The sequence below is a fragment of the Plectropomus leopardus genome, chromosome 7 (genome assembly GCF_026936395.1).
Source record: "Plectropomus leopardus strain MGB_pleo_1.0 chromosome 7, ASM2693639v1, whole genome shotgun sequence".
NCBI classification, from domain to species: Eukaryota; Metazoa; Chordata; class Actinopteri; order Perciformes; family Serranidae; genus Plectropomus; species Plectropomus leopardus.
The window spans coordinates 29,256,181-29,380,640 of NC_142182.1; the positions used below are offsets into that span (position 1 = coordinate 29,256,181).

The 124,460-nt window shown below is 41.0% G+C and overlaps 6 protein-coding genes across 8 annotated transcripts in view; 3 read left to right on the top strand and 3 right to left on the bottom strand.

Moving 5' to 3' along the window:
* The window catches only part of LOC121949923 (filamin-C-like), a 27,259-nt gene extending 20,344 nt beyond the window's left edge, over positions 1-6,915 (top strand). For both annotated transcript variants that reach the window (XM_088080416.1, XM_042495789.2), the window contains 12 exons: positions 1-34; positions 134-286; positions 392-514; positions 624-872; positions 1,317-1,586; positions 1,704-1,841; positions 1,999-2,114; positions 2,903-3,035; positions 3,145-3,321; positions 3,913-4,131; positions 4,618-4,848; positions 6,215-6,915. The exon at positions 1-34 is cut by the window's left edge and continues 170 nt beyond it. In XM_088080416.1, the coding sequence (XP_087936542.1) occupies positions 1-34; positions 134-286; positions 392-514; positions 624-872; positions 1,317-1,586; positions 1,704-1,841; positions 1,999-2,114; positions 2,903-3,035; positions 3,145-3,321; positions 3,913-4,131; positions 4,618-4,848; positions 6,215-6,402 (2,031 nt within the window). In that variant the 3' untranslated portion in view covers positions 6,403-6,915. The remainder of the gene's footprint in view (positions 35-133; positions 287-391; positions 515-623; positions 873-1,316; positions 1,587-1,703; positions 1,842-1,998; positions 2,115-2,902; positions 3,036-3,144; positions 3,322-3,912; positions 4,132-4,617; positions 4,849-6,214) is intronic.
* A 31,474-nt stretch (positions 6,916-38,389) lies between these two features.
* LOC121950337 (A-type voltage-gated potassium channel KCND2-like) lies at positions 38,390-82,279 on the top strand. Of its 2 annotated transcripts, XM_042496295.2 has the most exons (7): positions 38,390-38,878; positions 39,110-40,291; positions 74,106-74,268; positions 74,731-74,829; positions 75,732-75,830; positions 77,902-78,122; positions 80,733-82,279. In XM_042496295.2, exons 2-7 carry the CDS (start codon positions 39,180-39,182, stop codon positions 80,908-80,910), a joined length of 1,872 nt encoding a protein of 623 aa, XP_042352229.1. In that variant the 5' UTR covers positions 38,390-38,878; positions 39,110-39,179; the 3' UTR covers positions 80,911-82,279. The 2 variants fall into 2 exon arrangements, with proteins under 2 accessions (XP_042352229.1, XP_042352231.1); XM_042496297.2 differs by lacking the exon at positions 74,731-74,829 and having other exon boundaries at positions 38,394-38,878.
* A 518-nt stretch (positions 82,280-82,797) lies between these two features.
* Positions 82,798-85,909, bottom strand: LOC121950107 (uncharacterized). The gene is made up of 2 exons (XM_042496024.2): positions 83,741-85,909; positions 82,798-82,953 (listed from the first exon to the last, which is right to left on the bottom strand). The coding sequence occupies exons 1-2, from the start codon at positions 85,304-85,306 to the stop codon at positions 82,798-82,800; spliced, it is 1,722 nt and encodes a 573-aa protein (XP_042351958.2). The 5' UTR covers positions 85,307-85,909.
* Positions 85,910-92,749: 6,840 nt separating this feature from the next.
* On the bottom strand, positions 92,750-95,613 carry parietopsin. The gene is made up of 4 exons (XM_042496022.2): positions 95,090-95,613; positions 94,368-94,696; positions 93,977-94,222; positions 92,750-92,905 (listed from the first exon to the last, which is right to left on the bottom strand). Exons 1-4 carry the CDS (start codon positions 95,439-95,441, stop codon positions 92,750-92,752), a joined length of 1,083 nt encoding a protein of 360 aa, XP_042351956.2. The 5' UTR covers positions 95,442-95,613.
* An 868-nt stretch (positions 95,614-96,481) lies between these two features.
* Positions 96,482-110,840, bottom strand: nt5dc3 (5'-nucleotidase domain containing 3). Its single transcript, XM_042496710.2, has 14 exons — positions 110,455-110,840; positions 108,378-108,562; positions 105,472-105,546; positions 105,300-105,355; positions 104,769-104,859; positions 104,540-104,677; positions 102,247-102,307; positions 101,958-102,060; positions 101,047-101,148; positions 100,783-100,864; positions 100,602-100,688; positions 98,518-98,658; positions 98,361-98,425; positions 96,482-97,843 (listed from the first exon to the last, which is right to left on the bottom strand). Exons 1-14 carry the CDS (start codon positions 110,723-110,725, stop codon positions 97,579-97,581), a joined length of 1,722 nt encoding a protein of 573 aa, XP_042352644.2. The 5' UTR covers positions 110,726-110,840; the 3' UTR covers positions 96,482-97,578.
* Positions 110,841-113,934: 3,094 nt separating this feature from the next.
* On the top strand, positions 113,935-121,600 carry hsp90b1 (heat shock protein 90, beta (grp94), member 1). Its single transcript, XM_088080417.1, has 18 exons — positions 113,935-114,093; positions 114,600-114,702; positions 115,022-115,163; positions 116,077-116,193; positions 116,287-116,618; positions 116,849-116,960; positions 117,081-117,212; positions 117,498-117,614; positions 117,699-117,836; positions 117,936-118,013; positions 118,978-119,043; positions 119,373-119,642; positions 119,764-120,009; positions 120,151-120,287; positions 120,425-120,503; positions 120,628-120,783; positions 121,127-121,228; positions 121,337-121,600. The coding sequence occupies exons 1-18, from the start codon at positions 114,045-114,047 to the stop codon at positions 121,361-121,363; spliced, it is 2,403 nt and encodes an 800-aa protein (XP_087936543.1). The 5' UTR covers positions 113,935-114,044; the 3' UTR covers positions 121,364-121,600.
* Positions 121,601-124,460: the final 2,860 nt, after the last annotated feature.

The following is a 124,460-nucleotide window of genomic DNA, read 5'->3' on the forward strand; positions in this document are numbered from 1 at the left end:
ATGGCTGAATTCTTTGTGGATACAAGGAACGCAGGTAAGATTTACAGATGGTATGTTTAAATCTTTATGGCAAGCTTGGCTGGACAAAAACAAAGGCAACACATTTTCATCTTCTTTCTACTTCCGGCTTTAGGTTATGGAGGTCTAGCATTGTCAATCGAGGGTCCGAGCAAAGTGGATATTAACTGTGAAGATATGGAGGACGGGACGTGCAGAGTCACCTACTGTCCAACAGAGCCTGGAAATTACACTGTTAACATTAAGTTTGCTGAAAAACATATTCCAGGTTTGAAATCTTTTACCTGAAAAATAAAGGAATACAACATTCCACTTGTTAAAATAAAAGGAACATATATGTTTTTCTCACTGTATTTGTGTTTGTGCCCTCCAGGAAGTCCTTTCACAGTAAAGGTGACCGGTGAAGGAAGGATGAAGGAGAGTATTACGAGAAAGAGACAGGCGTCTTCGATTGCCTCAGTGGGCAGCACATGTGGCCTTAACCTCAAGATTCCAGGTGAGTACAGGAGCCAGCCATTGGTGGTTAGAGGACTGTGGTCAGCTATCTTAAAATAAATTAACCTGCTCTACACATTTACATTCCCGCTGCTTTCTCCGCGCCGTAGGAAACTGGTTCCAGATGGTGTCAGCTCAGGAGAGACTGACCAGGACGTTCACCCGCAGCAGCCACACCTACACCCGCACTGAGCGCACAGAGATCAGCAAAACCCGCGGTGGAGAGACCAAGAGGGAGGTACGAGTGGAGGAGAGCACCCAGGTCGGCGGAGGAGGAAGCCCCTTCAGAGATGTTTTTGGAGACTTTCTTGGCAGAGAGTCTCTCAGCAGCTTCGCTGGCATCACTGCCAGACCTGAGGGTGAGAGTCAAAATTTAAACCAGTTTTTAACTGTTAAAGCTTGTATACATTGGCTTAAATGTCCAGTGTGTAGGGCCTAGGGGAATATATTGGCAGAAATCAGATATATTACAGAAAGTATGTTTTCTGTAGTGCATAGTCGCCTGAAAATAAGAATCGTTGTGTAATTTTTACCTTAGAATGAGACGTTTATTTTTTACAAAGGGAGCAGGTCCTTGCCAATGACGTTTGCCATGGCGCACCACCATGTTTTAACAGTAGCCCAGAGCAGACAAACTAAATACTGGCTTTAGATAGGGCCATTCCCCCTGCAGTGAGCCGAACGGCATAGAAAAACACAGATTTTTAGCATGAAACTGCTTTATTTGGTGTTTTTGCAATTTAAATCATAGGATCTGTATGCTAAGTGTCTTGGCTGTATCTGTGCTGCTCTTCCTCATCCAGTTGAGAGCGGCTCGCAGACCATGACGGCTCAGGTGACAAGCCCCAGTGGGAAAACAGTGGATGCTGACATAGTTGACGGAGGGAGCAGCACCTACAGCGTGCGCTTCATCCCCCAGGAAATGGGACCCCACACTGTCAACGTCAAGTACAGAGGCCAACACGTCCCTGGTAGCCCCTTCCAGTTTACTGTGGGGCCCATGGGGGAGGGAGGAGCACACAAGGTCCGCGCTGGAGGGCCTGGTCTGGAAAGAGGCGTGGCTGCAGCACCTTGTAAGTTCACTCTGTGGATATAAACAGGGGGAAGAACTGTTTTCTCCACATACCATTGGAGATATTTTTAAATTTTCATGAAATACTTAAGATCAACCTTTGTTTCAACCCTTTTAGCTGAATTTAGTATCTGGACCAGAGAGGCAGGTGCTGGTGGTCTGTCCATTGCTGTCGAGGGCCCCAGCAAGGCTGAAATCTCCTTTGAGGACAGAAAGGATGGCTCCTGCGGCGTCTCCTACATCGTGAAAGAACCAGGTAAAACTTAAGTCGCCCACAAGTTTTGAAATTTACTCATTTAAATGTTCTCTCTGAGTCTTTTTTTGCCTCTAAACTGCTAAATCTTTCAGTAATTCTTCCATACTTCCTCCAGTTCATTTGACGGTAAAAGTAAATAACCTGCCTGCTTCCCCAGGTGACTACGAGGTGTCAATCAAGTTCAACAACGAACACATCCCTGACAGCCCATTCATCGTTCCGATTGCTACACTGTCAGACGAGGCCCGCAGGCTCACTGTCACGAGCCTTCAGGTGAGATCACACACAGACACACACACATGGAATTGTCAAAAGCCACATTAATTTGTTGTGCCGAGACACAACACATACACAGTCACAAAATATCAGGGTTGTCTAACAGATTGCATGCAACATAATGTTTGAGCGGCTGCAGATATTTCTGTCTAATAGCACTTTGCCCTTGAAGTGTAATTGAATGCCAGCGTTGGAGCAGTATCCGCGACTATAATACTGTGATGCTGGCCAGTGATGAAGGGTTGGATTAACTGTCCCTTGCTAATGTGGGGCAACACAAGCTGTGCTATGTGTGGGCAGTCGGCGAGTCTGTGATTGTGTTTCTGTCTGAGAGGACAAAAGTGAGAAAACAGTGAGCGGAAGATAAAGACGCCTTTAAAGATACCTGTGACAGCTCACAATATTGCTCCCCTCACTTCACAGATGCTTGTTTTATGTGCCTTCACAGTTTCCATTACAATGCTAAAAACATGTATTTTTAGTTGACTGAAATGCCACTTCAGAGTGCTTTTCTACCACTGGAATCCAGGTGAAGAGCAATATCAGACCGACGTTTAAAATGTCACACTACCTCTTATGTCTGGTAGGACTGCTCGTCCGCCTGTAGGGCCAAAACACTAAACGCCTCGCTGTAAACTCTGACCTTTTCTGCCTCTCACACCCAACTGCTCAATCTATTCTTGTTCAGGCGTGATGAGTCACAACACACTTTGTGTCCCTCGAGGTGCGGGCACACACAAATGCACGCACGCATATTCTGATCATATTCACTCTGTCTTTTGCAGGAGAAGGACATCAAGGTTAACCAGGAGGCATCCTTCATGGTGCAGCGCAATGGGGCTCGAGGGGTGGTTGACGCCAAAGTCCACACTCCCTCCGGCTCTTCCGAGGAATGCTATGTGACTGAACTTGACAGCGGTACGCACCAACCTCACTTTGAAGTAGACTTCAGACGACAAAGAATTTACCATTTTTAGTATCTGTAAGCGTCATTTAGGAGTAACATATCCACTTGTGTTGTTTTCAGACAAGAGTGCAATCCGCTTCATTCCACGGGAGAACGGAGTTCACTCTATAGATGTCAAGTTCAATGGATGCCACATTCCTGGAAGCCCCTTCAACGTGCGAGTGGGAGACCCAGGGCTGGCTGGAGACCCAGGCATGGTGACAGCACACGGCCCTGGACTGCAGGGAGGAACCACAGGTAGATATCATAACCAGCCCTACAAATATGTACCGTATTTGCTTTTGATTAATCAGCCTGGACCCCACATTTTTCTGTCTATTGGGGACAACAATTTTTGAAATTGTTCTCATATTGAGAAACCCACCAGACTCAGTCATTTTATCATCATTAAACACATTTCATTCAAAGTCAACAGAAGCAAAATAAAACTCGCAAAAGCCATTGCTGTTTGTCTTAGTCTTTCACATAGAGGTCTATCTCTGTAGGGTTCCTTCCACGATGTTGTCGGACACTTAGAAATCACAATATGAACACGTTGTTTTAATGGAGGTAAAGTGATTGTACTCAGTTGCCTGCAGGGATTACATTGCTGCCTGTTTCATCACTGCTGGCTGCAGAGGTCTCGCTCGATACTGGACCAGTGTGAAATATTGTTGTCTCCATTAGTAACTTAGACACAAAAACATGGGAAAATGGGTTTCAGGTTTGAAAATACTACATACCCTTTAGGCATGGTTTTCTTGTGACTATATTTCTTTTATATAAATATCATATGCAGCAGATGAGCTAGTCTTTTCATCTTTTTCTGCTTTGCCCTTCTTCCTCCAGGTTCACCCTCAGAGTTTGTGGTCAACACATGTAATGCAGGCTCCGCCACTCTATCGGTCAACATCGACGGGCCCTCCAAGGTCAAGATGGACTGTCGGGAGTGTCCTGAAGGCTACAAGATCACCTACACGCCCATGGCGCCCGGCAACTATCTCATCACCATTAAATACGGCGGGCCACAGCACATAGTGGGCAGCCCATTCAAAGCTAAAATCACAGGTCTGCTCCACAGTCACTCTGCCATCTGATCTGTGGATCTCGCACGACAAGTGTCTCGATTATGAAACAAATGTTCCTTTGAAAAAGTGTGGAAGTCAGAAAAATGTTATGTCATCTTTGTTCATCCTGCTCAGTGTACATGAAAGCTGTCTTACACGATGCTGATATATTCCTACAACTGCTTGGTGCATCCAAATTCCTTTTTTTTTATTAATGTGACACAAAAATACTTTCACAATAGAAAAGATTTCCTGTGAGTCCTGAAAGTTCACTTCTTAAAGTGGTATGAAATATTTTCCTATTTGAGCTAAGACATTAGTCCACTTCCTTGCACTTTTCTGTGGAGGAAAACTCTCCCCGAGAGCAGCAGCATCATTGCTCCACTCATATCGTTGTCAATACTGAGTGTATTATGTAATGTCTGGACTGAGCCATGATGACATTAGATAACCTCCCTCTCTCTCTCTGTCTCTTCCTCTCCTCCAGGCGCCCGTTTGTCAGGGGGACACAGCCTCCATGAGACATCTTCCGTCTTGGTCGAAACAGTCACCAAGACTTCCAAAGTAGGCGGTGCCTTTAGCTCCAGCTCTGCCTCTTCTTCCACCACCTCAACAAAACTGACGTCTGATGCCAGCAAGGTGGTTTGTCGTGGAGCGGGGCTCTCCAAAGCTGTGGTCGGACAGAAAAACAATTTTACAGTTGACTGCAGCAAAGCAGGTCAGACGCTCACCCAGATAAAGACAAAAGACACAAAAAAGATCTTGCATTCACACAGTGAAAAATACGAGTCAAACACACACGGTTTCTGCACACACCACAGACTACAGCTGATTGATTTCTGGCCACTTTTGAGCAGAGCTGCAAGCTGTAAACACAACACAACACTGACACATTATCACCTTATAAGGTTGTTACGGTGAATGTGTTAGCATTCTTTTTCAGCAGACATGGAACAAAAATAGTATTATTTTCATGCTCATGGCATTTTGGCTGACCAAATCCAGTATTCAGTCTCTATTTGGTTTCCAACTCCTGAGGGAAATATCTGGCTCTTTAGCATCTAAATGTACCACTGTGTTTGAGAGTTAGTTGCTAACTTTGTCTGTCTGGTGTTTGGTGCTGATGCTGAAAACAAGGTTAAGGAGTGAGAGTAAACATAACATTAAAGTTGTGGGTCTTAAAGGGACAGGTTTCCCCAAATCAAATCAGATTTTCTTATTACCTGTGGTGCTGTTCATCAGCCTAGATTGTTTTGGTGTAAGTTGCAGTGTGTTGGAGGTATCAGTCATGGAGATGACTGCCTTCTCTCCGATATAATGGAACTACATGGCACTCTGCTTGTGGTCCTGAAAGCACTAAACTATTTTCTTTCTACCAAACTTCACCCGCCAGGCAGAAGTGTGAATCCACTTTAAGCTCACCTAACACCACTGAGCTAGCTAATGTCACAGCTCAGCCGAGGAGGACGCCATTAACGTTTCCATCTGACTTTGTCACAAGCCTCTCAACCATGAGTAGATGCTCGCTTTCCTCTGCACAGTAATACGGTTGGTGGATGTAGTTTGGTAGAAAGAAGATAGTTCCTATGTGAAGCTGCTCACAACGAAGTTTGTGGATTATCTTGAGTAACCGGGTCATGATTTCTAGAAAGAGACATTGCTGTTGAGTTTTTCAAATGTATTTTTTGTCGCTTTATCTTGTTCCCTTACATTGGAGAGCAGGCAGACATCCCTACAGCCAATATCTCAAACACGCGGCAAATAACACCACAACAGTATGAACTGATAAATAGCACTGCAGGTGAGAGGAAAGGAAAAAGATTGTGTCTTTTTGATTTTAGGGTGAGCTGTCCCTTTAAAACCAAAACAAAGCGCTAAAAGACACTAAAACACTAAGGTAAAGTGGAAGTGAACTGCAGAATCAGATGATAATTCTTTATGAGTTTGTCACTATGATCGACCCCTCTGCTTAACCATTTGAAACTATAAATAACAATGAGTGCAGCTTTAAGCTACACAACACACAAACCTGTGCAACTTTTCTACACTGCAATCATTAAATCTCCCTCTTACTCTCCGTCCAGGTACCAACATGCTGATGGTGGGCGTGCATGGACCCCATGCTCCTTGCGAGGAGGTGTATGTCAAGCACATGGGCAACAAGCTCTACAACGTCACCTATACCGTCAAGGACAAGGGCAGCTACACGGTCATCGTCAAATGGGGCGACGACAACGTCCCTGGGAGCCCTTACAAAATGGTTGTACCCTAAAAAAACAAACTGCACCAGTGCCCTGTCCCCTCTCCTCCACTGACCCCTCACCTGTTTCTCATCATGTGCACGCATCAAGCAGACAGCCCAGTACTCCTTTTTCCGCCGCTGTTCTTCGCTCTCCAGCGGATTACAAAACATGCACTAAAACCTGCAAGGACATTTGCTTACAGTTTTCTTCAAGACAGAATTGTGCCAAAGTTTTGTATTAACTCCAGAAATTACATTTGCCACCACATTCAGAGTGTAAAAGGCAAACAGTGTGAGTCTTTGAGTGATGTTTTGCTCGGTCCATGAAATTTCCTCTCTTTGTTCTGTTGTGTTGTAAACAAATTGCATCATAAATGAATGTTCTGAGACGTCGGGAGTAATCAACAGTATTCAAGCGTGGGTGCAATACAGTTTTGTATGGTTTAAGAATGAAATATTGACTTTTGTTTTGTTATATTAACCTATTTTTGGTAAGTCTTTGCAGACCTAATAAAGATTGAATCGCTAACTTTCCAGACAGAAGCGATTGGATTTATTTGATTTCTCGCAGCGCCGGCAGACCCTTCACCAGTTCGGCGGGAGGCATTTCTTACTTTTTAGATTTTCACGGTTTCATCATGCAGCTATTTTCTGACCACTGCTGGTTCCATCTGAGCAGCTGTCAGGGTGTTTTCTCTTGATCACAGTCTCTCGGCTCCCAGTAGCTAAAAGATAGTAGATCTTAAGGCTTTTAATATTTTATTTGTGTGTCTCCTATAGCCCTTCATTTACCCTTGACGTCAGTTCAACATCTCTGATTAGCATTGCACTGATGAAACATTTGAATAATCTCCCAGTCCTCTCATTTACATCCTGTACTTGTCCAGATGCAATCACAAGATGGCAGCATAGTCAAGCTCTCCTCTGTATCTACGTCTCCACCAAACACACCAAATCTCCATTGTTCCCAGTGAAGATTAACTACTCCATCCTTAACACAAGGGAGCCTGCGGAGCATAGAAACCAGAGGCATCAGCTTCTATTGTGTGTGTAATTAATCCTGTTGGATCAGAGATGGAACACAAGTGGTTTCTGTTGTGGCATCCTCGTGGGGTGGGGGGAGACCCTGCTGAGGCACAAATCAACCAGAAAGACGGGAGTTTGAGCCTTTTTGCCTGCGTGTGTTCCCCTGCATATGTGTGTGTCTCCTCCATGGCCCTGTGCATGTGTTCTCCACGTCCTCTGCCTGGTCTACAGGCCTCGGTCCCACAGTGAGTCAACCACCCCAGCCTCCACAGGCTGACACACACCACCAGTACCATTCTTCACAGAGAGGGGCCTATAATTAGGTGCTAATTTTCTCTGGTTCCACTGTGACACGATGCTGGGGGCCATGGTGAGGCAAGACAGAGCGAGCGGGTGCATTTGATGAACAGTGGCGAGAGCTCGACTCCGGACCATCTGGCCAAGTGGCTGGCGCTGCCCGCTGCTGCTCGTGCTGACGCTGGGGCCTGGGCAGGGCCCACCCACGTCAGCCTGCTCCTCCGGACCGGGACCCAGGCGTCTGTCCACCACAACATGTTTATCTCGAGTGGCTGCCAAGTGAATCACAACCTCGTGGAAGATACAGCTCCTCGATATGCAGACAGCAAACAGGCAGAGAGAGAGAGAGAGAGAGAGAGGGGAGGGGAGAGAATTGGGGGAAAGAGGAGGGAGGAGAGGGCAAAGAGAGAGTGGGAGGAAGATGGATTAGAGGAAGAGAATGGGATTAAAAGAATCCAGATGGAAGAATGGGAGGCAGACAAGCACACAGACACACACATAAAAAAACACAGAAACAAACAGGGGAAAAAAGTACATTTGAGACTAAAACACACACTGCATATGAGTCAATGCTGCTCCCAATTCATTTAGAACATGCTAATACAGTGTGTGGCTTAACCCTCAGAGCAATCATAAATGTTGGACTTAGTGCAATGGGTGATGACTTATTAATTCTGTTCTAAGGAGGATCAATGGGGGTGGGGTTGCCACGGAGATGCTTCTGTCTCGCTTACATCTCTCTCATCCCCATCCTCTCTCACACGCGCTCCCTCTCAGAAATCTGGATTATGTTAAGAGTAAAATTGTGTAAAGGCATGCCCCCAAAAGCTTTTGAAGTTGGTGCTCTGAGGGCAAAAATCTCATTCTCTGGCTTGCCCCCTATCATGCTGACTCCTGCTCCCTTCTCTCTTTCCATCTACTCTGATCCAGCCTCTCCCTCCCTCCCCGCTTCCCCCAATTTAATTTTTCCTCCCTCTCTCTAAATTCCAATCAATCCGAGCCTCTGCAGATCCAGTGGTTTATTTCTCGTCTCGCTTCTGCTGTCACCACAAGCCTCGCTCTCGGGGCATGCTTCTCCTACCTTTGACCTTTATTTATCAATGCAGCCAGTCTCTTAAACTCAGATGGAAATCCCTATAGACTGGGTCATAAGACACTGATGTTCCTTGAAGCAGATAAGAAAAAAAAACTTCCATGGCTGAGTGATCAGACAAACAAACAGCTTAAAGAATGTTTGCACAAACAAATGGCCGCCTGGCTGGATTAATGAATGGACATGTAGAGAGAGTGGAGGGAGGGATCGTTGTAGGAATTCATCCATTCGGTTTCCATCCGAGCCTCAAGGCCTTGGTATGTAATTGCTTCATGCATAGTTGATACTCTGCATAATCAACCAAATACACTAGATTTTTTTTTCTGTGTTTATGTAAAAGACTGCACTTGCATTTATTTGCAGGCCATTGGTGAAGTTTAGATTCAATGGGGGGCATCTTGTAATGGAAAAGTTCATTCATATCTGAGCGCTCATCTCTCCCCTTTAGAATGGACAGGTACACATGGGACCAGTGAAAGGTATGCTGTGCCGTGGTTGAATCAGGAACATGTTGTGTTTTATTCATATAGAACAAAGATGAAATATTCATAGCAGAGTGTTGTTGCTATGCTCTCTTCTGTGTCTCTTACCTCTCATGTACACAAACCCTGATTAAAAATCAGACCCACTATGACCGCAAATTGGTTCACTTCGCGCAGGAGCGTAAAAACAATGCAAATGGACGGAGGGAGGTCCCACTGGGCGTCGGCAGATTGTGTTCATGCAGCATGCAAATGCATGAAGCATGAAGCTGGTCCAACCTATCTCAAGCCAGTACAGGCCAGCTGAACATGCTGCACTATACAGAGGGATGGATTTCTGTTGATGGAAGCCTCGGACGAGAGATGCATGCCAAAGACCACCCCGAGATAGCATTTTCACCCTCGTGCCAAAGAGCAAGGCCACACACACAACGCTCACACACAATTCTCTCCCAGACACACATAAGCTCGACTAGCCATTCATACTTCAGGCGCACGGGCAGCAGCACACACACATGAAAAGAAACAGCATGATGCGAAATGGTTTGGCTTCATGAGGTGAATGAGCAGCAACAGCTCGAGGCAGGAGACATGACAGGACTTGGACAGGAAGGAAAGCCTTCCTTTTGTGTGAGAAAGGTGTGCTCACACTCCTTTTGTGGAGCAGCAGGGACGTGTCAGGGGCAAAGTCCCCATGTCTCCATCTCTAATTGGAGCGTATCCCTTTGCCCTGTCCCTATCTCACTATGGTGGAAGCAGGATGCTGTGCTAATGGATACCCCCCCTGTGGAGTGCTTGTCCTTGATGTGCTGGGTTGACGGTGGCCCACGCTGAGGGTAGACTGCAGATTAGAGGCAAATCAGAAGATGTGTTTGTCCTCTCCAAGCAGGGCGGGACATCCAAGGAGAGAGACCAGCCACGGCTGTGATGGAGTGGGTGGACCGGTGTGACAGATGTGTGTTAGTGTGACTGATGCGTTCTGGGTGAGCAGCCTGCACCGGGTCACCGACACCTGCAGAACGAACATAAGCCCGTCCAAGAAATGCACGGGCATACTGATGCTGTGTTTGTTTCAATCAATGTCCAAAAGGCAAACAGCTGAGCCAGAGGTAGCTTTTCGTGATAACACCTTTGGTGAAGATTTAGGAGAAGATAACGATGTTGTAATTACCTGAGCGAAATTGGAACTGTGGATGCTCAATGAGCTATAAACAAGGTTACTCTGGTCCCCTTGGGGTAATTGTTTCAAAAGCCTGCAACAGTCTGGTCCAGTGATGGCGAAATTGGAAGGGGTGGTATCCTGTAATTTCTCAGATCACTGAAGCATGTCCTGTGTGTGGGTTGAAACTCAGGCTGATTTGAAATGGAGGCGTAACTTTTTTGTTCTCTCTTACAGTAAGAGTCAATGTCATTGGTCTCAATCAGCTTTTAACCCAGAGATGATAGGGGCCTGTGGGTCACTGGTCATCACATGCACTGCTTTTTACATTTCACTGAGTATGCCAATTCTTATTACACAATATCTCTCCAGCCATGTCCGCAGTGCTTCTGTGAAAATCATGTTGCATTAGAATATGCGTACAGGTGGTTAAACAGATAGATAGAAATAGCTTGGGCTGAGCAGAAATACATACTATTTGGTGCTCCTTGCAGATGGGCCGTCTGTTAATATTAGCATAATGGAATTCAGAGCACACTCGCAGAAATTCACTAATTCATCACAGCATCAAGCCAAGCTAAATAATGCTGTGGCCCTTGAGCTTTGAAAGGGCGACGTGTTTCCAAATATTAGAGCAGATTGACTGTTTACAGCCTAAACAAGTGCTGGACTTGGGGAAAAGAGAATACTGGTTGCTCTGTGAGCTCAAGCTAAATAAAAAGTGTGTTGGGGGCTCTTGGAAAATGGGGAAAAACAGGCTGAAGGGGAGGGCAATCTAGGCACGCCAATATATACCAAAATAAGAAAGGTCATATGAAAAAGCCTTTTATGTAGTGACTAAATCATTTAGAAAAGCCAGCATTTCATCCATTGTATGTCTTCATCAGAGATTTTAAAAAACAGACAGTACAGGTATGGCCTCACCCATATAGCAGCAACAACCAATGGGAGACAATCACATGACCTGGATAATAACATGACAGGTCAGACAAACTGAAAATAATGAAAACACAAAATAACAAAATAAAATATTTATATCCATCATAAATGGAAGATAGGACCAATATTTAGCATTTTACATATAGGCTGCAAGAAAAACAGATAAGAAGACAAAAAGACCCATTACAGCAAATATCAAGCCTGGTATACCCTATATATACTTACTCTATATGTCTTCACTGAGACTGGGATTTTTTAATGCATCTAGTGGATGGTTCCAAAAGCTTTCCTTTACGTTGGACTTGGAGACTTATTTTGCTGCTGGAGAGATTCTTTTCATAAAACCGGGCTGTCTATGCATTAAAAAGATGCTTTAAAAAAATAATAAAAATGGTGCTGCATGAACAAAACAAAATAGAGGAAACGGAATGTGTCTTTTGCTTTTTCTCAAGCGGAAGGAAGCCTACAAATACCAGAATGCCCGGTGAGTGCCGCAATGCATCGCGGTCGTTTTGAAACAAAACAGTATGGCGGGCTGCAGCGAAAAAGCGACCTGGAGCGACAGTATAATGGTAAGCTGAAATATGTTTCTGAGCGCATTTTAAGCGAGAAATACGCAGCGCGGTAATATAATTGTGCTATATTTGACTTATTTTACGGTTTGACGTCAGCTTTTCCGCCTCGGTTTTTACAAAGCAGGAAACAGAAAGATGCCCACTGACAGTGCAGGAAGTATCTGAAAGCCACACTTAAGTAAAAGTACAGATTTCCTACCAAAATGACTGTAGTAGAAGTCACCCATTAGAATATTACATGAGGAAAAGTCTTACAGTGTCTGATATCTACTGTGCTTAAGTATCAAAAGCATTTTAATTTTAAATGCACTAAAGTATTGAACGTAAAAGCACAACTAAAAGCAAGATGGCAGAATTTAGAGAAGTATGACGTTTACTTAAAATACATACATGCATCACCTTGAAAATGCAGCCTAAGGAAAACAATATCTTCCTTTTTACAAGTTCTAGGATTTGAAGGACTAAATCTATTTTTTTCTTCCCTCTCGTTCCTTCATGTGTCTGTCTGTTCCTTTCTTAGCTGTTTTGTAGTGAGTAACTAAAATGCCTGGGGAGAAATAGATTTCAGTAAAAATACACAATTTATTTTGGAAATTTAATGGAGTAAAAGTGAAAGTTGAAATATAAAAGCTCAAGTATTATTTCATGGTTACATTACACCACTGCCAATGTCTTGTTTACTAAGTCTCATAAACAGTGCTCTAAATATGTTTTTTGGAGACACTGAAGATATAGACAGTACAGTAACAGAGTCTTGGTATATATTTTGGCAGCGTAGTTGAGTTTTACTGTTTAATCTCAGTTTTTTCAACCTCCATTTTGACAATACAGGAACAGTTTGCCACCCGCTTCTTTATCACAGATTCTAGTGTTACAGCAAAACAATGCACTAAATGACATTTTTGGCAAACACAGTGGTCAGCACCGCATTGTGGGGATGCACAATACTGGACTTTTTGTAGATATCCAATATATATAACAACTTCTTTGGCTGATAACTGATGGCATTGTTGATATCTCCACTTTCTTCTCCACCTAATTTTAGGGATCATCAAGTCTCTTCTGCAGTGGAATTAACATCATATTATGCATACTCTTATTGTGATGACTCACCAGCAGATGGAGACATAAAATACAGTGCTTTTTAGTTTATGTAGTATTCATTCGTTGTGCAAATTGAAAAAAAAACTTCAGATAGGTGTTTTGTATATGTTCACTTCATCCCAAAAAAATCGGTTTGAGATATCGGCAGAAATCAGCATAGTGGCCGATTCCAATATTTCATTTTAAAGTCAATATTTGCTGATACCGACGGTGTGCTGATATTTTGTGCATCCCTGCTACAGTATGAGTAGCAAAAACAAGTCAGACCTGTGTCGGATCTGCCCCGTTTGGTCATGTATCCTGATGTAACACTTGCCATCTTGGAGCAAACAACGGACAGAAAACAAACACACATAGTTATATTTAAAAAAAATAATAAATTAGTCAATATCACGCAATGTGTGTTTTTTAATTTTGTGGAAGGATTTTTCAGGTAAAGGTAAAACAACAAAGATATGACGGGTTGTAGTGTGACTTGCTGTGCCCTCTCCACTGACTTCAATAGAAAAGGCACCATAGTCTAGCACAGATGTAAAATTCAAACGTTGTCACTGACATATTGACCTTTCCTTCTTTTATAGTTTCCATGACAAAAATGCGAAAGTTAAGTGTGTAGTTTGAGCCACAGTCCTAGAATACGCCAAAATCTTTAGACCTGAGATGAGCTAGGAGATCTGGGTGCTGGTTAGATGGAGGGAGATTTGCCATAGTTCATTTACGCACGCTACACACATTGTTATGACAACAAGCTGGTCAAAAATTGGCAAATTATCCCCTAAATTGTTGAATCATAACACAAGCAGGCAGCAGTGCTTGGTGGGTGTCTTGTCTGTCATGCAGGCTTGACCGTAGGAAAGCTGCGAACGAACAGGTTATCCCTCTGATCTCTGACGCCTCTTCCTCAGCCCACATCACACCACGTAATGGTGAAATTCACAGCCGCGGCCTGGTGCTGTGATGTCCCTCTGATTTACATTCCTTCCCTGCATTTTGTCCTTTGTATGTGACTGACTAGCAGGGCTCACTTTAATGCATGCATCTGTGGGAGAGCCTCAGCTAGTTTTTATCAAAGTTTGATTGTAGCACAGTCACCCCCTTTTGAATGTACCGACTGAACGCTGGGCTGTCTGTGAGATTGAAAGATGAGAGGAATCACAATAAATGTGCCGCGGCAAATTGACGCTGGGAATGTCATTTTTGACTGCTGTATGAGCAAATGTAATATAATGCATCATTGCTGTGTGTGAAAGTCGCAAGGTGTACATAGATTAAAACGCCCACACGGATGGACACGCACACATACATGCACAGGCACACACACACTCAAGTTATTTCATCAGGATTGCTTCAAAATGCATGCGTTGCAGGCACTCTGTCTTCTCGACGTGCTCTCAGCTAGTGATTAATAATGTGTTGCTTACATTATTTAGAATCTTTAAACTAGATGCGTCTTTATTAACATGCATATTACATTATCGTGTAAGTTGAGGCCACATTAGTGTCATGTAGGCCCCATGAATTTCGGGCCCCATGAATTAAATTAAGCATGTTGTCTGTTGTCTGTAGTGTGTGTGTGTGTGTGTGGGTTTGCTGCAGGCTACTCATGAGGTCCGGGAATGTTATTAGCATTTTATGTACATCAGACGTCCTTCACCCCCATCATATGCAAACAGTAGACTTGTCATTATACAAGAGTGGAAAGATAAAGGTGGAGTGATGTTGAGTTTGACTTATTGGTGAGATCGGAGACCGAACGTTGAGACAGAGACAATCATGACTGATCATCGTACAAAATCAATCCGTGACCATTTAATGAAAGCAAGCTCTGCTCTGTATGCAGGATCCTATAGCTACTGCATCTAGTATCACATGGTGACATTTACATAGAAGATATGAGATGATGCTGTGCCCATAAAAATGTTACAGGCCCAGGCAGTCATTTTTAGCCATAAATTACAGGCATTATTTATCACCACCTTGAGTAAGCCTGGAGGGAATGATGCATTTGGTCATGTGTATGCATGTGTGAGACCGCGTATCTGTCTGTCAGCAGCCAATCTGCATACTACTGGGCCCATCAGCCTAATTATTTATTCTGCACTTTTATGACTTTAAGCTCAAGGATCTCTTGTGTTTGCAGTGATTCACAACTGCTGTAAAACCTGTTTTATTGACTGTTTTATACCGTCTTTGGCTCCTGACTCCACACTCCTTGAAACTGGTCAGTAGGGGGCGCAATTGTGAGACAAAATCTAGCCCAGTTGCAAAAAGAAAATATTTCTAGGTACATTTCTGCAAACTGCAAATAGGTTACAGTTACATGTTTAATAAGTATCAAAATTTCTAAAGTGATGTATTATGACCTGACTTTGTCACCAGGAGGTGGCGTGGATGGCGGGTTGCAGGTTACCTTAACGAGATGCCTGCCAAGCTGCAGACCGCTGTTTGAAACCAACTAACAATAAAACTGGTTGTTTTTTAGCAAGTCATCACTGTGTTTCCAGTGAGTTCTGATATATCTGCTACATATAACATGCAAATTTAACATATCAGTGGTTTGCATAAATGTACAATGCCAACATTTCTCTCTGGTGATTGGGCTGACAAAATACCATAGAGCAAAATGAATTTCTAGAACTTGTTTCTGCTAAAAACAAAAGGCATTGCTGTTTTGTTGCAGGACCCATTTTGGCCATCGCCGTTTTGTGTTATCTTCGGTGTCATCTTGATCTTAAGGGAACTGGCAGAAAATTGCACTGGGTGTAAAAACTTTCTTGCTACCACTTGCTGCTGGCCCAGCACCAAACATCTAACATAGTGAAGGTTTAAGTAGCTAAAAAGCCAGATATTTTGGTTGGTGGAGACCAAAACAGAGCTACAAGGAGAGTGAATATGATGTGAATGAAAATTACATCTGCTGTTGGGTGCCCAGACACATAATTGCAAATGTATGCTAATGTTGCTCTGCTGGATTCATAAATAGACTGTTTGCCAACGCATTCCTCTCACCATGTTAACTTTATAATTTGATCATATGTCAGTATTGGGATCACAGCCTGTTCTGCTGCCCCCAAGTGGCAAAAAAGCACCAATCAATTCTGCTTTATGTATGTATTAAGTCCATATCAGAGTAAGGGGATAAGGTGTTGTCATATTTTGTCTTACAGATGCCAGCGACTCCTGTTTATCCTGTCACGGTAGCTGACTTTATAAGACATAATAACATGGATCAAGGTGGCAATGTGCTGTGGCTCAACCTTGAATTTCATTCAGAGCATCAGAAGCCTCATTGTAGTGTGCGCTCACTGTCCCTGTAACCAACACTTAAAGGAGGAGGGGTTAGGGAGAGCTTACAATGATGCTATTATTCCCAGTGTGTCCTGTTAGGCTAAATACTTCAAATCCAGCAGAAGAGACACAAATTAATCTGGTTTATTTGGATGGGATAATAAACCCTGTGTAATAAGTGTTATATATATAAGTGAGTGGCAGCTTGTCTCTCGGCCTCTAGGTGTGCGTGTTAAGGAGTGTAAAAAGACAGAGAGAGAGAGACAGCATATGTGTTTGTGTGCTGATGTGTATGCCCATGTGTGCATGTGCTGCCTGTTTATGTGTTTATGGATTTGTAACTCAGACGGGGGTGTGGGGGGTACAGTTTTGTCTGTTGTGATCCAGTCCCAGCTGTGTCTCATTAACTGCTGTCATTTTAATCCTCTTAGTCAAATCCCATAATTTTGTCCATCAACAAAAACATAAGCAACAGGGCAACGATTAAGCTACCCAGTTCCAGCCGCTCAAAACGGAGGAAGTCTAGATAGAGTCGACTCTAGTTCAGTTACATCCGCCCTGGTGTTACGTAAAACAATCGGGAGGCCTTGCCTTTAAATTTTCATCGACTACTTGGTGCAAAGCTACTTGCTAATCTGGTTTGGACTCTGCAGAATTCTGGGAGCTGAAAGGATTTGTTGTTTGTAGCTTTACTTTGCTCATCTGCAGATTCTCCGGGGAGGATGAGCAGTTCGGTTACGTAGCACTCCTGCAGTCAAATTCTAGTTTACCCATGTGAATTTATTTGAAAATGTATGACTGATTCAGTCTCTGCCTCCCCGTGGCCCGACAGTCCTCTCCCCTCCGTGATGAAAGCTATTTTCTTCTCTTTCCCCACACTGACAGCTGGTGTGTGTGCTCTTCACCAGCAACACTTCAGCTCAGACCAGCTCTATGTATAGATCGCCGTCATTGAAGAAGCCTATTTCAGTGGCTCTTGCTGCTATGAATATAGGTGCAACATTCTGCCGTGCTTTATTTCCAATGCAATTACCTCTTTCTCTCCAAATGAGTCCAGTAATGCTGCAATGCGCAAGCTCTTCAGGGTACATAAAATCCAACTTCTCTCGTGATGAGAAACTCGACATGATTGTCCAAATGTCAAGCTGTCCCCCGAGAGGCATTGTAATGTACACAGAGCTTGTGGTTGGTTTTAATTGTGACATTTATGAGATGTGGGGAGAGCAACATTTGTGCTCTCTTTCTCCTGTGCCAAAGCTACCCAGAGGATCCTTTTTTTCCGTGAGAGTGAATCGTCCATTAATTGTGGGTACAACTGGTGAATCGATCTGTCAGGTAGTATTTTCCCGAGCTGCAAATTAGTTTCCCTGGAAGCTGTTAGACTAGCTATGAGAAGGTTGCAGTATGTCTCGGTGTTTGGTAATACCACAGTGTTGCCATAGCTTCCCATGATGCCTATAAAGTTCAAATCAACACATTGCAATTACCATCTATTCTTCAGTGTACGGCCGCTCGTAGTGACTGCCTCCACCAGGAGAGTTAGGACAAGCCTCAGTGCTTTATTCTCCCGTATGTCATCCTGGGCTGAAAAACAAGATTAAATTGGTTCTGCTCAACTATTTGCTGTCAGCTAAAAGTAGATGGTTCAGCCTCAGAGAAAAAGGTATCCTGCGAATCTGCGACCGAACACTCACTCAAACAGACAATAGAGGCGTGCGTGCGCATTATGCGCGCGGATGCAGATGCACACGCACTGGCTCTCCGCTCGCACACAAATAAAGCGAAGAAATTCAAAGGCGGATACAGAAAGCACTCACCGGGAGATGCTCGCACACACACACACACACACACACACACACACACACACACACGCACACGGTCAGTAAACACGCACAGTAAAACACACAGACCACACAGCCAAACATTAGTGGCGTGTCAGAAGTCTGTCATTTCTTGTTTGGAAGATGTGAAGGCGTAGGCCGGATTTGTGACCTTTGTTGTGACTGTGAGGCGTGTTTCTCCCTCTTTGGAGAAGATGATTAATTTCTGTTATTTACATTACTGCCCTGAAGGCTTCTCAATAGGCCTCACACATTTGTCATTTCCACTGCACTGTTTTTCAAATGGAAATGAAATAGAATGTACAGCCTCCTGGGTCCGTCTCACCAAGACTCTTTTAAGCAGGGAAGGCGCTGAGAAAAAAAACCCTGTATTTGCTCATAATAAAGCAGCCGTGTCAACATGGCGCTGCAGCAGCCACACAGTGCAAAGTCTTTTGGCTCTAGTAAACAACAAAAATAATCTTGAGGGCTATTAGGGTGTTACGCTCTCACCATTCCCACACCGCTCTTGCCTAATTAGAGCTCTGATTGGACGGGCACAGTCCATAAAGCAGCCATAACACTGGTTCAATCCAGCTGCGGATCTGCGCTACTTTTTTAACGTTGCTTTATAGCCTGCAGGAAGCATGACGTCCCCAGATGTCTGTGTATTCCCACACCCATGCAGCAAGCACACACACATCTCAGCAAAAACACCTAGTGAATTTCATGTTCACCCTGTTCTCACTTCCTCCTCTTCCTCCTCTTCCTCCTCTTCCTCTCTCTCAACAGTTCGGGGGCTTATTTCTTTCACCTCCTGGGAGCATGGCGACGGAGCAAAAGAAGAGTGAGAGGAAGAAACAGGGAGCTAAAGAGAAAGTGAGAAAGACTTGAAGGTGTCCTGAGAGCGCTTTTGCTTTATGGAAAATGCTGCGGCTAATCCTCCGAGTGTCACTGCACTCTCCGCATCCTAAATCAGAACCTTTTTGTACGGTAAGTACAGACACTTCCCAAGACGTGACTGTCCCCTCCCCTCCTCCCTTTCTATTTTCCATTGCGCAGCCTTCGAAAAAACACTAACAATCAGCCACATGAGCTCTGCTTCATCATGACCATCATTAGCTTTCACCAACACAATTAGACTTTCTATGCAGAAGCACAGAATCACTGTTTTCATCATTAGGGCCTGCTGAGTGTCACTGAAATGGTCTGATTGGGAAACAGCAGCCACTGATGAGCCATAAATGAGTTATGGTCATTTATGCTAATCAGAGCTGCACACTGCACACACCTCACTCTATGTTAAACAAACACTTTATTTTCCCAATGAGAAGGGCTGGCATTTGTTCCCCGGGGTTGTATTACTACAGCTGGCCTACAGCTGTGATCATAACTTAACGTCTCCGTAATGGGCCTGGCCCTCTAAGCAAGCTGACCTGTTAGGCCTGGGACTGCTTGACGGCAGTAATTACACATGTGAGCCATTTAAATGAGCATGATTAGCCAGTAACAAGCTGAAAGAGTGAAAGGAGGCGATTAGACAACTGCGTGCTGATTCACCCGCCAGTGGGAAAAACCAAACCGCTGCAGGTGAATATTTGTGTTGCCTTATGCAGTAATAGTTGCTCTAATGATGTTTACATTTGTGGTGGTAAGCCCGACCATAATGAGAATCTTAAAATGTAATAAAATGTGGTTTTACTACACTAATTTAGACAGAAGGCGCACCAAGGCATGATGAAATGGAAGTGCTTTTGTGTAGCAGAGTGTGTTCAGGCAGATCAGAAAGTCGAAATCTATTTAATATCAGCAGTTCAGTTTGGGTGGTTCACCTTGTGTTTATTTCAGTCTGTTGTTTAATTTAACCGAAAGCTTGTGTTGTCAGCGTAGCCCCTGAGCTACGCTCAAAGCCCCAGCATTGCCCTCTGGCATTTTTTTCCCTTTGCAGATAAAGAAACCCCTGGCTTAGCATATCAAAATATTGTACTTTAATGTGGCAGGTTTATTTATAGAATGAAGGATTTATAATTATTTTAGCATCAGAAGATATGCTGGATTGTGTCATTTTACAGCTCGTATGTGCTACTCGCCATCATAATATCTGACAAGCAGCTCCAGGCCCTTCACTTGTGGGCTGCGAGCAGGAGTCCAATTTTGACAGTGTTTTTGTGAGATTTCAATAATGCTCCCTGTCCAAACTTTTTTTTTCCATTTCTGTATTTATGAGTTGAGAAATATACCTTTGCAATCACTTTCACAGCCACCACAGTCGCTCCTACAGGGGCACAAATCTTTAATTACCCATGAAACATACATTAAGTTTTACCAGCGTTCCTCTGATCGTTTTAAAGTGAGCTGACTGCATCACAGCTGCAGAGTCAAAGAAAAAAGAGCAAGAGAAAAGCAGGCTCATGACATCTTGAATGTGTTGGGAGACTGATGTACTTGAAATGAAGCTAGTGGGACTCTGCTGTTCCTTTGCAGGCCACTGAATGCAATCAAATGTTGCATTAAAGTTCCAGCATGTAGGATTTAGAGGAACGTATTGTCAGAAATGGAATATAATATAACAAGTATGTTTTCTTTAGTGAATAATCACCTGAACATAAGAATTGTGTTTTCGTTACCTTAAAATGAGGAGCTTATATCTACATAGGGTCCTCTTCCACGGCAGACAAAACAGCTCTATTTCCGCAGTATGAAAAATCTTCCGCATTGTGTTGTCCCAAGCACACTCGAGACTTACGGTGGCGTGTGACTGAGTGGAAAAAATGAAATGATATCATTGTGTGGCTCTTTCAGACTTTTGAAATGTTATTAGACCCTTTCTTATTGACGCTCCAAAGACTTGTCAACTGGTTTACAGACATCTTTCACAATGTTATTATATGTAAAATTGGCTTCAAAGCCCAATGCTGTTCCTGGGAGCTTGGTTTGCTCGTTGGCCACTGTTGTTAGCAGACTTTTTTTAAAAAAAATATTAAACTGCTTCATGTGTTTTAACCAGTATCATTAACTGGGTGTGTTTATTTTGGAGAGGAAGAGACCTCTGTCAATAATTAAAAGGGAAGCACACATAGAAAACCCCAGGAATGAGTCCTAAAACCCAAAAATCATTTGGCAGTTCAACACCTCCAGTTACCTTGTCTCAAAGTCAATGGTTTTCTTTTTAATGGGTTTTTGGTTCCAAGCCTTACATGAGGTCTGTGGTTAACACAAGCTGAAGATACTCTCTCATTTTTTTCTACAACATTAAATAGGTCAGTAAATGACCCACTCGCAAACTTTCAAGCTTTTATGTGTCTTAAAGACATTTGCTAACAAGTGGCTTAATGAGACTACAGAATGTCATCACACGAAACTGCGGCGAACACAGCTTTACACCTCGTACCTGTGGCAACGTGACCATAGTGTAGTTCATTTACCTAGCTTTTAACTTCTGGCGATAACATTTAAGCTCCAAAAATCCGAAAAGTGGTGTTTATTTTGTGAAGATTATCTTGCAGAACAAAATGTATAAGTGTCATAAACATTTGTTAGCCACAAATTTGTTTTCTTTTTTTCTGCATTGATCCAAAAGCCAATGGAAAAATCCCATTGACTTTTTGCCGAGAGAACCAGGGTGGCGTTTCCGGGTTGGCCTACAGAAAAACATCATCCCTGGCCACTCAGTTAGCAGATGCTAGTTATCAGCCAGTCTCCAACATGCCAAACAGTGTCAGAGAAACACTGATCTTTAACATGAGACTGCTTTATTCTTTGTTTTTACTGGTTTGAATCACCTGATCCATTTCTTTTGGAAAGAAAGACCAATAAAAACCTCCTGAATAAATAAAACTGAAGGTATTTTGATTGGGAGAAGCTGGTTGCAATCTATAATCCTCCATCCGTGAGATGCAACTAAATCCCCCTAAATACCTTTAAGTTTTACCCGCATTCCCCTGATCATTATAATGAAAGCTGACTGCATCACAGTTGCAGAGCCAAAGAAAAAAGAGCATGAAAAAAGCTGACACGTGACATCTTGAATGCGCCGTCGGGTGACTGATCCGCGCCCGAAATGGAGTGAACCGCAGAGTGTGACTCTACTGTTCTCTTGCAGACCGCCGAATATGATCACATTTTAATGCATTAAGTAGAAAATGTCATCAAATTAGACTCAGTGATTATTAGTGGCCTCAAAATAGGTCAGTGATAAAGCGGGGCACATCTTCAGCAGAGGCTCAGAAATGCACATATCCATGCCCAAACATACGTTCGATAATGATCCTTCATTCATCTTGAAAAACTTCTTGAGCAGCAGCAGGCCAGTTCCAGCAGCCGATGCCATTAATAACATATTAACGATGTATGTCTGCTTTGAAATTATAATATTTTTGCAGGGGCTCAATTTGAAATCCATCACGCGTGTGTGGGGGCTCATTACTAGTATGTAGCTGAAGAATTATCGGAACAAGGCCCTTTGCTGCCTGTCTGTCATTACAACACTGTCAGATGTGCTTTGGCTAGGGGGGGCTGTTAAAGGGAGCACGGGGACTTATCTGCTCAGCTGTAAAATGATTTTCTGTCTCCTCGAGAGATACCGGGAGTGTGTGTGGGGGGGTATCAGTGATCTGAGAGTAATTAAGATATGGTCTCACATCACACAAGGGCTTTGCACGTGGGAGACGGGCAAATAAAATTGAACGTGAAATAGTTGAGTTTAAAGGGGGACTTTGATTAATTACAAAACTCTCAGAGGACGGTCCACCCCCTCTTAAATTGAACTGCCATCCAATAGCAGCTGCTCCGGAGCTGATGACCTCAATGCCTCCCCTTTATCTTTAATAGGCAGGTTATCTCGTTATTCATTGCAGCTCACCCGTTCATTTGCTATATTGCTCGTTCTGCAAGACTGAAATACATCATTATCTTTGTATCAAGCTGTTCCATGTAAAGATTTTCTTTAAAGGGTAACACAATCGTGCACTCAATGGAATTTCAATTGAGTTTATGACACATAACCTATCTACACTGGTCTTTTCACTTTCTCTGCACACTCTAACATCGATAAAGATACTGATTATAAGGTTTCCATTAATATATATTACTATGAAAATTGCTAAACCTCAATAAAATTAAATGAATAGCTTGATGTTTTGGAAAATGAATGGAAAAAAAAATGGAGAGTTAGATGGGAAGATTCCCACCACTGTTACATCTGTCCATTGAAAGGGTTTCCACAGTCATTGAAAACCTGGAATAGTCATGGAATTTCAAAATTTCTCATTTTCCAGGCCTGAGGAAATGATGGTGCGTAATGAAATCAATTATGTCAATACTTTTTTATCATGGATAACCTTCATGTAATGTAACGAACATAACTAACTTTTAGAGACTAGAAAAGGTTACTGTTTAGTTTTCACGCAATCATTAACATTTGGAGTAAAGTATGCCATAATGTTCTGTTCATCTTTCAATAGGTCCTTGAAAATTCATGGAAAATTTTAGAAATTTTGCCTGTGAAAATGCAGTGGAACCCTGCATTTAATATGAAGCTACAGTCAGCAGCTGGTTAGCACAAAGACTGGAAACAGAGGAAAACAGTTAGCATGGCTCTGTTTGACTGTAACAAAATCTGTCTACCAGCACCTATAAAATTCATCAAATGACTCATTATTATACCTCACATACTTAATGCTGTACTCACATGGAATCAGGCAGTTGGCAAACCAGATGTCATTTTAGTGAACAAGAGCAGGACAGTAAAATTAGGTGAGACCGACAGAGAATACCCAAAACAGCAACAGTGGACGGCAAACATTTTAGCTTTTGCCGTCCTACAGAATGGAATTTTCAACTGGATATTGCGTAGCTCCAGCACAGGGAGAAAACATGGCCGAATTGGACAACGAAAAGCTAGTAATTTTGGTGCAACAACACCCGAAATTGTATATAATTGTAAATATAATTGATAGTAATTCATTATCCTTGATAGAAATGAATGAAGGGAATTTAACATTTAAGTTTGCAAAAGATTATGAAGAGAAACCTTCTTTTATGGCTCTGTAAATTGCTACAATAATAACAAAATATAATAGATACTAACTATTTTTTTAAAAATACATTTTATCCATTTTTGGACTCATTACCATACCAGCATATCATCATGTGTATTGTATTTGCTGTCATTCCGTCAGATTTTCCTTCTTTTTTCCAAGAACAACCAAGAGGTATCGCCAGTCTGCCGTCCATCCTACCATCTGCTGAATTCCATGTGAAGGCAGCACCATCCGTACAAAAACTGAAATATTAAAATGGTAATTCTTAATTTAAAATAGCAATTCTTCATTTAATTTGGGGTTATGCAACAAATCATTTGGGGTTATGCAACGCATCATTTGAGGTTATGCAACAAATCTTTTGGGGTTATGCAATAAATCTTTTGGGGTTATGCAATAAATCATTTCTACAGTTGCTGCAACCTGCAGCAATTATAGGTAGTTATTGCTCCTAGCAGAGAAATAGTCCGCAACATGATCTTTGTTTAAAGCCCAGTTCAGACCAAAGATTCACAACAAGACGAAACTATTTCAGAACATTGCAGAGAAAAGTTTCAGGTTTGTGAACTGGCCCATCTTAGCTGGACTCAAACCGACTGATGGTGTCACCTGCATCTCAGCTCATCGAGCCGGGGGTGGCTGTTTTTAGAACATGAGGCACGCTGCCGTTGTCAACAGTTAGTCAGACTGTAGTGAAGTCCACTAGCCAAGACGGTTTCAAACAGTCAGCAGATGGTGTGTTCACTTTCTGTGTCGTTCTCTGACAACAGCTCTCTGTCCGTCTCATTTACGTCCCGTGGCTGTTGACATGCATGTCATTCTCATTGTGCGTAGGTGTTGGATGGTGGTGCTGTGTGGATGCATACACTGTGCTCATATGTCACACACACATACTCTTTAGCCACATTTACACTGCCTGTTCAAGGTGGGAAAATCACGCCGTTATGCCGCCTAGCTGTTCTGTATGTAATGTACGATTGTGGAAAGTAGGGACAGAGTGGTCTCGCCTCTGAGCTTGGACAGGAGGTAGTAACAGCGCCCTAACAATGTCTGTATAAACTTAAAGCCGGACAGACATGACCATGTGGAGGTGTGACGTTGTGATGATGTATTATGTATGCAAACACACCGCGGTAGATTTAAAAAGCAGCTGTTAGCAAGTAGCGACAGCAGGCGTAAATGTCAGCAAACAGCAACGAGATTTAGGAGCTCCTTTCCCTCCGAGCAGAGGATGAGATTCACTGCTATGTAACAGAGAAGGTAAATGATTGTGATTGACATGTAATGCCTTTGTTAAAGTTTAGAGAGTGCTGCTGACGTGTATATTTTATGTCAGGCGTTGTGTGATGTGATGTGACATGTCACGCCCATCATGCCTCCTTTGATTGTGGGATTCCTGTGATGCAGTGTATGATCACACACTGAAGTGGAGTGATGCCACTGTCGTTTGGTTCTGTGTAAAAATGCAGGGGCGGTTTAAAGAAGGGACTTTGTTGCGTCCCTATAGCGCAATCTGTGTGAAAGCAGCTATTGACTGATTGATTGGCACAGGTAATTTTATTATTGTGACGTATTTATTTTGAATCAATCTCGCCGTTTCATCACTACTAGAAATGCAACTGTAGCAAGTATCTCACTATCACTACCCTCATTCATATTTTAAGAAGCTACAAATTTTATTCAGCTACACAACAAGCCCAAAAAGCTGGAGAGTTGTTGCTATGGAGATGATACGTCTTGTCTTGTTGCATTAGTGTAAACTGGCAGGTTTTCAGAACGTTGCAGACTGGAGCGGCGCAACTAGTTGAAAGTTTCAGCTCGTCTCGTCAAGACTCTTTGGTCTGAAGCTTTGCACTTCAGTCTTTGTACAGATTTAACAAACAGATATAATGTGTTAATTAGTGCGCTTTAGTGGAGGTGCTGCCACACTGCAAAAAGCACAATCTAAGTAAGATGAAATATCTTCAATCAAGGCAACATCTGCTTGTTTTTCATCTGACAAGATGTGGGGCTGTGTTTATCTAAGAGCATATTTCACTTGTTTAATGTAACTTGATGCTTGAAACTAGAAATACCAGAATTATAAAGCTGTTTAATCAGCACTGACAATTATAAAACTACTTTGATTAAGCATCGTATTCTTTTCATCTCTTCACATGCTGAGAGCAGATCATGACAAAATGGAATTCACTGTTTTATTGTCAATTTTACATCACAACACAGCGATCATGTATTCCTACAGAAAAAATACAGAACAAAGACATTTTCCGTTTCGGGGGAATACACCATGAGTCATTTCAACTGCTCTGTAACATTCTGTAGTTTCTCTAAACAAGTAAAAATATCTAGTCTTAAAGATATTTTAAAACTAGTGCAGCCAGATCAAAAAACAAGCACATTCATATTTAGGAATTATTTTCTCCATTTGGAGGAAAATTTGCTTAAATGTGGCAGATGCTAGTGCCATTGTCTTAAAATAAGGCTACATGTTTATGTATTGTATCTTAAAACCAGTACAGCCAACATGCTGTCATCCCAACTCATCAAATACCACTGCTTTGTCAGTTGACAAAACGTGACAAAGTATGATGCACTTGCGCTCCCGCGTTAGTTTTGGAGGGACAGCATGTCAACGCATGCTTGGCACATGCGTGTTTCCGAAATATACCTCAGTTTTCACAGGAAATGTACAGTTTCTGATTGTTACATGCATACAATCTTTTTCACACAATGTTGGTAAGCACTTTGTTTTTGGTTTACTTCCTTAAATTTAGGAAGCTATAGCCCATGGTTAGGTTTAGAAAAAAAACTGATAGCTGGGTTTAGGTTTGTTTTCAGTTACAGTATCATCTTTTTCTTTCCTTTCTCTTTCTTCCTGTTCTTTATTGTTTTCTTAATACATCTTTCATTTATAGTTCATCAGTTAAATGTCTAACAGCAAAAGTATGGTTTTGCGCAAAGTATTAGAGCTACATGCAGAAGTGTGTGTGCAAGTATTGTCCGGGGTGGCATATTTTTTGCTTCTGCTGAGACATATGTTTATGTTTCTCAGAAAATTAAATAAAAATAAACAATAGAAAATAAAGAAAAACACCATGGTTTAGATTAAAAAAAGTACAGTTTTTGACATATGTCACTACCACAGTATGCTGCACAAACTGGTCCACTAGGTAAGTGCAGAGTTTGTTTGACCCATCCACCTACCCGTCCTATCACCCATTATGGACTTTCTTGCTCTTTGTACTGCGGTTGCTGGCTGGTGCATGTCATACCACTGCAAATGGTGTCTCTGTGTGTCTGTGTCTGACACCGAGGTCCCCTGATACAGCAGCAGTATTTGATGAGTTGGGCTGTTGCCTGCTGCGTCAGCAACGGCCGCCGTCCGGTATGTGTCATTCCGCCGCAAGGGGTACCTCTGTGCATTGGTGTGTGACGCCGAATGTCACGTGGTGGTATTTGACAACATGGGAGTGAGAATACGCTGATACAGCTACACTAAAACAAGTACATTTGTGTAGATAGAGTGTGGTAAAGCTGACTTTTTGCAGAGTGGATTAGTTGTTTTCTTCTATGTTCAGTGTTTATACTAAGCTGGCTGCAGCCTTATATTAAATGCACTAGATATGGGAGTGGTACCAATCTTCTCATCTAACGCTCTGCCAGGAAGTGCATTTCCCAAAATGTCGAACTATTTCTTTTACTGTCACTGGTGGAAACATCAGCTCCCTTTGTGATGCTGTGTGCACTCATTTGGTCAAATGTGAGATTGCTTGGGCTCAGTTCCCCGCAGAAAATAATTGTTCATTCATAGTCTGTTGAGTTACACAACAAAAGCAGTGGGAAGTGAACGTGGAAATAATGAAATATGCAAAGAGAAGCAGCTCGCAGTGGGCTTTCTTATGGATTGATCATCATGTGCATCCCCTGTCATCGCCTCTCTGTCCATATCCTTTCCTGTGACTCTGTGGCTTGTGCACTTTCTTATAAAGCAGAAACGATTTTACAAAAGCAGCTCAAAGAAGCTTTAGATTAAAGTGACGATGCTTATCGCAGTTTACTGATATGATATATTTAGAGAAAGCCCTCCTTCATTTAGTCTTCCTCCAAGCTGAGATGCTCATGATTGATAAAACTTTCAAAGGGAGTAAATTGATTTGCCTCTTCCTGGCAGGATTAATAGGCCGCGCTCATATACACCTACAAAGTGTTCAGTTTGCTTCTCACCCCGTGTCTCCCTGGGCCTCTGGACTACATCACAAGATATCTGGTTCAATGACAAATCTCAGCTCACTGGTTGTTCCACTGAATACTATTCACACATGACTGACGATTCCTTCATTTGGGACTAAAGAACACAAGCTAAAAAAAGGAGGGGACACGAGACAGAGAGCAGAAGAGAAACAAATTTTGCAGTCCAGATAAAGGGGAGGTGGAAGTGCTGTGTGCTGCGCCTTCATGATGATATTTCACCCTGAACAAACAAGCTGAGCCTCACAGAGAGAGGAAAGCATCGATCTACCCGGCTCCAATCATAATACATCCACTTTTCCCCAAGTTTACTTTCTGGCATTCTATCAGGACTTTATAAATTATTTTGGGTGACAAATCGATCTGTTGCTTTGCCCCTCTCTCTGCTGAGTGAAGGGAAACTTGATTGTGAGCACTCTGTGTGTGAGTGCGTGTATGTGTGTGTGTGTGTGTGTGTGTGTGTGTGTGTGTGTGTGTGTGTGTGTGTGTGTGTGTGTGTGTGTATGCGCACGTGCACTTATGTAAATGTGTCTGTGTGTGTGGATATGCTCGCATGAGTGTTTGTGTGTCGTCTGCTTTGGAGGCATCATCTGCCATCTGGCCTCAAAGTACAGGGGCCACATGGTGGGAAAGCAAATGTCACTGGTCAGGCCAACCAATGCCAAGTCCCGACAAATGACGTCAGGAGAAGCCCACACTGTCGCTGCCCAAACAAACAGCCCTGCCATCAAGTCCGATCCCCTCCTGACCCTTTGCCTCACTGTCGGTTGCTTGTAATGATGGCGATGGTGATCTTAGAATTAAAGCTTATCCTAGCGTGGCTAGACAGTCCCTGTGGAAACAAGAACTGAATGCCTATAATATATGTCTGTAGGGATTAGAGCATGGGTCTTTTAAGGTTTTACAGGCGAAGGACCCCTTAGCTCAAGAGAGACAGAGCAGGGATCTCCTACTATGTACATTGTATGAAACTAAGTTCAGTCAGGACCACATTGGAAAAAAAAAACAAAAACAATTTTATTTCTATTTGCAATATCATATTTTGGCAGAGTGGATCAGGGCCCTCTCTGCCTTTCCATGCGTTCACGTGGAAAGCCCAAGGCGAAGAGAGCACCTCCCCAATTCCCTGCACCTTCGTGGAGAGCTGAAGATGGAGAGAGGAAACCTGGGAAAATGGAAATGCTAAGTGGAAAGCCAAAAGCAGAGAGAGCAAACCTCTCTGCACTCCATGTGCTCACGTGGAAAGCTGAAGGTGAAGAGAGAAAACCTCCCTGCCCTTTCCATGCACCTGCATCGAGAGCCTACGGCAGGGAGAGCAGCTGCAAAGATCCACGGGTACTGAGCAGCGCAAGCATCAATGACAAACAGAATTGACATTGATAAGTCAGACACAGTATGAAAAGAAGGAGCTGGGGTGGAGACAGGTTGCAATGAGGCTTGCAGAGGAAGCAGCATATGTGGACAGGCTAAAGCAATTTAGATAGACGCCCTGAATGATATTTGCCAATTGATTGCATAGAAAAGAATCATGTGATCCATCAAATGTAGCTGCGATGTGAGCTGAGCTTGACACCGTGGTTTGCCTGAACTAATGCTATGCTCAATTTGCACTTGAGATGATTCTCTGCAGATTTTCCTGTCTTTTCGCTCCTGTGCACTGGCCTGTAGCTGCTAAGTCTGTAGCAGTTGTAGCATGGCAATTGCGTTTGCCTCACCATCTGGACTCTTGCCAGTGGTTTCTGAAGTGGACTGTGTGTCAGATTAAGAATGTACTGCTCAAAAAGTTAAAAAATAGTCCCTTGTGGCTCACAAGGATGTCCATACTTGCCTCATATTAGACAGAATTGTCAACTCGCTACATGGCATTTCCATCTTCATTCTGACTTTGCATCCACTCTAACTGAATTCCACAGGAGGAGGGAGATTTGACTTTTTCCCAACCAATCATCCACATTATTTACCTGAATCTAATGCAATTTTAAGTTCTCTGTGGGTCAGCACCATTAGGATGCTGGTGTGTGCCAAATAGGTGGAGTCTGCACACCATTTAACAGTAATCTGAGCTGGCAGATACGCCGGATCTGATGCTAAATAGCAGCTGTGAGAGAGGCGTTTTCGTCGCCACAACCACATGGCCAGCACAAACACAAACAAGTAAAGGGACATTGATAAGACAGAGCACGGATTTATGTCATACAGGCCTACTTAAAATCATATTGAAGAATATACTGAAATGGAGCAAACCTGATGAATAGTAATGCCAACATACATATTTTGCAGGGTTTTTTGTAGTGGAGCAGAGCAGAATAAGACAAGCTACGGTGTTGGACAATATTGCGAAAGCATGTCAACTTAAAACAACCTCAATAGAAGTGTATTTTTTGTCTATAGCTCCCATAATTTTTGTTATTACTCCACATTGGCTCAAGCGCACTGCTTGACAATGGTTAGCTGTTTCAAAGCACAATGCCAGACCAGAATAAGTCAACTTGAACTTAGTAAAGTGGGCGGATCCACTTCACAAAGGTCTGAAAGTAAGGTCTGTACATGTGGAATAATTTTACATCTTATTGGTCAATATGTTTCAGTAAATATGTAAATAATAAATGCCACAAAGTAATTTTGAATTAGTAAGCTCACATAACTGTATAAGGATCCATGGATAACACTTACAGGCTTATGCAGAAGTTAGCATCACCCCCGTTCCCTTCGTCAAAAAGCCTATGAGATTTTTCCATAGGATTGAGGGTTACTGCAGAAAATAAGCTCTGTGGTAAACAAGTTTATACTTACACGTTTTCTTCAGTAAGATAACGAACACTTTCAGGATTTTTGAAATATAAATGCCATCATTTAGCCACTTGTTAGCAACTTCCTTTTTCAAGACACTTAAAAGCTTCCAAATTCTCATGTGGGTTATTTACTGATATATTTTATTTTATTTTACATTTATTTTATTTTAACAAAATGTGAAAGTCTAACCAAAAACTTATTTAAAAAATCAATTGTCTTTGAGACAAGAGAACAAGGAATGCAAAAGCACTAACCATTTCAGGGTTTTAGGACTCATTCCTGCACCACTCTGTGTTGTGCATTCAGGGTTAAATGCTTTTTTAAAACGAATAAGCACATTTGTGTTTGCTAATCATATGTTGAATTAATGTCAATGTGTACTTTTATATATATTTTAATCTATGAAAAAAATTAAACATTGAAGTTATCAAACACTTATTTGGGACCCCACTGCAGTAACTGTGAAAAACCCCCTAGGGGTAGCAGACCCCCTGTTGAAGACTCAGGGATTAGAGAGAAGTTTATTTTTGGGCATTCATGGACTGTCACCCCGCTTAGACAACAGAGAGCAAATCCAAAACAATAGATTGAAAATCGGAGCCAAATGTATTAAAGCCAGTGACATTTAAGTATCAATCAGCTGAAATGGCAATGAAATTCTGAACACGATCCAGTGAAATGCTACCTCACATCTGCCAAACAAATACGATTTCAGTGCCGAAGCAGATTAGATCATATTTTTTTCTCTCTTGGATGCAATCCTGTGTGCTCCAACATAACTATAATACAAATCCGTACCCCAATGATGAGCAATGAACTCTGATTGTGCTGGTTAATGTCTGTTCTGATCCTGAACTGAACTTTACATCTAATTCCTGTCTTTTCTTTAGTCATCGTCACTTCAGTGCACAGAAGCAGCTGGAACATAAAGGTTTCAGCACTTGCAATGAAAAAAAGAGCTTCCTTTCAATTTGGGGCTGCGGCTGCACTGACAGTGTGAACCTGTTAAAAGCCTCGTGTTTAGAAGTTCACATAGCATCTGCTCAACACCTCTGCTGTGGGGATTGGGCTCAACAGATGAGGAAGGTAAACAGTACAACGTCCTTGGAAGAGAATTACTGTTTCAGTGAGGGTTTGCCGGTCGGGCGCCATGCTGCCTTTTCGCTTTTAATTACACACTATGAGATAAACGCACATCTGTATTTTGCAGCACTGCTACAAGGCCAGGAGAAATACTACAAGGTTGAACTGACAAGGTATGGTGAGGAAAAGTACGGTTCAGTTTAGCTTCATGGCCACACTTTACATTTGCCCGTGTGCGGTGGCAGTTAAGGGAGTGATCGTGCAGTGATGCACTGCACTCGAGGAGTCCTCAAAGCCCCAGACACATGCTGCAGTGTATGTGCTTTAGCTATAGGCACAAACACTCACAGTGACAGACACCCCCCTTCTCTTCTAATCCCTTCTACACCTCTTCACCAGATGACGAGAGCTACTTTCCCTATAGACACAGCGAGAAAGAGCTAGGTGAAAAACAATTAAAAAGGCGCTGGTGGGCGGAACACTTGTCCCCATCTCACTGTTTCACATCTACAATGTACTGTATATAAATGATGGAAATATTTAATGAGTAAGACCATATTTAAACAGCACTTTTGTGTATTTGCCAGCCTGTAATGGTGCTGTAACATATGCGGTTGTCTCTAAGATACAATAATTAATATGCTTTTAATGCTAAAAATAAAACACAGGTAGCATTACAAGTGCTGTGAACCGCACACACCCATATGGCCCATTTGTAGCTTTCTGACAAGCAGCAGTTGTTAAATTACAGATTATCCCAGCAATCCTGACAGGGATAAAACTAGTCATACGGTCCTCAAGCACAAACCCTCCCGGCAACTCCCCTCCCTGCAGCACACATGAACACACATATAAATAGCTTCACACATGGATGCGTGCTTGTGTACACACACACACACACGCATGGACACAGAGACACACCAGCTGCCATGTGCAATAAAGAACCAAGAAGCCCTACTCTATTTTACACATCCGCGGGGGGTCAATAACTCATTAGAGCCAAGGAAAGGCAGGGGCAGCTGAGGGAGATGACGTGGCGGGAGATGGGCTGCAGGGCTGTTCACCTGAGGACATCAGCATGTCATTGTGCCCAGAGGTCATGAGGACGATTCATGACTTCATTAGCAGCATGTCATAAAACATGCCAGGGTGTTCCCAGGCCTGAAATAGGGTACTGTGTGTAATTTGCCTGTTTTATTCGTCTCTAACCTTTTTCTGCCTTTCTGGGCTTTTTACTGCTCATCCTATTGGCTTTTAATTTATTACCCTTTTATCGCTTGTCATGAACTTTGCATCTCGTTGAAATGCTCCATAAAAATAAAGTTTATTATGAGGTATAACTAGACCTCTGTACCATAGTGAACATAGTACAGAGCATCGGTCTGTATGATTGTCCTTAAAGGCGTTGCGGGCATTGAGGCAAATATTTGTCCTATAGATGATTTGTTCTGCTCACTTGTTATTTCTGGCTTGAATTTATAAGATCGCTACAATAGTAGCAAATATTTTGAGCGACCCGGATAAAATGGCCCCTACACATCTTATCAATTCCTGGCAAGTCTCCAGTGAAGGGGACTCATCTAAAGGGGCCTAAAGTGTAAAGGGGGCTGCCTGGCCCTCACCTGCAAAATAGCACTCAAATTAACATTTAGTCAAAAGTCACAAAAACTAGACTCCTGTCCCCCCTGACACAGCACAGAGCATTGGCCTATATGATTGTCTTTAAAGGTGTTACAGGCATTGAGGCAGATACTTGTACCACAATTCATTCTGCTCATGTATTATTTCTGTCTTAAATTTACAAGATTGCTTCAATACTTTCAATTATTTAGAGTTTCTTGATTGATGACCTGGATAAAATGGCAACTCCCTCTTTACATCTTTATTAACAAGCCCTGGCATAAAAAATGTCACTTAAATCATCTGACAAAAAAAAATTAAAAAGCAGCAAAAACCAGAGAGAGATGCAAAATTACCAAAAAGACACAATATTACTTTAAAGAACTATAAAATTTGCTCAAATAGACAACAAAGACAAAAAACAACTACATAGAGACACAAAACTATTACAGACACAAAACTACTACAAAGAGATACAAAATGACTATTATGTGAGACATAATTGCTACAAATAAACATAAAGCAACTACAAAGAGACACAAAACTGCTACAAATAGACACAAAATGGTTTAAAAAATACAAAAAAACGACTGCAGAGAGACACAAAACATCTACAAAGAGACACAAAACTACTACAAATAGACAAAATAAGACTACAAATAGACAAAATAATACTACAAAGAGACATAAAACGACTACACAGAGACACAAAACTGCTACAAAGAGATACAAAATTACTATAGTGTGAGACAAAATTGATACAAATAGACATAAAACGACTACAAATAGACTCAAAACGACTACAAAAAGCAACAAAAACACAAAAGGTAGACCCCGGTCCCACTAACAAGACGGTGCAGAGCATTGGCCTCTATGTGTGTCTTTAAAGGCCTTACAGGCACTGAAGCAAATATTTGTACTATAGATGATTCATTCTACTCACTTGTTATTTCTGGCTTTAATTTACAAGATTGCTTCAATAGTTTCAAATATTTTGAGTATCTTTATTGATGACCCAAATAAAATGGCGGCTGCCCCTTCACGTCTTCCTTAACAAGCTCTGGCACGTCTCCAGTGAAGGGGACTCATCTGTTTAATCATCTCAATCACTGAGCTGGACCTGACTAAATATAGCATACAGCAAACAGGCAGCAGTGTGGGCTGCACCAGTGTAGCCTACTACTGTGGACAGACTGTTGCTGTCTATGGATCAAATGCAGGGAAAAGATAGCTGTGTGTGTGAGCCTACATGAAAGTCTGCAGCTTTATTTGAGTGTGTTTTGTTTTGGGTTCATGCCTTTGAGTTACAATACTGAGCACACTTAAGGACCTGTTTACAAAATATATCCTGTTACACAACCTAATCCCAGAGGCTTCAGCGTCACTTCAATGGTACAAGTTCAGAATGTCAGCAGGCACTATCTGGCTGGACAAGACAAAAAGCCTGATTATGTTTTATTATTATTACTGGAGGCCACTGAGAATCATGTCTGCATGTTTGTTCAGACTTATGAATTTATCATCCAGATCAGTGGTTTCCATCTTTGGGCTGATTGTCCGCGCAAAATACCACAAAAATGCTGGATGAGTTGTTCAACCTTGCTGAGGACACATGCTAATTACTTGATCCAAAGAGTAAATCCATAAACACACAGTCGATGTAATTAAATCATCTGCACAGTTCTCTGTCAACACCAATCATCTGAAATGACCTTGGAACTACTTGGAATGGAGCATATTCATAAAGTATGTCAGCACCTTGGATGGTGTCACACTGACCATCGCACAGACAGCCACCAGACAAAATCACTAGTCCTATAATGTATCTGTCAATATCCTGTGAAAAGAGAGCAGGGTAGAAGTGTGGTTTCACTTGTAGATAGAGAGAATTTAAAGAGATTTCAAAAAAACTGTCATGTATTATTCTTGGTCAGACACCCATACTCATTTTCTGAGGTGAATACAGTGGCCGATCTTCCCATAGCTGACACAGACGGTCGTTAGAGCACCACCCAGATATGGGTATGGTGGAGAGTGTGTGTGGAGAGCATTCGGCCACAGCCAAACTGTCCACGTGAGCAGTGCTGCTTGAAGCACGGCGCGGCTGCTGCACAACTGTGGAACAACCAGAGCAGGGGTCTATTCTGAATGGATCATAAGTGGCTCTTGAATGAGTCAAGTTAGTAAAAAACACTTTGTTTTGATATGATTTGACGCCACAGAGTTTTTATTTTAAAGTGCCATTTCTGTTGCAATTTGTTTTATATTGTTGTGTTCTAAGCGAACATGTTGTTGACTTTTTTTTTAATTTGTCATATTGAATATATATACCATAATAGCCAATGTTTTTAGACTTTTTTAAATCAAATTGATTATGTATAATAATATGTGTTATCTAATGTTTGGACCTTGAACTAATGACCAAGGAGAAACCTGGACCCTATGACTGAACTGGACCAGTTGGGAACAACAGTCTTTCTTACCTTTTTCCAGTGTGATGCACACAGTGTTCAGCAAAATGAGACTGTTATTTTTTAATAATATATTGACATTACACCACCTTTTATTACAGTTTCAACGTCTTACTCTGTCACAAAAAAAAAAATATTTATATATATATATATAGAGAGAGAGAGAGAGAGAGAGAGAGAGTTTTTAACTCAACTTTTTCTGTTTGCATTTCAAAGTAAAGCTCTCTGTCAACGTTTCAGTTGACTGAATTTTCTTTTGTCATGACAGGGCTTTTTATTGTAAAATATTTGCATGATTGTGTCGTTTACAATGCAGTGACGACTCCATTAATGAGCGGCATGCCTTTTTTAACTTGTGGAAATATAGCAGTCATAGCAGCAGGCGGAGTTAACCTGGGTACTGATTAAGCTAGGTCCAGCACTGGGTAAATATTACCCAGATTTGTTGCAAATGCCAGAAATCCATCACAATTCCACAAATTGCTCCGCTTTACTTAAATTACAGGATATGTGAATGCTAAATAACCGCTTTGACTACCTTTTAAATTAAAACACTGTGGCTATCTGTGCTCTGACAAGCTTGCAGTGAGTCTGGCATCAAGCTCAGCTGGGACGCCTGTGTTTGGTGCCATTTGGCAACCGCTGGAATATTTAAATGCCCTGATGAATACATAGCCCCTGGGCCTGACTGCTCAAACTGAACACTGAGTGTGCTCTGACATGCTCAGCATACACTAATGGGACTTCTGACAGTCCTGTGCATTCATCCTACAAAAAACTCAGCATTGTGCCAGAGGGGACCGGAGGCTGGGTGTGAATGTAGTGCACTGCATCTGGAGAACAAAAGGCCACAGGTCTGACTGGTGCAACATCTAATGTGTCCATCAGCGGCCACTTATACTGTCAAACTGTCCTTGAGCAAGACACTGGGTTACTTTCTTCTCTCATGTTGCAAATTGCAGTACTTTGAATGCAAGCAACAGCTGTGGTGTTTTTAAAGAGGACGAATCTACACCTCATTTAGGCTGGATTCAACAGCCAAAGAGCTCGTCCATTTTCTAGAAGCTCAGCAGCTGTGTGTACTTAACCATGACTCTGAAGCCCTGTGTGCTCAGCTGAAGCTGCAGGAGATACAGCTAAGTGACTACAGTGTCAAACATACCAGGGAGCTGGAACCTGCAGACACACACTAGAAAAGTGTCGCGTGGCAAGATGTTGAAAGCTCGGGTGCTGTCCGTGGTGCTGAAAAACAAAAAAAATGCTTCAAACGGGACCTGAATCTGTTAAAGGCTCAGTGGGAACGTGCTCTTTATGTCCTAAAATGCGGACGTGAAGCCAAAATACGCTCCCCGCAGCAACACATGCTTCACAGTGGACGCAGCTGTCTCGACTCCCCTCGGAGATGGCCGTGTTGTGTTATGGAACACAAGAGACATTTCATTGATTATGGTTATTTTGGAAAATGTCAGTGGAGCAGTGTAGCCCGATGATGTTGACCTTTTAAGCTGTGTAACTCTGTTGAACGGCATCACACAACGATGCAATTCAAGAGGCAATATTGATCACGATTAGTTGCAGATCTGAAATCTGTATATTTATTTCTCTTAATAAAAAAACGAATAAGCCCAAATATTGAAATCAATACATTTCGCCAAGACACAATGCGCATGGCATCCTGCAAGAGTTATAATACGGAAAACAAACAGCATCGCTCTTAATTCCCCCCAGACTGAGTGGTATGAGACTTATTATTTTTTATTCATTGTATTAGAGATATCTCCAAAGGAAAAAAAGATAACTTAAGAGGACTTTGTGCATCAGTGTGGCCAAAGAAAACCGGAATTCGAGCCACATTATTTAAGATATTCCATGATTTGTATGATGTACAGTATTATGGATTCGGGGTAAGTCGAATCGTGAGGGTTAACGGTGTGCAGCGAGAGCACACACGCAAACACAAGCGTTAACTTGAGGCTCTGGAGATGCCGCCTACTCGGGCGACCATTACGCATTGATTAGTCGCCCCACAGAGAAGCAGCAGAGGCATTTCTGGGTGCAGATAGGACCACTCCTCTCTCTGCATATGATTTTCTCTCCTCTCTCCACAGTCGGGGCTCGGTGGTGGTGAGGAGGGGGGAGGGTGGTCTTGCAGTCGACGAGAGGAACAGGAGTTTATTGAGGAGTAGCTGCAACGGGAGGAAAAACGCATGCAACTGAGCGCCTTGCGGACGGAGAGAAGAGAGAGAGGAAAAGGGAGAAAGATCGCGCTCGGACGACTGACCACTCTGTGCGGAGAAACTGCTGCTCGAATTGTTTAACTTGTTGATGCGACGTTTATTCCACTGTTTTCCCCTCTATCGTCTGGCTGCAGTCACAGATAGATGGGTGGCGGAATCGCGGGCATTCTCTTCCGAGGATTTTATTAAACTCGCCGTGGATGCAGTTTAAAGAGCAGGCTATCCCTAAGGTGGGTGGTTTGTCTTTTACTTTCGCTGCCTGCTCATTGATGGGTGACGTTTTCGAAAATTCATATTATGCCGCAAAGTAGGCTTTCATAACTGAACAGTTACAATGAGGGGAAAAGGCTGGAGAGTGATACTCAACAGTGCTATGCGCAGTATCAGTATAAGTAGGGTAAATGTGTGTTTTCTCATCACATTCTAACCAACAGTGTGTCTGTGTGCCTTTCTTCCTGCAGATGCAATTCATCTCTGAATCGTAGCACTGTGATAACCGGAGCGGGGTTGTATTAAACACTATAGACCAGCATGGCAGCAGGTGTAGCGGCATGGCTCCCATTCGCCCGAGCGGCGGCCATAGGATGGATGCCCGTGGCGAGCACCCCGATGCCCATCCCTCCGCAGGAGAAGAAGAAAGGCCAGGACGGACTCATCATCCTCAACGTGAGTGGGACCAAGTTTCAGACGTGGCGAACCACTTTAGAGAGGTACCCGGACACTTTGCTGGGGAGCACGGAGCGAGACTTCTTTTTCCACGAGGAGACAAACGAGTACTTTTTCGACCGCGATCCTGACATCTTTAGACATATCCTCAATTTCTACCGCACGGGGAAACTACACTATCCGCGCCAAGAGTGCATATCAGCGTACGACGAGGAGCTCGCTTTCTTTGGTATCATCCCCGAGATCATTGGGGACTGCTGTTATGAGGAGTACAAAGACCGGAGGCGCGAGAACGCAGAGAGGCTCCAAGACGACGAGGAGATGGACATGAACAATGACGTCACGCCGGTGAACATGACGTCCCGGGAGTACCTGTGGCGGGCTTTTGAAAACCCCCACACCAGCACCTTAGCTCTGGTCTTCTACTATGTCACAGGCTTCTTCATTGCCATATCAGTGATGGCCAACGTGGTGGAGACGGTTCCGTGCGGGACTTTGCCCAACAGGTCGAAGGAGATGTCGTGTGGAGACCGTTACGCGCTGGCCTTCTTTTGTTTAGACACTGCGTGCGTCATGATATTCACGGTCGAGTACCTCCTCCGTTTGATAGCAGCTCCCAGCCGGTACAAGTTCATGAAAAGTGTGATGAGCGTCATTGACGTGGTCGCCATCATGCCTTACTACATCGGCCTGGTCATGACCGACAACGACCAGGTGAGCGGCGCTTTCGTCACGCTCAGAGTCTTCCGGGTCTTTCGGATTTTCAAGTTCTCCCGACACTCCGCGGGGCTGCGCATCCTGGGCTACACCTTGAAGAGCTGCGCCTCCGAGCTGGGCTTCCTCCTCTTCTCCCTCACCATGGCCATCATTATCTTCGCCACGGTCATGTTTTATGCAGAGAAAGGCTCCACAGCAAGCAAGTTCACCAGTATCCCCGCAGCGTTTTGGTACACGATTGTCACCATGACAACACTGGGGTAAGTGACTGCATATATAAAGTCCATAAAACCCTTTGAGCTTGACACAAATCACCGCCTCAGCCAGCTTATTGCTTCTGTGAAACACCCATATTTAACCAAAACACGGCACAAATAAACTCATTAATTCAAATATTAATCCACTATTTGTATGTTTCTAAGTCTTTAAGAGCAGTTAAATAAGCTTACAGAGCTTAATTAGCGACGTTTCCCGGCCATTGTTTGAGCTAATTGCCGCGCGGCCACAGGTGTGCATTTAGCTGGCATATTAACGGCCTCGCGCGCAGTCAATATGAGCGCACGAGGAGCCTGCTTTATAGAGGCTTGTGTGCGCCATTCACTGCCTATCAATGCACCTCACAAGCAGCCCTCATCCGAAGGTTAGGCCTCGCCCGTGCCTGTTTTCAAGGCACTTTTGTAAAGGTTACCGACAGACAGTGGGTTTTTATATTTTTTAAAACGCTGCAGGAGAGCTCTTAAAGAAAGAAAGAGAGGCTCCAAACTGGCCAAAATCCTGCATACCGCGTTCGCAGGGCAAACTGAGGCACAAGTGCAGTGATTGAATTAAAGCTAAAGTAGTTTGAGGAATCTATACACACACACACACACAACAGAACACAACACACACACACACACACACACACACACACACACACACACACACACACACCTCTGCCTGTCACTCACTCTCTCTTCCTTTAACGAGGTACAGTAAATATATGAATACTAATTTCATGCTCGTGAACAACGTCAGCGCCTACTATGTGCTGATGTAGCATAAAATAATTAAAATCGGTTAAAACGATTACATCAAATTAATTTGTATTGATGAGCGCACTCAACCGCTCAAAATGCTCGCGTGGTCTTATTATTATTATTATTATTATTATTATTATTATTATTATTATTATTATTATTATTATTATTCACTCCAGCTCAGTAGTGAGGGGCGGTGTGCTTTCCAAGGTGCTGAAAAGTTGTTGTCAACGAGGCGACTGGCTGCCATTCGGTTGTGTTTTTTTTATCTGTTGAAATGATTAAAGTGAATGTGGCGTTTGAGTGCCTGAAGCGCGATTTTTAAGTTCTACAGTGGGAAATAATAATCGGACCGTTTCTAATTTCTGCTTTAAAAATATCCTGCTGCTGCACGTACGAGGTTGAAGAGCCACTCAGCCAGCGTTAGTCCTCACGCGCTGCTCTTCCCCGATGACACAGAAATGAGGTCCTGTTGAAATAATGTTGTCTTTTAATTTCAAAGTCATAACATCACAGATCAAACATTGCAAAACAAATTGCCACTGGCTGTGTGTACTTGTGTGTGTGTGTGTGTTCAAGTGTGTGCTTGAGATGTGTCAGGCATAATTATGCGAATATGGAGTTTAGATGCTGCACTTTTCTGGATAATTTTCTTTTAAGGGATGCTGGAATATTCATGCTTCATACCGACAAGCTGAATTGTAAGCTTGACTTTTCCTGTGTTTGATGTGGATCCTTCTTGATCCTCATATCTGCATTGATGCAGGCACTCGGCACCTGGTTACCCTTCAGCTCTGCAGGCAACATATCTTCTTCCTGTAATTATTATTTTTTATTATTATTTATCATCGCTTGAGCAACCTGTCTCTATCTGCCCTCATGCAGCAGGTGACAGTGAGTTAGTGGATTTCCAGTCTTCCTAATGGCATACAAAGCTTCCCTTCTGCACTCACTCAATACCAGTCGAACTACCACTCACCCTCGAAATGACCAGTGAGTGCATAATTAGTAATATGCACGATCTGGTGATTGAAGCTGCCAGCTCAGACGTAATGCAGCAGCAGCCAGGCTTTTCAATTCAGATTAAAGATGAGTTGTGTAAGAGGGCTCATTATTTATCTTTGGGAAGCAACAAAGATATTGCTGCATTGAGCTCGGAATCCCCTTTGTGTTGGTTAAGATGGATTTGAAAAAGATGTTCTGCTGTGCAAGGAACAAAAACTGAAATGTCCTTGGTAATGGGGACGTTTCTGTCACTCCATTGTGAACCATGACAGCCGGGGCTGACAGATTTGCAACCTGAACTGGAGCCTTGCAGTGGTGCAAAATGCTGCATAGTGGACCACCGGTGGAGAGGCTGAACGGCCCTCACTGAAAGACAAAGTCGGCTCCTTCTCATGATCAATCATTGTCTTGAGGTGTGCTTTTAAAGAAAAGCGCACAACCTTACAGTAGAGCTGAATTGTCATTGTCTACCCTATACAGTGAGGTGAGGGGAATATCTGTTGCTGTGCTCTCCTCCGGTAACCTTCAAGTGCTTATCTGATCAGGGGAAATGAGCTTTTCTGATGGTTTGTTTCAGATCTCAGCATGCAGAAGAAACATTGATCCGTATCTAACAAATAGTTATTTAAGTCAGATATGAATGGGGTAGATTTTTCATAGCGGGGGTGCTGCTGGCTCTAACCAGCATTTATTTTCATCCTGATAGTCAATGATGCTCTCTGCTTGCATGGTATCATGATGCCTTTCCACTACATATATTTTCAATTTCCCTGACTCACACCCTGTGGAAGTAAAGACAGTGGCATGCGTGCTCTCCCCTGCTGATGGCCCATTGATTGTGCTTAAGCAGACGTGCAGACATTGGGAGAGCAGGGGCTCCTGTTCAGAGGCACTTGGCAGGCAGCCTGAATGAAAAGGAAGGGTGCCTGGAGACCAGCGGAGAATCAATAGCACTGTGCAGCTGCGTGTCACGCCTCTGTGTGTCTACTGCTCTGTGCCACCAAACACAGGACAAGACCCACTTATCCCTCCTTATTTATTGAGCCTAATCTCTGTGGCTGCTTTCGGATACCTAACAAAGAGGAATCTGCCTCTGTCAGAACACCGCTGCCAAGATCTTCAAGAATCCAGGGACTGGCTGTAAAATATGAGATTGCTATCTGTGCTATTGTGTTTTGCAATAGCTCTGAAAACTGCACTCTGGGCTGAGAGTATAATTTTGTGATTTGATTTAGTATGTCCATTTAGGGAAGCAACAGATTCCAATATAAAGATAACATTCCACTTTATTAGGCTGGAATCAGATGTTGCAGTGTTTCCTTGCTCTTGTTTTGTCTCGATGATCCACACAGTCAGGGTGAATTAGCTGCAGTGGGACTTTTTGGTGCTTCAGATCTTTTAAGTGATTTAAGGTGTAATGGAGTGCACTGCTGAGAGCAGCTGTGAAAACGGTGGAAGTCAAGCGCAACCCACAGGGGAAGAGGAGTGGGGAGGACAGGGTTTAGCGTGGCACAGAGGCACACGCGTTCCTCCGGACACAAACAGACATTACCTTTGATCGACATAATGGGCCTTAGTATCCAGCACAAGCATTTTTTTCTCACTTTTTCCCCCAATCCTCATATCAGTATCCTTTCAGCCACTGCCTCCAAATAATGCAGAGAAGAGTAATCATTCCAATTACTGACTTGTTGTGACATTTATTATGTGCATTGTCCTACGGTGCAGCAAACACGCCTGTACATTGTAGTCGCTCAGCAGATGCAGAATTTATCACCATGTCGTTTGTCTGTGCTACAGCTCCACCCACCAAATACGACTAGAAAGGCTTGACAAGTGAGCCCTATAAACCTCTCAGGATAGGATTTATAAGACAGAGGAGGCAAGGTTAACAGACACGAGGGTCACTGTCTGGGCCATAAACCACCAGAAGTGTAACCATTATCATGCTTGCCAGTTGTGACACCTCAACGCTATCGTAATCAAAGCCTACAATGCAAAGCATTAACTTCATGCTTCGATATGGTGCACAGCAAAGCTTTTTGAAGTCCAAACCCTCCACGACATGTCAAATGTAATTGAAATGTACAGGAACAATCTGGAGGGCCTTTTACTGTATCTGCACTCACGAGATAACTAATGCATTCTTGATGATATGGCACTCATGTGGTTGGATAAGTTACCATGCCCCTCGCAGCCAATGCAGAGGATTTTCACTCTTTCTTTTTTTTTTTTTTTCCTCCGACTGACAGTCAGCGAGAACATTTGGTGTGTTTGATTATGTACCGCAATGGGTACAATTTTTGTGTTCAGTAGAATACATTACACCACTTGGCATTGTGTATGTTATGCACATTATGAAAATCAGCAATCCATTATGAGCGATGTGATGTATTACTGTGTAAAGCAGAAGTGGCTGATGTGAGATGTGTAGGCTGCCATTAGCCTGTAGGCTCACAGTGCCTCTCCAGGTGCTTTATTGGGGAGGAGAGGTGATGCTAATATGAGGCTGGTATAATGGTCCTGAAGTGACAGGTGACTTAATGAGGGGAACCTGGCACTGAAATGCGTTCTGTGCGAGCTCCTTTCTGTCCATGCAAATGACTGTGAAATGGAGGAGTGCGAGCGAGGGGCGGGGAACAGGCAGCCTTTCTCACAGGAGATTAAGATCATTGTGAAAGACAGAATCTGTGAAAAAAAATAAAACAGTGATGCTCTTCTATGTTTTTTTTTTTTATTTTTTTTTTAGCTAAATTGAAAATACGCATGCCCCTGCATTTTCTTTATTCTCTTTGTTTTCATCACACTGGAACAGTTTCACACTGGCAGCTAGAGATTTAAAAGGGTATTATGAAGGTGTGAGTGGAATGATTGATTAACATTTTATGGGCATTCATATAGTATGGATTTATTACATCAAATTTATAGGTAGAAACTTTCATTTGCACCTTAAATCACATTTTAATGATAGTATATATTTTTTTCGATGGAACAATAGAATGTCAAAAAGAAAATGTATTTGTGGTCAGTCAACCCTGAACTGAAAAACAGATTATGACCAGCTGCTAGGTTGATGTGAGGATACTGTGTGTGTGAACTGACTCTAAAAGCAGGCATGCGTCACTGCGGATGGTCAGATTGATAAATAATCTATATGGCAAGGACAAAATGGCTGTCCCTCCATTTGATTCGATTTCTTTGACAACTCGTCTTCGAGGCAGCGCCAATAACACTCATTCCACGTGGGGGGTTTTCATTAATTCACTTTGAATGTGCTGCATTAAGCAGGGAAATAGACTAGCATGTTCTGCACTTGGGCCCTGGGTAACGTAGTGTGAGGACATAAAATATGGCATCAGTGTTTTTTCCACTGCTCAGCATTTTTCCTCGTCTTCTTTGTATTGCAAGCAACACCAAAGATTAATGGAATTTTCCAGAACAAGATTAAAGTTACTCGCAATGAATGCAGCATCACTGCATTAGGAAATAAGGAGATATGTGAGAGAACACATCACCTCGATTTCATTGTTGTTAGAAAGTATTTGCTCCGCCTGGCTCCACTTCCATCCAATCTAACAGCCCAGAAACCCCGAAACAGCTTGAGAGAATGAGCGAAATGGAGAAATGTTGCCTCTTATGTGTCTGTATCCTATCTTGGAAGTTGATATGTTGTAAAAGATATCGGATGTAAAGTGTACGTCATGAGATCAGTGGATCAAATGGTGTGCAAATGATAAACCGAAGCCCAGCAGCTATCTGCTCCTCGGGTACTGCATGGCTTATTTACATACTCAGCATTTACATACAGATGAAAATGGTTTGTGTGGTCATGCAGATTGGTATGCAGACACACATAATGCCTCCTCATCACTTTGTTGAGATGTACAACAGTATTCTAAGTGGATTACACTGTGCTTAGCATTCGATCCATGCAATTATCATATCAGGATCACAATAAATGTATTCCACTAAGATATATTCAAAAATGATTTTAGGATTGTCAGGCTATATGTAGAGCTTGCTATTCTACACACTTATCCCTTTTTTTATTATTACTGTGTATTGAAAAAGGTGCCTACTGTTTCAGCATTTTACAGAGGTTATTCTGTGGTGGCTGACAGATGCACAAGGGGTGAGCAACACCACAACATTTGGTTTCAAGCCAATACCCAGCAAGATCAGGGCCAGAATCCCCGATATCGATCTGAGACCTTTCATTATTAAAGCTGGTAGTGTAATATCATGAAGGGGAGGGCCATGTGTCATGATTTATTAGGTAGATATTACTTTGGATAATTGTATCTTTAATAGGCTAGGACTGAATACATTTTCATTTTTAAATGGTAAATAACAAAACTGTTTGTTGTGTGACATTTTTGAGCTTAGGAAGTGATCGCTACATGTATGTTTACAACAAGAGCAAAAAATCAAAGAGTCCATGGGCTAGTAACAGTGTTTGTTCAATTTTCTTTTTGCATAGATCTTATTGATGCAAGTATCAATACCCAAAACAAGACATAGTGGTGCTAGTCTGAGTCCTTTAGGTATCGATTCATCCTCCAGGGCAATGACTTGCAGAAACACAACAAAAGAGATGTTCTCAGAGTTAACTAAAACACACACACAAGAATGAGCCTACTGTGTTTATTTTATTTCAGAGATATACTATGCAGGATTTTTCAAAACAAAAAGCAAAAAAAAAACCCCAACAACAGAGATCAGCGCTCAGGTGAGGTTGAGGCTTTATGAAAAGGCAGTAGCCAGGTGCCAGACTGTAAGCAGCAAGTGCCAGAAAAACATAGCAGGCTGGTATCATGCAGTTTGTACATTTTCCTATGAAAAGTAATGCACCAAAATGTGTACATATCCCATGTTATGATGAGCTGGTAATTTGTGCATAACCCACGTATTTTGGAAAGCTGAAATCACATGACTAATGCACTGATGGGAGTAAAGAAGGAAGTGGTCCTGAGCGATCCAATTAGGAGGAAGGTTGGGGTAGTGGATGAGTCACAAAACACAGAACTTTCCCCAGAGACGTTCCTTGCCGAAAGCTAACTTTACGTTTATTATGTAACTTTGGGTTACCCATTGAAATCTGAGCAAATTGATTTGTTTTTTTGGGTTTTTTTTAAACATTGGGAGAGGTCTATTAGCATTAGCATTAGCTATTGTTGTTGTGACTGATGTTCAGACTTGCTTTTTCAGACCTGACAGGCCTAATTTGCATAAAAGTGTGAGATTTCTTTTTTTTTTTTTTTTTACATTGGAATCTGAACTGATTTGGTTTTAAAATTCCTTCAAATTGTGCTGAAGGTTTTTTCCTGTTGACAAGTGTTTCCTTCCTGTTAAAATGCATAGTGCCCACCTCCATGAAAACATTTGGTTCAGATTTAGGTAAAGGGACACCCATATGGATTGGGAAACAGTCCTCACCGTACACTAGCTGGTGCTGAAAACATTACATGATTGTCATAAACTGACAGTTAATAAGGCTGTTCATTTGTTGCAAATGGATACATTTAGTTCACCGCTCACCAAAAACATGAGCACGTTCAACACATCTTATCTTTAATTTGGAGAACTTGTTGAGGATACACTTAATATGGATAGGACACCTACAGATAGTTTAAAGAGTTTTTGTAACATTTTAGCAGCTTATTAGTTGAGATTCAACCGTTTTGTTTTATTCTGTAGATGTTTAACAGATTATCTATCGAGAATGTTACAATTCGTGAATATATCTATTCTCAGGCTACATTAGTTAAATAATTCAGCCTATGCAGCATAGTTTCAGAATTTGTAGTAAATTGTCACATATAGTCCTGATAAACATGATCAGAATCGAGCAAAACAGCTGCATTGTTGAATTGCTATTAATAAGTTGTTGAAATGCTACAAATACTCGATACACTATCCAAAAGCAGATAGATCCAAATACAATCCAAATAAAGCCTTACCCTTGTTTTTCTCATCCAACTCCTGAAGAGATGTATATATATATATATATATATATATATATATATATATATATATATATATATATATATGTGTATATATATATATATATATATATATATATATATATATATATATATATATATATATATATATATATATATATATATATATATTAATGGGTTGTTAACGGCGTTAACGTGCTGCGTTAACGCGGGATTCTTATCGCGCGATAAGGAAATTATCGCGCGATAAACTATTCACTAAGTTGGGTCTATACAGTGAGCAAGGCACCAATTTCACTTTGTTGTTTAAGCGCGGATGTATACCTGGTCGAATTACGCGGAGGAGCGTGAACAAGGCGGAAGCTGGTCTGCCTGAGTGACTGGAGTGATTGGCTCAAGCCGTGTCACTGTTAATGGTCTTCTTCATGACCTCTAATGTAGGCCCACAGTTCAGTTAGGGTCATGTTATCAGAGGCTGCGCCCTCTGCTGTTCATTCCAGTTAGCAGGAAAAAGCTTTTTCCACATGGAGACAGAACCTGTGTTCCTAAATGTCTGTGTTTAACAAAATAAAACAAAGTTAAACACCAAAGTAAATCTTATGGAACATTATTTTTCTTTACCAAATATTATAGTAGAACAGCTTTCTCCAGCAGTTTGTGATGCATTTTCATCATTTAGATAGATAGATATTATTTTGAATGTCTTTGGCAAAATTCAAATCTATAATTTTAATCTAGATTAATCTAGATTAAAAATTAATCTATGCCCAGCACTAATATATATATATATATATATATATATATATATATATATATATATATATATCCCCAAATGTTGAACAGTTCTTTAAAAAGTCCAGTATATGTGCCAAGAGTGTAGGGGAACCACATTTGCTGGTGCCAAAACACAAATTACCCTTTCTAGTTCCCGTGTTTAGTCCCCTTTTACACTACCTGTTCATGTTACGCTGTAATGCTACCTCGCCCCCTCACCGTTGTGTATAAAAGGAACAATCACTGAATGAATAATCTAGAGTTTTCTCACCTTTAAGCCAGCATCAGAGGTCGTAACAGCCTTGAATCTGTGTCTGTGTGAAAGGGACAGCCGGCAGGACCAGACTATGGGCTGGACAGCTGTGACATTTTGTCAGCGTGTTGAATGTGTGACCCAACTCTGGACATTTAAGAAGCAGCTAGCAGCAGTTAGGTAACTCAAGAAGAACAGTGGCTGAAAATGTCTGAAAACTGGGGAAACAGTGGGGTATGAGTGGTCCTTACCCTCCAAGTAGCGGATGAGATCAACTGCCAATTAACAGAGACGGTAAACGATTGCTGATGTTATGTCATTGTTATTGTTTATGAAGCACTGCCGTCGTGCATGTTATATGTCAAACTAGAGGCCGATGCTGTCGTGCCCTTTTTGTTTATACGATGCCGGCATGCTATCTAAAATCAATCACTGGAGCAGCATGATGACATCATTGTTTGGATCTGTGTAAAAATGCAAGGGCAGCATAAAGATAGACTTTTTAGCAGCTCTGTAGCACGATCTCTGTAGATGTGTACCTTCTGGGCTACTGTAGAACAACTTGGCAGACTCTGAAGAGAAGGACCCTTTCTGTTTGTAGATATAACTGAATCATTATAAGTTAACCAAAACACGCCAATTCTTATGTTCAGGTGATTATACATTAATGTAGTGATGAATATTATTTTTATTTCTGCCAGTAGATACCCCTAAATCCTACACACTGGACCTTTAAGCTGAAGATCACAGAGTTCTCTCCCTCTTCTTCTTAAAAGATGTTAATAGTATTGTGAAGGTTATTTATTATTCTATTGTGTCAGTTCATGTCCTTCCACTTTTATTTGAGCATGTTTCCAATACATTTTCATAAGCTGTACTGTAGAAACTGTTTTATAAGTTCAGCCACTAAAAATTTCCTGGGACAGGCGTACTGTCATCACTACCTCTCACTCACGGACATTTTTATTGTCAGGGTTTCACAGTAAGGTCAGAAAACTAATTATCAACTCAACACAGTGTGGAAACAACAGAGGAATGAATTGATATGAATAATTCCCACATGGTCACATTAGCATTGTGGGGAGGGGGGATGTTTGTACTAAATTGCAGAGTTAAACATATGCAAGTCAGTGGCCTCGCATTTGTTACTTATGTGTAACACTTGAGAGCTATTCGGCACACAAAGAACAGACTGCAGTTTGTTTTCACAGAGAGCTGTAACATTTTTAATGTCCGCTATGCTTGTCTGAACATTACACTACTCCCCGCATTGGCATGTAATGAGTGCTGGTTGAGGGAGAAACAGTTGTTCTTTTATTTTTAGATGCCACTGTCACTATGGTAAACATTGAATGAGCATTTATTATGCTGCATTTCCCAGATCACATCTAGCCTCTGCCCCGTTCCTGACCTCGAAATCCATCCCTGCAGCACAGATGTAGGAACAAAAAGTTACGAGGAAGGTGATGATAGTCCCACCCGTCACTGTGAGGAGTTTGGGAGGGGTGAATTGCACTTTGCACCGATTTTTTTTCACCCCTCTCAGGCGCATGGGACAGCATAGCAAACACAATATCTTGAAACGGTGCCAGCTTTTATAATGCCAGACTGTGAGTATCCCTCCCCCTGACATTTGTCTCTTTATCAAAAACGCCCCTCAGCCAACAAGCCAACATCTGTGATCAGCAGAGATTCGGAGATTATAGCTAACAGCAATCATCAGTCTGCTGTGTGAACGAAAAAGAATTCAAAGAGTGATGTAACTTGTGCTGGTCCGACACCTCATCTGAAGAGTGATAGGATATTGCTGTAGATAAGGTTTTAAAAAGAAAGTTATGCTGTTTTTAAAGCCTCTCAGCAAAACATGAACTCAGGTGAAATGAGAGAAATCCATTACGTTGACAGTTACCTCCGTTTTTAAAGCATCTACACTTAAATGCTGTGTAGCATACATTTATTTCACAGCGACACACTTTCATTGTGTAATAGTGTGTAATGTTAACACCAGTTAATGTCTTGTCTCCCGTGACAGCGTTGAAATCAGTATAGACTTTCATGTTGCAAAGACAAACAGAAGGCATTGCTTGTCATCAGTTTCAGAGAGAGCGGTGAAACTTTGATGTAAGCACATTAATTGAAATCTGGTTTCCATTCATAATACGTGAACGTGAGTGGCTTCACAGCGAAGTCATGAATATTGATTCAGCCTGTTTGTCAGCTTAAAGCTCTGTTTCCCTCTTGATGAACCGTCTCATTTTTTGTCAGAGCTGAGGCATCTCGTGCCAGTTTACTGCGCCAGGATGCCACAATAAAAGCTCCTCCTGATCAATACTGATCCCGCTTGAGTGAAATCCAGTGTAAAGGCAGAATATGTACAGTAGATGTCTGTACAGCCCACAAGTGCAGCTTCGAGTCAAGCTGCCCATACTTGCCACTGTTAACCCAGTTTCATTGTTGAGTCTTTGCCACAGGCTCCATAGATTATTAGTTTCTGTATGCAGTATGAATGATAAGAAGCTATGTCCCATTTCAGTTAAGGTATAAAGAGCTTCCTCCTGTCTGCCTGGCAGGGAGGTCCTGCTGAGATGAGGGATGTCAGCCTGTCACCCTGACGCATGGCAGCTGTTTCCTGCCTGCCCCAGCTTCTATAAATAGCCAAATATATCACCTAATGTAGGCCATTTGGTCAAACAGAAACTAAACAGGGCATGTGCCCCGGGGCGATATTTCTCTCTTTCACCTCAAACTAATTCCTCATGTACAGGTGTATCTTAATATTTCTCTCTTCTTTAACTGTCCTCATGCGATCTCAGATGGATTGATGACATGTTAAGTGGCGGTCATATAGCACCATCATTTCATGTCAAGTTCAGACCTTCAGACACCTCAAGCTGATCATTTCTACTGATCTAATGCAAGTGCAATAGAGTTTTCACAGATGAATATTTTATAAATATATTTGCTACTGCTCTGCTATCTTTGCTGCAACTCTGTGTCATAGAAATTACATTTACATGTTACTAAACTGCTTTCTTAATTACTGGCTTGGATTATGTTTACAGACGTTTTGTTGCAAAACACCAAATTCATTCATTTTTGAAGTGGGGTTGATTATGTTACTTACCCATAATCTATTGCATACAGTAGATGAGGGGCTGTAAGCCTCCAGTGTTGAGAAGTAGGCAGGAGCAACAGCACAGAAGCTAAGCAATGTGATGCTTTGGACGGGCGCGGCAGCAAGTATAAGTACAAGTATACTAAGAGTATAGTTACAACATTTTGGCTGCTTTACCTTGCTGTCAAAAAAAAAGACATTCAGTGGAGAACTGAAGCCATTGCCTTTCTCCACTGAGAAAAAAGTAATTTAACGTCACTTAACACAGGAGTTGCTGGTCTACTGCTGTCTCTTGCAGTTAGTTTGTTTGTGTTATTGTCTGACTTTGGTGTTTGAAGGGCTTAGTTCAGATTCACCAAAGTCACACAGTTACACAAACTTACGAACTGGCTGAAGAAGCAGTAGACCACAACGCCTGTGTTAAGAAAGCTAAAAATAGTAATTTTGTTTATGGAGTTTGGTCGCTTTGACAAGGATATAGTCATTTACAGATTTCCCATCAAAAAAGGCCGTCTACAGCAAGGTAAAACAGTCAAAACTCCCAACAAAGTGTACAGCTAAAAAGTGTAGCTATAAAATGTTTTGTTGCTGCCCTCCGTCTACAGAAATACATTGCTTAACTTCCGTTGCAGTACTCCTACCTGCCTCTCCAAACTGTGAATGTGCCAAACACCATCTACTGCATGTAGCACACTGAATATAGGTAAGCAGATCCAAACTATCTCTTTAAATGTTCACAAAAAAGGTAATTAAAATGCATTCAATAAAAGTGGATACTGTATTGTGAGATTTCTTATTTTGGCATTAATCAATTGAATTACGTTGTCAGTGAATATTTTGCCATTATGTTCAGTATCAACATTTTTGCAGCTTACCAAATACGTTAATTTGCAACATTTCATCATTATGTTAAGAGAAACCCTAATTTGCTTGACATTCCGTTTTTCTCAAAACATATTTGTTGTTTCAAAATTGGTTGTATATAAATGCAGTTTCTAGAAGACAGGGCTGCTATCATAATTAGACCTTCCTGTTTCTATCATTAGTTACTGTGACAGGCTACTGTATAATGGTGGTTGACACAATAAAGTCTGCACAGTATAAAATATTGCAATACAGCAGCCCTGCACAGGGTTTCCACACAATCTTAAACATCAGATTCAAGGACTTCTTATGGACTTTTCAGGCCCAGTATTTTAAATTAAAGGACCCAACAAGGCATAGTTTGAGCCACGAGTCAAGGTTTTTATTATGAGCAGGCTTCACAGAAGCTCACAGACAATAATTAAAAAGAGAGAAAGGCTTGAGTGTGTGAGCTCTTTTTATTTGTGCTGTGTTAAAGTGACGGCAGACAAAATCAAAAGAATTTAAGCACTTTCAATGACTATCCGTGTCTATTGAATTTTCCCCCTCAATTTCACAAACTTTCGAAGATTTCAAGGACCTGTGGAAAATCTGCTTGCACCAGCTTGTGAAAAGAGCATTGCTTTTTGGTTTTAGTGTAATTTAGTTTTTTGTTGGTTCTTTTTATGGAAGTAGTCAAAGTCTCAATATCACACACCTATATAGTGCCATTGAATTCACACAAACTCTGGTCTTAAAGAAATACCACAGTGTTAAATCAGTACTTCACTGCCACAGTCTCCATGGGGGTTGAGTGTTAAATCTTCGCAAAAGGAAATGATGATGATGCTTTTATTGTGCCTGCCACCTGTAAATTCAAAGCAGTCACATGGCAGGTTGAAAGCATCACATATCAGTGTCTGTCTTTTGTCTGTATTTCAGCATAATTTACTATCCCACTGTGATAAAACACAGTATTTTGCAGGGTTTCTGCAGAAACACTAGTTTAGTGGTTCTTAATGTTTTTCCTTAAGGGACCCCTTTTCTATCATTAAGGAAAGTGACAACCGCTTATTAAGTGACATTATTTATGGATGTTCTGTATTATATTCAATGCATAACAACAGTAAAGCTCAACTAATAAACTGTACAACTGACCCAAAATGTCTAGCTGCAGGAACTTTATGTCAAATGAGGAGTTTTGAGCAGGTTATTTCCTCTTAATGTTGCATCAGATGAGTTTTTCTGCTAATTGTAGGACTTCTTATATGATTTTCTGTATTATGTATTTTTTTAAAAATTGTTTTTAACAATCATCCATACTTAAAGGGCTTTTTTTTTTTTTTTACGAAAACTTGGCCTTTCTTCTATTAGCTCTGGTTATTTTAACTGCATACTTTTGAGTAAAGTCTCTTGGAAAATAAGTTTATATATTCACTTAGAATCTAAACTTTAGAAATAATTTTATTTCAATTTCTCTTGACATAAACGAATGAAATTCTGAGGCATAGACATACTGTATATTTTTATAGTTATTTATGTTTTTGGGGTGTCCATTCATTTGTTGTCGGTCCCATTCTTGTGAATGAAATATATCTAAAGGGAATATGTAATGGATTTCTTTTAAACATTTGGCATTAATGTTCACTTGAACTCAATAATGAACTGACTAGACTAGGGGGGGGGGGGTCGAAGGTCAAGGTCACTGTGACCTTGCACTCTCTCATAAATGCGATTACTCACAAATACCTTGCAGGAATGTCTTCAAATCTGGCAAAAAGGTCGACTTTGACTCAAGAATGAACTGATTATAATTTGGCGGTAAAAAATTTATTCGCTAAGTATGACGAGATTTCACACAGATGCCTCTTGAAATAGAATGATGATATGTTGACATTACTCATGAGCAGTAATAACTTGATCCATTAACCTTCCGTTATCATCTCAAAAATTCAGTTTGACCAGTTCTTCATCCTATTAACATTGTCATTGTGACTCTATTAGCATGCTGAGGTTCACATTTAGCTTAAAGCCCCCCTGTGCCTAAGTACAGCCTCACAGAGCTGCTGGTTTTAACTGCTGTCAGTTGTAACTACAGTCTGTCAAGGTGACTGTGTGACAAGTCTAAAATTGGTACGACCTGCTACTTCTTGCTCTACCATCACATTGGATGACTTTCACATTTGATTGTGCTATCACAGATCATTTTACATCACTGCTAAAAGATATCTTGTCAGTGCTCAGTTCAGGACAGTTTGCTGTCATTGTGTTGTGGCTTCATATTAGGCGTTTTACCATTTTGTCACAGAGCAGGATCTTGCAGTGTAAAGTATTGTTCTTAGATGTATGCATAATTTTGAGGTGCTTAGACCTTATTTGAGTTTTTTTCTTTTAAACTTTGTGCTGCTTTATGCTTTGATCCCCACGATATTTCAAAAGGATGGCACAATTGGCAGCAAAAGCCAGTAATAATATTAACAGTCAAGTTTATATATCCCAGGGCATCCTCGCAACGTCAAACAATGACGTTAACTCCAACAGGTGTATTCAGCTGTTCTGCTAAAGTTTATGCACACAGTGTGCCTTAGGCAGCTTTATTCATCTTAAAAAATGAAAATAATAAGCCAACATTGACTCTCACCCCTGTTTCCTGTGTGAAAGTCCTGTGCTTGACGCAGTAATCCACCACATTTACTCCCTCCATCGAATGTGTCACTCTTTATGCTCTCGACTACCTGACCTGACTTTCTGGCAGTACTTTCTTGAGTTTTTTTCTTGTAAATTTGCCACTTTAATTTTAAGCCCTTTCTAATCAGAGATTTCGGTATAGACAGCATGCTGGCAACCCAGATGCAAAAGAGGTGTGACATGTAACACATCAGCATCAGCCTATAGTGTGACATATAACATACATATCAGCAGCTCTTTATAAACAATAACGGTGGCATAACACGTCAATATCAATCATTTACTGTCCCTGTTGTATGTCCGCTGATCACGTCATCTTTTTGGAGGGCAAGAAACTCCAGAATCTCATTGTTTTTCCAATTTGCCGACATTTTTGATTGTAGTTCTTCTTCTTTGATTTAGCAGTTAACAGCTAACTGCTGCTAGCTGCTTTTTAAAGCTCCCATTGGTGGGTCACACGCGTTACACAATGTTAACACGTCCCAAACACGGTCCTGTCCCTTGATTTGGCATTGTCGGCTTAAAGATAAGACAACTTTGTCCACCCATTTGCGATCGCACCTTGTATACAGAACAACGAGGCAGCTTAACAGCAAAATATTCTCGCCTTGTACAAGCAGTCTAAGAGAGGCTTCAGAAAATACCGGAGATTGGCTAAAAGCAGTATCTCTGATCATAAACTCTGTGCCGTAACCCTAACTGCTTTTGACCATGACGCGCAAACGTGACAAATAACAGTACAAGCCAATCACAGCATGTATTGGCATCCATTATAATGCATTGTAGGGAGTGGTGTAAATAGCCAAATAACTGCAGTGTTACTATTCTCACCCAAGTGCAAAAAGACAAGATTTTTTAAAGCTTTAATGCGGGTAGTGAATGCACACTCCAGGGGGGTAAGTTAGGCTACAAACTAACAAGGTCACACCAGGTAAACATACTGAGGCACTGAAATGACAAACCCTAATCTAATCCTGTCAATGTCTTCTGATGCTATAATGGTTGGATTTATTGACTTAAAAACGGCAACAATTTAAAGGCTTTATTTAGAATGGGATAGACGATAGTGACTGTAGATTGATATGTTCGCTTAGGTGTTATTGAAGTGTGGGTTCTGCTCCCACCTAAAGGATTTCCTGCCTGTGTGTCTCTCTGCAGGCATCCCACACAGGAGTATCTCAACTGCTTAAGGATTGTATTTCCATGTGGGGATTTTCGCTTCTTTTTCAAGGTATTAGTGGAAAACCGTAAACAGTTGATTATTATTTGTATTTTTCCCCTTAGCCAATTGTCCGTAATCCCTGCGGAGGAGCTTAAGAGTTAGATTTCTGGCATGCATGGCCTTATCTTTACATAACGGCCACAGACAAAACGGAGTGTGTCTCATTTTGACTGAGCCACACATTATGGCCGAAAGGCAAAGACAATCAAGCGAGTTGAGTGGAGAAGAAGGCCGCTCAGACAGTGAGCATTAATAAAGCTGGACAATGCAATCAATTTCAGGTCAAGCTTAGTCTCATTTTCTTGGAAACACACACTATGCACATTCATGATGTCAATGCCGTTAGCATACATATGTGGTGATGTTTGATCCTTGCTGTCCTCTGGAGGTCACAGGGGAATCATGCCAGAGACATAGATCCAGCATCAGCCCCTCTAATGTGACATTCAATTACCTCCAAAGGTGAAGTGGTCTCATTTGGATCCAAAAATCAATTTTGCATGGACTTTGCTACAGTTTGCCCCTCAGGCTCTCCTCCACCCTTTTGTGTACACACGTTGGCAAGAGAAAACAAGCTGCGTCCCCGGCGTTCCAACTCCCATCGTCTTTTCTGTGAAACAGCATCCATCAAAGTTAATGGGCTGTAATCATCACCACAAATACACTGTCGCACGTCCCACTGCTCACTCCTGAGTGTTCAACTCCCAGTCAATGGGATGTAAAGAGTGACAAGCGTGAGGAACACAATTTCCCATATCATTAACGACCCTGAGTAAAAACTGGAAGAGAATCCAAAAAAGTTTTTTTTTTCTCGGAATTTAAGAATCTCGTCTTTGGGGACTGCGGAGGAGAAACATTTATCAGATGTGCATTTGACACACAGTCGATACTACTGACACTGTATTTCAGGAACATATCAACATTGTCATCTTGTGAAATAATTCTTATTAAAGTATGTCACTCACTCACAGATCTGCTGTGCAGTAGATTCATTTTCCAAGCAGCCCAGCCTGCCAGCTTCAAATCAGGGTTCAGCGCGTACTGTATATCTACTTATCTCCAGGCTGTATGCTGCTGGACGTCGATGATTATAGATCACACATACACTAACACACACATACACAGACTACTCTTTCTGTGCCTGGCATGGCAGCGCTCCAAGAAGACTGTCCCTGAAGTATTTGTGTGTTTGATGGGATGTTTTAGCTGCAGCATCCCCAGAAGACAATTCGTAGACCTCAACAGATGGAGAAGTCCAATTAGAAAGCAGGCGAATGAATGGGAGAGATGGGAGACAAACGTTCCAACTCTTTCCTTCTCCCCGAGGACAGACAGCTAATCTTAGAGAGCAGGTACAAAACCAACATCACTTCTGTTTTGGAGGGGAAACATTAAAAAATAAATAAAAGCTAGAAAGCAGGCGGAGGAGAAAAAAAAACGCCTGTGATTTGATTTCTTAACACCACACAGTCAAAGAGGAAGGCGTTGAATTTGATACAGCTTGCTCTCACTCCACATCTACAGTATGTAAAAATATCTCCTTCTGTTGTCTGATTCTTCAAGGGCAGACGTCCCACAAAGCAATTGCCTTGCCATCAGCCAAGACCGAAAAAAGGAGAAGAAATGAAAAAGTGCTTAAATATAGCAACCCCCTGGGATAGTGGGAGGGAGGGCGTGCTGTAGTGTGATTAAAATGAATAACCTTCATTCAGTCACGATTGTTAACGGTACATTCGAATGTGCTGTCTTTGGTGGAGCCAAAGCTGCGCCTTTTCACCGCCTGTCTTCAGAGTGTTATCATCGTTATTCATCAGGAGGCCTGTCCTCTGCGGTGACGAAGATGCTGAAGTTATAAATAATGGCAGTTGTGTCATTAAGTACACATCCTTTCTCCCGCTGGCCCAGGGTCAGTTTAATTCAGCCACCCCTGTTGTGGAAGCAGTCACAGCTGTAAACCCGTTGATGACTGATAGATTGCGTGGATGCAAGACCAATTTTCATCTGCAAAATGACCTTTCGGTTGTGTTGTTGTTGTTCCGCCCATGGCCCTAAGTTATTATTTTTTGTGTCATTTTTTGATTTGACAGGAGAAGTCTCGTGGAGTGAAATGGGAAAAGTAATGATGTCCCCGTGCGCGAGAAGTATAGCATGGTGCAGGTGGGGAGATGGTGGATATAGCTGCAGCTAGCAGCTCTACTCTGCCCCAGGGGCCAGTCAGCAGCTGTTAGAAGAGATGCAGCTCTTCCCAATACTTCCCCACAGGTTCTCGCTGGTTCCCGGTTCTTGCTGTTATCTGGGCCCGCTGCTGTCGCCAGTCTGGCTGCTGTCCACACTCTCTGAGAGAGCGCTCAGTACATTTTTACGCTTCACCACTCTTTCTGTCTCATCCCAACCTCCGCTATTCCCCTCAGCTTCACTGTGAGATTTTGAAGTGTTCCTTTGAACTTGCAGCTGTTTTTTTTAAACGGCTGGAATCTGTACCTTGATGTTTGTTTCAAAGACACCCTCTGAGGAATTTAAAATGCTTCTTTCACTGGCATGACAACTAATGTGAGGACATTTCTGTATTGGCTTCTGCATCTACTTACAGTATGTCATATGAGGTATTAAACATCCCGCATGTGATTTTGTATGTACAGAAAGCAGACTTGAAGATGAGGAGCTGCAGCTGTTCAGTGTAAAAAGCTGATACAGACAATTTAAAGTTGCAACTCAAACAGAATCTAGAAGTTTTCTGGTGTGGAGCAAGAGGAAAATAGATCCTTACCCACCAAAATGTATTATCTTGAGACTTTCTCTTTTTCTCCGAATTCTAGAAATGTATTTGGCCTATTAGGCATTACTTTATTTGCTTGCCTTAAAGGGACAGTTACCCCAAAATCAAAGATAAGTGCTATTTGTCAGTCTAGATTGTTTTGTGTGCGTTACAGAGTGTTGCAGATATCAGCCGCAGATATGTCTGCCTTCTCTTCAATACAATGGAATTAGATGGCACTCTGCTTGTGGTGCTCAAAGCGCCAAAAAAATACATTTGAAAAACTCGACAGCAATGTCTCTTTCCAGAACTAATCACCTGGTTACTCAAGATAATCCTCAGACCTTGTGAGCAGTTTTATGTAGGAACCTTTTCTTTTTTTTGCCAAACTACACCCACCAACCGTATCACTGCAGGGAAGGAAGCGCACATCTACTCATGAAAGAGAGCCTTGTGCTTGTGAGAGACACAAGATGTAACCATGGCGTCCTCCTCGGCTGAGCTGTGACGTTAGTTAGCTCAGTGGTGCTAGGTGAGCTAGCAGGAGATAACAGCTTCATCCTGCGCACTGATGCAGTTGATGGATGTAGTTCGATAGAAAGAAAATAGTTCCTACATGAAATTGCTTACAAGGTCTTGAATAACTGGATCATGATTTCTTGAAAAAGACATTGCTGTTGTTTTTTTGCTTAGCACAAGCTAAGTGCCATCTATTTCCAGGAGAAAAGACAGACATCGCTACTGCCGATATCTCCAACACTCAGCATTTCACATCAAAACAATTTAAAATGATAGATAAAACTACTGGTAAGAGTATATATTTTGGAGGAGAACTGTCACTTTAAGTCTTTCTTATGCTTTTATAGTAGCACTGACCTCCTCAGAGACTACAGGATGATATACAATCAAACAGAAAAGTTCACTCTTGACTTTGGAAATAGTAGTTTGACTAAACAATCATAATATAAGATCCATTATTAGTATCTTTTCCATTCATCAGTAGGTGAAGTTTGCTCAGTTGTCTGAAAGATTGATCTGCTGACGTGAGCTTTAGTAGTTTTGATATACAAACATTCAGAGGTTCCTAGTGCTGTTTTTTTTCTTTTTTGTCTTCCATGATTGGCAGTTAAATAACTTTTTGGTTTTGAACTGTCAGTAAGGACATCAGATTTCAGGTCTGGTGATGGGCATTTTCAATTATTTTTTGACATTCACGTTTAATAGTTTAAACACTTAAAGGGAGCACTCCAGCAATTTATTATTGTATTTTCATAAAGAAATTCGAGAGAAAAATAACAAGGAATTGTCACAGCAAGTAGTATAGGAAAAACTGGAAAGGGAATACTGGATTTACTCTTACCAAAAATGCAACATGAAATCATTTTCATTTAACCCTTTCTGATTGGTAAATGCTCACTTCTTTTAAACTCAGCGTTTTGTGTTTGTAACTCAGGCATGATGAACCTTGATGACACCATTATGACAGCTTCAGGGGTTATTATTTTAAGCTTGACAAAGCTACTCCGTTCAGCCACAGATTATATTATACATCTGTTTTTCAGGCTGTTCTCATTTGTTCTTATAGCTAAGAAAGGTAATGCACTATAATTCTTATGTAACCCACATAATTGTGAGCCAGGAGGCAGTGATTGTGTGTCCTATGGGCTGCAGGCTGTCCTCCCTCATATAAGCAAATGAGGAAGTCGGGTGACATAGTATAAAGAGTGACAAAGTCCGGGTACAGACAGGGCGGCAGAGAAAAACAGACACAGGACTTTGACCCTAGACACCTGGGCTTGTGTCCTGTGTGAAACCAAAAGTCAGCATGACTTTTGTGAATAATCTCATCAGTTCCGTGGTGGCGAATCCCATCTTGTCAAATACCGCCACTTCATCAGTGGACTTTGGTGTCAGTCACCAATGCACATAGGCACCCTTCGCAGCAGTATGATACGCTCCAAACAGTAGCAACTACTGTGTTATAAAGAACAAGAATGTCTCTATAGGGATGTGTCAAACAAACACCAGACATCAACTCAGAAGCCTGCTGTTTGTTTCCTGTTTGAAACCAAAGTTATTTAATTTGAATGTAGTGTGCTTGTATGTGTAGCATACAATGCTTGTGATGTATGTTACATGACGTATGTCGCGTGACACTACATTACATCTGTAACAACCATATTTATTTTAAGCCAAGCCATGATTTCTTTGTTGTTCTACCCTGAGGCAATAAACTTAAAAACTAAGCATTTTACCTACACTGTAAGTTTATTTTGAAAAAGACTGAATGCATGTAATGAGCAGAAACTATGCACTTACTGTGATTTTAAAACAACAAGTGTAAATTGACCCGCTGTCAGTACATCAGGAGGGTACTACTGAGCATGTCGTTTTTTTGACGTGTGGATCCATGGTCAAAGCAACGGTATTTGACGAGTTGGGATGAGAACATGTTGTGTCAGGTCAACGTCCAATCATGATTTCTTTTTTCTGAACCTAACCTAATAGCTAGCGGCTGATTTGTGTGATATCTTACAAACCACTGTATGTGCATGACTTTTCATAAAGATACATGTTTGTTTTTTTTAAGCTGAGTAGTACTTGTTGTGATGAAGAAAAATGATCCTCATGTGTAAAGATTGTGGAGCGCCCCTTTAATCAAAAAATCGCTCAGTAGATTAATCAATACTGAAAATAATAAGTAAATATGCACCATCTGTAGCTGGTGAAAACTGGCACATTTAAATAAAACACCATGTAAATGTTTCTTTACAGTGGCTGTTTTATTACCAAGAGCGCAAACTCACTGAGCCCAAAATCTGGTGACTCTGTGCTCTGCCGTTAAAAAAGCAGATTTTTAGATACTGTAGCTCATGAATGCACACGCTGCAAACTCAGAGTTAAGGGGCCATTTGGTGGAGGGAGCTGATATCCAGCGGCTGCTCTGTGTGGAATCGCACATCAAAGTTAATCTTGCACCGTCTGCTCTGGCGCCGCGGAGCACTAATCTGCTGTCAGTGTGATGAGGCTCCTGGACCAGTTCCCCTTTCCAACACAGAGGCACTAATCCGCAAGACCTTTCACGTTTTTCCTCTTCTGCATCACCTGACCACACAACAAAAGTCACAGGGGTCACATTGAAATCTCATCTCATCAATACTAGTTGGCCATTTGCATTGTCTTTATTTACAGTATGTGCCACAAAGAGGCCAAATTGGTCTGTTGTGCCCTTGTGAGGAGGAATTTCACATTGCAGAATACATTTAAACAACAATACAAGTAATACTTTTTTACACGGATATAACTAATGCTACTACTGCTATTACCAGGTGTTTAACAATTCATAAATCTTGATTAGAATATAAATTCAATGATCCATGATCCAATATCATCAATACAAAGTAAAAAAACATCAATTCATGTTGTCATCTTTAAGATGCGCTTTTATTTTGAAATTCCCATGGCATGTCTGTGTCGCCATTTCTGTCCAAGCAATCCTCCTTCCTAAACTTTCAAACAGTGCTAGCATTACAGCGCCAGGCGGACAATGGCAAGCACTCAAGAAAAAGACACTGATATTGTCTCATATTGATCACACGCCCCTGTGTTGAATCGAAATCAAATCACGGCAGACTTTGTCTAAAGAATGAATCTTGCATTGTATTGCGTTCTAGCTTGTGATTTAAAACCCTTGTTATTACTATATCCTGACAGTAGTTCATGGGACAGAGTGCTACTATTCGTGCTCCTAATAGCATTTGCAGCAGCATGCCTGAATGAAAACAACCAATCAGAGCCAGGAGGAGTCTCTAACACATGTCAATCACTACTTGTGCAAATGCTGCGCTGCCAACAACAGTGTACATAGCAAAGACAAGTAAACAGAAGAAGACTGACGATGAAAGGCATGCTGAGAAGGAAGATTAAAACCGAGTGCGAGAAAAAGCAAGAGTAAACACTGACGCGGCTTCTCCAAGGTGGAGAGAGCTACAGGACCTGAGAGGATTCAAAAACTATGCCAGCTCGGGCTTGATTTAAATCTCTCTTTTTAGCTTGCTTTTGGTCGTCAGTCTTCTTCTGTTTACTTGTGTCTGCTGTGTACGCTGTCATTGGCAAAGAAGGGATGGGCTGTTTTTCATTGCTTGTGGTTGTTCCTCAGCCAGCGTTTCCAAACCTCATCCTGAAAGATGAAGAATTGTGCTTGTGATGCGTAGGTTAGGGTGGTTGTGTATGGTGTGCAAGAGCAGCAATTGACACTGCGCACACTTAAGAGACTCCTCCTGGCTCTGATTGGTCAATTTCTTCAAGGGTGCTGGATTCTTGCAAGGGACAGTATCCCAGTATATTGTAAATGCATATACTGTAGATTTACATAATAAAAAATGATATGTTTACTGGAAGAACAAAAATACATTTTATAAAAAGCAAGCAAATGGAATTTGATAGTGTCCACGGTCTCAGTCAGATCCACCCATCGCCAGCCTTTTGCCCAGATATTGCGACTTCAAGATGGTGCCGGCCGAGATGCTGAACTCGAGGCTTTACATGGAAGTCCACAAAGCAGTGGGTGAAGCTATGGTTGCTATGTCCATTATTTATAGTCTATAGAAAAATATGCATTTCAGCTAGGGCTGTCAAATTATTTATTTTTTAAATCGCGATTAATTGCAGAATTGCTACAGTTAATTGCAATCAATCACGTTTTTTTAACCACATGTTTTCAATTCCATTATTTTGCATTGCAAAACAGTTTGTAAGTCCATACTGACAAGGTAAAGCAATTCTTACAAAATTGTCTTCATTAGGAATCACATGATTGCAAAAAACAGCATGGGGCTAGCATAAAGTGGGCATGCCTGTAAAGGGTAGGCTCATGAGTACACATAGAAACCATTTTCATTTAGACCCTAGATTGAGGTCAGAGGTCAAGGGACCACTGTTAAATGGCAATACCATTTTTCCATTGCCAAAATTTAGCCTAACTTTGGAGTGTTATTATGCCCTCTCACTGAGAAACTTATTAGTTAATGTCACTGGATTCCTCAGGTCTACTAGTTTCATATGATACCAGTATAATCACTGCAGCTTTAAAACCCAGCGTGGTACAGCCTCTTAAACCAGGGGATATATCGGCCAGCGGTTTAAAAAAATGAATGCGTTTACGCTGACAGCCCTATTTTCAACGGATATCGTAGTTACAATAATATTATTCATGTGAATCAGCCACCTCCAGTTGAATTTGTAAAATATGACAGGAAACATTTTTTTCATCCTCTCTTCTTTTTTGTAAATGTAACACCTTTGTGTGGAGCTGTGAATGGGGGGATTATAGGATGGACACCAAAGTGGCACGGTGGACACGAGTTTTGGCGAATTGCGTATATTGGGCATGTACTGTCAGACCCGCATACAACAGAGGTGAGGCAACTCTCTGCCTGCTCGATCAAAACTTGCTGTGTTGAAGAACATGCCACCACCCTCTCGCTCATACGCCGATTAACCTATGATGAATACGGAATGAGTTCATTAGCATAATCGCTCGAGTGTCTGATGATTTCATTTTATTATCACGTTCTCTCATAATCCATAGCTCTGGCGCCCCTTCATGCCTCCAACCCCTCTTTCATGTTCCTTTGCCCTCCCCATTCAGCCACCAAGCAGTGTAATTGCATTATCAAAGTATTATACTGAGGTTGTGGGAAGATATTTTTAGCCCCTGGCTTTCTAAAGCAATGTAAAGAGGGTGAGCAGAAATCTAAACATGGAATGACAAATTAGACTGTTTGAGCCAGTTTACCTTGGTTTCATCATGTCCTCCTGACTGATCGAGGACTTTCATCATCCAGACCTCCCCCTGACACAAATTACCACTCTCCCATTTGCTGTTTGCAGGATAGCATGCTATTTTTATGGGTCCATGTGGATACTTAACCCTCGTAAAACTTCTATTAATACAGAACAGCCATTCATCTTGTAATTAAAAGAAATTGCCACGAGGAATTGGCGGTAATCATGACGACGAGGAGCCGTAGTAGAGGTGACTTGGCACATAATAGCGGTGGAATGGGGCTGCTTTTTTGCATAGGACAGCAGTTGTTTCTCAAGTGTCAGCAGGTGTAGACTGAGAGACTGGAGAAGAGCAGAAGAAAAGAAAAATGTCAAGCAGGGGCTGTGCTAGCACTGCATGATAATAGAAAAGGAGGAGAAAAAGGAAGAATGAAGCGTTTCATCTTCATCTCATAGTTAGAGGCAGGCAGGTCCAGGCAGAGGAAGGGTGAGTCAAAGTCAGGAATGGAAGAGCGGTAGAGAGGAAAGCTTTTTATCATCCCTGACTCTTAAGAAGATCTCCCAAATGAGAGAGGGCGTGCATGCTAATGTCAAAACCGCTGTGATAACTAGCCGCCTGGTTTCGCAGGGTGAGGGTTAAGCTGGGATTTGGAGGGCTGAGGGAATACATGTTTGATATGTGAGCGAGAGAGATGAGGTGCCTTTGCCAGAGCTATACGTGAGGGATTATTCTATATGGTTTATCTGTGTCTGCATGGCTAAAGAGAGAGGAATTTCTCCGGCCTTTATTGGTTCTGTGTAGTTTCTGAGACTCCAAGCTGAACCTCCAGCTGGAGGATCAAACCCACGTTGACACTGCTGCATTGCAAAGTCTTCATTTACAATGCATTGACACTGACTGGCATGTAGCCATTGGCGCTATGGCTGTTTCCTTGAACTTCACGTGCTAACCTTCAGCTCTACCAGTCGCCTTGCACAAATCTGCAGAGACTGGATCTCAGCTGGATTGTGGAAAGCACAGAAAACAATCTCTCACATCTGTTCTTCACTTCATTTTACTGTGCATTTTTGCCCACAGTCGGCAATGTTCACCTATCTCAAAGTTGTCCTTCCCTGTAGCTATTGTTCACAGTTACTCATACTTGAGTGCTCTGTTTTTCCTACCACACGTATTACACCAGGCAGTGCGGTCCTCCGGCTCCCTCCTATCTCTGCTTTCCCATCTCCCCATTATGTTGTGTAGTTCTGCCAGCCTCTCCGTCTTTCCCTTATCACCTGCAGTGAAAATCTAGCAGGCTAATCCCAGCGCCTGTGGGATTCCCCCCTTCTATAATGATGTATATCTGAGGGATAGCATCAGAGCAGAGTCCTATCAGCCCACACACTCTTAATCCCATCAGTCTTTGGTGTCCAAACCCAAGAGAGGCAGCGTTTTGGATGTTGTGCTCCCGTGCTGCAGCCAGAGATGCAGTGCAGAACATCGGGAATGATACGTGGCGTTTAGGGATCATGTTGGAGATCATGTTCATTTATTGTGCTTCTGATTCCTGAAACCTTGTGGTGTGTCTCCTGGAGGATTGCATTGCAGTGGCACGCGCTGTAGCAGTGCCACTGCATTGAAAAATTCCTGCAGGGTGATAGCCACCAGTGATGCTGCCAGTCTCAGTGGCATTGCAAGGATTTTATTTAACAGTCTGTTCACGCTGGAAATGGATAAATACAGAATGTGCTTAATATTTTAACACGCTGACCAAAACACAAAACAGATTTACATTTGCCTCATCAATAATATAGATTTATGTTACACCAGAGTTTTCTTTTGTTCAACTTGCTTCACTTACCCTTGTTTATCTGTGAATGCAGCAGTCTGCTGTTTGCTGCATTTCTCTCCTCTCACTCTGTGGTCAGATTCACAATGCCTATTGGCACAGAGGCGAACGATCATATAGCCTTTCTTTTCTTGTTTTTACACACTACATTTTTTATGAGAGCTCTTAATATGACATAACCACCCTCAAGACCTCTCCTGCAGTACTCCATAAATCTTGCGGTCTTCACAAATACACCCCAGAAAATTTATATCATCTTGTCGCTCATGTTAGTATGCCTCTGTGACATGCAGGCAGCGCAATCCATTTTCTTGAGATTCTGAATTCATAGTTGTATGAGCATGATGGAGTTCGGGAGGAAAATTACATTTTTTTGGTACATCTATTATTTAACTGTCAGCAAGGATGAATATTGTGCTCTTTCAGCCTTGTGGTGAGGGAACAGAGAACCGTATTGTCATGGAGCATTGCTCCATTTGCTCCTTGTCATGACTCGTAAAAAATGGAGGCTTTCTCGGTTGGTCAGTGTAAGGCTTCATCACTTCCATGTCAAGTCCTCAGATAACATTTTAATGTTGTGTCCACTGTGACACTCTCTGATCCTCGGCTGTAGCTTTACTTTTCACATCACGCCCGCAGGACATGTCGCCACCCTGAGGATATCCGATACTTCCCGACCTTGCCAGTCTCCCGTTGTCCCAGCACTGTTTCAATGCCTCTTTCTGTCATTATCAACTTTTGATTGGTACAGTCAGTGACAGTATTGGAGTTTCAGGATAATTGACAGGTTTTGGTCTCACAGGTTTGGAGGGCTTGTCTGTGCTGTGGAAGCCATTGAACTGTGAAACTGAGCGAGTGAATTACCCCAGGAAGCACTGATAGGGAGCTTGGTGTGCGATGGGACGGTTGGTGAAGGTCAAATAGGAAATCATGCATTCACCGAATTATCAAAGGCATGATGACACTCGATGCAGAGAGCATGTTTGGAATTTACCCACCTCATCTTTTTGAAATGATAAAAAATGCAAATTCGTTGTCAGACTAAAAGTGGTTGACCTTGACATTTTTTTCCCACAATAAAGTGCTTTTTCAAATTAATGTCTTGTTTTAGCATCTCAAAGAGCATTTCATAGTGAGTTCACCGAGTCTCAACTCGCACAACAGATGCCAGGGAGTCCAGTGAATGTGCCTCAGGGCGTTTTCCCTTGCTTGCAGATAATAAGAAACAAACGCAGAGCGAGATGTGAATATAAACCAATCTCATGGAAGAAGGTGAGATTGAAATTAATTTGAGATTCAGATTATCAGATTGCAGGCCCCTCAGCAATTATTGGCATGAAACAACGGGTATAGATGATGCATGAGATAGGGCAGTGTGCTTAATTTATCTTGATTCTAATCAGCTGATGAATCAAAATGCCTAATGTTTTAATCAAATTAGTTTCATTCCTTTGCCTTCTCGTTGAAATATCAAAGTGGAGGAGATCAAAGTGCAGTTTGATGAGATTCAATGTCTTTACCATGACGGATTTAATAGAACTGCGGCACACACTTCAGCGGCTCCAGTGTCTTTATCACAAAGGTTTTTCTTCATTTGAACACTTTGACCTTCATTGCACACGTCAGTGGAATCAATTGCTGCAAGGCCATGCATTCCCTTTACTTTTATTGTTGGGCTTTACCACAGTCTCTTCTGCAGGAGTTAGTTTCACGGTAAAACCCAGGAAGTGGAGGCTAGAAGTGCCATGACAGAGGTGCCAGTGGATGATTGGATTTTAACGCTGGTGACAAAGCGCTCTCAGCTGAAAGATCTGCCACAATCCCCCTTGGATCCTAATTGTCAGCACTGCTAAGCCTTTGGCGGTGATCTCAACTGGCGTGTGAGTTGGTGGGACAGCAGGACTTACTTTAGACCTCTATGATTACATCAGAAACTTAAGCCTGTGATCACTTAAGAGGGGTTTTTATGTAAGTGTTGCCTTTCTCCTGCCAACCCCCCAAAACTTTTTGATAGGTGGGTTTATTTCTGTGCAGCGAAGCAGCACTGCAGATAATCAGAGCAGGTCAGATTTTCACAATTTCAGCTCATTTTATCTGAAAAAACTGCATTTCATTTGTTTGATTTTAGAAACAAAAGTCCCGCCCTTGTCTCTGCAAAGAGAAATAAACAAATGACGTGTTTGTTAAGTCATCCAGATATCTTTTTTTTTTTTTTTTTCCTCCTCCTGCTTCCCACTAACCAGATGGCAGTCAGATTTCAGACACAGGGTTCTGGAAGACAATCAAGGAACAAGATTGCTTTTTTAGGAAGGGGGATTGGTTTAACTAGATGTCAAATTAAAGGCCCTTTCACACACACACACACACACATACGCACACACACAAACAAACAAGTGCATGTTTTCGTGACCGCTTGTGTGAGCGTTGCTGCATGTTTTGGGGTGTTCTGCGCTTGCTGTGAGGCGGTGAGGTCATGTACAGAAATCTGTCTCAGAGCACCCCCTGACGGAATACCGCACTACCTTTAAGGTCAACGGCACAAACTCTGCCACGCAGGTTGATACAGGGACTCATGAATGTTTGATTGGTCTATTATCCGAGCCGGGCGGGGACATTCATCCACCCGCTTCTGGAATTCAAATATTCCTTTTAGTCTGACATTTCTCCCACACCGTCTCAGGCGAACCCCCACTTTCACTCTCTCTCTCTCTCGCCGCGCTGAGCTTCATCCGCAATGCTGTCATCTCACTGTAGGACAATTCTACAGAATGCGCTGTTTTTAAAAGCGGCGCGAGTGCGAGCGCAGTATGGTTTCAGGTGGGTGGAACTGGGGAATTGATACTCAGTCATTCCGACACTCCTCTTCCTCCTCTGCAGGGTGGATAAGAATCTGGCCATCCATCTTCGTGTCTCACCCATGTCAGCTCGGGGTAGCAAACGTGGGTACCTGGTAGTCAGAGACAACAAGAACAAAGCAGGAACATTACTTTAATCTCTCGTTGCTTCTAATTCCTCCCTCTGCCGTCATCCAGGAGGCAGAGCTTTGTGTATCTCAGCTTCTCCCTTATGAACAATCCATCACTGTTAGTGTTTCTCTCCAGAGTGCGCTTGCTCCTTTCTTTTATTATTTTTTTTTCACCTGCTCGCTACTGTGCTTCAATAGAAAGGACTGCAATACATTCCACAGATGACTGTGCCGACTTATTTTCACATCCAGCAACATCTTGCCACTCCTCCCATTTGAATAATACACACGTGAGCAGCCACATTTGTGTGAGAGAAAGCTTTGCTGCATTTTTTATGCGGATCTCTTAATAGGCTTTCAACAGTACATCCGGAATCTATAATTGACACCTGCTGTCAGGCTTCGTCGGTGATTACATAGGAAAATGACTTGACCTGTAATGAACTGTAAAACTAATGACATCTGTGTGAGATTACTCAACTTGAAAGCAAACTGTTGTACATGAAGTCCCATCAAGCGTGATATTAAAATGTCCACTTTTACATCTTTCCTCCCAAGCTCTGTAAAAGCCCAGGCTGTTGGGCCCAACGTGATGGAAACCTGAGGCTAATGACTCAAGCAGACGGCCGTGGGCATTAGACAACTTCATTTATGAAATAGTCAACCTCCCGTGTAGCGATACATTCACATTACCCTGCCTCACTTGAGAGACGCACGGCTGTCACAGCCACTGAGCAATGCTGATGTCCTTTCCTACCTGCATTCATCTTACTCTCAGGAGGTAATGGTCTTCTCAGGTCATTTGCGCATTAGGGTCCCGATCATTCATCTCACCCACCTGCAATCCTGTGGAAAGCTGGTCCTCCGCAGCACATAGAAGAATGTTTAGAAGACAAGGAAAACATACATGCTGTGAATCATTTATTTGCCCCATCTTCCTTTTCTGCGGCTGCCCGTGGTCTAAAGTGTCTGCAGAGGGCCATTCATGAACATGCAGGTTGTGTTCAAATGATTTGTGGGTGCAATTTGGAGGTTTTTGCCTTGGAGAAATCAGAGTTTATTCCCTAATTATTTCATGAGTGATAATCGCCTCTCTGTGTGGCAACAGAATGTCTAAATGCGGCTAAATGGTGAGTTTGTTAGTCTTGTGAGAGGTAGAGGTGTTAAGAATGTGTACATGACTTTACTGAATCACCATTGTCACAAACAAATCAGTAGCTTTCTGCAGTGGAGCTCCTCTCAGTGGTTACAGCCCACATGTCTCCTAGATATTACATTTACAGCTAATTTTTAAAAAGCCTGTACGTTCACGACATCACAGCATTTCCCTAGCCTTAACCAAAGTGCTGTTGCTGCTAAACCTAAGACGGGAGTCTGGAAGTGAACTTGAATTTCTGGTGTCAGGGTCCTCCCCAACCATTTCCTCCAGTGTAGTGTTTCATTAAGACATGTTGTCTGTGAACATAATCCAGGCAGCAGTTATGTCACTATAATGTTATTAAGGAAGCAGTTTATTAACATACAACCATGATTTCTAGGAGACAGTTGCTGGTTACTGAGTTTTGTTTCTTCATCGAAAGCTTTTTAAAAGACTAAAAGCCACAGAAATAATCATGATTCAATAAGTTTTTCTGACAAAGTTGACTGCTGAGCCATTAGCCTACCCTGACATCACTGAACTGAGGACAGTCAGAATCTGTGCTGAATGATCTGTTCACCTACTGTTGTATGCACTAAAGTGCATTTGAGTATTAATGAATGATGCATGCATGATGTTTGTCAGTTTAAAAGACAATTTTGCAATGCAAGGAAGCTGCAGTTTCCTATAGACTTGTCATAGTACCATTTCATTTTGTTTGAAACCATTAAGGGAACTACATCTCTCCTCTTGTCTGATATACAACACCAACATGAAGGTTTGCTTGGAACATCAACATTTCACTCACTTTTTTCCCCAGAATGAGGGAAAAAGTACTAAATGAGGTGGAAATCATCACAAGTGTGGCCATGTTGAGAGCAAAGCAAAGGAAAGTTTAATGTTAACATGCGGGACTGTTAAAGGTAAACTATACAGTAATTGTCAGTTATTTTTTGTATATAGTATCACTGGTGAAAGCCAACTCCAGATTCACTTGCTATATGTATATATTTTTCTCTCTGCCGTGTCAGCAATTTTTGAAGCTTCCTCTTGGATGCCTGCTGCTGAAAGTCTAGCACCTGTACATGAAGTCACTTACGCAACTTTTGGATGTGTAGTTCAAATTACTTATTTTCTTAGTCTTATTCTTTAACATTTTTATAATAAACTGCGACTTAATTGACATGCAGAAATATTTTTTGGTATAATGTATATGCAGGATTTTCCTAAACCACAATGTATGAAGTAATCCCTCTTAGTTATGACTTATGACCCACTAGACGTGTGTGGCTGTGTATTTATCGTCAGAGTCTCTGCCCTCTGCCTGGATTTTCGTATTTTCTTCTTATTTTATGAGTTTTGAACGTTACTGGGCACAGCGTACAGGTGAGGTCAGGACTTAATAAACAGGTACTGACCAGGGACCAGACCTTAAGCAGCACCCATCCAAGAGGAAGCTACAAAAATTGCAGACACACTGCTGAAAAAATACAAATATAGCGGCGAAACACCAAGTTGACAGAGCTGGGGTTTGCGATGCTTTTTTCAAACAGTAGACAGGAAATTTGTATAGTATACCTTTCAAATTTACAAACATCATATGTGTTTTTCATGGCACAATTGAAAAAGTAGCAAAAAATTATTTGTCACTTGCCGTTAACTGAAGTTCATATTTTTTTTCTAAATATGTCCCATAGAAGTCCAAATGAAGAGTAGGGCATTTGCGTCTTTAGGCCTATTTTAGAAAAACATGTTTGCAAACTAGTCATTTAAAATCTTTGAAATTAAATTAACAAAACAATTCTAATGAGCAAAGTGACATGTAAGCACCAGCTCTAAGCGGCAGTGGAGGCAAACGTAAAGAAAGCGAGATAATGAAGACAGTTTGATTTTAGCTTTACCTTGAGCGAAGACAGGTCCGACTTCCTGATAGAAGACAGGCACATTAATCTCTTTAATGGGGATGATTCAGTCCCATCTGACATATGTACAACCATTAATCCATTCATGCTGAATGTGGCCTGTTCAACGTTTTCTTTTACAATGTTGAAAATTTGCATGCTTGCGTTTGGATCAGATCAGTGTCGTGCTCGATTTACAAAGAGCTGCTTTTCGCTTTGTCTCGAACATGAATTGTTTTTAATTTGGTTGCACAGCGTATCTGCATTCACTATTCAAGGTCCATTTTGATGTGGGAAGAAGAACAAAATGCACGAGTGGCTGTTACTGAGGCCCACACAGTGAAACCATTTCTCCAGGGTTCGGCATCACACTGTTCCCAACCCCTTTTGCTTTTACTTGATGTGATACTACTCCCTGTATCTTTCACAAGCTGTTTGGCTAACAGAGGTCACAGGGGATATGTAGCGCATTTGGTCATGATGTGAAAGCATTAGCTGGTGCCAGCAGGTGTGTAATTATATATGAAACAGGGTTTTAAAAGAGGAAAATCACGACGGCACGTAGAAAGTAGGCCAGGAAGAAGAGACTTCACAAAAGTCCTATTTATTCCTCACCCACTTCAAAAGTGTGACTTCTCATTTGAAGTTGTGAAATCATCCAAGGTCAGTGTAACTATTTCAAGACTATTAAAAATAACATAAAACACACAACAACTTAACATGATGAAACAAGCCTCCAGGGCGGATTCTGTCAAAGGAATAGATTTTTTCATGTTTTTCTACTCGGCCTGCTCACTGTCGTCTGTTTTCTGTGTTTCAGGTATGGTGACATGGTGCCAAAAACAATCGTGGGGAAGGTGTTTGGGTCCATATGCTCTCTGAGTGGGGTGCTGGTCATCGCCTTGCCTGTCCCTGTCATAGTATCAAACTTCAGCCGTATCTACCACCAAAGCCAGCGGGCAGAGAAACGACGAGCCCAGAGGGTACTGACTCACCCCTCCCTTTCCTCCGCCTCCGTCTCTCTCTTTCTTTCTCCCTTTATTTTTTCTTCTATCTGCCTCTTTCCTCTGTCCCTGTCTTATCCGCACGTAACAGAATGACAGGGCAAACACTATCTTCCAGAATATTAATCTTTTATTGTGTTTCTGTGTATGTGTGTATTGGGTTGGGCTCAACTTCCTTGAGTATATTTCACTGGGAGGAAAAAATAAGAGAGGGAATGACAATGACTGAACAAATGATCTTCAGAGTATTGTGTCAGCAGCTTTTCAAGAGCAATATGTGCATTTCTCCCTAAAAGTGTTTGCTAAGGCAGAATTTCCTAATCGGAGAGTTAAGCATGGCCTCTCCCTACTAAATACTGTGGCTGCCAGAGGGAGACAGAGTCAATTAGTGTGACAGACAAACCGTCAGAGGCTAAAACAGGGGTCTGTTTGTTCAAACAGAAAACTCGCCTTGCTAGAATCCGCGCTACGAAGATTCGAGGCACTAATGCCTATATGCGCTACAAACAAAATGGGCTCCTGATCGACTCACTGGAGGAGGTAACGGGACCAAGCGGCGGCCGGGGCCTCGTTGACTCTTGCATGCCGCTCTGCTCGGGGGCCATGCCACCACACACAGGGGAGGTGGGGGGTGGGGGGGCCTCTCATGCTGTAACACAGGGGGCTGCTGTCATTCCAGTGCTTCAGTGTGATCGCCGTCTCTCTTACATCCCACCTCTCAGCTGCAGCATTGACATGCTTCTTCAACTCTCTCTATCCATACAGCAGGAGGGCCAGGCAGGCACGCTTGCCTTCTGGCGGAGCACAGCCATTACAGTCACACTGACTCATGACCAAGCTCTGCATGTCTGTCCAACAGGGTTTGGAGGGGAAGGAGGGAACCAAAGGCTTACTGGACAGTAGGTGGAGGCTGTCCGCTCGGCCTGCATCTCCTCTAAACTCTGTTTTTGATCTGCTGTGTGTTCTGCGTGTTATTTCTCGAGCATCCAGGTTGTAGTGTAAACTAACACAGACATAACCTTCCATCCCAGAGCCGTGCAGAGCTTCATCAACGTGTGTAGTGTTGTTGTGGTGCAGAATCTGTGATGTGTTTGGTGCAATCTGTTCGATCTGTGTCTAGGTGTGCCACTGCTGTTGCACTGAAACAAGCTCTAATTTGACTTTTCTGGTCCTCCTCACCAAATAAGCGAAAGAAAGGCAAAAGCCAATTCTATCAGTGAAACATGTTGGAATCAGCCACTGTCTCTGTGCATCTCTAAAACATTCTCAGCACTAGGTTCTCAGTAGATTGGCTGCCGTGTTACAGATCAGCATCTCAACCCTCAGTGCTTTGCGTTCTCTCCACTACATCACCGAGCTAGCTGTTGTCTGAGACTCTGTTTCCATGCAGAGTCTGAATCTGCTCATCTACACCGTTTCTTCTTTACTCTGTGTGTTCCAAGGCCTCCAAGGAGGCAGGACAAGCCCTGGTGGCGAAGGCCCCCAGCCCTCCTTTTGAGACCCAGCATAATCACCTGCTGCACTGCCTGGAGAAGACCACGGTAAAATACAATTTTTTTTCCTCTTAAAGCTGTGTCTGCTGGAAATCACACACTTAAGTGTCTTTCATTCTTGGCAATACATTTTAGACCGTTTGAACTAGCTCACTGTTAAAAAAGTTTCTTTTATGTAAAATTGAATCACTTCTGCGTGTGCTGTATCCATGGGAAGATTATCAGATATAGGCCCCTGGGCAAAGGTATGCAAAAGGCCCCCCACCTCTCCAACACAGGACCAAAACACACACACTTCTAGTTTAGCCTTTTTTTGTGTCGTTGCTTTGCATGACTTTGTAGTTGCAATGCATCTTTTTGTGGTTTTGTCACTCTTTGTAGCCTTTTTTGTCTCTTTGTCGTTGTTTTGTATCTCTGAGATAATTTTGTAGCTCTTTGTGGTAATTTTGTCTTTTTTGTGTTTTGTGTCTCTCAAGTATAATTTTGTGTCTCTTTGAGAAAGTTTTGTGTGTTCTGTTCATTGTGTGTCTCTTAGAAATAATGTTTTGGCTCTATAATGTTATTTTGTGTCTCTCCGTACTCCTTTGTGTCTTTTTTGAAATCATCTGTGATAATTTTTTGGCTCTTTGAGGTAATTTTGTGTCATATTGTAGTCATTTTGTATCAATTTTCTGACTGTTTTCTGTCTGAGGTAATTTAGTGTCTCTGAGATAATTTTGTAATTTTTTGTCTCTTTTACGTTATTGTGTCTTTATTAGTCACTTTTTGTATCTTTATAGTCGTTTGTGTCCTTTTGAGATCATTTTCTCGCTTTTTTAGGTAATTTTGAGTCGTTTTTGTTATGTATTTTTTGTGGTTGTTTCGTGTCTCTTAGAGATAATTTTATAGCTGTTTGAAGTGATTTTGTGTTTGTGTTTGTGTTTCTGAGAGTGTCTCTTTGAGATCATTTTATGGGTCTTTGAGGTCATTTGGCGTCTTTTTTGGTGTCTTTGTGTGTTTGCTTTTCCCCTTTTTGTAGTTACTTTGTGTCTCTTTTCAGTTCATTTGCATCTGTTAATGGTCATTTTGAATGTGATCCTGGTTAGTACATGTCAATGTTAGTGACATGTTGCAGGTGAAGGCCAGCACACACACACACACACCCCGACACAGACACACAGACACACAGACATACAGACACACACACACACACACACACACACACACACTTAGGGCTCCTGGGCCTGTGCCCGGTAGGCCCGTTTGGTAATCCTTCCACGGCTGCATCATCAGTAGAGACAGTCTGTTACAGTGTATTGCAAATTGAAACAAAGTGAGCTTTTTCATCCATGCACAGACTGTACAAGCTACTGTATTTTATATAAGGCGCAAGTTAAAAATAGCTGTAAATGGGGCTGGGAATTGTCGAGTCCCCTTGCCAGCAACATGCTAAAGATAACATGACTCAGCCAGCCAGTAATACCATGTTCCCTCCAAACAAACCAGCATACTTCATTTTACACTATCTATAATTTAAAGATGTAAGAGCCTCTTTAATGCTCAGCTGTGACATGAGTTTTACACTTGCAGCTTTAAACCCTGTACCGAGACATGGACAGGCTGTAAATCAGTGTCCGTCCTCATAGATGATCCTCCCTGGTTGTCTGGGAAAAGCTCCATAAATGCTTCATGCCATTCAGATGGGAGCACACATGTTTACATTAGGCCTCTCGTGGTGTGCATTATAGATAGCAGGAGAGACAGAAGGAAGGTATAAGAGGAGAGGCATGAATCAGAGCATGGCATCAGATCCTACGCGGTGTCACTCTGCCACCTGCTGGCTGAGCCCGAAACACACTTGGAGGCTGACCTTCAAGTCACGCTCATTTGTCACAGGGATAACAGTTGTGAATGTTTTCACAGATGGCACTTAATATGGACATCTGGGCCAATATATTTCTATTCCCTTGATGATTCATTTTCCAATTATTAAACAATTTTGCTGCGGATTCTGTTCAGTCTGTTTAGTCTTTACTGTGAAACATCTTTACTCATTATTTAGCAGAGCCAATCATTGATGTAATAGAGTGATTCATGAGCAACATTGAACCCCTAATTTCCCACCGTCTCCTTCTGACAGAATCATGAGTTTGTGGATGAGCAGACGTTTCAGGCCAACTGCATGGAGATATCTGTGATGAACAAGTCGGGGTCCCGCACGTCCTCGCTGTCCTCGTCTCCACATGGCCTTGGCTCGTGCTGCTCCCGACGCCACAGGAAGAAGAGTAGCTTCAGCCTGCCCAGCACAAACAACCAGGAGCTCAGCACCATACAGATAAGAGAGAGACCAGTGGCCAACAGGTAGTCGCTCAGTCTGTCTGTCTCTACATCTCTGTTTCTCTGGACTCACTCACACCAAATACACTCATATGCATTCATCCGAAGACTCTGTATTGATTCCGTAAAAGGGAATTAAAGGTCCAGTGAGTGAGATTTAGGGGGATGTTGTGGCATCTAGCGGTGAGGTTTGCAGATTAAAACTAGCTGAAACTTCTCCCAGTTAGAATTCCTTCAGTGTTCATTCAGGAGATTTTAGCTGGGAGCTGAATTATCTGCAGAGGTCTCTTTCTTTCCAAAACAAACGGACTCTGTGATTTAAACCAGTAAAAACACTGAGCAGTTTTACCTAACAAATCAGTGTGTCTCTGATGCTGTTTGGCATGTCTGAGACAGTGCAAATCATTTACCTCTAGAATTTGTTTTTTTGGATTCAGACAACTCTCTTATGTCTTAGGTTGGACAATTTAAAAATGCATAAACTCCAAACAAGGCTGTTGGGACAACAATATTTAAGTTCAAAGCCTGTGTGTTCAGTTACTTTTACATTGCATGTGGTAGTCTTAATGGGCCAATTCACACAAGTCATCATGTGGGATGTGTGTAAAGCATCCATCTTTTCAGAGACATTTATTTGAACTGTGACTGCAATTTGACCAGAGTCACATACAAATACAAATCGTATGGTAATTTTATTTTTCACCTGGTTTGAAGAGATCTGTTCGGAGATTTTTAAGCTTCCTACCCAAAATAGTGAAAGTGGATAGAACTGTGTTGGCATTTTTCATAGAAAAGTAGAAATAATAGCAACATATTACTCGAAAAACAATGTCTCAGTTACTCTGAATGATCCAGACAACTTCAGTGGATCTACTTTCTACCAAAGAAATAGTCCCTCCTTTCTGAAAACAGTAGAACATCATTTTCTCTGGATTATCTACTGAAACTAGGACACTGTTTCTAGTGCTGCTGTTTGAAAGTATTTTTTAGATGTTGCAGGCAGCACTTTTCACCTCTATTATATCGGTGCACAGCAGAATTCTCAGAGATGGATATCTCAAAACAAAGGCAAGTGCTGCAAAACCTTAACTCTGTATTTCTTGACACCTCAAGGGGTAAGTGAGAAAACATGTTACTTCTTAAATTGGCGGAACTGATACCCTTTAATTTTGGTGTGACAGATTTCATACAAAAGTGAGAGTTATTTTTCATGCATGCTGGTAATATTAATTAACAACACCACAGTATATAATGTATAGAAACAGTCAATGAATGTAATGTGTTCACATGCAGCCAATAAAAACACAGGAACAATTCACCAAAAAATGAAAAATACACCATTTTCCTCTTACCTTTAGTGCTATTTATCAGTCTAGATTATTTTTGTGTGAGTTGCAGAGTGATGAGGATATCGGCTGTTAAGATGTCTGCCTTCTCTACAGTTTGATGGGACTAGATGGCACTCAGAATTTGGTGCTCAAAGTGCTAAAAATATATTAGAAAAACTCAACAGCAATGTCTCTTTCCAGAAATCATGACTTGTTTACTACACACAATCCACAGACCTTGTTGTGAGCAGTTTCATGTAGGAACTATTTCTTTCTACCGAAAAACAGCCCCCAGTCGTATGACTGCGCAGAGGCAAGCGCACATCTACTGCTAACTCACTCAGCACCTGGATCAAATAACCTCTCCCTTTATACTACACTGGCGCAAGATACCCACACACTTTATAATTATTTTGCCTTTTTCTGTGTCGTTATTTTGCATCTCTTTGTGTATTTGTGACTCTTTGAGGTAATTTTGTGTCTGTTTTGGTAGTTTTTGGCGTCTTTGTGGTCCTGGTCAGTATGTTTTAATTCGAGTGACAAGTAATCTCCCCTTGCCTAACACCACTGAGCTAGCTAGATTACAGCTGAGCCGAGAAGGACATTAATGTTTACATCCCAGGTTGTCATGACCACAAGCTTCTCGACCATGAGTAGATTCACGCTTCCCACTGTTCAGTGATGCAATTAGTGGGTGTAGTTCGGTAGAAAGAAAATAGTTCTTCCTTGAGACTGTTAACAACAAAGTCTGTGAATTTGAGTAATGGGTCATAATTTCTGGAAAGAGTTTTTAAAAAATTGGCGCTTTGAGCACCACAAACTGAGTGCCATGTAGTTCCATCATATTTAAGAAAAGAGGCAGACATCTCTACGGCCGATATCTCCAACACTTGGCAACTCACACCAGTACAATCTTGTTTGATAAACAGTACTGCAGGAAAAATCTGTGATCTGTCCCTTTATTTAATTTGTGGGTTTCTACATGTGGTTATACAATATGGGCTACATATAAGAAGAGTTGTATATTAGATACTCAGTCTGATGTCATGTGCACAGTCGTCCTATACAGTATATTCTCTTTAGACTGGCAAAAGCAGAATTCCCCCCTGAAAGCTGAGACATAAATAGCTTAATGAGCCAAATCTCCTTTATATATTCAATCTGTGCTGTACAAAGAATGTGGATATTTCTGAATTGTAGCTTTTACGCTGTACAATAATAGAGAACTCTCTGTAATACAGGCTTTGTGTTATACGTTCACAAGGTCGAGCCTCTCACCCTCTTTCATCCCATGTTTCTTTTACAGCCGCTCCAGCCTGAATGCCAAACTCGACGAGACCGTGCCCTTGAAATGTGACGAACCTTACATCACTCCTTCCATGGTCAGCCTATCTGCACCGGTGGTGACCTCATCGGACGGGCACAGCTCCTCCACCACCACCGCATACTCTCAGAGCAACATAGTCCGAGTATCTGCCTTGTAGATGTCACGCTTATCTGATCAGCCAACTGGTCTCGAGAAGCACCACATGCTGAGGAGAGGGACCACCGAGCATCAACCTGCCATAATCTAGAGGGATTATAAAATTAGCAGAAATCGGGGTTTTTTGAAGTAGTGATCTCATCTGATGTCAAACTCTGCATGGTATTAGAGTGATGTGGACGGCTGCCTTTGGAATAAAAGCAAACCAGCAGATTTTGCTCCATTAAGCACAGCAGAGCAAGGAAGTGTCGCGTGGTTATCGCTGTTGCCTAAAAATACTGAGAAATAACTTTATTTTTGAATATGTAATGTAGTTGTATTTGTGTCTTCTGATTCAAAGGAGTAAGGCAAAAAGGTCATTCCTGATGGCCTCTGATGACAAAGCACACATATTCATTAACTGAGGGCCATCTTTGTGAATATTAAATCAGCCCACTTACACACGAGAAAACACCTCACTCAGTTTAATAGTTTTGAAACCCCTCGATTAAGTGGTTTCTGAGCGTCCCCTCTGTTGTAAATTCAGAAAACATACATCCACTGGAATGGATAACTGTTGTGAATATTCATTAACTGACTCATTAACTGGTTGATGTCATCGCTTGATGAGTAAAATATACTACGCATCCTGACATGTCTGTGAAATGTGCAAGTGAAAATGACAAAATCTGTGTTAGCTTACATATTTGACATACTGATATGGATCTATGTGAAAGCCACTGTCACTAATTAACAATTGATATTGAGAACTATACAGGGTACATATTAGTTAGGTCACAAGTTAGAGATACATGTGAGTGTTCTCCTTAACTAATACTAACCCTAACGTGGACACATATTGACCTGGATAAACCATATGAAAGAGTGTTGAACATCAATTTCATTGAGTTGCTCCTAAATTATAATGTTCATTACAATAAGCGAGACTTGGTAGATTTCACTGTGCTAAAGGGCCATTTTGTACATTTTTCATATTGTAAATATCTCAAAACTTTATCAACTGCATTTGAAGTTGGCTCCTCTTATTTCTAGATTTAGTTGACAGTTGTTGGCATACTATTTCTGTCTGTTAACTGGTTGAATTAAGGATTTGCATGCTGTCATTGCAGAATTCTGTTTTATTAAAAGTATGTCTCTGCTTCTTGTTGGAGGTTTGTCAGTAAAAATGAGACCGATGGAAGGAAACACAACAAGACTGATATGTTATGATGTAAATTCCGCAACACTTTGCTTTTAATGAAATGCAAATCTTGTCATGGAGTACATATGTGAGGGGGGGAAGGAAAGGGGACAAATGATCACACATTGTGCATTTGGTGCAGTGGATAGAATAAATACTGTAGCTCTACTGAAACATCCATTAAATGACCCATGTCTTTTGTTTTCGTTTTTTTTTTTTTTTAGAGCTCAATTATGTGGATTTCATTATGTTTCGGCTGATTACTCAAAGAGCAGCACTAATAAGAGGATGGGATAATAATTAGGTGCTGCAAGAGGACATGTGAGGACCTGACTAGCCCAGTGGTGGGTCCTGCCTGCAGGGTCTCTGGGGACAGACGAGCAGGCCTCAGTGACTGTTTGACAGAGAATTCAGCAGCGTCCCCCGCTGAGCTGATTGCGTCAGTCCAGGCTGTCTCTCGCTGCATGCAGTGCCTCTGCTCTGCAGTGTTTAATAACTGCTGCGAAGTCAGCCTACATTAAATCTAAGATAACGCAGCGGCATATAAAATAAAATACCTCCTATACCCAAATGAAAATTCACACTTAGATGTCGGGGATCTAATATTTGAACAGTGACCAGTTAACCACTTTAATATTCAGTTATATAGTGAATATTGAATATGGTAATTTGGTCTCATGCCCTTAAAGGTAGGTAGAGGTGGAATTTTTATTTCTTATAGAATATGGACACAAGCTTGTTTGTAAGTTTTTTGAACTCTGTCCGAAACTGAGGGTTCACTGCAGCATATATCATTGGGTTACTCAGTGATGTGATGCAGGTGACAGAGACGGACAGAATCTCGACGTCCTGAAAGATTGTTATCTGGAGGAAAAAATGAGAAAATTAAAAATTGTTAGAGAACATAAGACTTTGTTCAACAGCAAGCAATTGATATTTATAAAATTTAATTTGTGTGATGTATGTGAGGGCGTAAATATAGACAGTGCAGGCAGTGTGGCTGCACTGGGGCCTGTGGGGTGGGAGGGCCCATAGAGTGCGAGCCCTGGCGAGTCAGTCAGATTTTGAATATATTTTTAAAATGATACGCTTATTCTACATAAACTATAAAAAAAAACACTCAAATGAATAATTTCTTATTTTCATGTTTTTTTCTTCACATACAGGTGTGCAATGATGATGCTGCTGCTGGGTAATATGAATGTTGGTGTTGTCCAATGTCAAATTTCTGTTTGATCATGTGGTGATACGATGCCGTGTGATGCCATGCCATGCCATGCGATACAATTTACCATGGCTAGTTTGGGCACAAAATCTGTCAAGACAGACAAGATACTGAACCGCAAATTGCTCCCGATGATGTGCGATCAGTGTGTGACTGTGTGTGGTTGGTTGCTGAGTCGCAGGTGGATCAATGTATTGTAGCCTCAGTCACTGGTGTGTACATGTGTGAGTGAAAAGGTGAATGTGACATGTAGTGTAAAAGCGCTTTGAGTGGTTGTAAGACAAAAAAAGCCGTCCATTTACCATAAGACAAAAGTGGAAGTAACACACTGCTGGTAAAATATAAGCCTGTTGCTGTGTGTGTGTGTGTGTATGCGTGCGTGCGTGCATGCGTGCGTACGTGCATTCCTACTTCACAAATACTTACCTGTGTATTCTTGTTTCCATGAACAGCAAAATTCACCAGGATAGTTGTGATCAAAGGCAGCCAGAATAAGATGAAGGTTATAATTATGTAGCCAGCACGCCTCGCCATTTTACTTTCCTTCTTTTTGTTTGCTCTCTCTTTACTTGCTTTTGAAGGCATCACGCAAACAGCACCTTCCACCTTCCCTTGTTGTTTTGCAAGTTCTGTTTCAGGGACATTACTCGATGCGGGAGGTAATGAAGACACTTGATCTACTGCAGCGACACTCAGTGTTTCACCTCCGTTGCTGCTCTTAACCTGTTTTAGTTCAGTCAGTAAAACAGAAGTAGATTCAGGATTTTCTAACTGTGCAGACGAGGGACCATGGGGGTTGGTTTCTTTCATTTCAGAGGGCGCTTTGTCAATTTTCACTCTCTCTTTGGACTGCTTTTCTGTGTCGAAATTGCTTGACACCTTCTGCGGCTTTGTGGTTGAGCTCTTAACACTAGCAGCAGCTTCTCCATTTGATGGTTTTGCTTCAGCTTCCGTGCCACAGGGATTAGACTGCTCCGTTTTAAAAGGTTTCTCCTCAATCGGCACTGCAACCTGCATTGCAGGAGGGGGAGATTGTTCTGTTTCCAAATCTGTTAACTCCAGTGTATTTTTTAATTCTTTTTTACTCTCTGAACGGATGGAGGCACATTGTGGAGTTTTTATTGAGGCCAGTAGAGCAGCCGTGGAATCTTTCTTGGATGAATTTGGTTCATCTTGCGTCACGAGTTCCACCTGAGCAGCACTTTTGCTCAAGGTCTGATTTTGCCCTGATTTTCCATGTACATCCTCCACAGCTTTGGTTTCCTCTTTCTTCTGCTTATCTTCTGTTTTGTCTTTATTCGATAGTGGAAAAGTGCCCTCGTCAAATATTTTGCGATTGTGTGATTTCACCAGGGCAAAAATACGAGCATAGAATCCAATGATAACGCTAAAGCAAGCTGCCCAAAGTGGGAACAACATGTATAATCCAAAGGTGTCATAGGAGGAGGATGTCTTTCCCAATAATCCTTTGCATCTTTCATGCACGGGTGAGTCCTTCACAAATTTTAGACAAAAAGCAGCCACCAGAATAGCCAAGGCCCATGTGAGAGGAATCAGCACCATAATCCGTCTTCGCCTTTGACTAGTTTTGAAAGGCTGCGCGATGGCCTGGTACCTCTCTGAACTTATGCAGGCCAGAGTCAACAGTTGGATGCAGCAGCTGAAAGAGAAAGAGGCCACTTGTGCATCACAGATCAACTCCTCAACAAGTCCTCTTCGATACAGAGCTAGGATGATGATAAAGAGAATGGGGCAGTCGGTTACACATCGCAGAGTGTCTATGACCGCCAGATTTACCACCAGTGCATTTATTGCAGTTTGCAGTGATTTTTGGCGATAAACTGCCAGTATGACAAAAAGATTCGCTGCAATCCCCACAGCAGACGTGATCAACAGAATGAAGGTGTTTGCCGCAGCAAAGGCGACATCACTGTATTCCTCCCAAATGGTGTTGTTCCCAGAGTCCCATGCAGCTGCAGGCTCGCCTCTCATCTCCAGGCTCAAACAGTCAGCATGTTCAGATCTATATTTTCATTCTCTCCACTTAACAGTAAGCCTGCTTCGCTTGGCAGCATGTGATTCTCCACTGAGTGAATAATATTAGTGGGTGAACCTGTAGCCTGGACAAGTATCCGCCCTTTTCATTATCACTCCACTGCAGCAGGAGGTCACTTGGGATTCCTTTCTGTTCACATTCATTAAAGACTGTGCTGTGTATTCATAGCATAGATGACTGGAAAAAAAAGGGATGGCTGTTAATTGAAAAGCTGTTATGTCACCATTGTCTCAATACTGAACTTTAAAAAGCTAACTAGGAGCTCAAAGCTAAAATGAAATAATGATGATGGCAATGTGATGCATGTATGTGCGTGTGAAGTGAACAGCTGTCCGTTTCATTTAATACAGAAGCTCACACAGGTTAAAAGCTTTGCACTGAGCATGCCAGATGGATGACTTGGGAGTTCTTGAATTGTCTCTGGAAATAAAAAGAGCCACGCTGCTGGATTATAGCATGACATTGTGTAATCCTGTTTGGAGATAAAGTGTGAAATGCTCTTTGCATCAAGTGTGCAAGCTTATTGCCTATGCCAAATCTGGGATTAGATCAGAACACAATACATTTTTCTCTGGACCATTCTGTGTATTAGACCAATCGAATGTCTGTCCAAATCACGTCAATAAGAAACTGGAAGTACTGGAAGATAAACTGTGGCGCAGCACAAAATTATTCAACAAAAACAAAAAGAAAAAACAAAAAACCTTTTACCATCAAAAAAGTTTTATATATTTACAAAGGGACCTGAGGTGCGTTTAAAGTCTCAGGATTTTACATTTAATTCCCAAGTCAAGACAGACAAGTCCCAAGTTAAGTCCAAAGTTCTAAACTTTGAGTGTCAAGTCCTAAACAAGTCATCACCAAAATTTAATGGCGTTTACACAGCTAAATAATATTTGATTTACTAAAATAATAAATGCCTTTTAAATTTTGAACTCATTAATTAAAACAAGTCTGCTTGAAGCTGTTGCATCTCTTGTCTGTTATTTTTCTACTTGCACATTTTGCATACTGGAATTAGTTTTTTGTTGACCATGTTGTCATTTTGTGTGCAAACAAAGTGATCTCTGATATAATTTTTCCAACTTGTGTTCAGTAACATAACGTTAGTTTTTCATGGTTCTCTCTTGAAACTTGTTTGGATGCTGCCAGATTGGTTCAAACAAAGTGGATATGTGGAATTAAGTGTTGATTTGATGGAAATGAATAGCATGAATACGAAGCAACTGAAGAAATTAAATGATTTGTGCCACTTTTTAAAAAAACCCACATACTTGTGAATCCTTGGGCTTGGAGCCCGGCAGAGTTCTGAGACGTGATGGTGTAGAGGCACAGATCTGAAGACTACAAAAAAACAGTTCTGCTGGGTTAGAGTTCCCATGAGCACATTTAATTCCCAGAAGTGTAGACCAACCATGACTCTTCCTAGAGCTGGCTGCCCGGCCGAAATGAGCAATCGGGGGAGAAGGTCCTTGTTAAGAGAGGTGACCGAGAACTCGATGGTCACTCTGGCTGAGCCTCTGTGTGGAGATGAAAGAAACCATCACTGCATTAACCCTCTGATCGGCTTTATGGCAGAGTGACCAGACAAAACTGTAGTGAAAGGGCACATGAGAGCCTGCACAGAGCTTGCTGTTTGGAATCAATCGCAAGCATCGTTTCTGCAGGAAACCTGGTGTATGAAACATTTCTTTGTACATTTTTATAAAACTGTAATTGTCAGATACACTGACGATATGGCAAATGTTTATTGTGACAAGTTACTGAATTGCACCATGGTTTCATAAATATAGTCATAACACCTCCTAAAAACAAATACATGAACTATAAATAAAATAAACTAAATTAATTTAATAAATATGCCTCTTAGATTAAATCACGTATTAAAGAGGGAATTAAACCCCATCCAAAAATTAATAATCCTATTTTCAAGTAATAATTCAACTGTTAAAACTCTTTGATTATGTCGTTTTACTTCATCCTTATTCAGTGATGCATGTCAACCTTGTTGATCATCAGTGTTCATTTCTGCTGACTCGGTGTGAGCTCAGGCACGTGTGATGTAAGACACAACACTCACAAGGTGAATTTGCACATATAATTCTCCCACTCTTCCATATGATGAATTTGCATGTGTAATTTTCCTCATACAATTCTCCCACTCTACCTCACTACATACTTAAACTAACTCCTACCAATTTTCACACTTGATGGAAATCAACAAATAAATAAACATAACATAAATAAGTAAGTGACAGACCACAGAGTAGGCCAGCCAAGAACAATGAAAGTGTTTTACTGCCTGGCTAACTTCCCACTGTTAAAATATGGGGGAAATGTCCAACAGGCTCACTTAACAAGTGCACCCAAATTTCCTGTGTTTTTCTATTTGATTTTATAGGTATTTCAGAACTGTTTTATACTCATGATGTTATTTATAGTAGGTCAGCTGCATAATCTGAGACAAAGCATATTATGGTGATTTTGCAGCTTCCCTGCAACTAATGAATAATTGCACTGAGAATCCTGTAACCACACAGGTGCTTATGAGTGAACTCATGCCTGTATACACTGCAACAGTCTAATACTACTGCAGAAGACTTCTTGGTAGTGTGAGTGCTGGCAAAAGGCAAGACTTATGCATTACTTGGCCCAGCTGTCAGTGCTGATGATATGATGGAGCTGACTGTTATTGGCATTGATTTCATTTATTTACATAATATTATTATGGGAAGTATGTGTATAAGTTGCATAAAATTTGAGTATTTTTTTCTTTTTCAGAAAAAGGCAGAAAAGGCCTTGAAATACAAAGAGTTGCTATATGAATGAATATTTCATACAACACTGAATACACAACTCAATGCCACCAGTGTTATTAAGTGACTTTCAGAATATATATCTTTTCACACTACATGAATACAGTTCGAATGCATGTTACTCATAAACACAAATTCAGTGGACAAAAGTTTGTTCCTCTCTGCAGTCTGGCTGAATTTGATTTACCAAGTCTTGTTAAAAATGCATACAAGTGGAAACTACATTTCTCACAAAACATTCATTTAAAAAAGAGGTATTTCACTGCTGGAAAGACAGTTCTGTCATAAAACTACTCCTATGCAGTAAATGCAAATAATTTTGTCACTGGTGCTATATGACCAGAGAGAAAACAAAGGACAGGGGTTGTAGCATTCACTATTGCTGAGGAAGTTAAAAAAAAAAAAACAACTACAACTACCAGAATGCAACGCGCCTCGACGTTTGCCCGTTTCCGTTTTGTTCCGGTGAGATCCGCAGAGGGACGGTTTGAACCGTGGGCGGGCAAAAACTAATGGTTAAAAGTTTACAGGGTGGCGGTAATTCATCGCGAACGTTTGCTGCCAACCGCCCTTTAAAAAAAAAGCAAGGAGAAGGAAAGTAGAAGTTTCCGTTTTTCGTCAGAAACAACATGGCGGCGGTGACAAACTATCACACAGTGAAACGGTAAGTTAAAAAATATGTTTCCGAGAACATTTAATGTGAGCAATGGGCAACAGAGTGACTGATTCTTGGTTAACATTTGATCCGCGCTGCTTAATTTTGCCGTTTGATCTAAATTCTTTCAGCCTGTGCTTTTATATATAAGGTACAAGGTTACTTTATTGCTATGTAGTTTAAGAAGAAAGTGTTGTTGTTGTTGTTGTTATTAACACCGTGTCGTGCCGCTTCTTGTTTACTAATTCCTGTATTACAACCTAACAGTGCTGTAATATGTCTCTGAGGAGGTTTGGGTGAGAAACAGGCGCTGCAGGAACTGAATATTGGTTTATATGTGATCAGCACCGCCGAGTGTGAGTGTTTGGTCGTTAGTTTGGAGTCTGTTGACAGAGTGAAGGAGAGTCGCAGCTGTTCGTTGATCCGTTTTGACACTCTTATTTTGTTATTAGTGGTGGCCATGGATGCATTTGGAGACCAGGGACATGTTTAACACACTGTTATGCCAAGGTTTCAGGATTGAATCATGTGGCCTTGAAATTGTGTACGGTGTGCAACAGGCTTTAAAGTGCGTTTTCTTTTGGTTGGTGGGTTGTCAGAGCTGCTGCGCATATTTGATTAGCCGTGACTAGAATATTAATAAATATGAAGTATATCCTTACTCACTGTATTTACATTTTATTTAAAATTCACTCTTGCTTTGGCAGTGTAAACATATGTTTCCCAGGTACCACCGTTTCTGTTTAACTAAATGTTTTGCAATAGTTTTGTTTCCAAGACTGACTTGGAAACAGCATCGGAGGAGGTGTTGTGTCAAAGTGTGTCCCCCATCCAGTGGTGTTTCCTGTTAATGCACAGGTCCCGCCTCAGTGGTTAGGTTTGCAGGGGCCATAGGTGCACAAGGACTATGTAACTATAATTCAGTTGATTAAAAAGTGTGAAATTAATGTTTCATAAATAGAGAATGAGTGGGGGGAAATAGAAGAGGGAATAACAAAAATATATGAAAAAATAGATAGGGCTAAAAGATAAACAAAATATAAATAATCAGAAGAAGAAGGATCAGAAGAATCCGGTTTTATTGTCCAGTTGCATTTACATATACTAGGAATTTGACTTGGTGATTTGGTGCAAAACAATTAACATCGAGGAAGAATAAAAATATAAAGTATAAAAGAGGACAAAATGTAAAAATATATAAAGTATTTTGTAAAATATATAAATAGTGTAAAATAGAATTATGTAAGTGTTTCAAGAAAAATAAATGTTAAAGTAATTAAAACACACCTAGGTTCATAATAAAACCATAAAGTTAAAAGTGCTATATGTATCAACCCATAAAAAACTTAGGGTTTGGATTGGGCTTAGATGGAGGGACACAGAAAACAGTCTTCAACACAACAGCGAGACCCTGTTCATTCTATGAAAGTTGCTCAGTGGCACATGAAGCCAAAATCGTTCAACTGCCACATGTAAAATTACCTGGATGATGAGCGCTGCTTTCACATCATTATGCCTCCACCATAGAGCAAGCGCACTAAAGACTTCTGCCGGTCGAGCACACTGCCTCCAGTTTAGCGCTCCACTAACTTGAGTGGGATAAAATGATTTAATTTTGTGGCTCTTCTAGATTTTCTAAATGTTATTGGGCCGAATGGATCAAATCCTGACAGTGAAATGAGTCAATCTGTGGGAGTATAAAAAAATCTAACCACTTATTTTCAGACATATGTTTGTCAATTTAAGTCTATTAGAAAAAGTATTTTCTTTTTGCCCAAAAGCATCACATAACAGACTCAGGAGCTCTAATTCCACTTTTTGGCTACTGCAAAAATTGCCATCAAATTTTAGTGCACTTCCCGGGGACCTGGCGGTGGCAGGCATACATAAATGCAGAAATAAAATCTGCAGTTTGAGTGACAGCCCTAGAGAGGTGAGCAGGGAGATCGGCTGCTGGTAAGATGGGGGGGACATTCACCACAAATACAAGGCTGGTTGAAATGAAGCAAACTATTCCTTTTAATGTTTGCTGTTTACAGTGCAAGACTTCAAAGCATATCGTACTCAATACAAATATTAATTGCAAAATAAAAGTCTGACATTTTTCAAAATCATTTTTTTTCCCCAACCTGTAAACACACAACAAGCAATACATTGCTCACCCTTCATTCCAGGGTCACACTCCCACCCACCCGCATGTACTAGCAGGCATATACAGATATAATTCACAAAATAGCAAATGAGAGAAAGATGAAAATGAATGAATAAATAAATAAATGAAAAGAAACAAGGCAAAATAAAAACAAGCAAATATGGAGATAAATAAAGGTAGTGATCCGGTTAAATATCTATCATGGTGAGAGAGTTTTTAGAGGTGAGGGTTCCCAAGTTTTGTGGAATCTTTTCACAGTTCTTCTGACAGTGTACTTGATTTTTTTCTAAGTGGAGAGAGGACATAAAGTCCTTTAACCTGGATGTTGTGCCAGGGGGGGTTAGGGCTCTTCCACTGTAATAATACATGGCGTTTGGCTATAGGTGAAGCGAATGCAAAAAGGTCAGCTTGGTGTTTGCTAAACCTGCCTTCAAAAGGAGGCACACCAAAAATAGCTATTGGGGGACATGAGGTTAGGGGAATCGCAAGTACTTTGGAGAGGGTGTCAAAAAAAGACGTCCAAAAGGGGGCAAGCTTTGAGCAAGAGAAAAATGTGTGTGTGTGACAGAGAGACAGAGAAGAGAACCTGATACTAGAATCATCAGTACTGGGAAACACATTCTTCAGCTTGGCTGTAGTATAATGGACCCTGTAAGCAACTTAAAACCAAATAAGGCTCATCCGAGCACATGTGCATGTTGAGTTGATCCTGAGCAATGCATCCCTCCACCAGTTCTCGTCCAACTTGAGTCCCAGTTCCCTTTCCCGTGTATCCTTAAGCCAGAGAAGAGAAGAGGATTATGAAGAAAAAAAGAAGACTATTAAATTGACGAAATATTCTTTTGTGATTCAAGGGAAGTCATTATATTCTCTAAAAGAGTTTTCTCAGGCATCGTAAGAAAAGATGTCAAATGAGTTCTTGCAGAGTTACGTAATTGGAAGTATATAGATCCTGACTTGATAAACTAAATTTAGTAATAAGGTTTTCAAAACATACAAACAATTCATCAAAGTAGAGGTTGTAAAAGAAACAAGGCCCTTCTCCTTCCATAACCTAAAAACTGGATCAAGAGTAGAGGGTAAAAATGAGTGGTTGTTGCAGATAGGAGTAAAAGCAGAAGGAAGTTTTTATCGAAGTGTTGTCTACACTGTTTCCAGATTTGTAGTGAGGAAAATACAACATGGTTTCTAGTGTATCAGGAAGGATGCACTGAAAGAGGAGCAAACAGTAATGCAGGAAGAGAGTATGAAGTACACAAGTTAGCTTCTACAATACACCAATCGATGTCAGGGAAATGACGCCATTTTTTTCCTGGAGTTTCTGGAGGTAGGCAGCTCAGTGTTACAGCAACATGCTGGGTAAGGCAAAGCCCCCATAATGTTTAGGTCTCTAAAGGCGTGACTTTTGAAGCCTGGCAGGCGTACCAGCCCAAATAAAAGATAGCGTAGTGGGGTTAAGTAATTTTAAAAAAAGACTTTGGGGAGAAAAAGAGGGGAGTCTGGAAAAGAAATAGGATTCTGGGTAGCACGTTGATTTTGAAAAAGCAAGTTTTGAGGTGGATTATATCGTATTAGTGTGTTTTTTTTTTTGTCCGCCACTTTAATATCAGCCTTCAGCCTCTGAGCTGTTTCTGTTCGTATTGGCCTGAGGACTTCTCTGAGAGACAGGGGCCTGTAGATGTGCAGGTCTGCGTCCTTGACGAAGCACCAGTAAACACTGACAACCATGGCAGCTCCTTGTTTTCAATGGAGAGGATCACAGAGGCAACACCCTGCTGTGTGAGCTGATGTTTCTGCTAAAGGAAGTCAGCCGGTTCCTGCTGTTGAAGGTGCGCATGTTGATGGTGACAGGGGTGGGTACACGAGGGATGTAGCGGCCACAAGAAACAACCTCCAGAGCCGCATCACGGAACTGTAGGACATAAAAACACATTCAACACATAATGCTTTTTTCTATTTTTTCTATCTATTCTATTTGCCCAAAGTCAGTTTTTTCTCGACCCTATGCATTTTTTTTTTGCGGTTATCAAAAACAACAGTGACTTAAAAAAAATCAATAAAAAAATATTTATCCACCTTTTTGACAAAGTGTGCAATATATAGTTGAATTTTTGCCCTTATCCTATAACGCCATCCAGCTGAACTCCTGTTTTCAGGATAATTGAAATGCCTACTTGCGCCTCAGCTCATAAACTTTGTCTTTAAGTGCTGCCATTTTCCAAAAGTGCCCAATTAGTACTGTGCATGTGCAACTCTCAACAGAGATGAGAAGAAAAGACATCAAGATGACTCACTCCTCAGCTACCTCCAGCATCTGCTTGGGAAAAAACAATTTGTTGTATTTTTGTTTTTTCTTTTCGGGCAAGTGAGATGCGAGATTTACTCACTGAACTGTGGTATTTTAATTGCTCAGAGTAATCTGGCAAACAATTTTTGTTGTTGCTTCTTCTCTTTTAAATGTTTGCGTGTCCCTTTGTATCTTTGTGTCGCTTCTCTAAATTTGGAGGTTTCTGTGGGTTTGTGAACACAAAGCAGGCAGAACTCCTGATCCCCACCCTCCCACCCCCCCATTTTTTGTGTTTTTTCCCTTTATTAGTAAGGACAGCATGTAGAGTGAAAGGAGGAAAGACACTTGATGTGAGCAAAGGGCCGCAGGTTGGACTTGAACCCGTAACCGCTGTGGCAAGGATATAGCTTTCGTATATGGGGTGCCCGTTCTACCAGAAACTTTAAGACCCAGCAGAGTTAACGCATAAATTTTACTCTCAATGCACCTGCTTAATCAGTGCCCAGAGTCCACCTCAAGAAATAGAAAATGTGTTTTAGGCAGCAGATGTTTTAATCGTAAATATGTAAGTAAATATGTGGGAAACCCTGATATGAGCATCTATTTCACATGCAATTCAAATCTGTTTTTCTTGTGCATATCCTTGTGCACACTCAGCCTTTGCATCTCAAATTTACAGCACTTTTAGCTGCTTACCTGCTTGTTGGACAGAAAGTAGATGATGGGGTTATAGACGGGGCTCGTTTTAGCAAAGTACATGGGCATGGTAGCAACCAGCGGAGGGATGTAGAGCTCTGGATCCAAGACGATCACCAATGACAATGCCGTGTAGGGCAGCCAGCAAACAAAAAAAGTTACGATCATGGCCAGGACCATATTGATGGCGTGATCATTTTCCTTCTGGCTGGAACGCCCGCCCTGGAGCTCCACACTCCTGTTCAGCTACAAGCAGAGGGGAAATTTGACACCCAGTAAAAGCTAACAGCTTGTTTCAGTGTGGAGGTGGTAAATTGCAAACAGATAAGGATGGGGGGTATGAATTTTAAATCGAATGATGTAAGAGTGTAATAAATATACAGAAGCCCACCTTATTCAGGGACGTGAGCACTTTGCAGTAGCAGTAAATGATGACTGTAACAGGGATAATGAAGCACAGCAGTGTGTAGATGATGAGGTAGCTGTAGTTGCTCCATGATCTGTCCTCCCACGCCAGGGAGCAGGAAGTCTGGACCCCCTCAGGTCCGTAGGAACTCCAGCCGAATAACGGAGCCACCGCCCAAAACAAGCAGTAAATATAGACAAATATCAGCCCGATGATGCTTCTCCGCATGCTCAGCTTTAGACCCGCTCGAGGTTTACACACCACGTTGTAACGCTCGTAGGCAAGCAGGGTCAGAGTGCAGAGAGACACCAGACCTTTAAGAAAAATAGATTCACAAAAAAGGTGTTGAAAGCTCTGGAAAAAGCTATGAAATAAACTAACTTACATTTAAATTTGTTTTCAAAGTTATGTGTGAACTTCAAATCATAATAACCCCCCTTTTTTAAGAAAGAAGCAAGAAATTTGCAAGATCTGACAACTGTAGAGAGACATTTTCAAAAGCATCAAACAGAGACATACAATATATTTATCTTTGCAAAGCCACAACATGTTCTGAGATTCACTAAGGCGAAACAATAATATCGATATTTTAGCCTTACAATTGTGTTTGTTGTGTTTTACTGTGACAGACCTCCAGGCACAAAGAAAACAAAATTGCTCCCAAAAAGTCTATACAACACAAACTGCTCTCTCGCAACTCCACTTACCAAAATAATTGACTGCAAATCCTTGAAACACGCAGGCTGTGTGGCCAATAAAGAAAGAGCCTTTGTAGTTGGTGATGGTGACGACCAGGGATCCGCACAGGCCGATCATGAGGTCGGACACAGCGAGGCTGAGGATGAAAACAGTCATTGGCTGGAGGAGAGACGGATTCCTCAGCATCACGGTGATGACGAGACCATTGTTGAACACTGTTAACATTGTGTTGATGAACATGAGGAAAGAAAGTATGCTGTAGCCCACCCGAGGGAAGATGGTGGGTGTAACAGTGGCCACCTCAGTGAAGATGGATTGAGGTTGAGAGCCGGAGCTCCACTGCGTGCTGTTGCTGTCCATGGTACCTAAATGAGGATGGAGAGGCAACTGTGAGTCCAGAGACTGAACCTGCGGACACTGAGCCTGCTCGGCTCAGGACACGGCATCATAGATCTTATCATTTCTGATCCCTGTTAAACCACTCGGCTTTGTCTCTTTTCCAAGATCTCAGATTGTGCACCTGCCTGATGGAGAAAACCCCAAATGCAATATGGGAAATTGGTCCGTAACACGATTTAAATGGATTAATCCCAACAAAACCATTGCTATAATGGTAATTGGAAAGTTTAGGGATATTAAGTAGAAATGACTTAGTCATAAAAATGAAAGGAGCAGTGTGTGGGATTTAGTGGGAAATGGTGGTGAGGACTGCACATTGCAACCAGCTGAAACTTCTCCCGTGTGCAAAGCATGAATTCCCAGTTAGGATTCCTTTAGTGTTCATCGTTGAGGAGGTGTTTACCAGGAGCCAAATTATCTGCAGAAGTCTCTTCCTCCCCAAGACAAATGGACCGGGTGATAAAAACTAGTGAACACTGAATAAAGCCGTTTAATGTTTAAAAAAAAAGTGATTTTCCAATGCTGTTCGGCTCATTGTGAAGTGGCTGCTAATCATCACAGTGGCCAATGTGAAAATGTGAAAATGCTTATGGCTCTATCTAGAGTCAGTGCTTTGTTTGTCCGCTCTGAACTACTGTAGAAATATGGCGATCTCTGTAGGCGAGGACCTGCTCCCTATGTAGATATAAACTGCTCAATCTAAGGTAATAAAAACGATGATTCTTATTTTAACGTAATTGTACACTAAAGAATCCATACTTATTATATAATACTCTATCTCTGCCTATATATGCCCCTTAATCATACACACCGGACCTTTCATTTTTAAATGGTGTAATATTTCTTTGGTTATTTATTCAGCAGACAGAAAAAGGAAAAGATGATAATCTGCAAATGGTCTCCACATTCGGTAAACACATACCTGCTAATTAAATCTAATGACATAATTATCCAGCTATACTAAGTTGCTTTAGATTAATGACACAAGCACATGGCAATGATCATTATTCCATTTGCATTTTAATAAATAGTGAAATAAAAATCCACATCATCATATTTTAAACTATAGAAACACAAACACTGAGGTCTTGGATGTGGCCACTGATATTTAAGAGTTCCCTTTTTCCACAATGTACATCATTCTTCTCCAGCATTCATCCCAGCATGTGTGAAAACATTTCACGCATTTTCTGCCGAAGTGTCAAAGCCAAGAAACTCAACGCTGTCTTAACAGATCAAATAGCAACAGGCGGACTAAATATAGCAACGAAGCTCTATTTTTTTCCCCCTGACAAATATTAACATTTCCCACGTGCTGAAATGAGACATACTGTACAGGCTGTGTTGCGTGGCAATTAAATACTTTCTCTCAGAACACGTATAAGAAGCAGTTCAAAAATTAAATGAAATAAGATGCCAAATTTGAAAAAAAAAAGCTTGATTGCCATAGTTCACAGTTGGCTATTACAAAAATATAGACATTGCAGTATGTGAAAAAGAGATTAAGGCAACACACCAATTTGTGATGTAAATTCACTGACAGTCTCTTACAGGTTTACAGATGCAAAGGATAAAAAAGCAAAGGTAGTGTGTATAATACATTCTACAGAGACATGATGTGTGACTGCCCCCTATTGTTTACACGGTGTAAACACAGCATCTTTGCATAATCTCTCACTATACTTCTGTCTCCCTTACACACCAAGATACACACACACACACACACACACACACACACACACACACACACACACACACACACACACACACAGATGCAAACCTAGAACAATCAGTGCATTCAATGTTTCAAATTCTGTGTGATAAAAATGTGAAACACAAGGTGTCCATGTTTTGAATGAAAACATTCTGTCTTGTTTTGCTTACAAAGCACAAAATCTGCTGGTCTGCTTGAAGACTTAATTATTTGAGAGCCAGTACATATCTATCTTAAAGCTTAATAAACACCAACAGTTTACAAGGTTGTTATCTATTATATCTGAAAATGTGGCATGCATCCTTTAAACTGCCATCTTAAAACCTAAAAAAAAGAAATTCATCAGCAATGGAGATTGTTCAATCCTCGTCTTCTTCTATTCCTCTAGTCAGACTCCGCTCCGGTCCTGCTGAGCTGCGAGGAGACGCTGATACCAGCAGGGCAGTGCTCAGGCCAGGAGGCAGACTCGTGCTGCAGGGGAGTGCGGCGAGGGAAAAAGGTGTGCTGAAAGTCGTAGTTGAGCAGGCAGCTGATGGAGGGCATGTAGATGTCAGCAAAGCGTGAGAGTCGGCGTGAGAAGTACGTGGGGTTGTGATACGTCCGGAAGAGACTCCCAAACTGAGAGTTGAAGATGTCCTTTGTCTGCGACCTGCCATGAAAACACATCAAGATGAGGTTCCGTCACTTCTTCAAGATCTCACTGAATGATCAAAGCTGTCAAGGTAATTATGTCCAGGGTTCCCTATGCATTTTAACCCATGAATTTTTTAAAACTTTTCCAAAGCGGATAAGCAAACTACTAATGCTTGCTGTCTTTACTCTTAAATTAGACATTCCTGCTGCCAACTATCTGCATATGCCAATAGACCAGAACAACACAAATAAGAACTTTGCCAAAGGCCATGCCTCTTTTTTTGAGGATAGCAAACAGAAAATCCAATCAAGTGCCATAAAGTGCAATGCTATATTTGAAATTCAACATATTTTAGGTAATGCTAGACATGTTTGGGGATTTTTATTAGTATAAGTTAAACAAAACTAAAACAAAAGCTATTACAATCCATAACTTTTAATTCCAAACTATGTCCAGGCCTTGAAAACAGTTTTTTCAATTTCATAACTTTTCCAGGAATTTCATGACTGTAAGAATTCTGTATCTCTGTCACCTCATGGCTTCTCTCTCTCTGATCCACTCCTTCACGACAGCTTGTGATGCTGGATCCCTGTGTACCTGTTTTGGAGCAGTGCAAAGAAGTCAGGCACAGAAATGTGAGGATAAAAGCATAAAGGTAGGATAAAAATGTTTTTATAAAATCTACTGACCTGCATCTGTTCGATGAGTCCAGTCAGTGCCTGTAACCAGGCCATCATGTGAATGTACTGCTCCGTGTTCATTATCTTGATCTCCTTCCTCAACTCAGGGATGATGGCACCTGTCCTCCAGCCATGTTTCAGAGTCAGATCCTACAAAACAAAAGAACAGGATTGTGAATAATTGAGGATAAAGGACTTCTTCTGTGTGAGTAATACATACATAACATAAGTGGACATATATTGTGATTTATTGCCTTTTTTAATGGAAAATGATGTCCCCAGAGGAAGACTTTGTCAACATCTGTTTTAGGTTTCAGTCCGTTCAGCTCACTTTGGTGGTTTTTATTGCAGCAAACCAGATCTACTGGTCTAAAAACAAACAATCGATTTTATTATTCTTGATGGCTGTTTAATTTGTAACAATAATAATTAATAAACAGGATTCCCATGCTCATGGAAGACCTGGAAAAGTCATGGAATTTCACAATCATATTTTCAGGGTCTGGAGAAGTCATGGAATTAGTAAAAAAACATTGAAAGTTTTGGAAAAATCACATAATGTTGTGTGTAGTGAAATTGTTACAGTAATCTAGCCTTTTTTTTAAACCGAGGGACACATCGCTTAGCATACACTGAGCAGTTCAGGACATCGTTGTTGGGAAACTCTGAAACAGTTTGATATTCATGCCTTCCCTTGTTTCTCATTGCATCCAGTTAGGAATTGATGTCATGATTATGCTCTGAAAATCGCAGAGAGCTCATGAGAGCAATGATAAATGAAAGGGAGTGCTTTATAATACACTTGAGTTGTTGGCTTGAGGCACATATTGTATAGTACAGCCTGAATATGAGTATATTGCTGCTGTTTTACCACAGTGTCATACACACATTTATGATTACTTGTTGAAACAGGTATGACATAAACCTCGTCTGCACATTCACAGCAGGCACAGTAGTGTGTGTACTCAGATATACTTGACACATGCTCACAGCATAAAATACGATCAATGCAGTTGAACAAATAAGTTGAAAAAAAATAATTGAAATTGGTTGCACTTATGCACCTAAAGCTCAAGTAAAGACTGACCCAGACTGATTGCTGCAAACAGCACCAATTAAAATGGAAGTGCAAGTAAGAAGTAGGGAGCGTGTGGCTGAAAACTAAGCTTAAATTGATCCAGAGAAGTGAGAAAAAATTTTTCGACTTCTGCTGTGTAATTGGATTCTTTATTAAACGGCATAAAGCAGAAATAAAATATCGCTCCATCCCTCCCTCTCCTGCAGCTCCTTAGTAGCTCAGAGATGCCTCTGCTCTGTGTCTGCTTACAGTAACGATCTCATCGTACGGCCGGAGAGGCTGGCTGTAAGCTGTGGTTGGCGTAAACCACAAACACCATGTTCCATCTTTCTAAATAAGCAGGATGACATGTTTGACAGCTGGCAGCCTGCCACCAGCACGGCATTATGCCAAAGATATAAACTCTGTATTTCATTATCCCCATTTACAGCTGATCAGACACATTCATTTATCCCAGTCATTATAATAACTCATTGTGACGCAGTTAATTAAAAAAAAGAAGAAAATGCTAGTTTGTTTGTTGAGCGCAGATGAGGGGCAGCTGTTGGGAGGTTGCTAGGTTACAGGTATGAAAAGGTAAATAAGGTGATACTCACTACTGTGGATGTGGTAGGTGTGATAAATCAGGAGACACTGACACTCATTAAAATGCCTGTCAACCAAACCCACTGCAGAGCTACAGTAACTGTGGTTTAATGCATGAAGACTTACATTCTCAGCCCAGTCCTTTTAGCATCTTTGTTCTGTTTCAAGCGTTGGCTCAGTATCTCATTATGTGCTTCTTCTAACAGAGCATTAGAAAGGGCCAACTCTGGCCGAGTTCATCTTTATATGCAACATATGCTGCATATAAAGATGAACTCGGCCAGCGTTGGCCCTTTAATTCAGGTGGAACACACTTATCTTAAATGGAGCATGGTCAAAGCAGGGTTCCCATCTTTGTTCTTAATAATCTTTCATAAAAGAGTGTTTTGTGCAGTCATAATGAGGCCTTTGTTGTGAATATGCTGCTTACTGCCAAGTCACTGTAGATGTGATCACCAAAATAGAGCACTTTGGATCCTCTCCAGCCGGTGAGTCTCAGGAACTCATAAAGGTTTCCCTGCAGTGATCAAAGATGCACACATTAAAAAATGCACTTCATAAGGTGTATCCAAGAGAAATTAAGCAATTTTAAACTGGCATGAACTGCGGACCTGTTTGTAGATCTTTCCTTTTTCCAACTTGTGAATTCTGTCCCACAGCAATGCACCTTTGTCTGTCACTCGTCTGAAAGGTCTGGGGGAAAAATACACAAAGACAAATCCCAATATTGGCAGCTCTAAAACAAACACACCTATGTACATTTCATGTACAAATCCTGTAGAGAACAAGGTCTAGTGGTAACTGCTGGTAAGGAGGCCCCTAGTGGGATTAAAGAGGCAAAGCACACACACAGGATGAGACGCAAACAAACTTACTTTCTCCTGTCATTGAAGAAACCAGGTTTGTCGGCCTGAACGATCACAACATCAAACAGGTCCCGCCAATCCTTCCCTACAATGTAGTTCATTCCTCGGTCCCTGAGATGGACAAAGATTTAAGACAGTACCTTTTAAGCATCATCTTAAAGCTCATCATGAGCGTAGTGTTAAAAGCGCTTGAGCTGATGGCTCAACAATACACCAGCAGTAAAAATCCTAAAAGGTGTTCTTGAGAAATTGGGCTTACAGAAATGAGATGGACGAGGTCACAGTGACCTTGACCTTTGACCAGCAAAATCTAATCAGTTCATTGTTAAGTCCAAGTAGACATTTGTGCCAAATTTGGAAAAAAATCCTTTAAAAGATTCTTGAAATATTGCATTAATTTGAATAGCTATTGCTGGCACGGAGGCATTAAAACAGCTCCAAAGGTAAAGGAGAGGATGGGGATGATGAAAACATAGGTGGATTGTCAACATGTATATTGAATATGGATCTGGGAGGACTTAGAGATTGAAATATTGCATTGTTAAAAACTTGGGGCTGCCTACAGTCTGCGGACAGCCTTTTCCTTTGTTCCATGTTTAGTGCAGTGGTGAATGAATGTGCTAAGCTATTAAATGAAGGACACAGGTTTAATGTTTTGGGACTCTGGGAAGCTTTTTAAGGTTGGATATGCAGAGCTAGTCATTTTGTGCAATCAAGTTTGACTTCAAAAGAAGCTCATAGTCAATGACTTGGGATGAATTACAAATACTTGCGGCTGGAAAGCCCTTTGATGTGTGGCTGCATATGTATAAAAGCTGAGGCATTCTACAGTAGCACCAATTAAACAGTAGTACACCACTGCAAGACGTTTTTAATTAATCACAGCAACAACCACTTGCGCTCTGTTTGCTCACACTTACACAAAGTCAAATGGGCTGTTGGTAATGAGAAACATCTTTTTCCCATGCTCTGACAGCTTCTTCAGCACAGCGTGGCTCTGCTCGCCATAGCAAATGTATTTCTCTGGAAAATGAGAAAACACAGAGAGGGTGATGCTGATAGAATTTGCACAGATAAAACTCTGCTTTTTTATTTGTATATCACAGCCTCATTATTCCTAATTTAATTGTATTGTCTTGACAACAACTCAGATGCATAATTTCTTTTATATAGGCTCAAATGAAGCGATAAAAATCCAGAGAACATTACCAATATCTGCCTCCACGGCTCGGTACATAATGCCCTTGACGTGAACATCTCTAATGGCCTCCTGTGAAGAGGAAGAGTAAACAGTCCTCAGCCAAGAAGTCATGACTTCAGTGTCACAATGTTAGCATTCAGCCCCAGTAGCAACACTTTGCTCTGTGCATAAACGGTTGACTTGGAAGCACGAAGAAAGTGCACCTCTGAATGCAAATGATTATGAATAAAGCAGACCCTGGAGTTTAGTTACTGTGGTGACACAGTGAATAAGTTTCCACCAAATTTTCTGAAGTGTTGCCTCTGCTTTTGAATCAGCAAGTGGGTAAATAGACCCCTCCTTGCAAAGTTGCAAATTTAAGGGCAGTTTTTAAGAAAGTTTATCACATGCAAGGATTATTTGATGTACACAAAAGTGAAAGGCAAAGTAAGCAATAAAGCCACAGAGTTTAACGCTGAATAATAAATCAGGCTTGGCAGGGGGGAAAAAAGATTAAGCAGCGTGTCCTTGAAAAGATATGAGAGGCACTCGTGGAACTGAGAGCGTGTGTGTGAGGGCTCTTAATGACAGCGATCTGTCAAAAACGATGCAGTGTCAGACAGAATAGACAGGACCAGTGTGACAGCTGCCCTCAAAGGGAGAACACAGCGCTGATTTCTCGCCCCTCTCCCTCTGAAGCACCAGACCCACCAGAGAAGAGACGCAGATGGCTGGAGGCGGGCTTGCTCGACTAAAATTAGACACCGGTTTTCAGAGCTAAAATTAAGATGGGATTGAATGGCTGGAGTATCACAGCACACTGCAAACGTAAATATTTGGCTGTATATCGTTACACACTATCTCCCCCTGGAGATACAATAACTTAATCAAAGTGTCAGATTATCGCAAATATTGGGCCCCTTGCGAGAAGCAATATACCCACAAATTTTCTCTTACTTTTGCCCATATACACAACGTGTTCTTATTTTGTTAGTATCCATTGATTTCTGGGATTCACCAATGTTTTCTAATATTTGCTCTTCTCTTAGGTAAGAGAAGATTTTACCTTGTCAAGAGTGCTGTAACCAAGAAAAGAAAAAAATCTTGCTTTCGCAGTTCATACGTTTGTTTTTCCAATGCAAATGGAAATAAGTTTTAAATTTTATGAACTTAAATGCATTAATAACATCAATCAAAGTTTTTTTTTTAAATAATTAGAAGGGTTGGATTATTAAATTTGTAGGCAAAAGATACACTACTGTACTTGGTCCACTGATCCTAGTTACTGTAATTTCAGTAACTGTGCGTCCATCTGCTGATCAGTGGTGGAATGTAACTAAGTAGATTTACTCAAGTACAATTTGAGGTACTTTTTCTTTACATGATTATTTGTTATCTTATAAAACTTTCTGCTTCTGCTTCACATCACCTCAGAGGAAAATAATTAACTTTTTACTTCACTTAAATTATTGAATAACTTTTGTTACTAATTGCTTTACAAATTAAGATTTTTGCACACAAACCATATTAATATACCAATTAACTGATTTTGTCTATTGTTAGAAAATGAATTGGCAGCTATTTTAATAATCATTGAAGTAAATTTTCATGCAAAAACATTTCATGGGTCCACCTTCTCAATTATGAAGACCTATTGGTTTTACCTTAATTAGTTCTGTTATTTGGATTTATTAAATTGACTATCTTTTTCTGCACGGGGTACTTTTACTTTTAATACTAAATTTTCCTAATTGTAAATAAATATTTGCATTAAAGTCTTTTAATTTTTTTTTTTTACTAGAATACAGAATATTTTTGCAATATGGTATTAATACTTTTACAAATATATACTGTATCTCTCTCTATCTATATATATATATATACATATATATCTGTGTGTGTGTGTGTGTGTGTGTGTCTGTGTGTGTGTATTTATTTATTTTTTTCTGGGAAATGACTTGTTTGCTTTATTATTTAAAACTATTTCACTACTGCTGAAGTCCTTTTTCTTCTTAAAGCATTTTTTGTGGCATCTCTCCAGTTCCTGTGCATGTACCAGAGTCTCTGCTCACACCACCACACCTGCCCTTACACAGTGTTACGGGGGCGTTACCTATGCTAATAGGTTATTTATGATCAAGTGGGATTCGTCCTGGGAGAGCGGATTTGGAATGTTATGTTTTTTTATGCATCTGGAGATGAATTTTCTTATTTCTTCTTTGAACCGATTAAGAGAAATTTCAGGGAATGTTGCTGTGTGAAACACATTAAATGCCAAGATAGCAAAACGGTCAAAGATGACAGAACAATAAGTTAGTTTACCTTAACATCTTTGTAGAGATGCACTGGCTCATAGTCGATGTTATGCCTCATGAAGAAGTCATTGACACAGGACAGGAGGGTCATCTCAGGCAAGGAGAAAATGTCCATGAACTGTTTCATGGTGTGGCCATGGGAACTCTGCAGGACAGAGATTAACTTCATTATATTCTGTCATTTCTCTTTCTAGAGTGCCTGTCTGGTTACAGATAAGAGAGGAAACGATCGTCACCTTCCCATAAAAGTCGCTCATGATCTCTAAAGGTACGTGACAACCTTCATACATGGCAATTACTTCCTCTTCAGGAACTGGATGGAGACCCCTGTGTAAGAAACACAAAATATCAAATGCTTTGACAATTTTAGAATTTGCGCTATGTCTTTTGTAGCACACGCAAACTCCTAAAAGTAATGATAAACCAAAGAAAAACATGCTATTCTTTGCATTTCTCATTTCATCTCCTTTATTTACACTGTGGTTATATAGTGAAGTATGATGCAGATATTTGTATTTCTTATATTTTTCCATATAAAATATGCTCTATGCTGTAGCATACTGCACATATTTTACATATGTTATCTTTTTCAATTTCTCTATGTGCACGAGAGCAACTGCAGCATGACCCAGTTTCTTCTGGGGATCAATATAGTATTCCTGATTCTGACTGTGGTATGCTCACATAATGTTGTGTGAATTTCAAAATTTTCTGTGTATTATTTATTACCCACCACCCTGATGTGAGAAGTACCACAGTGCAGATACCTGTATACAGTTCCCAGCTGGATGTAGTGAAAGGCATCTATCTTCATCAGAAGTGCCTGTTTCAAATCATTAAGTAGTTCACAGAAATGACGATGAATAAACACTGAGGCTATGGTGAAACTTATGCAAAAAATATAAAACAGATTTGTTAGACAAGCAAAGACCTTCTCACCTTCTGAACATCATAGTGAAGTCCTCTGACAGCAAAATTGGGAATGTACTCATAATTTCGCAGCCCCTCTGGATACTAGTATAAATGAAAATTAAAAAACTGTTTTCAGGGACAACACATCAAAGCATTACTAAATTTTTAAAAGAACTGAGCAATGGAGTGAACTGCTAATCCACAATCTACCTATGTAGGTAAAAACGATGCATGACGGTGCGTTTTTAACCCTGTTTAAACATTAAATCTGTGGGGATTATTCTGCTTATTATCACACAAAGCTCTTCCACACATTCAGCCTTAAACACTACTAGCAGTCTATCTTAAGATATGGGTGTGTGTATGTGTACGTTGGTACATACAGTACTGTGCAAAAGTCTCTGGCCAAGATTTGTTGTTGTTGATTTGTTGTTTTGGCAAAGCTGTCATGTGGGTATGTACGTATCTATATATTACTCAGTCTCTTTATTAAGATATAAACAAAGAACACAGAGAGCACCAAACACCAAAAAAGTCAGAACAAATTGGTGTCTTTAGACTGAGGACAATATTTAGTGTGAATTATGGACTCGTACAATCATATGGCAAATTTAGCTCAGACAATCAATACTAAGCTTTGGACAGGTCTTGAATGCAACCTGGTGTGAATAAACCAGAAGTTTAGTAATGTAAATCTCATGTTGTCTGCCCAAGGAGTTCAAGACACGTTAAGTAGAAAAGGAGGTCACACTAAAGCTTGCAACTTCAACCTGTTGAAGTCGTTTTATTCTGAAATATTTGTGTTTTTAATGCTGAAAACAGATTAACTGTATGTAATGGTTATATTTTTGTCACAAGACGGCAGTTTGTGGATGAAATTTTTTTTCTTTCTCTATGGTAATTGATATGCTTTTAACAACTGTTTTTATTGTATTCTATCTCTCAGCATCTCTGCTGGAAATGTTGGGGAATTTAATGCTTCGCTCAATGGCAGCAACACTTTTTTGGTGGGATTCTGATTTTTTTTTTTTAAGGAAAAACATAAAAACACGTGATTTTTTATTGTCCACGGGCCTCACCACAGAAATGTCCTCAAAAGTCTCAAATCCAGTATTATCTCAGTCTAGGATGACATTTAGGATTTTTGGTATTACAGAAACATGTTTTTTTTAGAATGATAGGAATTGACCCTGTCCAAGGAACAACATGAAAACCGAAATGCGCTGATTGGACGGCTGCTCACACCTCCCTGTATGCTGCGGTTGGTTGGCCTGCATTGTTCACCAGACTTAATCACTGGCATGTCCTCATTTATGAGGACTTCTAAACTTGCTTCCTTCTTCTCTGTATAACCTTATCCATCTGAAAAATGTTGGAAGCTACCGTCTGTGCTCTGCTGGCATGTTCACACGCAGTACTCTTGCTATCTGCCCCAAAAGTTTGTCTTGGAGTGGGAAAGGGGCTTTCAGGTATTCTGCCCCTCTAAGCTAATTGAATCTGCTGCAGACTGATTTGGGTCTTGGGGAGCTGGTAGATAGAGTAGATTTCGGGTTCCCATACATTTTCATGGACAAAATTTCCTAACTTTTTCATGATTTTTTAAAAACCCCCGATAACTTTGTTTTCTTGCCCCACGTGCTGGACATATTCACATAATTTCAGCTAGCTTGAGTTGGAGAGAGGTGCATCAGGTGGCAGATGCTTTGACTGAATATCTGCCTTTATCTTATCTTGGACAAGCTGGCCATATTGCTTGGTATGCTGTGATATTACATGTTTGTCCAAAACTTTGCATGCTGCTGCCTGTCTTGGCCAGGGCACTCTTTTAAAGGAGATTTGCAATATCAATGCAGCTCCTCCTGGTTAATTATTTTACATAAAAAATAAAAACTTATGATGCAGATTTGAATTCCATTAAACCTTTAAAACCTGGAGCAATATCACTTTTTGTGCTTTCAGATGCCTTTCACAAGCATTAAAACTTTTGAGCCCTACGAAAATTGATGCAATTTCTTCCAAAAACATGAGAAAATGGCAATGAGCAACTTGGTGAGAATTGTCAACAAACTGCAAGAAATTAACGAATTTAGAGAATTATTCTTTTTAAAGCAAGAGAGAAATGTCTAGGGAAAATAGAACAAAGCTCAGGAAAGATGATCATAATTACATATTTAAAATTATGTTACAAAATTATTAGAATTTTTTCAAGCACCTTTTCCAGGTCATTGTTTTTTGTTTTGTTTATTATAATTTTCTTGTACTTTTTAATAATTTTCTGCTAGTTTCTGTGTCATTTTTTTCCATGTTTTTGAGGGAATCAAGCTGATTTGCTCAGGTTTTACAGGCTTGATTTAAATGAGTTAGTCTGAAATTAATTCAAATAACTGAGAAGAGAACTTCAAAATCTGAGTTTTCCACTCCTCCACCGACATGATGACTGCCTCTGACTCCTTGTAGCTATATGAATGCCTGTCTTTCTTTGTCCATGACAGCTAGCCAGTGACAAGTGAGCGCCTTTGATATTATGGCTTTACCATCTCGACTAGCCTACCAGTACATTATAGTCAAAGGCACATGCAGTCCTGTGTCTATACTAAACATAGATACAGGCATGGCAGGACAGTGCCGAGAATCAAATCCAGTTATTTTTAGGATTTCTTAAGATAATATAGAAGGCCTGAGATAGGATAAGACGCAACCACGAGTTTAGAAATTGCTTCTGTGATAGGAGGACGGGATTTTTCGTGTCTATGACATTTAAATGGAAATAAGATGAACAGTTAGAATATTTTTCTGTAATGAGCTCTCCGTACCATGTTTTGTTCAATTAAACTACAAGTCAGTTTCAGCCGAGAAGAATGCTTCCTGTCTGTATCTGGAACAAACATGTTTGAAGTGCCAGGTTTCTCAGAGTCACACACGGTCATACACACCCTGTGGTTATTGATGAGGATGTCCCGGGCTATGTTGAAGATGAGGGTGTGGAGGTGCCTTGAGTAGAACGCCAGGGTGTAGTCATAGTCGAAGCCGTAGATCTCTATGTCTCGCAGGCTCATCTCATTGTTGGCGAATATGGTGTCAGGGTTGATGGAGTTGGTGGAAATGGCTGGGATTAAATCTGAAAGGGGAGAAAGAGGAGACAGGGGGTTGTTTTGCAGTTTGGGAATATTATGTGTGACTATAGCAGAAAGGCATCTCTTAGGACATACAGGTTCTTGAAGGAGGTGGATCAGTTGTTTTTCGATTCGGTGAATAGGGCCAGTCCCTCAATTAGGGGTTGATCGATATTCAGGGCCAACACTGATACCCATTATTAGTACTTAATGAGACTAATAACTGATATTTGGAACCGATATGCATTTACAATTACAATGAAAATGTTTCTGTTGAAATTTAAAAATTTGGAATATAACAAACTCCAACACAAAATGTTGTTTAAATGACTTGACAAATGTGTAATCAAAAGTGAAACTTTCCACATCACATACAGCAAGTTCCCAGCAACTTTATTCACAAAGTTAAGTGAAAATTTAAGTTAAAAAAATGAACAAATAAAACAGCTCCCTGGGGTTTTACAAATGAAACGTTCCTCACATCCCTTACATACTTTCTTTGCATGTATTGCAGACTGCCTTCCCTGGTGTTGGTTGAGTGAAATACGAACACTTTTTATTAACTAATTTTATGGGCAATCACTAAAATAAAACGCAGATAAAGATCATTCAGCAAAATGCCAAATATGGGCACCGATAATCATCCAGGCTGTTAGTCTGTTGAAACCCAGTATCAAGTATCTGCATGTAAGTTTTTGCCAATTAATGTTACTTTTTTCTCAGTATAACCACTTTGAATATAAGAAGCCTCATCATGCCGTGTTCGTCTGGAGTTCAGTCACTTCCTAACAGCTGCGATCACTTATCAGACACATACGTTAAATATTTATAATCCAGGACAAGACACATTATTATATAGAGATAATATAAAGCTCAGGGCTCTCTTTCTTTAACAGTAAAAGACTGAAAAACTCTGTCAGACATTTTGCTAATTATGAACAGTGTTGCATTAAAACTGTAGTTTACCAAACTACTTCACAAAATCTTAACTACTGTCAATAACGGTTGTCTTGTCAAACTATTTTAAAAAACTACACCCACACTTTATCACGGCTAAATATCACTATCTGAATCTGGAATTGTATATTGTCACCTGGCGGTAAAACTGACCTAACACTGAGTGTGGGTGTGTTTGATTTAAGCACAAGGCCGGGCCACTCCGTCAGGTGGAGTCAGGAAAATGCTCAACTTCAAGTCAAATTCATAGAAATCGATCGCAGACATTTTATTGGCAAACGAGGGATGATATCAAACAGCAGATGACTCTTATCCACTCATAAACTAATAAATCCACTAATAAACATGATGTACTATTTTTATTCTAACTTAAAATTATAAACTATTAGATTATAGCTTAAGATGTCCAGCAGTGTGTACTTTTACTTAAGTAAGATTTTGAATACAGGACTTTTACTTGTAACAAACTATTTCTACATTTACTTGAGTAAAAGATGAGTACTGAGAACTAAGAAGAAGAAAGTATTTAATGTGAAGTAGTGAATCGTGTTTACAGGCCTGTTTCCTGCTCAAACAAGCCTGGGAGGAGAGAAGGCAAAATATGTGGAATAATTGCTACCACCGCGAAAATCCTCTTTCCATAAAAGTCTTCGCAGAGCCAAGCAGACTGGGGTTGAGTTACATCATGTTTTACTGGTGTCTGTGCTGTTTTGACCTCCTCCTCTACTATATGTGTGTAACAAAGTACCACAGCCTGTACTGTCGCTACAACATATCATTCCCATCATGTGTACAGCAGGAAGAGTTTACGGTCTGAAAGGCTGCAGAAAAAAGCTGAAGAAACAAGAGTCATAACCGGCTTCTAACGCTTCTTTATAATGCTTCTACCGCAGTGCTGTGTCCCTGTGACTGTTTGCTGCGGTTTCATCAGTGTCCTTACCTTCAGTCTGTCTTTTGGTCTCATTGTAAACAGACCACAGCCTCTCTGTCAAGTCCTGGCCGTCTGAGGAGCTGCTACAAACAGATGCTGCGTAGTTTTTGGCTCTGGGTCGCTGTGACAGTAGTTGACCGACTCCATTGGCTACGGCACCGAAATTCCGTTTCCATAAGCGAGATGTGAATGGCCGGTGGTGTAAACTCCGTAACACGTTACAGAAAATGTTCGCCCTCTGCAGACAGTCCCTGTGCCTCAGCAGGGACAAAGGCGCCATGTTCTCTGGGTGGCAGCCCGTCTGTAGGTCGCGGTGGACTCCCGGGCGTATGCATGCAGTTGTTGACTCTTCTGTAAATACCAATACCGAAACTGTCTCTGGATGGTCGCTTTTGACGTCACTTCCGCGTTTGGCGAGGTCCCAGCCAACCAGCGAATCAGAGGCTGATGCGTCTGGAGCTTCCTACTGTCCACCAAACAGATACGATATGTTACCAGATACATACATAAAATATGCATAGCCCAGGAGAGGACCCTTTATTATATAGAGCCTCTGTCAAGTACAGAGCTGCACGCTTTTCTCTTCTTCTAACACTATTTATCTATTAAATTTATCTATTTATCATATGTATGTATTATACATACAAGAAAATATATAAACTACCAGCAATGTCAAAAATAAAAAATAATCACAAACTCAAAATTTAGACTTAGGACACCCTTGTAAGAGTTCTTAATAGTTGCAATAGTGGTTACTTTTCTTAATACCTGATGAGTTTGACTTAAAAACTCAAAACTTTGACTGAGTATTTCATTATTCTGACTTCGAATCACACTTTTATATTGATGAGTCTATCTAAGTTTGACTTAGAAAGTCTACATTATGACTTTTATTCCAGGAGTAGGTAAAATAAAGAGACACTAAGAAGTCATAATAATGTAATAATAGATCAATTGTTTCACTCATTAAAAAAATAAAGAAATAGTTATATAAATTAAAAATGTAGACGTGGGACACACTTGCATGAGTTCTAATTGTTTTAATACCTCATAATTTTGATTTAAAAAGGCCAAGGTTTGACAAAGTATTTCATTATTCTGACTTAGAGTCTCACTTTTGTATTGATAAGTCTATTGTATAAGTTTGACCCAGAAAATCCACATGACTTACGACTTATTCCAGAAGTAGATAACAATGAGAAATACTTAGAAGTCACAATAATTTAATAATGGATCAAATGTTAGACTTCTTAAAACATTTAAAAAAATATCCCATAAAGTCAAAATGTAGACTCAGGAAACACTTGTAAGAGTTCATCATCTTAATACCTCATAATTTTGATGTAAAAGGTCAGAAGTTTGACTGAGTGTCTAATTAGTCGGACTTAGTATCTCTTAGTAATTATGACCTGAGGTGCTAGGTCATAATTTAGGATTTTTAGGGCACAGTTATGAGATGCCTTGTTTAAATCTCTTTTAATTTCTGGAAAAGATAAAAAAATATTTTATTTCTGTTAGAAATTAAAATAATCATAGTCAAAAGTAGAAGTCATAATTTAGGCTTTTTAGAATATAGTTATTAGAGAACTAATTGTCTTTACATCATATAAGTTTGATGTTTGAAGTTGAGTGTCTCATTATTCTGACATAGTATCTCGTTTTTGTCTTCATAAGATACAAATAAAAGACAAACCTTTGACTATCTCATAAGTCAAACTTAGAAAGTTTACATTATGACTTATTATATCATAACCAAGTCAAATTAAGAGATACTAAGAAATCATAATAATGCAATAATAGATCAAGTGTTTGACTCATTAAGGCAAAATTTTGTCTCATTATTTTGACTTTGTAAATCAAACTTTTTAGTAAGTATGTCCTAAATTTGTTTTAGCCCACAAAAAATATTTTGCCTACTTTTTCATTCCTCATAGTTAGTCAAAAATTTTGGGATTTTAAGTCATAATTTAGTGTTTTTTAGAACACTTGTTCTAATTGCTTTAGTGTCCCAAAAGTTTGACTTTTAAAGTTCTTTGGACATGGAATCTCACTATTGTCATCATAAGTCAAGCTTTATGAAAAACCTTTGACTATCTCTTACGTTTGACTTACAAATTCAACACTATGACTTCTTTCCTCAAAATTGGCTTCCATTTTCCAAAAGTGCTGTCCCGGGAATGACTTGTCTGAGGAGATAATGCTGGCAGAATCAGTAACCTCTTTTAAACCACTCCTTGAAATCCATTTTTATAGACTTGCTTTCTTGCATGCGATGTCGTCTTTTTATTTATTTTACTAATTTTATTTATTTTATCCTAACTCTACCCTAAATCTTTCTGTCTTGTGTCCATTAAGACTGTTTGGCTTTCTGTTGTCATTTCTGCTTTTGCTTTGCTTGCCAAAGCACTCTGTAAACTCTGTTTTTATAGGTACTATACGAATAAAGACATATACTACTACTACTACTACTACTTCTAATAATAATAATATGATTATAATTATTATTAAGTAATGGATTGAAACCATTTCATATCAGCTGGCATTGTGTTCAATCAATGTCAATACTGCTCCAGATGTAAGCACTGGTTTTAGAAGTGTTTTACAAGGACCAATAATAATGTATTTAACTATGACTTCCATGCTATATTTAATGTAATTTAATGAAGCCCTTCTCTCACTCACACACATACACTTAATATCACACTCCACCCATAACTGTCACAATAATTGCTATTTGACACCTGTAGCCTAATTCTATGCTGTCACACCCAGGTACACACCCATCAGACAGGTTGAGCAAGCAGCATAGTAATGTACGCATTTGTATGATAATAATACGCAACCATTAGTGATTCAAGTATCACAGTTTTTCACAAAATGTTCAGACTGAGTGTGTTTTATTCAGGTCTATGCTTTGGGGGGAAATAGATTTTTGCTCGCTAACTAAACAACGACACCATGTGGACAAAAATCGGTGGTGCAGATAATGTGTATTCATCATTCAGTGTATGCTTCCACAGCAGGATATCTAAGTACAATGAACCCACGCCTTTATAGAAAAGGGAATGTTCATAGTCTAAATACTATATCATATGCACAGCAAAATATCGTTTAATTTAAATTAACACAGACTAAAACAGACACAGATAAAATGCTACAGTCTGTAACAACAGAGCCATGACCAAAACATTCAGTGTCTTCTCCTTAAAAGCGTCACCTGGTTGTGATATAAGAAAAATCAAAGTTTAACTAAGGTGTTGACAGAGATTTTTTTCTCCCATATAGAAAGGTAAATGTTAGGAAATGATGTGCTGATCATTCATTCTTGGCCAATGGTGTCCAGCCACGATTTTAGGGTAAAGACTTATGTTGAAGAATCTGATTGGACAACATGTACCGAAGACTCTGCTGTGATTGGTCGAAGGTTGTGCGTGGTGCGCAGCCATTGGTCGGTTGTCACGGGTTTAATAGAGTGGGCTCTTTTGGTGGGAGAGGTAGCTTGTCAGTCTCTCTTGTAAAAGCGGTGCTGCGTGCACTTATCTCCCGGCTTTTGTCTCAGGAGCTGAAGATACACATCGTCATTCAAGCTCTATCTCAAAATGAAACGACTTTGGGTGATAGGGCTTCTCTTCGCTCTCTTTGCCTTTGGTGAGTGGCGGAAAGATTTTGCTATCTCGTCTCACTTTTTATCACCCAACATTTTAGCTAACATTAGCCAGTAAGCTAGCGTTAACTTGCGTTTGTGCTTCTTGTCTGCCAGATACTTCACATATTTGTATCCCTAAAGCTTATTTTTCTTCCATTTGGTAATGATAGACAGCATTTGGGTTTCTGCACATTCCCTAGAGTAACGCTAATATCTGTAATTTCTCATCTCCTTTCGAGAAGTTTCTACTATGTAAAAGGTGTTTGATACAAGCGAACATTACCATTTAAACTCGTCGCTCTTGCATTGATGTAGCTATATACATATACCAGCTGAGAAAAAAGCCAGCCTACTTAACAGTACACCTTATTTTTTGTGTGATTTCGATCACGTCTGTGCAGAGCTCCATGTTAAATCAGCTAATCTTAACTGCGATACCTTTCTCTAGATACACCTGCATGCATTAGTAATGGGCGATTTAATTCAACAACTTTTTGTCCCTTTGCAGCTGCTGTAAAGGCAGAGGATGAGGTTGACATCGATGGTACAGTAGAAGAGGATGTTGGTAAAAGCAGAGATGGCTCCAGAACAGATGATGAAGTGGTGCAGAGGTGGGTTGAATATCTTTTTTAGAAAATATGCTTGCTGAGTAAACTGTGGGTGTCCATATCAGAATATGTCAACCAAACAAAGTTAACCACACAAGGTCAGTGTGACCAAGCTTGTGCACACATACGCTCTTAGCAACCCTTGAATTGTAGTAGTGACAACGTTCACTGCATGCCCCTTATTAAGACTAGGCAATGTTATTTGTCTTGGATTTAACCTGGACCCTGATCCCTGGAGGGGAAAACAGATTTGCATGTTGTTTGCTGGCACCTGTGATTTGTTGATGTGAACCTCCCTGATCTCACCTGTGTTTGTCCCCAGAGAGGAGGAGGCTATCCAGCTGGATGGATTAAACGCAGCTCAGATTAGGGAAATCAGAGAAAAGTCAGAAAAACATGTCTTTCAAGCTGAAGTCAACCGGATGATGAAGCTGATTATCAACTCCCTCTACAAGAACAAGGAGGTGAGCAGGACTAAATGGCATCTTAATTCACAAACATCAGTTGTGCTTGATTACTTGTATGGTATTTAGCGGTGTGCCACCAGTTCTACATTTTGGTATATTATGATGTTCTGTCATTGTATTGTCTTTGTTCTGTCAAAGAGGTATTAAGTTAAATTAATGAGGTAGGAGTGAGGGGTGATGTTGCACTGGATTCCATTATAGAAATGTGTTTCTAACATTCTTCCCCCCTTATTTGTGTCAATGGGTTGGGCATATAATTAGAAACACCTCAGTATAAGGAAGTCCAGTGCAACACTGCTGCAAACTACCAAATCAATAATTTGCATTAGTTAAATTGAAACTGTCTGACAGTGTCAGGAAAAAGTGGACATTATCTTTGCAAAGGTAGGAGTTATGGTTCAGCTGTTGTTTTTGATACCAAGTAAAGATTTCATTGATGTATGATACAAATTAAAACAGAGCTGTATTTTAAACAATGCAGGAGAAACTCATACTGGCCTGTAATCTGACTCACCTGCCATTTTATTTCACTTTTAAAATGTATGGCAGTATGGAACAACAAGTTAAATATGAAAACAAACGTAATTTAAAAAAAGACACCAATGCAGAAATCAGTATTTGCACCTGCCAAATTTTGTGCTATGCAGTTTTGAATACATATTCCAGCAACTCTGTATTAAAAATTAGACAGTTACTCTCAGCTGCCATTGATTAAAAGGAGTAGCATCATGTATGAGGGCACTCCTGCGAGTCTTTCATCTGATGGTACTCACAGTTTGAGATCTGGAGGAGAGTGTCTCAGCTGGTTGGTCTCAGACTGGGCAGGGTTTTTGTGCCATCATTATGATGTGTCTTACAGACCTCTTCTGAAAAGGCTAAATTGATGTCAAAATCATTTTTTTTCTTTCAGATCTTCCTTAGGGAGCTGATTTCCAATGCCTCTGATGCTCTGGATAAGATTCGCTTGTTGTCTCTGACCAATGAACAAGCAATGGCCTCCAATGAAGAGCTCACCATCAAAATCAAAGTATGCACAAGAAAGAAACCAAATTACTGTGTGTTGCAGTCCTTTTTGGTCCTTGCTCAACCAAAGCTTTAACTGTATCATTCCCGTCTACAGTCTGATAAGGAGAAGAACATGCTCCACATCACTGATACTGGTATTGGAATGACCAAAGAGGACCTGGTGAAGAACTTGGGCACCATTGCTAAATCCGGCACCAGCGAGTTCCTGAATAAGATGTCAGAGATGCAAGCTGAGGATCAGTCAACCTCAGAGCTGATTGGCCAGTTTGGCGTTGGTTTCTACTCTGCTTTCCTCATTGCCGACAAAGTCATCGTGACATCCAAACACAACAATGACACACAGCACATCTGGGAGTCCGACTCCAGTCAGTTCTCTGTCATTGAGGACCCTCGCGGGGACACACTGGGCAGAGGAACCACCATCACGTGAGTTTACATCTAGTTTTTATTCATCTGTCGCTATTTTAGCTTCTCTTTTAGCATTATGATCAGCTGCTGTTAGTCATTTTGCTCTTCACACCTCTCATTGTGTCCCCAGAATACAGTCAACACCTACACAACTGGACCATAAATGCTGTTGGCTTGTTACAACTGTACTCTCAAATAATAGAATAGTGTCGACTCTGAAATTAAATCTGATCTTTGTCTTTCTTCAGACTGGTACTGAAAGAGGAGGCCTCAGACTACCTGGAGCTGGACACCATCAAGAACCTCGTCAAGAAATACTCTCAGTTCATCAACTTCCCCATCTATGTTTGGGCCAGCAAGGTGATTACTTAAGACACCTCCTCCCTCAGATTTGATCCCAGCACAGTTGTATTATGCAACTCACAAAATATGGAAATGAAAAACTGGCTGTTACATAATCTCTTTCCTTGGACATGGCAGACGGAGACAGTTGAGGAGCCCATCGAGGAAGATGCAGATGCAGCAGAGGAACCAGAGAAAGAGGCTTCTGAGGACGAGGCAGAGGTTGAGGAAGAGGAGGAGGAGGACAAAGACAAGCCTAAGACAAAGAAGGTAGGAGTTTTTTCCCCCTAAAATCAATATTTTTCAAAACAATGATGTATTGTAAACACAAGACATCTCAAGCTTTGAAAGATTCTAGTAAAATCTGATGAATTTCTCACTACATTTGAACATTTGAACTATGATGTCTCTTGAGAATATTCTTATGAATATATGGAGAGGCAGTAAAAATAAAATTCTGATTTGGGCTTAGCCATTTAATTAATGTAATTATAAATGTCCTTTTGAAAAGGAATACTTTCAGACCATTACAGAAACTCGATGTGTTTGTTGCAGGTTGAGAAGACTGTGTGGGACTGGGAGCTGATGAATGATATCAAGCCCATCTGGCAGAGACCACCTAAGGAGGTTGAGGAGGACGAGTACAAAGCTTTCTACAAGACGTTCTCTAAGGTGGGCACCTGAACAGTAGCGCTTTGTCAGACAAACCTCAACGTGTTTAGTTTTATTGATTCAAACAGTTTCACGCTCCAACAGGACAGCGACGACCCTCTGTCCCACATCCACTTCACGGCTGAGGGTGAGGTTACCTTCAGGTCCATCCTGTTTGTGCCCACGTCAGCTCCCCGCGGCCTGTTCGATGAGTACGGCTCCAAGAAGAATGATTACATCAAGGTACGCAGCAGTATCGCTGTCCATTTTAGGGGACTGTTTTATGCTTATAGAATGATAAGCAGACATTTCCTAAACTTTATAAATGTCTTTCCGTCACAGCTGTTTGTGAGGAGAGTTTTCATCACTGACGATTTCAACGACATGATGCCCAAGTACCTGAACTTCATCAAGGGAGTGGTGAGTGATTTCTAACTCTACTTGAGACACTGTTGGGCACTAATTTAGGGCTGCTCGACCATCATAATCACAGTTATTTTAGTCAGTTTTGAGATCACAGATACTTTTTGACTTTGGGATCGTCATGCATTAATTAAAGTTGTTGTCTGCACTAGTGGAATTCTTTCAACTTTAAAAATAATTAAACTGTAAATTGGCCATTGGCCATCACTCTTACTGTAGCAATTCAGGCACGAAGAAAAAAAACCCCACATCAGTCATGTAATGTTATTCTCCATCATGAGACTCAAACCTATTAATAATTCCTCAACTGCAGCTTGCGCTCATTTATACACGGCAGACATAATGGACTTATTATAATGTACACTTGACAGCACATATCAGCCGAGTTCAAGCACTTTTACCATGTTTTGATTCAGCTTTCTCTGTGACGTATCTGTGAGTGGTCCGATATCTGCAGCGATTAGCACTGTATAGTGTTAGTTAATACTTTGGCACAATCTGAATCTGCAGTGAGAGACTTCCAGACTGCTATGGGGCTTGCCTTAGAATTTGTTTTTGTCTTTTTCTGCTAATCGACACATTTGTGTGATGCCATTATGAGTAAAATTTTAGCCACCATCCTGAGAGCTGTACCTCAAAACCTACTGAGAGCTCCACAGGCTGCACCTGCAGTGGCTATGGTGGCAGCGTGTTATTTTTACAAAGGAAATCACTTAAAGGGTTTGAAAAGATGCCTAATTTAGCAAGAGAGCTGGCAAAACTGAGAGCAGCACTGTGAAGGAAAGACAAAATGACAGTGTCAGCGTTTCATCTCGATTATTTTGTTTTTATAATTGTTGGAAGCCAAAATCCCAATTGAAAGTCACATTTTGTTAATTGCACAGCGCTATGCTAACGTAAATTGTTTGGTCTTTGCCCAGAAATCACCTGCACTGTAATTCACGGAAATTTATTTTGCCAGGTTGACTCTGATGATCTTCCCTTGAATGTGTCAAGAGAGACTCTGCAGCAGCACAAACTGCTCAAGGTGAGCTTCACATCTTATATTAACACAACTAAATTCTGTGTATATTATTTTTCAATTTTTATCTGTAAAAGTCACTTTCCAGTGTATTCTTTATTTAGTCTTCAGTGTATGTGGTCTATATTGACTAGTCTCTGAAGGCCTTTTCATTTCCCTCTTTAAATAAATGCAAAAAGATATTGATAAGCTATCAGGAAAATGACTATTTGTGTAGCTCATGTCAAAACAGAAGTCAGAAAGAGCTTTACAGGAAGAAAAAAGATTAGGTTTATGGAATATTAAACTAAATGTAAAGGGATAAAAGATGTAGTGTTTTTATCTTCTCTGTTCAGGTTATCCGCAAGAAGCTCGTGCGTAAGACGTTGGACATGATCAAGAAGATCGCAGAGGAGCAGTACAACGAGAAGTTCTGGAAGGAGTTTGGAACCAACATCAAGCTGGGCGTCATCGAGGATCACTCCAACAGGACCCGTCTGGCCAAACTGCTGCGCTTCCAGACCTCCAACAGCGACACGGAGGTGGCCAGCCTGGAGCAGTATGTGGAGCGCATGAAGGAGAAGCAGGACAAGATCTACTTTATGGCTGGCACCAGCAGGAAGGAGGTGAGCGAATATATTTGTGTTATTTGGTTGCGTTAAAATGCTCAGTTACGCAAACTGTCATGCACACAAAGCATGCAAATTGAACAGCCTTGCACTGATCATCCTGTTTTCCCCTCTGCAGGCTGAGTCTTCTCCTTTCGTGGAGAGGCTGCTGAAGAAGGGCTACGAGGTGATCTACCTGACAGAGCCTGTGGATGAGTACTGCATCCAGGCACTGCCCGAGTTTGACGGAAAACGCTTCCAGAACGTTGCAAAGGAGGGCGTCAAGTTCGACGAGAGTGAGAAGACCAAGGAGAAGAGGGAGGCCCTGGAGAAGGAGTTTGAACCTCTCACCACTTGGATGAAGGACAAGGCCCTGAAGGACAAGGTAAAAAATTTTGCAATATTCATGACGTTGCAAATAAACACCAGCCACAGTGGTGATAACATTTGTCTGCAGCTGCTTGCATGTCATTTGCGTGTCAGTCCGTCAGTCACATTAATAATTACGATGCCGTCTTTCCCGCAGATCGAGAAGGCCGTCCTTTCTCAGAGACTAATCGATTCCCCCTGCGCTCTGGTCGCCAGTCAGTACGGCTGGTCAGGAAACATGGAGAGGATCATGAAGGCACAGGCTTACCAGACAGGAAAAGACATTTCTACAAAGTGAGTAATGATCCTGTGCTTTTCCGCAATGTTGATGCTCATTATCGCGGTTGTAAAATGCAAATGCAGAACATGTTGTGGCTCGCTCGACTGTTAACTGGACTTATATGATAATTCCCCTCTTGTCTCCTCTTCAGCTATTATGCCAGCCAAAAGAAAACATTAGAACTCAACCCCAAACATCCTCTCATCAAACAGATGCTTAACAGAGTCAATGTAAGTCTGATCACTGTCACTTCACTATATTTGTACTGTTATAATGATGCCATATCATGTAATCATCAAGTAACTTACTGCTTTTATAAAACCTGACCTGTTTGTTTTCCTTCATGTCCTTCAGGAGGACAGCGAGGACCAGACAGCGTCAGATCTGGCTGTCGTTCTGTTTGAGACGGCCACGCTGCGCTCAGGCTACCAACTGGCTGACACAAAGGCTTACGGAGAGAGGATAGAGCGCATGCTCCGGCTCAGCATGAATGTACCCCTGGATGAACAGGCAAGTCAACGCCAGCTGTCACCGTGGAAACATTTGCATAGCAAAGTTTCCACTGTGCATGAGTCCATAAGCTATTTTATTAGTCCCACAGCAGGGAAGTTTGCATCGACGAGTAGCAAAGGGGAGAATGCATTAGTGGTAGCACAAAGAAATATTATCAGTAAACGATACAAAGCAATATATGATTAGTTACAATTTCCCTTTTTGGTGGTGTTCTTTGTGTTTGTAAACATTTTAGACATCCTGACCATTCAGGTTGCCCAGTCGGATTATTTTAGTTAAGCTCAGTAATGGTTGAAGATTTTGGGGGTGTTGTGTTATAAATTATGCAACTTTTCTACAGATTGAAGAAGAGCCAGAGGAGGAGCCAGAGGAGGAGCCCGCAGAGGATGACTCTGAAGATAAAGAGGAAATTGTAGATGACGATGATGATGATGAAGAAACGGTGAGAACACATGATGTAGCATCTTCTTCAGTATATAAAATGATCCAATGCTGGATTTTTTTTTTCTATTGCTGGTGCATCATAACTTAATTTTTTTTCTCTTAACAGACAACATCAGAAAAAGATGAACTGTGAAGCACTGAATGGAAGAGCATGTAACAATAGAGCTGGAAATGGATTTTGAGTCTCGTTCCAGCGCTGCCGTGGTCGATGTTATCCTGGGTTGGGGTTTTTTAAGGCGAGCATTGTTTGTTTGTTTTTTTTTTTTTATCACATTCCTCATGACTGTAAATTTGTTAATATTTAACTGACCTGTTTATGGAAAGAAGCGATCCTGTCTCTTGATCGAATAAATTTTTCCTGGAAAAAGGACTTGCAGTGTCTGTTTGGTGATGCTGAAAATACACAAAGAGCTGAAAGGAACTTTTTTTGACTTAGAGGTGTAAATGAGATGTTTTTGTAACTTAAGAGGGGAAAAAAGCAACATTTTTTAGTATGAAGGTGATTGAGTGTAATGTGTGATTAACAAATGACAGGAATACAATTAAAGGCTTTTAACCAACAAAAATTTGCACTTCTACAAAATGCAGGTGGGGTTCTTTGGCAGATAGGAGGACCTGTCTGCCCATCAGCACTTTGTAAATGTGGCATAAATCAAACTTAAAACCTTTAAGAGGCCAATCATCATGTTCAGATTGAAAAACTACTGCAAAATCAATTGCTATGCCAAGGGGAGCTGTCAAAATACTGAAAAATACAAAAGCTTAAACAGAAAAGAAGCCATTCTTTATGCTACAACTCAGCCTTTCCAACCAGATAGAAAATATATTACTGCCTAAATATTTTGTTCACATGGATCATCTAATGTGAAAACTGAGTCAACACAATGCCAGCAAATTTGTAGTTTTCCTTCTTTTGTTGAAACATGACTACTAGTAGGAAAAAAACGACTGAATGTTCTGCATACTCAAACAGAGATCAAAACATAAGATTAGGTGCTCATTGAAAGGAAAAACAGAAAGGCACTCCAAAAATATATGATTAAGGAAACGGAAAGGAAACAAGGCTTTAAAAAAGCCCTGATGTAGACCTACAGAGGTGGAAACGTGCATGCTATTTAAATGATTTAGCCGCCATAATCAAGGCTTCTGATACTTCCTTCCTTTTTTATTTGTTTTTGGTTCGCCTTCCTGTTAACATGACCTAACATGAGCCTTCTCGAGCTGCAACACAGACTGTGAAGGCTCATGCACACTTACTATATCTTGTTGATGGCACATAGGAGAAAATGCCCATATGCAAGTGAATATGGAATCATTGTCCTTTACTTGCAATAAACTTTATCAAGATATACAACCTATTCAAACTGCAATAAACATGTAGTCCAGTCCATTACTTAATCCCCTGAGAGGACCCGATGTCTCCCACTGTATGTGTACCGTATATTTTTCACAGGATGTTAATCATGTTACCTTGCTACTGCTGGCTGTCCTGCCCTACCTGCTGGACAGCTGCTTCGTGTCTCTGCACCTGATGCTTACTGAGATGAGGACGAAAAAAACAAACTGTAAGTGTATAATTTTCAGTGGTGTGGTGAAGGTATACGTCAAAAGTGATGTTAAATGATTTGAGGAATCATGCAGATAAACTTTTAACATCAGAAGATATGGGGCATTGATCGTTTCTGCATTTTGTTCAATTCTTGTTTTTCAGTTTCAAAGTCTTGCGGATTCAAGTAAGAATACATCGTTATTGTCGAAAATGGACTGGAAGCAGCAACTGCAAAGGTAAAGATCTTACCACTAAGACTTGACATACAGCAGAGTACATCTATTTTATGTCTTTTATTGAACTGTTTTACTGAGCTTGTTGCACTTCACTGATATTCTTTCCTTCATTTATAGATGATGAGCAAAAATCAACAGAGAGGCAGGTTGTCAAACTGAGTCACTCAGCTATTGACAGACTTGTTTGGTGCTTTACATTTACAGTTATCACGGTTGTTTGTCAGTCACGAAAATGGTGTATAAATACAAGTCAAGGATGATCTGTCCACAGTCTGGGAGTAGCACTCTTTATCTTCATCTTTATCTTCTCATCTCAGAGAGCACAAATTTGTCTCAGTATTACCTGCACTGTAGCCAATAACTTGCTGGGGGAGCAGAGACGGATCACAGACCAGACGCAAAACAGAGCTGCGTTGACGGAAAGTGTTTTTTTTTTGGATTAAATATAAAATCAAAATCAATTTCATCTCAACTCATGAAGTCCATGTATATTATTGTCACCAGATAATTGTCATGACTTCAGTGGAAAGCGCATGGTTGACATTTCCTATCAGCAGAGTGTGTGCGTGTGTGTGTGCGTTTGTGTGTGTGAGATGTGGTATTACAACTCTGAAATCTGATAAAAGTGAACAGTCTTATCTCAGCATCTTTCTATTGTGGAAACTTAAGAGGCAGTGAGGAACCTCAGTGGGACCCAGACTCATCATGGTTTACAAAGCATCTTCAATACAAAGCACACAAATAAGAAACCAAAAATGACTTCAAATATGACCTGACACATTTGCACTCTCATATATGCTCATAATTATGCCAATAATTCCAGACAATTTCATAATCTATGATGGCATAGTATTAAAGAAACTGTACAATCAAAAAGTGAGATACCTGAAAATTCATATTTCACATGACATTTTTTATTTGTAATAAACATTATAGCACGAGATGAAAATGTAGAGTAAAAGTAGTAAAATCATTTCACATGGCAGCACATCTCATGTTCCTTTCAGCACACTGTGATCAGACTGCAGGAAATGGATCAGCAGGTTCTTCCACCGTTTAACAGAACACCAGAACTGTACAGGGGAAATATTATTGTGCAAAGTACTTTAACATTGTGCTACAAGACAATGTCCAGTAGGTGGCATAATCACCCACATTTTGAAAATATGAATAGCACCATAGGGTGTGTTCATAAGGAAGAGGACAATAGTGTAACTACGCTCATTGTCAGTATATCAGGTACAGAACGATAAAATGCAGTCTAATACAACAGTTATGCAATATATCCTACATTTATGAAGTTTTGAAATATACTTACAGGTGTTTCTAATATTTTGTCCATTTATACTACTGAGGAAAATCTAAATAACAGAAATATATCTCTGTAAAATGCAATAAAATTCAACAGCAACTCAAAAATCAGCCCCCAAGATGATCACATAGTT

Excerpts from the sequence above, each read along its gene's own strand:
- LOC121950337 (XM_042496295.2), top strand. The coding sequence starts at position 39,180 with ATGGCAGCAGGTGTAGCGGCATGGCTCCCATTCGCCCGAGCGGCGGCC. Across the intron at positions 40,292-74,105 it reads GTCACCATGACAACACTGGG|GTATGGTGACATGGTGCCAA; the intron begins GTAAGTGACTGC and ends TCTGTGTTTCAG. Across the intron at positions 75,831-77,901 it reads ACTGCCTGGAGAAGACCACG|AATCATGAGTTTGTGGATGA; the intron begins GTAAAATACAAT and ends TCCTTCTGACAG.
- nt5dc3 (XM_042496710.2), bottom strand. The coding sequence starts at position 110,725 with ATGGCGCCTTTGTCCCTGCTGAGGCACAGGGACTGTCTGCAGAGGGCG. Across the intron at positions 104,860-105,299 it reads CAGCTGGGAACTGTATACAG|GGGTCTCCATCCAGTTCCTG; the intron begins GTATCTGCACTG and ends TTTCTTACACAG. Across the intron at positions 104,678-104,768 it reads TGAGCGACTTTTATGGGAAG|AGTTCCCATGGCCACACCAT; the intron begins GTGACGATCGTT and ends TCTGTCCTGCAG.
- LOC121950107 (XM_042496024.2), bottom strand. The coding sequence starts at position 85,306 with ATGAGAGGCGAGCCTGCAGCTGCATGGGACTCTGGGAACAACACCATT. Across the intron at positions 82,954-83,740 it reads ATGGAAACAAGAATACACAG|ATAACAATCTTTCAGGACGT; the intron begins GTAAGTATTTGT and ends TTTTTCCTCCAG.
- parietopsin (XM_042496022.2), bottom strand. The coding sequence starts at position 95,441 with ATGGACAGCAACAGCACGCAGTGGAGCTCCGGCTCTCAACCTCAATCC. Across the intron at positions 94,223-94,367 it reads TGCTCACGTCCCTGAATAAG|CTGAACAGGAGTGTGGAGCT; the intron begins GTGGGCTTCTGT and ends CTCTGCTTGTAG. Across the intron at positions 92,906-93,976 it reads ACTTTCTGTCCAACAAGCAG|TTCCGTGATGCGGCTCTGGA; the intron begins GTAAGCAGCTAA and ends TATGTCCTACAG.
- hsp90b1 (XM_088080417.1), top strand. The coding sequence starts at position 114,045 with ATGAAACGACTTTGGGTGATAGGGCTTCTCTTCGCTCTCTTTGCCTTT. Across the intron at positions 114,703-115,021 it reads GATGATGAAGTGGTGCAGAG|AGAGGAGGAGGCTATCCAGC; the intron begins GTGGGTTGAATA and ends GTTTGTCCCCAG. Across the intron at positions 120,288-120,424 it reads GGAAAAGACATTTCTACAAA|CTATTATGCCAGCCAAAAGA; the intron begins GTGAGTAATGAT and ends TCTCCTCTTCAG.